General features: G+C 48.2%; 2 protein-coding genes across 4 annotated transcripts; both read left to right on the top strand.

Annotated features, from left to right (window-relative positions):
* Nucleotides 1–20811: 20811 nt before the first annotated feature.
* NPM1 (nucleophosmin 1) lies at nucleotides 20812–32598 on the top strand. Its single transcript, XM_038150325.1, has 11 exons — nucleotides 20812–20968; nucleotides 21670–21749; nucleotides 24592–24711; nucleotides 25229–25322; nucleotides 26049–26152; nucleotides 26634–26695; nucleotides 27142–27196; nucleotides 28137–28226; nucleotides 29104–29205; nucleotides 31207–31281; nucleotides 32248–32598. Exons 1-11 carry the CDS (start codon nucleotides 20905–20907, stop codon nucleotides 32284–32286), a joined length of 885 nt encoding a protein of 294 aa, XP_038006253.1. The 5' UTR covers nucleotides 20812–20904; the 3' UTR covers nucleotides 32287–32598.
* Nucleotides 32599–42555: 9957 nt separating this feature from the next.
* Nucleotides 42556–106575, top strand: FGF18 (fibroblast growth factor 18). 3 transcript variants are annotated; one of them, XR_005258574.1, is made up of 6 exons: nucleotides 42556–43139; nucleotides 43413–43449; nucleotides 65476–65656; nucleotides 90978–91084; nucleotides 93250–93864; nucleotides 105464–105563. XR_005258574.1 is itself a non-coding variant. In XM_038150421.1 (5 exons), exons 1-5 carry the CDS (start codon nucleotides 43108–43110, stop codon nucleotides 105728–105730), a joined length of 624 nt encoding a protein of 207 aa, XP_038006349.1. In that variant the 5' UTR covers nucleotides 42556–43107; the 3' UTR covers nucleotides 105731–106575. The 3 variants fall into 3 exon arrangements, 2 of the variants coding, with proteins under 2 accessions (XP_038006349.1, XP_038006351.1); XM_038150421.1 differs by lacking the exon at nucleotides 93250–93864 and having other exon boundaries at nucleotides 105464–106575; XM_038150423.1 differs by lacking the exon at nucleotides 105464–105563 and having other exon boundaries at nucleotides 93250–98880.
* Nucleotides 106576–141701: the final 35126 nt, after the last annotated feature.

Here is a 141701-nt window from a genome sequence, read left to right on the forward strand (position 1 = left end):
CTCCCCGGTAACGCCCGGGCTGCAGCTCCTCAAAGGCGCTCTTGTCCTGCCTCGCCAAAATTTATTGGTGCGAGGGCTGATAACGGATGGCTCTGCAAGCTGCATTGTGGGGCTCTGCCGCGGGAGAGGGGCGCGTTAATAGGGCACTGTGCGGGGCCCCGAGCCTGGCATGCGCTGTCGGCTCGGAAAAGTTAGCAAGGAGAAGCCTTGTTCCACCCGCTCTGCCTTCGCTGATAATACGGCGGCTCCCCTGAACTCGGAAGTGCTGCGACATTCCCCAGTAAAAAGGGATGTATGAACGATTCTCTTTCCCTCCTCTTATCCGCTCTTTCCAAATATGTAAACTCTGAGCAGGCTTTATTCTTCTTCAAGGATCATTCAATTGTCTCCAGACTGTTTCTTTTGGTAAATTTATTGCCGGCTATTAAAAAAACCACACAAACAAAAACAACAACAACCACCATAACAACAACAACAAAAACCCAAAACAAAACAAAACAAAAAAACCCCCAACTCAAATGCATTTTGCATATTAACATGTAACTCTTGTTCCTGTCTCCTCATTTTGGAAATGGTTGTATTGCTTTTATCAAGGAAAAAATGGCTAATAAAATTGGCCTCAGCACCGTCGCTTTGCAATTCTTATGAACAGTAAAGTGCCTCTTACAGTCATTGATGTTAAAAGCTATTTCTAAATTATGGTGCCATTTATTATCTCTAGTGTCCAAAGTAAGTTTAAATGATGCTTATAATTCATGTTTTACCAAATTTCCTTTTCCCCCTGAGGATACCTCTGATTAACTTATGCACATTTAAGCGCTTTTTAAAATCTTCTTTTATTGCCATTATGCTCTAAAAATCTCAGCAATTCTCAAAAATGGGTAATAAACTTGAGATAAAATGCTGCAGTTTTAGATCAATGCTGACATATCACTGTGGTGATTTCTTCAGAGCTAAAGTGATAATGCTTCATATTTACAGAATATATACTAGGTTATTACTACAGTATTACCATTTTGTTCTAAGATGAAATGAGTAATTTACCAATTTATTAAACAGTTACATTTAAGTATTGCTTAGGACATTACCACACCAATCTGTTTACTTAGCTTGAAGAGCTACCATTAAGAAACCCTGTTTATTTAGGTAAAATTTGTAATGATCATCCCCTTCATTAAGAATCTTATTTCTCTGCAAGCCTAATTGCCTGGAAATTAGTTTCTCCTTATTTAGTATGGTGAATTTTGCTAAGCCAGCTAAAACCATCACCCTCACAAGAAGTGCTGGAGAAATTAATAATACATACATGAAACAGTTTTAATCAGTATAATACCAAATGTTAATAAAAGATTTATGATTCAGTTAAAAGTTCTAATGATCACAACAAGAAAAGGGCTGAAATGTGGTGGTGGTGGTGATCTGTTAAAAATAAACAAATGCTGCTAAATTCTCCAAACTGAGGATAGAGGAGATTTTTTTCTCCCCTCCTGCCTTTATGTGAGTCCTGGCTCAATGATATGTAAGGCCAGGCTCTGATCCCATGGAAAGCAAAGTAAATCCAGAATGGCAGGAGCATAGCCGTGGGGGTTATCCTGTGTGACAGAAGGGCAGGAGACACTCAGTGCAGGGGGAAGAGACTGCCTTTAACCCAGCTGGTGCCACTGGGCTGGGAGCATCAAGCCCCAGGTCAGTTTAGCAGAGCTCCAGCATTGCTGGCACAACCTTTTAGCCCAGTTCTAGGAAAGTAGTCCGTGTTCTAAGTAGCTCAGAAGGCCAGCGGTGGAGGATGCAGACAGAACCAGCTTGGGTCCAGCCAAAGGCAGATGCAATAAGCAGTGGCTGAATTTCCAGAGATTATTTCCTCAAGAGGAGGACACTGAAAAGCCTCTCAAGTCCCAAGTATCTCAGATGCACCTTGCAGCTCTGCTCGTGTGGAGCATGGACAGCTCCTGCAGAAGGCTGAGCCTGTGGCCGGCCAGAGGAGCCCTTGCAGAGCTGGGTGGGGAGGGAAGGCAGCACAGCATCCATCCAAGTCTTTGAGCATTGGAATGAGGATCTCAAGTGAGATCATCTGTAACTACATGGGTGGTGTGGCTGGGAAAGGATCTGTGTGGGAGAACATTGAGGGACACTGGTCACTGCCGAGACTTGCTCTGAGGGTATTTAGTCAGATGAGATAAATTAAGATCCTGCCTTAAACCCCTGGAATGTGCCTGGCTGGGCATCTCACTGGTGTCTTCAAGATGAAGCCCTAAAATATGATATTGGAAACATGAAGATTCTGAGCAGAAATGGATATTGCTTGCTTGGATTTGGGGGATTTTGGGGTAGGAACAAATGCTGTGATCTTTATTGTTTTCTTGAATGCCGCTTGGATTTGTCTCCCAGCAGCACTGACAGGAGTGGGACTTCTCTGGCACAGTTTGGGGATACTCAAAGCCAATATCAGAAGCCAGTCTTGTGCTGCATCCCATCAAGGTGTTCAACGTCAGATGGCATGTGCTGAATCTCACTCCCTGCGTGGGTCCAGCAGGACCAGAGCTGCTGCATGGTGCACAGGTAATGCCTTACCTGGAGCAAGTACCAGCACATGCCAGCAGTGTGACTCTGACCTGAGGGGCAGTGACGGCAGAGAGGAACTGGGAATGAGCATTTCCAGGAGATTTGCTCCAGCTGAAGGCCTGCCACATCCAAGGAGGATGAATGTGTAGAATGTGTAAGATCACAGAATCATAGAATTAACTAGGCTGGAAAAGACCTTTGGTATCATTGAGTCCAAGATGAATGTCTTGCTGCTGGGGCTGGGCTTCCTTGCTGCATTGGGTGAGGCCAGTATTCCAGAACAAATAATTGATGGAAAAGTTTGTGTCAATAACAAAATTGGATGTCTTATCCCTGTCACAACCTTTGCTTTTGGAGCAGAGAATGGCTGAGCAGTAGTAAACCAGGATCATTTTGTCATTTCCTTTTGCCAGTGTGCTGGGCCAGGTACAACTTGGGAAGGGTTGGTGAGCTCTTGCTCCTCAGCTGTAAAAGCCTTCATTGCTCAGGGTGCCAAGCCCTTCACCTTGAAACTCAGCATGTTGGAGTGGATCTACACTGTCTACTGGGACCTGTTTCCTTTTTAAAAATTCCTCTTAGGAAGTTCCCAGTGAAAAACCTGAACTGGAGTACCAGGCTGAGTCCTCAGCTGCCTGTGCAGCCTAGCATGTATTTCCTCTGCTCTGGAGAACAAATGAATGTCAAGAAATTTACTGAATTGTCTGGGCAACGTGAAGATTTTATTCATTCCTAAACTTCAGCATGTGACTTTCCTTATTTATTCTTTCCAAGTCCAGAAAAGGAAACACCATTTTATTCTTGCTAATGTAGCAGTATTGATTAAGTCATAAAGGACATACAAATACATATTGACTCACATTAAAGTATCTATCACTTACTACTTGTTCCTCAATAGCACTATAGTTATATTAAAAAATGCATTAAAATTTGCATTACTTCAAGGAAAGTAGGATCTTCCATCATTATTAATATTAGGTTTTAGTGGGGGGGGGGGGGGGGGGGGGGAAGCTTTAAAGAGGATGCAAGTGTTAAAAATGGAAACCCACCTCCTTTTTCCCTGAACAGTGACCAGATACTTCTGGCTGTCACAGTCATTTGGTCCCAGCTACTGAGCTGTTAAGTAAGTACTTTGGTTGGGTTGGAACACTTTGCTGTGTGTGATGTCTGGCAAAGTGGGATGAGGGGTTGGATATCCCTCAGTATCAGCACATCCCTGCAGAGCTGGGAGCTGTAGCTGTCCATGGTTGGAAGGGGAGGGCAGGTCTGTGCTTCGCTGGCTGTCAGAGCACAGTGGGCAGCCTCCTGCCCAAAGATGGGTTTGCAACTCATCTGCTTCCACTAAACTGATGTTTAAAGCCTAAACTTATAATTGAGATCCTCACAATCCCCATTTAATTCTAGAGGTTCCTCCCAGTGCTGTGCCCCCTGCTTTCTGCCTCCCAAGTCTCTCAGGTGCCAGAATTTGGGCAGGTCCCAAAGGCCGTCACAGATAACCTCACTCTGGTTGTGTGCAGCAGACTGCATCCACATGGACCTCGAGCAAGGAAGAAGTGTTGACATGCCACCACGTTTTCCCATGGGAAGCCATGTGCTTCTTCTCAGAAGCCAGAGTGTCCCTTTTCCCTGACCCCAACAATGACATGAGGTGGTATGGAATAGCCTGGCCATTCCATACCTCATTTCTGGAAGTATAAATTGGGCAGAAATTGCGGGAAAGGCATTCAGTTTCTCTCTGAGGGAAATCAAGCATCTTTGGACATCAGGGCTGGGTGACTCTGATAAACACAACAGGTTGATAAGGAACTGAGTGTACTCAGGCTCCAGGAGTCTCAGGAGCTTCTGTGGCTGCTCCAGAGCAGGAACATGGCCATGGCAGGGGGGTGAGCAGGAGGTGGGTGGGATGGGCTGTGCTGCCTCTCTTCTGCTCTGCAAAGCCTCCAGGACCTGGAATTGTGCTCCAGGTTGATTGTGCAGAGATTTAAGGATTTCTGTTCATATGAAGAAGCTTGGTCTGTATGAAGATTTGGCTGCTGCTTCACACAAGCTGGGAGGTTGTCTGAACATGCGCTGCCTCCTCATGTACAGCACTAAATTAGGGAAACCAGGAGAGAAATTGTTTTAATACCCATAAATCTTTTTTGCAGAACATGTTTAGTCTTTTCTGTGCAAAGAAAAACTCCAGCAAAACACTGTCCACATGGCTATTTTATGGTTCTGCCTGTCTCTCCTTCTCTTTATAATTAGCTTAATATGATATCTGATCTCTGCTCTTTTTAGTGTTTATGTGACAGTCTGACAGCTCTAGTGCTGTTATTTCTTAGATAAGTTAATCACTTCTTAATGACTGGACAAGGTATCTTTATTTAATGCTGTGTTGCACTAAATAGCTATGTCGCTGCTGTTTTGCACTGGGTGATTGGGATTTGCACTGAGAGGTCCCTGTGTTGCGCGGAACGGTCTGTGATGTATCGCGTGGTTTGTTATCCCCTTCTCCCATCACATGGTCTCTCCCTCATCCACCCATCTGCCCTGTACCCCCTGGCGGTCTGTCCCCTAGTTACCCCTCCCCTCACCCCTCCTCAACAGTATCCCATGGGCTGCGATGCTCTTCCCCCTGCCCCCATTCCCTCAGGTATAAGAGTCCCCTGCAAGAAGGGGACGGTCTCTTTTCTACCTGGGGGGTCGCCAGAGTCTGAGGTGTCCTCTCTAGAGTCAATAAAGAGAGGACTCTCGTCCCCACGTGGAGAAGAGCGCTTCTCATCTTTTACTTTCGTCCGTGTAAGACCGTGTGAGCTGGGGTACATAGCCAGCCCCAGTGAACCTTCAGCAGCCCGAGAGACACAGATTTGCAATTTAACTGCATAAAGAGATTTCACTTTCCCCGTTAAGATGTGACCGCTGGTTTATGTTTTGTTAATGACATCTAATGTTGGTGTGAGGCTCAGGTGGTACACAAATGCCAGAGAGGGCCTGGGTGTCTGGTTTTGGAGGCTGTGAAAAGGGTAGGGAGAAGAAACTTGTTCTCTATTAATCTGAATTTATTAGGAAAGCCCTCTTGTGAGCCTGGCTAGCTGCTGCTGTGGCTTCATGGCCCAGTGTGTGGGCCACAGGCTGGTACTGCAAAATCAGGGGTGGGTTTAAGTCACCTCACGTCCCTTGTGCTAATGGTTGAACACAAGTGCTTATTTGTGACATTATTTAAGTGCTTACTGCAAGATTGCTGTAAGATTATTATCTTCTTACAAACAAGATAAACTTATTCCTAAAATGTGGAAGCACAAGGAGTGGTGCTCATTTAGATCCATGAGTGTGCAGTGAATGCTGGCAAGGTGCTCACTGGAGCAAGGCTCTCTGTGCCGGGCTGGTGGAAGCTTAAGATGCTGCTTGGAGCAGGACTGGGGAGAAGACAACTGAATTTAAAAGCTTGATCCTTGCGACCCTAAGATAAAGAACCCAGACACAGAATGGGCTGTTCACCACCGTGAAAAAACATGCTTTCAGGGTAAGGTATAATCTGTGTAAAAATGAAAGAAGAGAATGAGGCCAGTGAGAATAAAGCAAAACATTTATCTGAGCTCCAAGAAGTTACTGGAGATTTGTCCAGGAACAAAACTCTCAGCACCTCTGTGCTTAGAGCTCGTGCTCCAGCTCCACAAGCCTGAAGACATAAGGGGATATGGGTTTGAACTGGTTTTATCTATAAATACTCTGTGTACATGTGCTGTTGAGTTCTGCATGCATCTCCAAGCTCACTGTGGGGATCTGAGACTGGTTTTCTTTAGCATCATTTAGAGCAGAGCTTGTGGAAGGCAGCAGAAATATAAGATGCTCCAGCCCTAAAACCAGGTGTGCTAGGGCCTTCTTGGGGCTGTGTCCTCTTTTGGGGCAGGAGAAGGAGTACTCAGATGGAAGCCAGAACTTTAAAGCATCTGAAACTGGTTTGCCAAAACTGAAGGCAGCAGAAGCCCTTCTCTTCTTTATTTGAAAGTTTTGTCCCTAATATCTATGAGTAACTTAAAGTATATATTTATGAGTATCTTGAAGTGCTCAGCAGGGAATCTGTATACCTGCCTGATAAGAAAAAGCCAGACCATTCCTTGGAGTTTTAATTTTACTGGCTGATTCTAATGTCAGTCTTATCAATGATGTCTTTTCTTCCTCAGTGGCATATTCCAATAAGAAACTAAATCACAAAAAAGCTCCTAGCATCTCCAATTTGTGGGCTTTTACCTCCACCTATGGTATGTTTACAACACTAATTGCTGGAGTGTTTGCTTGCAGCACAGAAAGAGCTGATCTCAACATCTTTGAAAGCGGGGTCCTGCTTTGCTCCACAGCCTGGTCCTGGGATCAAACCTGGACCAGGCTCCAAACCACACCCTGGAGCTTTTGGCCTCCAGACTGGGCATTGGGCAAGGAGAAGCAGTTGGTGAGTTGCTGCAGGGGAGCCAAGGAATCATTCAGCTGTACGTTTGCAAGTGGGTTGTACACACACAGAGCAGAAATAGGGCTGCTTGGTCAGATTTGTGAGGGTTTCACACCTGGAGCAGTGTGGGTGGTGAAGTGGTCTGAGTGTGAGCAATGGAAATCCAGCTCAGAAATACAAAATTAGATCCTAGCTGAACCCTGCTGGGGGCACAGGAATGCAGTGGCAAAGGGGAAAAAACATCTGATAGTGTTGTGTACTGTAAGGAGCTCTTCAAGATAACAGAATTGGGAATCTTAGGGTGTTTTAAGGCTGCGCTGTTTCACAGCTGTGAGCAGGGCTGGAGCAGCCCGTATCAAACCCACCCCCACCCCCTGACTGCCTGTGTGTCAGGAGCATTAATACCCTCTTTGGAGATGGGAGAATGGGGGTAGCAAGAGGTCAAGTGGCTTCATTAGACCCCGGAGCTCTCACGGCGGGGGCTGAACGCGGAGCGTGGCACAGCGGGAGCGCTTTGTGCGGCTCTGGCCTTCACAGGGCCGGGCCTGCAGCGCTCACTTGCCCTCATCGCACTTGAACTCGCACTTAACTCTGTACCTTGCGATTTTGGCTGCTGGTGAGGTGAGTGCTGAGGGTTTCTGACGGGGCTTTGCAGGCTCCAGGGGTGGCTTCAACACCCTCGCCATGGGGGGTCCCTGCTGGGGACACTGCCACTGCTCATGATGGGATTCAACCTGCCCCCAAATCCCACAGGGGCACAAGGAGCAAGAGGCACCTCTGGGCAATTCTGGCATCAACTGCAATAGTAATAACAATTAGCAATTATGCAGAGTTATACACCTTTGGTGCCTGTTACAGGCATCAATGAAGAGTTCTGTTTCTGTTTCCTACTTGTAGCTGGCCTGATCTTGCATTTTAATGGCAGATGCTCTGAGATAATTAGAGTGGCTGCAGATGAAGCCCGGGGGTGGTTTGCTGCTGCTGCAGTGTGGCATGGCCACTCAACTTTCCCTGTGCCCCAGTATGTGCCAAGCCCTTGATGGTTGAAAGCCACATGTCATACAGCCTGTATTTTGGAAAAGGAGGGGGAAAAAAGAGAAATGGTTTCTGCTGCCCACAGCAGAGTTGTGCGGGGGTCCATTGCTGGGTGATGGAGTTGGGTGACGGGTACCCCTCTGGAGCTGTGCAGCCCGTGTGGATCAGCGCTGCTGCGCTGTGTCCTTGCCTGCTGCGCTGTCTGCAGCTGAAGCTGCTAACAGAGAAGGTGGAAATGAGGGCTGGGAGGCTGCAGAGCTCCTGCCAGCCCGCAGCTCTCCCTCCCCTCCGGCGCCGGGAGCAGACGCGCTCTGTGAGCAGAGGAAACGCAGACCTGTGCTGCAGCTTCTCCTCCCTCCCTCCAGTTCCCAGAGAAAAAAATGGTTAAGGTAATATTACATCAGATTGGACTCTAAGGAGCAGAAAGCCAATTTTGGGGAAATGTGAGCCAACCCACATTTAACTGGGATGCTGATATTTACTGTTGCAGTGATCTGGGCCTGTAGCATGGGTGAAGTCGCTGGCTGGGGATTTGAAGTCCAATTAGGCAATGTTAATAGAGGAGGCAGCAATGTTTCATTGAGAGAAATTACTAAAATTGTACTTTCAGGACAGTCAATTAGCTGTGTTTTGACAAAGCAACAAAAAGATGAAACTGAAGCCCTTGGAAAAAAGAATGAGAGAATTCAGAGGGAACATGTCTGTTTGGGGAATCCTAATATTTTTTGTTGAAATCATTAAGTGAAATTAAATACTATTTTAAACTGAAGGGATAGAATATCTAATTAAGATAGAAAAAAGGTTTGGGGAAGGGTATTGTTGAGGGGATTAGAGAAATGGTTTACAATTCATGTTGACTGAGGCGGGGCCCCCTGAATGTATTAGCTATCTTAGTAATGGGTATGGGAAAAATCTCTCAACAAGCAGATCTGAAGTTTAGGAAAAGGTTTCTTTAGGGTGACTCCAAGGCTCTCAAGACTCCAGAGTGAAGTGTGGGAATGAAGCCAGGGAAATCAAGGAGATTGAGGACAAGGTGTGCTTTTGGAGCTGCGCTGGGGCTCCCGGGCTGTGCTGTGCTCCCAGTGCTGGTGTGGAGTCGCTCCAGCAGCAAAGGGGCTGCAAGGCTTGAGGAGCCCTGGGATGGCCAAGCAGCAAGGGGGAGGAGGATTTGGGCAGTCCAGGGCCCCATGGATGGTGGGAGAAAGGGAAGTCCTGCCACAGGAGAGGACAGTGGCCCTATGGTACACCCTGGGCTGCAGGAGCCCATCCTGAGCCTTGGCTGAGCTCCTGCCAGAGCCCTGGAGAACACATGGCAGGAGCTTAGGTGCCTTTGTGGGCTCACCCTTGACCCGGTTGTGTTTATTCTGAGACCTCCACCTCTGCTTTGCCGTTAGAGCTCCAGGGCTTGGGCTGAGCCCACTGTGCTCTTCCACAGCAGAGGATGGGTTATGGGCTGGGGGTCCCTCCTGGCCATTTCCATGATGATTTGTGAGACCCTAGCACATATCAATCCCTGGAGCAAAGCCCCAGGGCATGAACAGGGCTGGCTGGAACTGTCAGGAGGTTTCTTGGGCAACTCCTCAGTAACCTGGGATGTTTTCCCATATTTTGCAGCCAGTGTTCCCACTCTTAACACACAGGCCCAGTAAAAATCTTCTGCCTAAAGGCCTCTCTTAAAGAACTCCATTTTTGACTGATATCATCCTACTGCTTAATTCATTTGATATACAGAGACAGTTAGTGAAATATGCATGCTATATTATATTAAAGAGAAATGTAACCTTCAATTGGTATCTGATGTGCACTTTGCAATAACTGCTATTAGTTGTCTATAAAACTCCTAGACATCATTTGATTTTATTACCATTATATTATTTTACTTGGGAACATATATAGGAGGAGTGGTGATTACAGGTCTTCAAGTGCTTACTAGGAAATATTTAATACAGAATGTTTTATTTATTAGCATAAAGAGACACAACGGATTGTTCGTGATTAAAGTGATGATACTGCGGCCATACTTGTCAAAAATATAGACCTAATTCAATAGAAAGGCGACAGTCAGTCTCTGTGTTGATCTATGCTGCAGCAAACTGCCTCTGAAAGCAGTACAAAGCCTGAATTGGCCTCTTAATTTTATGCTCTAGGGCACAGTATAAAAAAAGGGAATTCTTTCTAAGTGCCTGTAATTGCATGTTACCAGAACCTAAAATATAAGCCAAATTTTTGAAATCATAAGTGTTAAGTTTTCCATTTCGATTCCTTCCCTTCCTTCTCCCAAAAAAATCAACAAAATAGAAAGCTTTAAAATGCCTCGCTATCCCACATCATTAATAAAATATAGAGTATACTCAGCCTTTAATTGCAAATGTACATTTTGCAAGAAAATACTTTTTAAAAAATAACTCATTTTCCTTCTCTCCCAGGCATCAGGCACTGGAGCAGGGACCTGCTGGCTACACTGTACACGTCACTGTCTATTTTGCAGTGGTGTGTTTCAAACAACAGCAATGTCCTGCCTGACTTGGGTCTGCTTGGATGGGCTGGACCATTGTTTCCCTCCCTGAGCTGGGGAAGGCTGGGAATTAGGTAAATCATGCAGATCACTATGTATTAAAAGGACAGCAGCAGGCCCACAGCTCCCAGATGGATTTGGGGTCACTTGACCCAGGCTGGTGATGTTGGGGCTACTGCCACCTCCCAGAGGCTGAGTGAGTGTGGTGATGCCAGGGAGATGTGTCAGCAAGGTGGGTCCAAATCACTCAGGTGGACCACCTTTCCACTGGGAGTACAGAGTGGGAAGGGCTTGTGTCCTTCCTTTGCCCTGTGCTAAAATTGGATTCGCTTTGCACAGACACAAATCAGCATTTGCTTTGAAAAAAGTTCAATGCATGTCCCCTGCCACCCTCCTTGCATGGATCAGTGTTTATAACTTCACTCCTCTGAACAGACAGCAGGGAAAAAAAAATAAGATTAACCATTTTGTACACTCCATGGCTTCATTGGACAGGCAATAAATCAATACAATTGAATTGAAGCAGATAGCGTTCAAATGCTATTATCCGTCTCTCTGTTATTGAGCTGGGATCCTTGGAATGACATAGAGAGATCCCTCCAGCTCCAGGATTCCCTTCCCTAGGAAACCTGCAGGATTTGACCTGCTCCAGGGCTCACCCAAATCCACTGGGTAGCCCTGCACTTGCTGCAGATTTAATCCTTTCTGGGTTTGTTATTCAAACCTCCTCCATTCTGGGTTTGCTGTTCCATGGTTCAGTTGTTGCATACAAGCAGAAAATCATCTTAAGTGCTAACGCTGGTGACAGTGTGAGACACTGTGCTCATCAGGAGAGGAGAAGTCTGCTGGCAGAGCTGAGGGTGGCAATGCCGTGTACTCCAGGAAGGGCTTCCAGGGCTGGAAGCGGAGGCTTTGGATAAGTCATCTGCTCCTGTGTGTATTTGTTCTCTCTAGCAGTGAGACCACCCAGAGAAGGTCTGGCTGCTGCAATCCTTGCAATCATGGCCATTTATTTATTCAGGCCTGCTTGGAGAGCACAGGGATTTTACCAAGGAATTTCCTGGTGCTCCCTGCCTGGTTCAGGTGTATGTATTTCCATAGAGTCTCAGGATAGATGATGGTATTGGGAAGTTTGGTTTTGCAGAAAATAAGAGTCATCTGTAACAGCTTAAGATACCCAAAAGGCCAAATTTAATGTTGATTAAATCAGCCTGACTGCAGCACAGTTGCTGATAAGTTACACCTTCATAAAAGCAAGGTAAATCCAGCCAGAACCTGAACACTGCAAGGACTGAGGTTGAGTTCAAGACTTTGGCAATGTTCTGTTACCACAATGTTGTGCTTCTCTAGCACAAGGTTCAGTGTTAGCAGGCCACGCTCACGTGGGGATACAGTGCTGTGTCCAGGTGCTGTCCCCGGTGCTGTCCCCGGTGCTGTCCCCGGGTGCTGTATCCAAGTGCTGTCCCTAGTTTCTGTCCCCAGGTGCTGTCCCAGGTGCTGTCCCCAGTTTCTGTCCCAGGCGCTGTCCCAGGCGCTGTCCCCAGTTTCTGTCCCAGGTGCTGTCCCCAGGTTCTGTCCCAGGCGCTGTCCCAGGCGCTGTCCCAGGCACTGTCCCAGGCGCTGTCCCCAGGTTCTGTCCCAGGCGCTGTCCCAGGCACTGTCCCAGGCGCTGTCCCCAGGTGCTGTCCCAGGCGCTGTCCCAGGCGCTGTCCCCAGTTTCTGTCCCAGGTGCTGTCCCCAGTTTCTGTCCCAGGCGCTGTCCCAGGCGCTGTCCCCAGTTTCTGTCCCAGGCGCTGTCCCAGGCGCTGTCCCAGGCGCTGTCCCCAGTTTCTGTCCCAGGTGCTGTCCCAGGTGCTGTCCCAGGCGCTGTCCCAGTTGCTGTCCCAGGCGCTGTCCCAGGCGCTGTCCCCCCGTGCTCCCTGTCCCTTTTCCCGCCCGGCTCGGGACGCGGCTCCAGATCTGCCGGATCTGCGGTTCCAGAGCGCCCTCTGGCGCCCGGACCCCGCCAAGGCCCCGCGGGCCCTGCCCTGCCCCGGCGCTCGATTTTAACTCATTCATGCCCGACCCACGGCGGCCCACGGACTCACGGGCCGCCCACGGACCTACAGCGCGGCCCCCAGACTCAGGAGCGGCCCCCAGAGCCACGAGGGGCCGCAGGTGCGACTCCTCAGCCTGAACTCGGCTTGAGTCCCCGGGAGCTGCCAGACTTTGCATTAGTTAGGGAAGAGTTCTGCTGATCTGATGGTGACATCAGAGCTCAGAGCTGTGATGAAAATGGTTTCATGTTGCTGCTGATGAGAAGAAGACCTGGAGCACGGAGCCTCGGAGAGCAGGGTCTCAGTGGTCTCAGTGGTGTCACTGTTCTCACTCAGTGGGATCCCAGGCAGAACGTGGTTGCAGAACTGATCCAAGTATTCCAATATATCAACAAGAAACCAATAAGCCCAAATCATCCTTGCTCTACATCCAGTGGGTTTATCTGGAGGATGATATTCTTACACAGACTAATGACATTTATATTAGCTGAGACTCTGATCTGTTTTTCATTACATGAAATGACTTTTTTTAAAGGCTTATTTGTTTTGGAAACGTAAGTCGTAACACAATGCTATGCGCTGTAAAATAGAACCAGTGGAGTCTCTGTGGGTCAGAGGCCTCAGCACCACAGGGAGGAGCAGGTGTGTTATGGGATGGTTCTAGGAGCGTGATGGCTCTGCAGGGACCTTGGATGCTGGCAGCAGCTGGCAATAAAATGTGCCAGGTCTAACAAATGAGTGTTAAAGACCCCCTCAGTCTCCTGCTCCTCTATGGCCAATATATAAATTGTGGGTTTGCAACTGCATCTGTTTAGATTGTCTCTGATACAACCTGTTGTGGACACCACGGTGACCATGACAGCACATGGAGGGATGGCATTGTAGACCTTCTGGACCCTCAGGAGTTGATCCACCTGGAGTCCTGCTCAGCTCCAGCACTGTCATGTGTCACTTGCTCTGAGGGATACCTGGGCACACGGGAGGTGTTCTGGACACATGCCAGGACCAGAACATACAAGGTGATGCAGGTTAGTGTGACACAGTGACAGCATGTGGGTGTGACACATTGGCAGCATGTAGATGCAGTACAAGACAGACAGGAACTCTTATTTTAATGTTGCTGTCAGCACTCAGACTTCCAAATTTTAGATGAAATTGAAGAATTTGTTCTTGAGGAAGATGGAAATCCTTTCTTGAAAGGAAGTTATATCTTATTCTGAGAGCTAACATACCACAGGGCCCCAACCACTGGTAAACCCACCACCCATTTTTTGAAAGCCTACATCTCCCAAACACGCACCATTCATGACCAGGTTCCCAACTGGTTTGGGAAATGCAGAGAATTAAACACGGGGTCTCTGTGTTTTTCCTTTGTGTCATCCAGGAACCAGGACCCTGGGTAACCTTCCTCCAGGGATTAGTTTTCCCCATTATAGCATACAGTTGTGAGACGAACATTGAGATAATTGTGTGAATATTTTATCACCTTTCTGTCTTTACTTGCTGCAGACTACCACCAGCAGTACAACAGAGACTTCATCTGAAGTAGGTTTCCAATGCAGGTGACAGTACAAGCATGTAGGAGCCCCTGCTATCACTGAACAGCCTTCCACCATGGGATTGCCAAAGCTGGCTGCACCAGGATGGAAACAGCTGGCCAGAATACCCTAAACCTCTGCTCTGTGCGACCAGCCTCAAAAGTGGACTCTGTTCTGGATGTGGGTCTTGCACCCAGAACTGTGGGGCCCACTGGGCTGGAGCCCAGCCTGGGTCCAAGGGCTCTCGAGCTGCAAGCTCTGGGAACATCTGTCTCTGTGACACCAGGTCACACTGAGTGCTCAGCCAGCCCAGTGTCTCCAACAGTGCCTGGAAGAAATGTGAACTTTTCCCCAGAATATCTTCAAAGCTGTTCAAGGATTTATTGAGCCACAGAACAGGCTCTTTTGCCTATTCTCCCTGGCTGCTTTTTCTTTTCCCATGAGCATGTCTGATGCTCATGAAATTCTGACATCCCCAGCATCCTGTGGCAGTGACTTGCACAGCTCTGCCACGTGTTGGCTGAGGCTCTGCCTCTTTATTTTTTTATATTTAATCTGCCACCTACAAGTTTCATTTTATGTCCTCTATTTCTTGTATTAGGGGAGACATCAGGCAGTTGTTCCTTGTTCTCCATGCTTCTTGTTATTGAATAGCCCTTTATTTTGTCTCTTTTTTTCCCCAACATGCCTATTGCTACCTACAGTAGTCAAGATGTGGTTGTACCGCACACTCATACACTGACCTAATGATATTTGCTGTTTATCTCCCAGAGATTCCTACCATTCAATTTGATTTTTGATATTTGCAGTGCTTCACACAGATCATACAGCTATGTATTACATCTCTAAACTCACTTGTGATCAGAGACCCAACAAGAGCTCATTATTTAATCCGTAAGATTTTCAAAACTGTGGTTTGAAAATGTGGTAAATGTCATTTGTTCCATAAATATGTTTGTCCAAAAGCCTGCTGAAGCTTATAAGCACATATATATACATATTGATATACATACAATTCTATCAAGTGATCTGCAGGTGTTTTTTGTGCAGGAGCCAGTAACCCACCCTGGAATGCTGCTGTGATGATAAAACCCATCCTTCTGCCCCAGCTGAACACATTCAACCTAGCTTGCAGAGCAGTTTCATACTGTTGCTCATATTAGATAAGCTCAGGAAAGTCCAGGAAATAAATTGATTCATATGTATGGCTTTAAATATACATCATGTCCTGCATGGCTTTGGAGTGGTTTTGAATAACCTTTCCCAGGTTTGTCTCTGCAAATTTTAGAGCTGTGATCCACATCTGTGTGTATAGCCACATGGCTTCAGATTCCTGGTTTCCAAGAGCGTCCTCTAGCACAAGCTGGGAACATGGAACCATTTTAGCCTAACAATTAAGTAGAAACACAAGGGCTTGCCACATGAATCCCACGTAGTATGGTTTTCCTGGCCACTACTTTGTTGATGGGGGAGGTGCTTGGTGCATCAAAATTCCTTTGCAAGATCAGTCAGTAACTCGGTGTCCTTCCGTTTCCTCCCCTGCAGCACCTTGAGCCTCCAAGATGCAGTGATGAAGTGCCAAGGAATTGAGAGAAAGCAATAGTGAAATTTGCACATTGTCCCAGCTAGGAAGAGTAGAGGCACAATATGATACTGCCATCAACATGATAACTTTCTGCCTTTTTATCCACCACAGGGGCCCCAGAGACTCTTGTGGAGGGGGTGAAAGGCAGCAGTGCAGGAGTGGGATGATAACAACATATCAACCTCTCCAGATTTGTCTGTGGATCCCGCAGATTTTTTTTTTTGGTAGGGTATTTTGCAGGGGGTATAATGGGAGAAGAACAGAAGGGCCCACTGTACTTTGGAGGTGTGGAGCTGCCTGTCTGCCTGTGCTCTAAGTTGAGAGATCAGAAATAATGCTGGCCAAGCTTTTGACTCTCCTGACATCTGTGCTATGAGCTGTGCATGCCAGCGGGACCCTGGAGACAAAATGCCACCTTTGACTGGTGTGCTTGAGGTCCTTACACAACACGTTGGCTGAGGTCAAATGTAGCAGAGACCCAAGGGAAGAATGAGAGGGATTATTTTCTTTCCCTGGGCAGATTTATTTTAAATGTGGAATCTGCCCAAGAGGGCAGGAAAGATTCTCACTGAGCCAAATGGGGTCTGGAACACAGCTCTGCCATTTTTTCTGGCCTGGGATTTAGTTTGGATCATGCCATCCCATCTCTGAGGTCTGTGACTGTGGCCAAGGGCAATCAGCCTCCCCATGCAAGACCTTCCAGTAAACAACCCTCTAGTAGGAATGGTGTAGTAGGTAGGCACAGACAGGCAAACTTCACCTGGGACACCTGGGGCATGGATGAAACTTGGGAGAAGACAGGCAGCCATGTAGGAAGCTGATTTGGGATCACTAGATGGTGCTGTCGACCTTGAAATGGGAACTGACAGTGCTGAGATGAGGGAACATCTTTCCTCAACTTACAGCCAGAGCATCTTCACAAAGTTATGGCTGACCAAGAGCAGCCTGCATGTTACTCAAACACCAAATGGACCTGTCCCTCAGGCCCTGGCAATGAAGCTGTAGAAATGGAGCATAACAAACAGGATAATCAGGAATTGGACACGATCGTGCTGTGGCATTATGCATGGCTGCTCCATGGCATTATGTGTGCCCTTCTAGACCCTGTAGGAACCACAGGGCACAGGGACAATATTTCAAAGCTTGTGCTGCAGTAGGAGTAGATGTGATAAGTGACCACCAGAACAGGCTACTTTGATGTGGAGTACCAGGTGCTGTCTCCCATCTCCATGGTCCTGGCTGCCCGTGGGTGGTCAGCAGAACTCATGTACTCTGGCAGTGATGCAGAACATCATTTTGGGCTTGAGCTCATGGGGTGTAACAAGCAGAGCAATGCCACGGGCTGGGAGCAGGTACAGTATCAGTACACAGCAGCAAATGATATTACAGGGGGAGTCGTGGCTCATGGGACAAGGGCATCTGGCATTGCTGTGGAGAGGGCATTAGGTGCAGTCTGACTCACCAGTCTTACAGGCACATGGCTGGTGGAGCTGTTTGCTGCCATCCCTTTCCTGACCAATGTCAGCCCCACCAACTCCGAAATCCTACTGCTCCTACTGGGAGGTGGCATCACCTTTGGGACCTGCAGGACACAGAAAGTTTTAAAGTATCCTGGCTTTTCTCCCAGTTTCAGTGAGTCAGGACAGGGTTAATTTTTGCAGTAGCCAGGAAGGGTCATGGCCAGATGGCCAGGACCCAGAGGCTATTCTGTACTGAATATTTAAAGAAAAAAGATGACCAAAAAAAAAAAAAAAAGAGAGAGAGAGAGAGAGAGAGAGAAATTTCAGGCTATCTCAGTTTTTACTGCTGTGGACACTGAGACACTGACATCTGTAATCTATCTGTGTAACCTTACTTCCTTTCATCACGGAGGCACCTGAGTGCCTCCCTTGTGGACATCCTGGCTCACCTGTCATTCTTCCCTTTTACAGTTGTATGTCTGAAATTGGGCCCTAAGAGGAGAAGGATCACCTGAAAGCTCTATGCAAAACCATAGAAAAGATGGAGCAACACCAGCTTGTGCTGCTATAAGCAGAAGCTGGGTCACCAGCCTCCCTCTGCTCCCCTTATGCAGCATTCTTTGGTGCTGAAGGACCTTCTGATACAGCTCTTTATGCTGCTCTGCATGAATAATATGCTACAGGCAAAGCTGGGGATGGAACAGGCACAACAGAAAGAGGGAAGATGAAGAAAACGTCCAGTGCCACTTACAGGTGGGTCAGCAGCAAAAAGCACACTGTGGGTAAGGAAGAAGACAACCAGGTAAGGATGGTCCCTCAACCAGGTATGGATGGTCCCTCCATCACAGCTCCCTGTCCTGAGCTGGCAAACCAGCCTGGAGGTGAAGGGAAATTACAAACACAAGGCCAAATCCTCTCACAGCAGCCCCAGGAGATGCAGCTCTCACCTGTGTTTAGGGTGTTCACCTGGCACCCAGCAGGGCAGCTCTGTCCATGCTGCCACCGCAGTGCCCAGACAGCACACTGCTCCTGCTGGTACCCGCAATTCATGAGGATGAGGACAGCTAACACCTGCCTCTTGCTGCCCTATCTGGGGATGGCAATATGCAGTTATTTCAGGCTAAAGTGAAATATTTTGATTTTCTGGTGTGCAAGTGATCTTTTTTTGAGATCAAGAAGGGTATTTTGATGCCAGTTAAGATTTTGGCCCTTAGTTCACTGGGACAGAAACTTTTGACTAGTGAAGGGAGGAGAAGCCCAGTGGAGAAGTTATGTGACGGCCATGGGACAGGGCAGCTGAAAATTATTTCATTATGTCATCATGTAAATTAAGATTGTATAGGAAATCTTTACTGTCTCTATAGCTTCTGATTGTTTGACTACAACTGCGCTGTGGTTTTAACCATGCTTAAAATACAATTTCCTAAGTTTTGTAAAAGCTCACTAAAAAGAGAATTCCATTAAGGGAAACTCTGATTTTCCCCTAGTTGTCCCTGTACGGCTGTTTCTAAATCACTTGTAAGCCTTTTCTGCCATGCTGAGTATTACACAGCACAGAGCTGAGCAAAATAAAATGATCGATATTGTAATGGACTTCTCATCCTAGTACCATGGCAGAAATAATAAATGTCATGATATATGACAGCCCTTCTAAAGCCCTATGGAGCCAAATGAGACACAGTAAGCATATATCTCCTACTTCCTACTCCTGTTTTGCTTCTCTGTGTCTGTTCTTTGTTTCCTTCCACATTTATTTCCTCCATAATGGAAGACTGTAATTGTATGAAAAGTGACTCTTCACACAGGACATGCTGTGGTTGCACTGTTCCCTTCAGCAGATCGGGGTGGACCTCTGGTGCTGCAGTTTGTGAGCTGCTCAGTGCCCTGGGGGCAGGGCTTTGGGTGGGTTTGACCAGCAGCCATGTCCTCCTGTTGGCATTACACGTAAGCGTAATTCACTCCCTTCCGCTATTACTGTGTAGGATTCACCTTCCAGCTCCAGTCTGACATCTGGGTCATGCCATAACTTCATTTGAAATTTTAATACCAGTTCCCGTTTTCAATCCAACCCAAACAAATGCCTCATCTGCATCTTTGCAGCTCTTAAAGCTGAGATGTCTAATCAGTTAATGATGCCTCTCTCTGCCAGGGATACCAGCCACTGCACTTGGTGGGATTTCTGCCTCTGCTGCTCCACAGATCCCTGGGTGTATCTTCCCATAGTTGCCACTCTTCCTACCCTAAGGGCCACCCTCAGCAGTAAGTACTTTGTAAAGATAATAAGAAATTAACCAAACCAAATGTTAGAAAATTAAATAAACACTGTTTGTTCTCTGGTTCCTTGTGAGACTTTAAGGGGAGTAAATCACAGAATATCTGTCCTCACTCATATGCTAAGCTGTGCCTCAATTTATTTCTGTACCTTGTTTTCACACACAGTTTAACTATTATTGAATTTTAGTCAGCCTGTGGCAACCCACCTGAAACACCTCAGGTGGACAACCTGCTCTAAAATTAAGATGACGATAGGGGATCATATCCTAATAAAACCATGTGTATCCCGTGGAACTGCATTTGCTGTTTGCAAAACAGCTTCATGGAAGAGTGAGGAAGGGGAATCTTTGACAGGGTAAGTTTCATTTTCCCATTGTGTCAGTTATTCTTCAGTTTGTCTCATTTGCAGCAACATCATTTAATGTTGCTCCTTTATGAATGTGAATGAAGGTAACACGACTACAACTTGCACATTTCAAATCAGTGGAGAGGTAAGAGCACCAAGAGCCTATACATTTTTATTTTTGCAGAGTAAGTGTTCAGGTAAGTGTGAGATCAGCCCACAAGGGACCTGACTGGTGCAGATCAGTCCCAGGACAGACAGGCCTGGAATGTGTGGATAGTGAGCCCAGCCCAGGGCCACTGACGGGCTGCCACAGCTGACGCAAACCAGTCTTTACAGGACCGGTTGCTCTACGTATAAAATAACCCCGTGACTTTGAATTTTGTCGGGACAGATTTCCCCGTGTGCCAATTCACATTAAAAAGTGGTTTGCTCCCATCACACACCAGCTGAAAAGCAGGTTCCCACGGTGTTGTCCCTGGCCTTCAGAGCCAGTGGCAGAAGGAGCAGTAGCTCGGGATGGGAGCTCATCCTAACGGGTAATGCACAGGAAGGGAGCAGCTTTCGATCGTTATCATTGTAGTCAAAGATGACAGCAACAACCAGCTCCGTCAGAGAGCGAGGAGGGCTCGTTGCACTGCAGCACGGTTCGCCGGCCAGCGGAGCCGCTCGGGCGAGCGCGGCTGCAAGCCCCGTGCCAGGCCCGGGGCTGTGACCACGCCCCCCATGGCTGTCCCCACGGGCTGCACGGCCGTGGAGCGGAACGCTGCGATCCCCACCCATGGCTCTGCCCCACGTGTGATGCGGTCTTGGAGCGGAGGCTCCGATTCCCGCACCCCCGGGGCGGCCCCGGCTCCATCGCGGCGATCCCGGGCTCGGGGCGGGCCCGGACCCCTCACACGGCCCCGGCCTCGCGACGCCCCCCGGCGGCCTGCCTGGCCCCGCGCGCTACCGCCGTCAGCGTGCGCGCGTGCGCAGGGGCTCAGGGGTGGTGCGGGGGACCGAGGGACGGGCGCGCGGCTCTCGCGAGAACACGAGGCTATATCAGCGAGTGGGCGGGCGCGAGGCTTCCTTTGGTGCGCGTCCGCCCGCAGCGCAGCCGTCTCGCTCAGTCGTGCCCCAGCCCCGCTATGGAGGACAGCGCCATGGACATGGAGAGCATGGGCCCCCTGCGCCCGCAGACTTTCCTTTTCGGTAACGCTCGCCGCGCCGCGCTCTCCGGGGGCCCGCTGGCCCCGTCGCCCCCGCAGGCCCCAGGGCCGGGCGCCGTGCGGGTGTCGTGCAGGGCCGCGGCCTGTGCCGGCCGAGCGCCGCCCCTCCGCGCGCGGGGAAGGGGGGGGGGGGGGGGGCTGTCGGGGCCGGGGGCGCGCAGCGGCCGTACCCGCGCGCTCCCCACGTGGCGCGCGGCCCGCACGCGGCGGGGCCCGTCCCGCTTTGTTCCGCGCTTTGTTCCCGGTGTTTCCCGCCGTTCCTAAGGACGCCGCGCCCCGGCAGCGCCCGCGGAGCACATGGCAGCGTGGTCGGAGGCGGAGCACGTGGAGCGCCGCGACCGCGCGTGCCTTGCTGCCCATCGCCCCGGGGCAGGCCCGGCCGCCCACGGCGGGCGCTTGCGGAGGTGCCAGCGCCTCGGGCACCGCGGCGGACGCTGGGCGGGGATGGTCTCCAAGCTACTGGGCCGGAACGGGCCTCGCGGGGAGCTGCGTGGTCGACAACAGGCCGCGCGCTCGCCTGGGGCTTTCCTCTCCCCACGTGTTCCGCTCCGTGCGTGCCTGGATGGTGCCGCTAGTTCCCTGCAAGTACGAGGCCTGGGAGCAGCAAGCTGCCAAATAACTTGTTAGCAAATACTTGTGTCTTAAATAAAACAGTAGGCTTATAATTAAATTATTTTCTTACAGGCTGCGAGCTTAAAGCGGATAAAGAGTTTCAGTTTAAAGTAGATGATGAAGAAAATGAACATCAGTTGTCTCTGAGAACGGCAAGTAGTGTTTTGCTTTTACACGCTCCATTTTAAATGTAGTGGTGTGCTGTGATGTTGAGTTTTTTATGTGTCATTTATTTCTCCAGTTGTAATTCAGGTGATAATTGTTATGTAAATCTGTTAAAAATAACCATCTCTTACTGGCAGTGGAGCATATTCTGTAATTTCAGATAATTTTCTGTATTGAAAACGTTTCTCCACCGATGTTTCTTTGTGGACAGCAAGCAAATGCAAGGATGGAAAGGGTTAAAAATCAACTTACAGTGGGTTAATAAGTATATGCTAAATGGAATGAAATGCTGGACTATACACTGAGGCATCCCTAAGGCAAATAATGCAGATACTACAGGAGCAGAGGGGGAAGGATAGATTTGTAAGAGTCATACTTAGGCACACTCTTGTAGATTACTAGAAACTTGATTTTTAAGAATCATTTCAATGTGTCTCCAAACATGACTCCGAGTTCTTTTTTTTTTCTCCCAGAAGCAGATAATAAATAAATCCAAATAAGAGAGCAGAAGATTTATGTTTTGAATTATTGTCCTTGGTTTGCCCTCTACAAGGATGTAACTGGGAAGCCCTATCTTTCATTCAGATAATTCATCTAACAGACTCCCAGGGAGTTCTTGGATGGGTCCTTGGAGCTTTCTGATGGCACATTGGACAGACACAATATTTCAAGGTTTTTGTTCTGGACTGACCATGTTTTCTTTGAATAGCACAACAAGAATGTGCCCTATCTTAACAGACAAGAAATACAAGATTTGTAGCATCTTTATGGCAAATTGCTGTGTTTATTTAAATGCAAGGAAATGTTTTGATACTTGAAAGCAAAAGAGTCTTAAAATTGTGGACTAATTCCTACAGGAGAATTGCTTCCTGGAGGTCACTAGCATAATAAGTTTCTCCAAACACTTCATGCTGTTACTTAGAACACTTCTGTGTTATGTGAATCATGTGTTTTTCATCCTGGTATGTTATGAAAGCTGTAGCTTGGACTTGACAGTGAGTAATTTGTTCTTAATTACAATTCCTTTTGATGAAAGAGTGTAGCAATGTTAGGGCAAGTCCACATGCAGATTTCTTGTATCTAAATGTTATGCAGATAAAATTAGTGATACTTTATTAGTATTGTTTTACTCAAAGTTCCTTTTCTATTTGTATTTTCAAAATTAACTGAGGCATGTCTTCTGATGTTGTACACTGAGGGATGAAGCAGATCAATCCACATCACTACTTTGTTATTAGGTGTGTAGGGGGAATGAAGTCTTATGTCAGTAACCTCTTTTCATAGAATAAAAAGGGATGATGCACAGGAGAAATAGGATTAAGATACCAAAGGACAAATTAGGAAATGTTTAAGAGACTTGAGGACTTTAAAGGGTCTGGGACCTGGTTGAAACAAAAAATACCTTACTGAGCAGAGGAAGGGCTTGAAGAAAAGGTGTTAAGGCAGCAAATACCTGGGTGCTGGTCTGTGCTCCTGACAAAAGCCCACATGAGTAAAGACAGTATCTGTCTTTACACCACCTAGTATGGGTGTGGACTTGGGCATGAGGTACAGCAAGATGGGGAGAAAAGGGGTAAAAAAGAAAAGAGGAGGACAGATGCAGGAGGTAAAAGTGCCATGAGTTTCTGTAAATGTGTTACTAATGGCAGCTAAGAACAGTGATGGGATGGTCACTGCTTCATGACCTATTGGGTGTGCATTCCTTCAATGTAGAAACTAAAGCACGTGCATGGATGCTTACCAAACACATGAGAAATAAATAAAAAGTGCTATAGTATTGAACTGGGGCAAATGACAGGACATGTTCTAAAAATTTTGTCCCACTAGCTGAGCAATTCAGTGTTGTTGACAGCACATTTGAGAGGTGAGATCAGAGCTGCAATTTCACCTCTTTGAATTGCTAGTAACAAAATTTGCCAGAAGTAGTGAATCCAGTGTTCTATTTTCCAGCCTTCAGTCTGATACATCTTAAATATGAACCATTACAGCCTCATTAAAGCTCAGCTCTTGAGGAATGGAAATTCTGTGCCTCTGCCTGAAGCGATGACACCCACATCTCCTGTGGGGGTTGCAAAGCTTTCTTTGTTTGTGGTTTAGGAAAGGAAGCACAAAGCCTTGTGCACTGCTGTCAGGAAGAGTTGTAGTACAAAGGATTTGTGGTTTTTACATCTTCTGCAAGTAGTCCTGTCTGAGAGGCCCAAGGTTCAGTAAACTGGAATTTCAGGCCTGACCATTGTCTTGTCACTCACTTGTCTCCTTGCAGCTATGAGTTTTGACTCTTCAGAAAGTGCCAGACTCATACTCCAAGTAGGTGATCCAGGCACTTTAGTTTAGAAATGCCTTGGGACAGTAGTTCCTAGTCCATGGTGAATAGCAGCAAAAGGCATGTGCATAAATCACAGTATTCAACTAAGCTGCTGTTAGACTTGAGTTCTCAGTGAATGTCAAGGAAGCAAAAGGTGCACACTGTGGTAAAGGGAAGCCGTTGGCAGATGAAGAAAGCTATAGGTGTGATTCTGTAGACGAGATGATGTGTTCATACTTCTCTCCTTGGACCAGCTGTAGAGCTGACTGAACTTGCCACTGCCTCTTTTCGGTGCAGTGATTCAGCAGCAAGTGAACTGATTTCACTGTCATCAGAACATGCCTGGAGGTGCACCTTGGAAGTTTCAGTGTTGTGAAGAAGGGGTCTAATGGAATGGAGTCTAATGGAATAATTTGTAGTCAGAAATGCAAATTTCAGTATTAATTGATGCAGAACGGTGAATGGAGTTAAGAAGATTTAAAAATGTTTGGGATGCTCAGACTGTCCTGTTCTTGACTTCACAGGTTACTTTAGGAGCTGGGGCCAAAGACGAATTACACATTGTAGAAGCAGAAGCACTGGACTATGAAGGCAACCCTACTAAAGTAGTACTGGCATCTCTGAAAATGTCAGTGCAGCCTACAGTAAGTGCAGAAACTTAGAGAATCTACTGTAAATTCGGTATCTAGTGAGAAAAAAGTTAAAAATGGCTTGGGTCAACTGAATTTTAGTGAAACTGAACAGTGTGTTCAGAGAAGTGTCTGTTTTACCAGATGTAGTAAATAGGGGTTTTTTTTGTGCCTGGTGGAGTACTTGAGTCATGTAGATATAACTGACTTGTTGAAATTACACATTTTTTAAGCTATAGTAATTATTCATGGCATCTGTAGATAGACAAATCTAGGCATAGGCAAGCAGATGCATCTTTAGGTTGTGTTGCTTAACTGGGATAAGCAATGAGTGTAGTAAACCCCTGTGTGTGGCTCATTGACACTCAGTTGACCTTTTAACACTTGCAGAATACTCTGTTGAAAGAGAACTTGATGTAACTGTTAGCCGTTGAGTCTCCAGCTGTTGATGCTCATTTCCACGCAGATGGAGTTTCTGTTAAATACACTTTGCCTGGAATATTTGACTGAATACCAATGCTTTGTCTCACAGGTTTCATTGGGTGGCTTCGAGATCACACCACCAGTGGTGTTAAGGTTGAAATGTGGTTCAGGGCCTGTTTACGTCAGTGGTCAGCACCTTGTGGGTACGTATGGCTGGTCACTGCTGTGTCCTGGCACCTGGAAGCACTAGCAGAACTTACAGGATTTGCAGCTGGTGCCACAAGAAGTGCTTTTGCTGGTACTGACCCTCTGAATATTAAAGGCACATGCTTAGCATGAAGTGGCTGTAAGACAGAAGTTGAGAGGCGTGCTTGCATGCCTATGCTTGCCACTTGGTTTGCTTGAATAATAAGCGGCATTTGTCAGCCTTGTAATTTCAGTTCTAACTTCTCCCCATAGAATTGGGCTTTGCTGTCCCACTGTAGGCTTTCTGCTTATTAGCTGAGTGTGAGAAGACTGCCCATGAAATAGTTCTGGTTTTTAACTAAACTAACCCAGGACTAGTCTTCTCCTTTGAGAAATTGTCTTTAATCTTTCTCTACTAGTTTTCAAGTGTGTCTCCTTAGGAATGGAGAAAACATTATTTTTTACTTTCTGTTGTCTGTTGTGTGTGAAGAGTGTTGTGACCAGTGCCAGGGTTGGTAGTTCACCTGGTTTGGGTTTCCCTGTAGTAGTACCTGCTTCAGTAAGCTGGAAAACCTTCTAGCCAGTGGTTGGGTCATTAGTGGGAAGCTTCCTGCTATCAATTCAGCACCTCAGCCAGACTTAACCTACTCAGTTGTGGGTGCTGCTCTTTGTTTCTTACTAGCAGTCTTGCTTTATATTGTTAAATGAGGTGAGGTTTTTACACTTTGGCTTTGCTTTTTCAGCATTAGAAGAAGAACCAGAATCAGATGAGGAGGAAGATGATACAAAAATTGTTAATGCTTCAGCAAAGAGACCAGCAAGTGGAGGAGGAGCTAAAACTCCACAGGTATATGGACTTGCAGTCACTTTGTTCACAGCATTTTCTTCTAGTCTGATATTAGTGCTGCCTCTAGGAGGAAGCAAAGAAATGCCTTGCTATTATAAGCAGGACTGGATTATTTTGTACTAAATTACAAAAGTGTAATAATGTACAGAAGGTCCCCAAAATTTTGCTGAGGGGTTAGATATAATGGCTACTTCTGTGGAAATTCTGTCTCCTGTAGTAACTGCAGGTTCTGATACAAACATCAGTGTACTGCAAGAGTTGAAATGCTGATTAAAGCGCTGGACTTTCTTAAAGAGGAAGGTTCCTAGGCTCAGAGCATATGCAGTGAACTAGTCAGTAGCTTTGGACGTGACAACTGTAACTATCTAGGTTTAGCTAAATTGATGGAAAGTAGCCTTGTACTTATGCCACAATTGTTTTGTAGGCAGTTGCTCTTTATTACCAAGAAATGGTAACACTTAACTGACTTTCTTTCTTAAAGAAAAAACCAAAATTAGCAGAAGATGATGAGGATGACGATGAAGATGAGGATGATGATGATGAGTATGTATTCCTGTTTTGATAATGTGTTTTAAAATACAGGACTAACTTTCAGAACATGAAATGACATAACTGCATGCTAAGTGAAAAAGCTCCTGTATCTTGGCTAGGGAAAAGGCATCCTTGTCTTACTTATCTCTACAATGCTATGTAAATTAATATTCTTCAGATATATTATACTAGGCTTCCTGTTACTTAATAACTTCTAAAAGTAGTAGTGGAAGTCCCTAGGATATATCCCTTCGATATTGAAGAGGGAGGAGTGAATTCATTTAACTGCTTCAGAGGTAGTGCTTGCCCTAGCACCTGGCCATGTGTTAAGGTATAAAGTAAACTTGAAAAGATTGCTTGCTTCCTTCATGACTAAAACATGTTATTGGGAGGGAGGGGAAGATCAATTCCTAACATGGATCTTGAGTTATGGTGAGTAACTTCCTTTTTAATTGTAGTGATGAGGATGACTTAGAGGATGATGAGGAAGAAATTAAAGCACCAATAAAAAAAGTAAGTGGCTAATCCTGTGATACAATATCACAGCTCTCTGGAATGTGTGAATGGGGGATGCACTAGGTTTAGCTCAGTCTGTGTGAAGAAATTGTAATAGGGTGTGAAAACGCTTCAGTGTGAGTGTGCACGCATGCAGTCCATGTTTTATTTCCATGGCTACAAAGGGGTGACTGGGTCTTATCAGCAAAGGATGCAGCTGTCAGACTGGGGTGGGCCTGGATGGCTGTTGAGCAGCAAATAAAATCCTACTCAAAGGGGGTTGTGCTTTGCAGTTCTAGTCCTGCCCGCTGTGGAAAGGAGCTCTCAGTGACTTCAGGCTGTAAGTGTGTGAGCCTCTGGAATGGTTCACTGCAGGCAGGGAACTGCCGGGAGGTGCTGTTCCATCGGCCCTCGAGGGCCATCTGGTGGTGCTGAAAACGCAAAGCAGCCCAGCTGCACCAGGAGGAGGAGGAGGCATTTTCTTGTTCTCTTTGTGTACTTCAGCTTGAATTTTTATGTTGATACCTACTGTTTAAAATCAGATATTTAATGTTGTTCTTCACCATGTGCTGTTCTGTCCCTGCAAAATTGCCCTAAGTGATAGTGCACAATGGTCTGGTAAAGACAGTCTGAAATGCAGATTCCTGCCATCTGATGTGATCTAGGGTGACTGAACAAAATGGTCCCTTGATTTATATAGGAGTTTTAGACTCTGTGTCTTAGATATGCCTGTGGTATCATGTCCCATGCACATCCCAGACAATATTTCTGAATGAAATTCCAAATGAGATAATGGTTGTGTTACAGAAAAAAGATAGCACTGAATGAGGTAACAGAACTTGTTCTTGGGTGTGTTACTGTGCTGCACCAAGAGGTTTTCCTTTAAATTCCTCTAACATGCTGTCTTGAGTTAACTTACAGTTAATTTGACAAATGAACTTCTGTGCTTACTTTTCAGCCTGTTCGTGAGGTTCCAGGAAAAAATATGCAGAAAGCAAAGCAGAATGGAAAAGACTCTAAGCCATCCACACCAGCATCTAAATCAAAAGTGAGTGAAAACAACTGAGTATAACAAAGGTTTATTCTACTGGGGGAAGCTAGTTTTCATGCCTAATGGTAACTTCAAACAGCATACTAACATTCAGATTGGGTTTTTAGATCTTAATATGAAGCATGTTGAAGATAACTGTTCACCGCTTCATGTTCTCTGTGAAACATTTCAGTGATCAGTATGTACCTACAGCAGTCAGGATCTGAAGTCAGACATACTGTCCCTTGGGAATACTGGTACTTCTTTGGTTTGAAACACTAAATCTATTGGTTTTGTGAAGCACCTAGTACAAGAGGATGACTGCCTAGTGTGTTTCCACTGGAGAACACTGGAAGCTGTGTTCCAGTGGAAGCACAGGAAAAGGGGCCCTCATGATGATGACCCACTGCAGGACTGGCAGTTTCCTTTTCAATGCTGTGTAATTGTGTCCTGATTCCTTGTGCAGCTTCTCCTTGCTGCATGTACTCAGACATTATGCCAGGAAGGTTCATACAGAAATGACCGTGGGATGCATGGTGGGACAGCATCTGAGAAGCACTGCAGGCATGCCTTTTAAAGCATAACCTAATCTGGCTGCAGATGTGGAGTAAACTCTGAATCACTAAAAATTTTGGCTATTTTTGGTTTCATTTCTATTTAAAGACCTGTGGAAGCACCTGCCCAGAAGCATGAGATACCAGCTATGCTAACTATAATAACTCCAGAGTTAAAAATGGTTATTTTTCATGCTTCTAAGGAATGTGAGGGAAGCATAAATTATGGTTTTGTGACTTTCTGAAAACTTTATGGACTATCAGTGTGATAGCTAGTTTTATACAACTTAAGTTCTCTGTAACTTTATGTGCAAGTTACTAATGAAATGAATAATTTTCAGACTCCAGATTCCAAGAAGGATAAAACTCTAACTCCAAAAACACCAAAAGTCCCCCTGTCATTGGAGGAGATAAAAGCAAAAATGCAAGCATCTGTAGATAAGGTGAGTTTTTGGGAATGAGGTTTCTCAGCCTTACTTTCACACTTCTGCAGATGAGAAGAATTGGATGCTTCAATAAATGGTTATGATGTTGCTGATTCCTGTGCTGTTACTATGGGTGTGTGTTGATGTTGAAGCTCAGAGAAATAAAAACAAATTCGCGGAAAAAAGCCTCTACTCATGAGAAACAAAACCACTTTGTTTGTATTTCTCCAGTAGTGCTGATTATCACTTTGGTATTTCTTGGTGAACTGTCTCTGTTCAAATAAAAAAAAAACCACCTTGGGTGATACTTATTTTATAGATAACTTCAATAGTGCATATACACTTTGGGTTACTAAAGTGGAGTGCGTTCCTCACGTGGTTGGAATGCCTTGGTCTTGAAGCAGTATCCTGATGCTTGTAAGGCTCAGTAACTTCCAGAAGAGGGAGATAGGTGCTTTTGGTATGAGTTGATGCACTGCTGCAGACCTGAAAGCATTCGCTTTCTGGAGGGATCTGGGGTTGAGTCTCCCTTCAGTGGATGCTTCACCCTTCTAAGGTGTCAGGACAGTCACTTGATCTGGTTGTTACCAGGTTTGACCAGCATTTGGTGGTCGCACTTGTCAGTAGTGTTCTTAGCAGTTATTTGAATATAAAATAGAAAATCCAGTTGTGGGCTGGTTGGGTGTAGCAGATGATTCAACCTTGGCTCAGGAGGTAAAGAAGTGCATGTGCCAGCAAGGGCTGTGTTCTTAGTATCCCTGTGCTCAGAGCAGAGGCCTTGGCTGTGGCTGCACTTGGCTGGCTCAGAAGTGCTGATGTTGGGTGCTAGGAAGCATTGTTGGTTTGCTGATGGGCTTTTTTAATTAAGGATAATGCACTTCTTTAACCAATCAATGGCAAACGAAGGTCACCTAAAGAATTAGGATCATCATCTGCTTAGATCATTAGTGTTTTGGGGCTGCTTTGTTCTAGGAATGCAAAATGAGACCAGAAGTGTTTAAATACAGCGTGGATGCAGAATGAGCAATGACAGGCTGTGGTGAGGATGGAAATGCAGAGCCTTGGACTGTGAGCCTGGCATGATGGATGGGCCCATCCTGGTGGGTCACAGTAACCCCTGGGTGCTGCTGTGGTGTTAGAAATGACTCTGCTGCTGCGAGTGGTACTTCTGCAGTGTGAGCACAAGTGGCTGAGCTGCTCATGGTAGACATGTGCAGAGGGAAGCATGCAGAGCAGATAACTGGCAAAAAGAGTTAAAAACATTACCGGGTGCTGAGGAGTGTTTCTACTGGGAAGTGCTGTCTAGCAGAGAGCAGCTAAGTGTGCTGTCCCAATTGACATGGGTTATTGCAACTGATTCACCTGAGAAATTAAAAAGTATTTGTTTTGAGACATGTTAAAGGAAATCAGTGTCTCCTAAAATGGCATGCTGTATTATTTTCCCTGGAGATACCAAGAGACAAGATGACAAACTGTATGATTTAGTAACTTGAATCTGCCTTGTACATTTGAGCATGTGCAAAGATAATTCCAGGGCTTACAAGGAAATGTTTCTAGAACAGCTCTTTAAGAGAAGTTGTGTATTGATGAGTAGTGTATTAGTGAGTTTTAAAGGATAGGTGGGAGGTCAAGTTCATGTTTTGCTTTAGAGAGCTGAAGTTGAAAATCTATCTGTGAAGGGTGGTCTCAGGTTGTATGTTGCATTAAGAGTCCATAAATACAGAATTTATTCTAATTTATCTGAGTACACTACAAACAACAATTTCAAGTGGTGAACACTGTTGCGCTCTTCAGCATGAGCAAGGAATCTTGGACAGCAATTCAGTTTGTAGCCACTTCCGTCAGAAATACCTGGGCATGATAAAAAACAAATTTCTTAGAATGGTTTAAAGCAGACTAGTGTGGGAAGTTGCCAGGTGAGTTCAGACTCCATGTATTGCAAAAGGTTTTCAACATATGTTATTTACTGTAAGCATTAAATGACCTGCAGACCCTAAAGCTTGCTTTTTCTCCAAATAGGGTACTACCCTTCCTAAGCTGGAGCCCAAATTTGCCAACTACGTTAAAAATTGCTTCAGAACGGAGGACCAGAAGGTAATAGACTTCATCAGAGCTTGATAAAGTCCAAAAAGTTTTATAACCTTAGGGACTTTCTTTTCCACTTCTTAATCTTTACAAGCTTTGGACTGTTTTAAAGGGTTGCAAACCACAAACAATACTTCAGGTTAAATATATGGGAATGGTTTTAAGGGTTTTAGTTGGCTAAGATGGGAAAGCTAATATTTTATTACATTTTTCCAGCTTTTATATGGTTGGTAAATTATCTTTTGCTTACTAAACCCACAGAATTTTCCTTTTGGCACCATATTGGCTAAGGAAATAAGCTGTGGTTTCCCTTGCTGCTGAATTTGGCCACCTCAGCCAGTCTGGTGTACAGTCCGCCCTTTGTTGGGGAGGGTGTCTGGGACAGCAGAGCTGTTTTGTGATGGAGATTATGGCATTCTTGCCACATTCTCTCCCAGAATCAACAGAGCTCTTAAAAGAGCACAAGCCGAAAGGTGATATCAGGAAGCAAGCTTCTGAATTAGTTATTACTTAACACAGACTAAGCTGAAAATGTGTCTTAGATTTCCCTATCAAAATTCCATCAAGTCAGTTTTGCAGTGACAGAATTGCTTATGCTTTCCTGCTTCCCTCAATGGTTTGGTGTAAACTTATCTGATGGACAAATTGATATGTTCCTGAAGGAATGTTAAAAAGCAGTCAGCCTCAGCTACTGAACCTGCTGTGGCATTAGCCAGGGTAGGCAGAGTTCAACCAGTATTTGCCTCGCTGATCCACACCCATCCTCTCACTCACCTTCACTGAATTCTTATTATTGTGCCTTAGTGTGAATAATCTTCTAGCAGAAGGATCCAATGTCGTGCTTTCAACTTGATTATCTCTGAAAGGAATGTACTTTTGTTACAATTTATTGTCAGTATTTTATGAAATAAGTGGTAATAGTAAACATTTTTTTTAAATGGATTTCAATTTCTAACTTTGTGTGTACACTTCCAGGTCATTCAAGCTCTCTGGCAGTGGAGACAGACTCTGTAAGAAAAGAAAACAGTTTAAACAGTTCATTAAAGATTTCTGCAGTCTTATTTCTGTAACCATTATTTGGCTGTTGTTTTTACAAATACTGAAAGAGCTTTCCCTCCTGTGTCTGATAAATGTCATCCAGATTACCTTGCCAAGAATGTGTTGTCCAAAATGCCTGTTTAGTTTTTAAAGACAGGACTCCACCCTCAGCTTCATTTTAAGTATGTATGGAATGTTTTGATAAGGCATGGTGGTGGTCAGACAAATGAAAATGGTGGGGACACTTAATGTATGTGAAAAAATAAAATTTAGTATTTTAATAAAGTACTATTGTTTCTTTTTTTATGGATGAGGGGAATCTGCATACTAAACCCAGAGATAATTGGGCTTTTCAGTTCTCTGAGGAAAACTACCTTTGAGTATTTTAGCTGCTTCTCTTTAGCAACAACACATAAACTATTGTGTGTTGTCAGCTTCAAAAACAACTCCAGTTCCATGAGCTTTGGAGCTACTGAGCAGATGATTAGGAAGAAGACTAAAGTGGCAAGCTGGGCTTTATTCTTGTCTGAAAGTGACCACTAATTATATAATTGCCTAAAACAGCCCTTCCTGCATCTCAGTTTCTGACCTGCTTCACTGCACTTTGGTTTATGGTTTCTCTCTAACTACTGGGTTTATAGGGCCTGGAACTCCACTTGTAAAATGTAATACTTATGATCTGGGATTCGCTGGCTGTGCTGTTCCTCTGAGGAGCTGCAGAGTCTGAGGCTGCCTCCCATAATGACTCCTGTGAGGATTTTGTGGAGAGAAGAATTAGTTTAAATGCTGTAGGGTGTGCCTAGAGAGCTCACTGAGTGAGTTCAGAGCCTGTGGATAAATTCCTGGGAATGCTGAGACTGATCTCCAACAAATCCAAAAACTTAGATGAGCAGGAAGTCCTCTCTGGTCCTCTGGCCTACACATGGTGCTCAGAGCCACAGTTAAAATTTTGGGCCATTCTTGTTACATGAAGTAAAAACATCAGTGTTGCCCAGGGCTTTCAGGTGAAGGGAAGCATGGGTTTGCCCTTGAGGATGAGACTCCTCAGGGCTCCTGTCTGCTGTCAGTTCCAATGCATGACTGTTCCATCTTGTGTCCAGTAACTGCATAATGGAGACTGGAAGAATACTCAGAAAACATTCAAACACTTGCATGGTAACTATCAAACTCTGCCTTAATCCTTGCTGTGTTTGAGAATTAACACAACTGACTTGTGTTCTCACAGCAGGAAACCCCCTGACTGAGTAAAGCAGGTTGAATTTTCCCCACTTAAAGGACTTGGGACACTTGGGTCCTGCAGCAGGTGGCTTTGCAGGACATGGGAACATGCACTGGATTGTGTTGATTAGGCATGGCGTCTGTTTCTACTGAGCATTCTCTACAAGTTGTTTAGGTAGGATATACAATTTGGTTGGTAAAATTGCCACTGAATTTATTTTTTTATGTTTACTCTTATAAAACCCTTAGTTCCTATGGTTGAGATGCTGGCTGCAATGGAAAGCAGTGCAAGTCTCCAGAAGCTTTTAAATAGGTCTTTCGGGGAAAGTAAAGCCAAGGGAAGTGCATGGTAGACAAGCAAAACTGTGCAAGTCTTGTGTCAAAGATTCGTTTAAGCTTGAGTATAATTGCAGTATGTGAAATGGCAGAGTATAACGGTTTGACATGCCTGTTTTGGTGGGGTTATGTCAATAGATGATGTCATATTCACAAGTGAGAGCAGATTTCCCTGCTGAAACAGAGCTAATGGCACAGACAGGCTTATTTAAGCAAAATTGCCCTCAATTTTGGCTGAAAGAAGTGAAAATTGTACAGTAATTTCAGCAATAAATTACTAACCTGTAAAATACTCTGATTACTAAAGTTTTAAGAAAAGCCAGGGTGTTGTCTGTCTGTAGGTGACTGACCAAAGCAGGTCTGGGGTGCAGCCATGCTCTGCACAAGCATTGCAGGGGGAAGGCAGAGCCTGTATGGGCAGCTCTGAAGGAAATCATTGCTGTGCTGGTGCTGAGGTATAATGTAGGTCAAGTCATTGTCAGGCTGCTACTGAACCTCATGAGGCATCTTTGAGGCACCCTTGTGGCATAACAATAACTTCACGTGGCTCTGGTTAGGTCCCGCCACTGTTCTCTGCCAGTTTATGGAGTAGTGAGGGGTGATCACTGCCCCACTACTGGCCTTTCCCTACTTCTGCTGTTGTGCTGGTCACATCTCCAAACCCTGGCTCCTTTTGGGACTGGCTATCTGATGACTCTGGATGCAGCTGTGTCCTCTTGGATGTTCACGTGCAGCTGCCAGTTCTTTCACTTTGAACACAGCCTCAAAGTCTGATTTTAAAATAAGCTCAGATGTGGAAATACCTGTTGAAGAGAAAAGACAGATACCAGATGTGGGTTTTTGAAGTACTGCTTTTGACTTTTTGCAGAGTTGAAACATGTTCTTGCTGTGGTAGTGATGGCAACAAAGCTGTAGTGTTTTGATAGCTGGGTTGAGGGTTCTAAGCTTCTGTGTGATCCTGGTCCTTGAGGATGGCTTATTTGAGAGCGTGGAGCTCTGCAGCCAAATGCATTGCTATTTCCTAACACTGTGATGGGGAAAACAACTTGACTTCTTCACAGGATGATGAAATGCCTCTCCAGGTAGCAGTGCCTTCACCTTTCCTTTGTACGTGAATTGCCCCTACTGCTGCCTTTCCTGTTGCAGATCCTGTCTGTTCTGGCTTTTCATATTTCATTTCATTCTGCAAGTGTTTCATTCCCTACAGTGAACAGGTTGCTGGTGTCCCACTGCATGGGACAAAAGGGAGGCCACCCAGCTGAGTGGGTGTGTGTGACTGTGCTGTGTTGGCTGCAGATAGAGCTGCTCCATACGGATCTCTTTTGTCTCCAAGTCTGGTGTCTCTTGGCATCTCACTTCAGAAGAGGTGATAACAGAAGGACACCATCCTCTTAGGAGCTTTCAGTCTGTGCCTTATTCCTAGAGGTGTTCAAGAGAAATGTTTGTGGCTGCCTTAGATCTGTTTTGGGGTTCTCTTTGCTCCTGTGATCCAGCAACCCTGCCGGAGTGGCTTGTCAGAGTCCAGGGGCTGTGATGAGTGCGAGGCTCTTTGCCTATGCTCAGCAGTTGTTGCAGCCTCTGGAGAGAAGCAACTCAAGCATGGCTGGCAGGAGGATGGGAGTGTGTGTGGGCTGAGGTAATGGAAAACAGGGCCAAGATGGGTGGTGGTTCTGGGCTCCTTGCCATCCAGACGGTCCCTCAGGGGCTAAGTTCATGCTCCTACTCAGATACCCTAAGCCATGTCCTGTCTCTTTTGCATGTGCCATTACTGACTAGCAGCCAAACTCCCTCAACTTTTCCTTCCTTCTCTCTGGAATCAGCACCTAGATCCTTATCCACGTCACTGTTTTCCCAAAAGGGTGTTAAAGACTGGATCCTACTTAGAAATGTCAGAAAAAGCTACAAAAGAATGGGGTGGTTTGGAGCTCAGTGTTAGATGGAGCACAGCACCTTTATTCCTGCCCTTGGCTAGTGGCAGTAGCTTCTGGCAAGCAACAGCAAGTGCAATTGATTGTGTTGAGTGAGGTTTGGAGGTTTTGTGATCTGGTATTTATTAAGGATTGCTTTGTCTGAGCCTGGTTCTCAATGTGAACACAGAGAGCTGAGTGTGTGTGATGGGGTGCAGGAAAAATTATGCTGGATTTGCAGGTGTGCCTGAAGGGGCCTGACTTGTCCTCCCGTTTGCAGGTAGCACAGGGAATACCCTCGTGGCTGCTCACTCGTTTACCTGCATGGACACTTTTGGGAACAATTCTGTGTTATGTTGGATCAGCTCTTCAGTTGACTGGCCTGTGGATTGTCTTACGTAAATGAATTTTAAGCAGTGCCTAATTGGGACCAAGTAAATCAATCAAATATATCCAATGTTGATTAAGATGTGTGCTGTGGGGACCACATGTATGGCCTGTGTCCAGTTGTATAAAGGTGACTTTTGCTCTTCTCCTTTCTTCAAAAACTTCTCTCCTTCCACCACTTCTGTCACCTCTCCCTGACCAAGCCATAAGAGCCTCTATGGGAAAAGGATCCTGGGAGAAAACAAGCAAGAAAGGGCAATGAATAAAAGAAGGGGGGAAAAGGTAGCCAAAGGTCAAAAGTGAGAATGGGAAAAGTGAAGACCCTGGGAGGGATGCTCAGCAGGGCACCTCTGACAGTGCCCACCCTCACTGAGCTGGCCACGTCAGCACTGTGTGCTGCTGGCCAGAGCCTTGTCCAGGACAAGAACATGGCCACCACCTTGCTTGTACTGCAGATGGCAAAGAGAGGGAACAGAGCTGGGCCACTCAGAGTTGATGTGCCTGATTCACCTCAAATGATTATGCTGGTACTAGAAACAGTCTTTGTTTTAATTGAAGGCAGTTTTGTTATAAGGGTCCTGCAGTCTTACTCAACCAATTGCTGGGGCCTGAAGCCTGCTGAGCCCCATCCAGTTCTGTTGACTTACTGTATTTGAGAGAAGACAGTTTCTCTCGCCTGTTTTCAAATTAAGCCTTAGCTTTTACATTGGTTTTGTTTTTTCTTAATGAATAATAATTGGAGGGAGAGTTAAAGATGTATTGTATCTATTGAGGTATTTGGCATTTCACCACTGCAGCCACCTTTATCCGTGCCTGTTCATGAAATTTTTCCCACTGCTCCTTACATGTGTCCCAAAGCTTGTAATTGTACTGTTTTCCCAGGAATGTCCTTGATAAAAGGCTCCTAGCAGCCCTTACCATGCTATTTCGAGGCAGTGAATGTTATCTGGGCACTGCTTTGAGTGGTGTAAAGCTGTTCCCTGGGTGTAAATGTGTGTGAGGACACTAACAACAGTGCACAGCTACAGCTAATGAGTAAAGCTTCCAATTTAATAATAAGGCCACCTCTGGTGTTAAGAACATTCTTCCCTGTTTCTTAAATATTTTTCCCATACTTTCAAGGCTTTCCTTCCAATTTTCTACATGGAAAATAGATTTTAACTCAATGACTGTAGCTAAGGGCAATAACATATAATTGGACCACTGAGTGCAGGGCACTCAGCCAGTCCTTGTGATCTCCAAAGAGCCCAGGACAGGGAGATTTGGGGATCTTGGCCTCATTTTTAGGGTCTTGAATTAGGAGAGATGCTTCTACTTGTTCCCTCTGGCTTCATGGTTCTAAATAGTCCTTTCCAACTCCTTCCTAGTTCTACATATTGCCACAACCTTCTTGCTTAGTCCCTCACTGCTCTTCAGACTTTTCAGTTTTCTGATCCTTTTCAGTTCCTCCTTTCAGTCTTCCCTAGCCATTGCTGTTGGAGCAGCATGGCCTTTCCCTGATCTCCAGGAAAAGCTTGGACACCACTGCAAACATGGTGCTTCTGCATGAATCTGTCCCCTGTGTGGGTTGCTTGGCAGAGCCCAGCTATGGCTGGTGCCCTCATTGTGGCCATGGTGGAGAACACTGATAAAAGCCCTGCTGCTGTACCTCCAAGTGGGTGGAGCTGTGCTTGCTGGAGACGTTTGTTCATGCCCCAGGAGAATGGGGCTTCCAGAGATGTCTCTGTACTGATCCATGACATTGCAGAAAAATGGCATTTTCCAATATTTCTTGTGTAAATCCACCCATATGAGGTTTTCTGAATTCTTGCTCTGATGCAAAGTGTGGCTACAGTTTCTCTTCAGAAAGATTAGTAGAAACATAGGTTTTCCAGTGCTGTTTTCAGAAACTGTCCTGTCACACAGCCCACCTTGAGTTCCTCTGGGGTCACTCATTCACTTGTGTCACCACTGGGGACAGTGACACAGGGCATTGAGAGGTCTGTGATGTCACCAGTCAGTGTCTGCATCAGCCCTGAACTGCCCCTGCCGGGTCACTGCCAGCTGTGGGGACATGGGTGGTCATGCACATTCTGTGAGGTCCTGCCCTGAGCCAGCAGCTGGGCCAGAGGGCAGGAGCCCAGGGTGGTGGTGTGAGGAGGGATCGATCATCCCACAGACAGGGCTTGAGATGGTGACTTGCTGGAGACAGCTTAATTCAGAAGACTTAAGTCGAAGAGGTTTATGTTTAAGAGCTGTTGAGCTGAAAAGCTCTAAATTAAGGAAACATTAAGTTTTGAAGCTTAACAGCTTGTGATTTTTTTTTTTTTTTTTTTTAGGGAAAAGCGAAACCATAGAGGAATATAAATCCAAGAAGCCAAGCCCTAGGATTTAATGCAGTGCAAAGGCTGAAAAGTGGAATTTCCCACTGGCTTGTGTAGGGTTGTCTGCAGAGGTTGGCCTGTTCTTGCCTCCCTTCAAAAGCATTCTAGCATCTGTCTCATGCTTTCAGAGGGGAGCTGTAGTGCTCCTGGGCACTGGGATCAAGGAAAGCCCATGTCTGTGTCCACCCTGTGCCAGATACTGGAGCAGGGTGGCCGGGCTTGGGGACACAGGGTGGGGGCAGGCTCTGGCTAAGGGACCCTGGGCACTGGAGAGGGGCTGGATACCCAGGAGAGCAGGGTGTTGAACCAACCCCCTGGTCTGCTCTTTAGCTTGAGATGTCCATCATTGTCAGGGATTTCATTTGCCTCATTGCTCTGCTGATAAAGCACTGGGATTTGTTTATGAGTATCCTGGAGCTTTTAGAGGAATCTGAGGTTTCAGTCCCCAAATTCCATTGAAAATCCAAGGGGTGTTCCAGTGGAGTAAAACCTTTATAAACTCTGAAACCCTCCCTGCTGAATAATGCCTGCCTCTCTAGGGTTTCTTTTCTCTTATAAAGTAATGATACACATCAGAATAGGGGCTGTAGCATGCTGGGTTCTCCCTCTGCAAGGGGCCATGAGACATCCCTGTGGTCAAGAGCTGGAAGGGATGCTGCAGTTGCCTCTGTTCCCAGGAAGTCCCGGCTGTGATGGCTGAATCCAAGTCCTGACTGTTCTTCACCATGTTCCTTGTTCACATGCAAGACTGTGCCTGAATGTGGTGGATCTGAGGCTGAAGTCCTGTCCTCCTGGATAGTTCAGGGTCATTTTGAGGTGGCTCTTCTGTCAAATGGTAGTAACTGCAAAGCATCCCCTGCTTCCCTGAGTGTCCAGACTATATGGCAGAAGCGTTCCTTACCTCGGGATGAAGTTCTCTTTTTGTGTGTGAACTGGATAAAGGCAGAACATGCACCCCAGTCAGTCTGAAAGTTGTCTTTCCTTTTACCAAGGCTTTCAAATTCAAAAAACCTCTTCAGATGGATTTTCTGTATGGAAAAAATTTGCTTATAGAACAACACAAGGCTGGAGACGCAGATAACTGGAGCAAACCGCACACGGATTTGCTCACTGGCAGCAGGGCTGGGATGTAGAGCTGAACTTGGTCTTTGTACAACATCAGCCCAGGTTTTTCATTTTGATTTAAATCTTGGTGTGCCAGATGCAGCGGGGCCAGATCCTGGCCATTCCTGCTGGCTTTTTCACATTCCAAAGGGGTATCTGGGGTAGGAAGGCTTCCCATTCAAGCACGCTCTTAAGTCCTTGGCCCCATTGAATGGGCTCCATGCTCTGTGAAATGCCTGCTCCTCATGGGATATGGACCAGTGGAGCAGGGCAAGGGAAGCTCATTTCACTGGGGGCACCTTCACTGCCCTGCAAATGAAAGGTCAGGCTGCTCAGACTTTGATTTCAGCTGCTGAAGGGCAGTCACTAATCCAATAAGCCACCGTGGGACTGTGGGACACAGCCTTAATTCAGGCATTTGCAAGGGTGAGTGGAAGGCAGTAATCCCAGGAGCTCCCATGGTGTCCTGCAGTGCATGCTCCTACCTGGCCCTGTCTCGGTTTATAAAGTGTTGAGAACATCAGGCTCTCAGGAACGTGCTGTGCCAGCCTTCACACCCTGAGTGTGCTGTAAGAAAAATAAACACCCTTTAAGTTTTTCCAGTGGGCATCAGCTTCTCTGGCTGGCTTTGTGCTGGGAATCTGATCACACATGAGCCTTCAGCAGTGGAGCAACAGGTTCGGGTATGAAGCTTTTAATATTAAATATATAAATATATATATATATATATACATACATATATATACATACATGCTTGTATATATTCATAACAGCAATAAATGATACTTCTATTTTTTCAGAGACATGTATGAGCTGCCTCTTCTCTATTCTGTGTCCCATCTGTGTTGTTCAAGAATGGTAGTCTGAAATTCACCCAATATTGGTATTATTCTCCAGGTAACTATTTGGATTTTGAAGATTTAAGGGTTTTGCCAGACTACTGAGGCACAAAGGATGGATCTATTTAAAAAAAACCAAACAACTTCTGTGATTACAAATACAATAATTGAAAGAAGAAAACCCTCATGTGCCCTCTTTGAAACAGCCCCCCGTGCTGCCCAGGCAGTTTTTGCTGTTTGAGGTGTCCAGGTCCTTCTGGCCTGTGTGAATCCAAGTCCTTTGGGTCATGCATGTGGGGGCAGCTGTGCTACCAGCACATGGCTCCTCAGCATGGTCTGGGCCAGTATCACCTGGGATGAGTTTTTCCGTGCGTAGCTCACAGCTCTGTTGTAGCTGCTGTAATTTTACGTGCTGTCGGGGCAATTAAAATGATAAATGTTAGCAGCAGCTTTACAAATTCCTTTTTGAGCTGTTCTGCTTCCAGCCAGGTGCAGCAGCCCTGGGGCAGCTTGGGTGTTGGGCAGAGCCATCAGTGGCCATCTGCAGAGCTTTTTCTTGGAGGCAGGTGATGGAAAAGCCTGAGGAGCAGTCAAAGCTCATGCCCACAGGTGACTGTGAGGGTTTTTAGAGGAGCTACTGCCTCTGTCATTGCAGAGCTGTGTGCGTTGGGCAGCAGATAGTGGACTTAGCAAGGTGAGGGCCTGGTGGTGGGCATGTGGGTACCTTTCCTGTGGGGCTGAGCAGCACCTACTAGCATAAGATGGCACAGGCTGGGCTTCTGCCACCCAAACTGCTTCCAGGAAATGAGGTACTGGTGATGATTAGGGATATATGGAATATTTTCACATCTAAGCTAAAGACTGTGATCTTGTGAGTTCCCAAATTCTGAATCCTTCCAGTGTAGGCATCTCGGTGAGCTCAACTTGTAGGGCTCAGGATGGTGGCTCTGATGTTCTTAGTGGCCATGTGTGAAAACAGCTTTCAGCTGTGGCAAGGTGCTGTGGGACTGACAGGACAGGGATGCATGGGGCCTCTGATGTTGGTGACATCAGCAATTGACAGCAGTTAGGGGTTTTGTTTTTTTTTTAAACTTGCAGATCCATAAGACCAGAAGTGTGAAGTCTGTTAGATACATCACAGACATGTGTTAGTGCTGGAAATTTTATAAGGACTTGCTTTGATCACTGTTTTAAAACTTAATGTTTTCTGTGCCTCTTGGGCCTGAAACTATGGGCCGAAAAACTGTGTGACTTGATACCTGAAGACTCCCCAGTGATGGACTCCAGGGATTAAAGATGTTGCTTGATTTGTGGCTGACAGTGCCGGGGGAGCGAGCACCTCAGTCTCTGCAGAGGTGGGAGCAGCTGGGCCCGACACGCTGCGCTGATGCACGCTGTTATTTGAGTGGAGAATTTGGAAAGCTCAGAGTTCTGAGCTATGGTTATGTTCTCACTTAATAAGGTGTTAACTGACGTTGGGTGCTCTTTGGAGAGTTCGGCTATGTGTGGAGCTTAACGGTACCTGGCATCTTGTCTGCTATAAAAGAGCTTTCAGACAAGAGGAAAGAGTTACCACACGCTATCAGCGTGTGTTTTTTTCTTAAAAAGGCAAACCCCCAAACAAACAAACAAAAAAACTCCCGAAAGCTGAGGCGGAGGAAGCCTTTGGGCTTTCCCCGGGGCTGCGGGCGGTGCGGGGCGGCGGAGCGGCCGCTGGAGGGCAGGCGAGCCGTGCGGAGCGGTGCAGGCAGCGCCGGCAGCCCGGCGCTGTGACCCCGCCGTCCGCGTCCCGCCGGGGAGCGGTGCCGGGCCCATGGACCGGGCGGCCGCAGCTGTCCCGGCCCGCGAGAGGCCGCTCCGGGGCTGCCGGGCCCCACTGCCGCTCGCCCGGGGCTCGACGGGCACGGGACGCTCTCCTGCTTCGTCGGAGGTAAGGGTGCACCGGACGCCGGGCACCCGCGGCCACACGTGTCGGTGGAGCGGGGCAGCGGCCGCTGTGCCGGGGGTTCCGAGCCCCTCGCGCCCCGGGCGAGCGGCAGCGCCGCCCGCTCTGTCGGGCCGGGGAGGGCTCGGGGGAGCCCGACCCCCTCCCTCACTCAGTCTGCAAAAAACACTTCCCCGGCCGGCGCTGCCCGCAGCCGGGCGGTGCCCACTCCGCGCAGGCGGTGCCAGCCCCGGGTCCGCCCGGGCGGGTCCCGCCTCCCGCTCCGCGCCCCGCGCATCGCTATGCCGCCCGCCCGGAGCGCGCAACGCGGCGCGGGGTGCGGAGCGGAGCCCGGAGCGGGGCGCGGCGGCGGCCGAGAGGCTCCATCCGCCCGGCGGGGCTGGCCCGGCCCGGGGGGACGCGGGGGGGCACTTGCTGATGATCGGAAGTTACTGACAGTAAGCACCTTCATCCCCCCAAAGGCGGAGAGAGGGAGAGGAGGAGGAGGAGAGACAGGGGGAGAGGAGAGCTGATGCCTGACGAGTCACTCGGCGGAGGCAGAGCGGGCGGTACCACAACTTCCCGGCGGCGCGGAGCGGCGCGGAGCAGCGCGGCGCGGATCGGAGCTCGCCGGCCGGATCGCTCCCATGTCAGCGCGGCGGCGGGGGACTGCGCTCCGCTAGCGACCAGCCGCCGGCCAACCCCTTCCTCACCCAGCAATGTATTCACTGCTCTCAGCCTGCACTTGCCTGTAAGGATTATGGCATATTTCTAAATATTTTTTTAATTTTTAAAAATATTTTTAAATTTTTTTTAAAACTTTCATTCTGGAGGCTCCGGTTGCATTTTCCTTGCAGCCAGGTGGTAATGGGGACCTGAGCCATTTTATAAGCAGAGCATCGCTCTGAACCCTTTAAAAAATTGCAAACAAAAACAAAGAAAAAACCAAACAAAACAAAAATCAACTTTGATCATTCTACCGCATCATTTGATCTTTTGTTGCTTTTTTTTTTCTCCTCTCCAGATGTTTACATTTCCTGCTGCTGTGCTTTCAGGTACAGGTACGTGTCCTTTCTGTCCTCTCTCGCTTTTGGTTGTAAAATAGAAACAAAGGCGGCGTGCTGACCTCGAGTGCCAGGCAGGTTTGGCTGGGGCTTTCACTTGTTTCCTTCTAGTTTTTATAGCTGTATTAAACTGAGCCCCGCACCAGATGCTGGAGTGTCACTTGCCCTGGACCCGGGCTTCCCCTGTGCTCAGCTCCCGTCCCGTGCCCCGTTGTGCTCGGCCGCCGGTACGGGCAGGGGTGCAGCTGGTGCGCCGGTAGCCTGCCGTAGCAGCATCCCCTGGAGTGCACTAGCCTGGCTAATGATGTGAGAGGGAGTGCTGGACTCTCCTTGCACAATGTTGATTGATGCACTTGCCTTGGAAGAGCAGGCGCTCTCCTGCTCGCCCTTTTTTCCCTTTCTTTTTTTTTTTTTTCGCCCCTCTCTTTTTGTTTTCATTTTCTTTTTTTTTTTTTTTCCTGTTTTTCCCCTCTTTGGTAACTCACTCCCAAAAACCGATGCTTTGAAAAACACAAGTTTTCCTAGCCAAGAAAAGGAGGCTGCGTGCTCCCTCCCCATTATTCAGTAGAACGCCGTCCAAGTCAGCTCCAGCCTTTGATCCTGTCTCGGCAGGAATGAGGCCGTTGGAGGAACACCCTGAGCGAGGCTCTGCAGCCCAGGTGCCCGCGGGGTGGGGATGGCAGCTGCCCCACTGCCTCAGGGATTTTAGCTGGACATCCTGGAGCAGACCCACCTGCGGGACCGCGCAGAGCAGGTGCCACTTCGGTGGAACCTTGTGACACCCTTGGCCCTGAGTTGTGCTTTGGCCGGGATTGCACCTGCTCACCCTCTCCAGATCCCCAACGGCAGCAGGGGATGGTCCTGGAGGAGCACAGCCTTGGAGAGGGCTCCATCCCTCTGGCCAAGCTAAAACCCGAACCAGCCCCATTCCCTGCTCTCCCACCCATCCAGAAAAATGCCCAATCACATTTTTTTCCTCATCCCCTTCAAAAACTGCAGCTCGAACCCGACACCAGCAGAGCCTCCCCTGGTGGAGCAGCCTCCTCAGCAGGAGAAGATCCGCAGCTGTAAATTACTCTGCCGTTGGAAGGTGTTCGCTCTGTTTCTCCGGTGCGGGTTTTTTTCAGCCCGAGGAATCACAGGCTGCGCAGGGCTCGCAGAGCCGGAACCCTTTGCAGCGGGGAGAATTTTTTTTGCGCTTGTGCGGTAACTGAAGTTAATCAGCCCTCCAGCCCCCTTCCTCTCCCCCTCCCTTCGGTGCTTTTAGTGAATCAGAAAAAGTTTGGCTGGCTGCCTGGAAAGCACTTGCTAAAATCTGATCTCTTACTTCAGCAGCCTTAAAACAAAGTTATTGGCATTTATACAGTTGGAGCTTGCCGGCTTCCAAAGCAATAAAATAATAAAAAAAAAAAAAAAAAAACAGGAAAAAAAGAAGAAAGCTCTGTGCTCTGGTGCTATTAGAACCATACTTGCTACCTTTCGTGCTGATTTTGCAGCGTTTTGGGGGCTGTGAGGTGGGATGGCTGCGCTGGGCTCTACAGAGGTGTCCTGGCTGCGGCTGGAGAGGTGGCGGAGCTCGCTGGGTGACACATGCAGAGCCAAGCTCCTTCGGCAATTGGTGTGGGGAGCCAAAGCATTAGATTAGTCATACTCGAGGGCCTTCGAGTGAGTGTTTACAGTATTAATGGTAGATGAAAAGATGTGAATGCTGTAAGTTTTTATTGCCCATTTTGTTACACTTTCTTTCTGAATTTATTCATGGGATTACATGTTTTGAGCCTGAATGGGACCAAGGGATTATAGGATTTCTTTAATAATGATCAGTTTGGGTAGGAGTTAGCCTTTGGTGAACTGGGGTAAATTAATGCATCACTTAGGTTTAATATTTATTTAGTCTAAAGGAAGTTGTTTAGTTTTGCTTAAAGAGCTCTGTGTTGTATTGGGGAGATTTAAGAGTTCCTGAAGGGGATTATATTCTAAGGCTGCCTTTCGCCCTGCGTTCAAGCCATGATCTGCGGCTCGTCCTGTGTGCTGGTCTTAGAATTACTCTGCTCTGCTGCTGCCTGGTACCTGTGGCTCTGTGTGCAGAGGCAGAAATCCCTCCAGTGTGTGTGAGGCTGAGGGATTCTGGGACAAAACACCATGGTTTGGGTATGCTCTGTGTGTTCTGGTGGATCCTCGTGTACAAGGGCTGTGGTGCATTGACGTGTGAGCTGCTGTTCTGTGGTCGGGGCTCAGATCCAGCCAAAAGCTTTCTCATTGACCCCAAAGCCACCCTGCAGCCGCCACTGGGTGATGGGGCAGGTGTGGTATCTCCTGTAGGCAGGTTATGGCAGCACTGGGAAGTGTTCCCCAGCCCTGGCCACAGGGATGTTGGAGGGTTGGGAGTTTCCAGGAGCAGGATTTAGACCCCTGAATGAGTCAGACTCCTCCAGGGCTTTGCCATCGTGTGACATTTCCACCAAGAAGCGCAGGGATTAACACATGGTGGGGCAGAGGGGAGCACTGCTGGAGCATGGGTGCCGCACAGCCCTGGGAGCAGCCCTGGACCTCACAGAGCTGCCTGGAGGAGAGGTCATTCACCTTCCCCCGTGACAGCAATGCCCCTGTCTTGTTTTCTTCTCTTGCCTCTTAGGAAGTCATTCTGATGCTTGGAGTTGCTGCAGTTCCAAAGCAGGGACACTGGATACCCTTGCAGACCCTGGAGACAATAATTTATTTATGCAGGTTGTTCTTAGGAATGCTCTTTTGCTGATGGTTACTGAACTCTCCCTCTATCACATGTCTTTAGTATTCTTCAGTTTATTCTCCTGCCTTTTCACACTTCCAGGAGCAATTTCTCTTCCATGTGTTTTTTTGTTCTGTATGCCCCAGAGTGGTTTTGAGTTTGGCTTTGGCTTTGGAGTCAATGTGTGCTCTACAAGCTGGTGAGAAACCCCAGAAGTATCTTGAAGGGTTGGAGGGGGTTGCCCCATGCTGTGCTGGCTCCAGCAGCACCAGTGACCCTGAGGTAACAAATCTGGGGACATGAGATCTCAGAAGGCCCCCTTTGCCAGGGCAGGTGGGGGCTGAAAGCAGTTTCAGTGTAAGTTGAGCAGTAGGATCTGAGGTTCTGAGTGCTGTCCTGGTTTGCAAGAGCTTCCAGCTCTTCTGTCCCTGAGCCACCTCAAGTGCATGGCCAGGCAGAGCACGGGGCAATGCTGGCGTGGGCTGCCCTGGCTGTGCTGCAGAGTGGAGGGTGGTCCTGCCTCAGCCTCTTCCCTGCCTGATAAACCTCGCCATGTTCTCCTACACGGAGTGCATCTGTCTTAGATTATGAAGAGGTCCCTGATAGGGCCAAATCCTTTGCTTTTATGGCTCTTGTAGGTTAAGATCCAGCTTTGGAATCTGATCCAGAAGCAAACAGGAGGTCAGAGGAATGCACAAGGCAGCACTGGGCTATTTTCACATCTGCTGGTGTTGTGTAAGAGGAAGGCTGCTGTGTGCCATGCCAATAGCAACTTACGTTTCTCCTAAGCTCCTGTGCAGCAACAGACAGTTATTGTTTGGGGCATTGTAAAGTGAGACACAGAGAAGTGTTGCTTCCACACGTTCAGTGAGCCAGATCCTGTGGTCTGGCGAAGCCACACGCAGCACATGTCAGAGGCGTGAGCCTGCTGAGCAGCTCCCTCCCCTCTCCCTGCCTGCTGCTCCACAGCTGTCCTCCCTGGGACAAGCAGGACGGGTGGTGAGTGCCACCAAATGGCTCTGGGGATTCACTGTGGAGAAGCCAAAGGAGGTCCTGGTCACAACCCGCCCAGCTTGCCTTAGCTGGCCACTCTTTCTGAGGGTGTGCAGCAGTAGTAGAGCCACAATTCCCTGCCTTGCCCTCTCCTTGCCCTCCTGGTGACAGCACCAAAGGCAGGCTGCTGGACTGCACATCACCAACAAGGTTATTCTCTTGTCTCCCCTCCCTGCAGTTGGGCACCCACCTGCCTTTGTCCTCTCTGGGTGGCACAGTGTCTGTCTTCAGGTGGTGCCAAGGCTGTGTGTGCTGCCAGGGATGGAGCTTTGGGCATTCCCACATTGCTTCTGAAGCGCTGTGGGATGGGGTAGGTAGTGCCTCTGTGGGCTGCTCCTTCCTCGTGGTCAAGCCCTGTGTGCCAAGACTCATTGTGGCCCAGAGCCCCCCAGGCTGGGTGATCCCGTGCCTGCCCTCCCTGCTCAGCCTGGATTGGGAACACCATGTCCTCAGCACAGCATCCCTGTGCCAGTACCTGCCCCCCTGCTCCACAAGGGTGGAGAAGTCATGGAGAATCAAGGACAGAATATAGCAAATGTGGTCTGTGAAAGGCTGGGCAGCTCTCTGTTGATTTTTCGGATTGTACCTGCCTTGATTACTGGGCAGTGAGAAGACCAGAGAAACGGCATAAGCAAAGCCTGAGTTAATGAGCAGAGGAGCTCAGTGATGTGGAAGCGCATGGCTCCATCATGGGCTGGAGTAGATGGGATGGTCCCTGGTTCTGGCTCCGTGCTGTGCTGCACTCCCAGTGGTGGATGCAGTTCCTGATGGTATGGCTCTGCTGGCCTGCAACCTGCAGAGGCAGGGTCCTGTTGTACATGAAATCCTTTGTTCCAGTTGCAAATGCCCTTGCTCTCCAGGAAATAACCATGTGGCTTGCCACAAGGGATTTTTATTCCCTGCTGCTGACTCATTGCACCAGACTATGAAGTGGTGTGTCCTGAAGCTGCCCTGTGTATCCTGCTTCTGCCTCCTGAATTTTGGAGAGCTTGGGCTTGTGGAGGAAGAGGAGACACATTGGAGCAGTTGCCTGGGCTGGAGCAGGGAAGCTGAGTGGCAGTGCATGGGCTGATGTGTGCTGAGGTTCTCCTGTGCGAGGGGCGAGACTCAGCTTAGCTCAGGTGAGCATAGGTGTGGGTCTTGCTCCTACACAAATGGGGATGTGCAGCCTGTGCCCCACCAGCAGCTCTTGGCTGCCTGCCCTGGGCACGCCATGCCTTTGCTTCTCACTGAAGGCCCCCAGCCCTTCAAAGTGCTGGGACGGGTTCTCTGCCACAAAGATCCCTCAAAGACATTTAGCAGGAAGATTTGCAAAGCTGTTTCCAGATTCTTACCCCAGCAAGGCTGACACAAAGGAGAGCTGCTTCAGCATTTGGAGGCTTGGCTTTGCTGTGGCAATGGGCAGCAGTAGGCTTAGCAGTAGGCTTAGCAGTAGGCTTAGCAGTAGCAAAGCACCAGGGGCTTTGCTCTGCACCCCTGCATGAGTGCAGTTTGCTTTTCCAAAGCTCCAGAGATGTGTGAGGTGCTTCAGAGGAACAGAGATGGACATGGGCATTGTTGAGGAGAGTGCATAGAAGGACACTGAGGTTCAGATTTCAATTGGATGCAGTGTGATGGTTGTATTGTATTTTGGTTTTGCTTTCCTTATTGCAGCTGACAAGTACAAGACTGGATGGAGGCGAGGAGTGCAGGGTTTGGAGTAGTGCAGGATTTGAAGTGGTATGAGGTTTGGTGCAGGGTTCAGAGCAGTGTGGGATTCTGAGAGGTGCTGGGTTTGGAGCAGTGCTGGGTTTGGAGTGGAGTGGGATTCACAGGAGGAATTCCTGCTCAAACTCAGAGTTAGTTTTTCTTACAGAGTAGCTTGGCTGTAGCAGACCAAGGTGGGAGAGAAAAGAGCAGAACGGGCACAGGGTGGCACTGCCTGAGCTCTGCAGCTGTGGGATGCAGCTGGTGCTGCAAGTGACTTCTGAGGGTGGCAGGAGGCTCAGGGAAGATGAACAGCATGGGGGGCTCGGGCTGCCACACTGAATACTTGATTTTGCTGTAAGCTGATAGCACTGAGCTGGTCAGTTGGGCCACTGGGTATCTCTCTGGTGTGGGATGCTGAGGTCAAGAGAGAGACTCATCTGGGACCGAAAATCATTATTTTGGATATATAAGCTACTTCCCAGATCCTTGGGAGTATTTTTATGTATCTCTTCCTCTCCTTAGGACTCTGTTTTGCTCTTTCCTCTTCTCCCTTGCAGGGCTTCTTTTGCTTTGTTTTTCCACAGATTTAGCTACTTTATTATGATAAGTGCAGGTGAAAAAATGCATTCATGGAACATGATTTAGAAAGGGAAAAGAGGAATGGCTGCCATTGGTGCCTGGACAGGGATGGGGATACCTCCTGCCAGGGTCCCTGCCTGGGGTCTGTGAGCTGCTCTGGCCCTGGGAAGCCTGGGGTGGGTTGTGCTGGGGGAGCTGGAAGCTCTGGGCCCAGGGAGACACCTAGATGCCCTCCTGCCTGTGAGATGCTCTGCTGCAGGCCATGGCCTTCTTGTGCTCTGATGCTGAGACCAGGGGGCTTCCACCGGGGTACTTGTGGCCTGGAAGGTCCAGACATTATTGTTTTTCTTTCCTTCCCTGGGTTTTTGTGTTTTGGTCACCTGCTGTGCCATAACAGCAGGTACAAGCAGAAATTATGCAGAGCTGTGCAATGTGCTGCCTACCTAGCATGTCGCCTCTGTGTCCTGATGCCTCTCCAGATGTCCATGGAGGATTAGGCATCCGGCAAAGCAGCTGGAAGGAAAGTAAGAAAAAAAAACCAAAATATAAAAGACTGTCTGGCTCTGCAAAAGTATTTCGCTATTGCCATTCAGCAGCCTCGCCATAGCATGAAGAGAAAGAAAGGGGAACAGAGAGGAAGGAGGAGGCTTAGCCTGTCATGGTCTGTGTGTTTCCCTTTGTGCTACCTCCTCACAGCCCCAGGGGCTGCGGCGGGTGGGAGCCGATGTGCCAATCCGCCCCCGCCAGGGGCTGGGCTGTGTTCTGTGCCCCTGGTGCTCCCGTGTGGGGCTGGTTCCCTGGGCAGTGCTACCTCAGCCCCTGCCTGCTCTGCCCGCACAAACAGCTGCATTTCAGGCTGAACCACACGGCACTGTTGTCCACGCAGTGACAGCACATCCTGCCCTTTGCCAGGCTCTCTCACACCCTGCTCACTGTGCCTGTTCATGGAGTTACTGCCTGGTTCTGCTGCAGCTGGGAGAGCCAGAACACTTTTAACCTCTGGAGCTCAGGGTGGAGAACAGCTCTGATCTCCTGCACTTGGCTCCTTTCCTGGGCTGGTGCTGCTCTGGCTGCGGGGCTGGAGCTGGGCTGGTGCTGCTGAGTTTGCTGCTGATGCTGCTGGAGGTCAGTGTTGCTTTGGAGGCTGTGGGAGGAGAGGGGAAGATCTGAGGCTGTGGCATTGGCGTAAAAGGCCTCAAGTTGTGCCAGGGAAGGTTTAGATGGGATATTAGGAAAAAAATTCTTCAACAAAAGTGTTGTCAAGCACTGGAAGAGTGGAGCCACCATCCCTGGAAGTGTTCAAAGGATGTGTGGAAGTGGCACTCAGGCACTTGGTTTAGCCATGGGCCTGGCAGTGCTGGGTTAACAGGTGGATTGGTGATCTTAGAGGATTTTTCCAACCCAAATGATTCTCTGATAAGAAGTGGGCAGTGGGAAATGGCCCAGCAGATCCTGTTGACTGTTGTGTGGCTAGTGATGGAGAGGAGATGGGGCAGGGTCCAGCCCGCAGGCTCACCCATGTGGAGATGGAAGCAGGGGCAGGCTGGCGATGCTGGCACTTGCCTCAGGCAGACCCAGAGCCCCCATGGTGGCCAGGCTAAGGGGCTGGATCTGGAAACAATGAGGAGCTGGCACTGAGGGGAAGCAGGTGGAGAGGGGCCCAGTGTGCCTTGTGATTCCTCTGCTTGTCTTTTAAAATCCAAATGGACGGATGCTAAATCTTGGTGAAGGTCCCAGAGAAGTGCATATTGTGTGGATACAAATGTTAGGATGCAGCAATTAATAATGGTTTGCTTTTCCTACAAGGTATTCCCAGCACTCCTTAGTCCTCCCAGTTCTTTTTCTCCTGCAACATATTTCAAATCCCTTTTTTTCCTGCTAGAATACTACCTGTGGCATCATTTTGAAGGACAGCTTGTTAAAAAGCTTTTGTATCTTTTGGAATATCCTGAGCTGCTCTTGAACAGAAATCCAGAATCAACAGAAAAATGCAGGGAGCAGTGGTGAGCTTAGTCAATGACTGTGAGTAGTGTGTGTGCTGGGTGTCTGTAGGCATGGCTGCTGGGATGGGAAGCCCTGGGAACGTAAGTCAGAAAGTGGATGAAGGACATTTTTGATTAAGGGCATTTTGCTTCTTCTCTGATGGTTTTTTTCCATTTGAGGAGAAGGGTGGTCTGGAAAGCTGGCAGTGTTGTGACCACAGGGACTGGGGTCACTTTCTTCCTGTCACACCCTGGGTGATCTCCTCACAGTGCGGCTGCATCACTTCTCCTCTTGGAGTATCGGGTACAATCCTGATCAGATAATTGTATTTGCTTTCCCAAGCTGAATTCAAACCACAGGTGGAATTCGACTGTGTTGTAGGAAGAAACAGAGAGTGGAGTATGTGCTCCATTTCCAGCCATGTTCTCCAGCTCTAACATGAAGCTGCTTTTGGCCCCCTTACTCTTCCAGGCCAGAAGGTTACGACCCCACATGAGCAGCCTCAGTCCCTGGGTGTGAGGCTGCACTGTAGGACTGCACAGGGCAGTGCAGTATTGATTAGCTGTATAATAAATTATGATGTATGTAGTGCAGGTTTCTGACCCCGTGGTCACGACCTTGAAGTGATTGGGAGAGTCCTGGCCAGCTGAGATCAGAGCAGCCCCCAGCAATCGATGGGGCAGCAGCAGCTCTGCTGCAGGGACAGCACTGGTGCTGCAGGCACCTGGCACCTTTGTCCCAGGGAGCAGGCAGTGCTGCAAGCTTCCCCTGCAATTCCACCTAGAACTTTGTGCTGGGAGCTGGGCCGTGCCAGGCTGACCCCAGGCTGTGGGCATGGGAGAGACTCTTCATGTGTTTCCATTGGGGTTCTCAAAGCTGGAACATCTCAGGCTGGAAGGGAGGAGTGAGGGCAGCTCTGGCCAGCATGGAGAGTCTGCCCTGCTCATCACAGAACCAGAATGGTTTGAGTTGGGAGGGACCTTAAAGCCCACCTCGTTCTGCCCCCTGCTGTGGGCAGGGACACCTTCCACTGTCCCAGGATGCTCCAAGCCCCAGTGTCCAACCTGGCCTGGGACACTGCCAGGAATGAAGCACCCCCAAGGCTGCCAAAGTTCCAGGAGTGTTTGGACAGCACTCCCTGGAATGCACAGGGTGGGACTTTTGGGGTGTCTGTGCAGGGCCAGGGGTTGGACTGGATGATCCTAATGAGTACCTTCCAATTCAGAAAATTCTGTGATTCTCTGGGCAATCTGTGCCAGTACCTGACCACCTTCCTAACATCTTATCTATATCTTTCTTCTTTTACTTTAAACCCAGTCCACCTTGTCCTGTAATAAATGGGAGCAGTCTGCCAGCGAGGCAGAGGGCTTGCTTTGTGCTGTTTATGTTGAAAGAGTAGGTAATAAGCATTTAATTGCTATTCAAATGTAGCAAACAAGAAAATTGAATTGATTTTCTCAGCTTACATTTCTGGGAGCCTGATTTCCCCAGTGTGCACCATCACCGTGTGAGCCAAGACACCGCGCACCATCAGGTTCAGTTGAGGGGTTTCACTTCCAAAGAAAATTTGTGCAAAAAATTTGTGCCCTATGCTGGGTAGTGGTCCTGGGGGGTGGCACCTGAGGATGTCCCCAGACCAGGCAGGGACCTGGGGCTGTCTGGATGAGGCACAGGGCCTTACATCACCCCAGTGCTGCAGGTGTGGATGCTGGTGGCTCAAAGAAAGGGCTCTTGGGGCATCCCCAGCTTCATGCCACAAGGTCTCATGTCTGTGTCTGCCCATGTCTGGCCTGAATTTTCCCCCAGCAGCATTTTCCCACTGCTGGTGACTGGTGATGGATGGAGCAAAATGTGTGGCGTTCTCCTTGGTACCCCCAAACTGTGCAGGGATGCAGCAGCCCAAACCTCAGTGATTTTAACACCACTTTATTTTTTCCCTTATTTAGAATATTTCAAAAACAGATTTATTTTCCAAAACTGTTGAGAATTGTTCCCTGAAAATGGGAAACTTGCAATCTAAATTAATTAATACCAAATGAGACTTTTCCCTAACTCAACAAAGCTGAAAGAGAAGAAATCCTATTTGCCTGGTGTTTGCAGTATAAATATTTCCAAGCAGAAGTGTGGCTAATAGAGATCAGAACAAATCTTCTATTAGAAAACAAACTCTGCTTTTCTTTTCTGGCCCTAGGCTCATGTTTGTTATATGGGATACTGAAGGCAGATTGACAGTTTGGTTTGGATTAAAGTCAACACATGGTTTATGCCATATTTTTGGTAAGGCTCAGTAGTAATCTGATTTTTTTTTCCAGGCTGTCTTTAGTACATAAGTAGTAGAATTGTCCATTCCTGGGAATATTTTTGCAGTGAAGCTATTGAAGAATTTATTTCCGGTGGGAAGATGAAATTTCTTGTTTTAAAAAGTCTTAAAATCCCAAGTCAAGTTGAAATCCATTAACTGCAAGCTGTAAGCTTGATGTGAGCTGGGCAAACTTCAAGCTATTTTATTAACTGATCTAGAGAGTGTTTTCTTTAAATACCTTTGGAATGGCAGAGAGGAGGAGACTGGCTCATGCAGGGGGAGCAGAGCAGGTCCCTGTGCTTTACCACCAGTGCCCAGTTACGACCAGCAGGAGTAACAACTGCCACCATTTGCACCTGTATGTGCTTGTGAGCTCAAGCTTCTTCATGGGAATAGCAGGCATTGCCACCAGCTGCTGGTTCCCTCCTTGGTGAGTCCCCAAAATGGGCTTTGGTTACCCTTGGTCCCTTGGGTACAAACAGCCGTGCATTTGTATGGTATAGGTTTATTCTGTTTATAAATAAGCTTCACTCTCCAAAGTGAGCGTCTTTTTGTCATCACTGTTTCCTAGAAAGAAAGTGGGGGAAAAAAAGTAGATTAAAATTGGGAATGGGGAGCACCCAAGGAGGAACTGGGAATTGCTCAGTGCCTTTGAACTCTGTGCCTCAGCAGCTCTGTGCCTGGAAACCCATCTGCAAAGCTCTGGGTCTGTCCTCACTGGAGGATCCAGAGAGCTGTTGTGGCTCATTCTGTGCCTACCTCCATCTCTGATGCCAGTGTGGAAACTTCCAAATGGGATTATTTGATCAGGATGAAATGGGTCCCAGAGTTGTCTTTGGTGCTTGAGGGTAACTGGTGCTGGCAGGCCCTGTTGGGTGGTTGTTCAGTGCTAGAACTGGACACTGGAAAAGCTCTGACTTGATGGTGATGCTGAAAGCAAGTGAGATACCTGTGCCAGCTGTATATTAACTCCCTAGAAAATGGAATTAGTGGAGCTGAATGTTGCCTACATCTGCATTCATTTGAAGCTGCCTCCAGCAGCAGGTTGTGCCAAGCAAGGGGCTCAGATGAGCTGTGCCCTGAGTGACAGCTGCTGGGACATGCCATAGACTGAGGTCCTTGTCCCTCAGCAAGTGGAGTGGGTTCCCTGCATCCCTCCATGCCGGATGAGTCAGAGAGCTCCAGCCTCCAATGGAAAATGTGTGTTTGCACAATTAGCGTGGCCCCTTCCTTCTCTGGGAGCAGAATGGTTTATTGATTTCTGTGGCCCACTCACCCCCACCTATTCAGCAATAATGACCCTTCCACCCCAACTCTAAATCATCCCAGCATGCCTTACCCGTAAGCCCTCTAATCTTTTTGGGTTGTTGTTGGTATTTATTCTTATGGAGGTTTATGATCTGTCGGTGCTGGCTGCTGAAATGCTTTATTTATCCATAGGCTGGGCCACACAGGGAGCGTCCTTATTCTGGTATCATGTTCAGGATGCTGTAGTTAAGGGTTGTGTCAGCACTTCCATGCACAAATCTTGTTATTCAGGGGTTTTGCAATTCCGTGGAAAAGAAAACCAGCGACCTGGCATGGCAAGTGGAGGCTCAAAGGCAAACATGAAAGCCCAACAACCCACTGCTCATTTAGGGATTATTAGATGGGCAACCTTTTTCCTTGAGGAAAGTAGCCAAAAACATCCTCCTCCCTTGGTTTGATTTTGTGCAAAGAAAACCCTCTTTTGTGTGCTTGTGTTGGGGTTGGATGGGAAAAGCACAGTGAGGCAGGACACTGGCTGGGATCCTCTCTGGATGCTTGGGAAACAAACCTGTGGCTGGTGCAGAACAGAGCTGCCTTCTCCTCGGAACGTGGAGAGCTCAGGAGCTGCTCCCAGGGCCGCCTGGTCCAGCCCCAGCCCACAGCCCTGGGAACAGCAAGTGATGGGTTTTATAAATGTGATTTATGGCCCTGTTAGTGAAGGAGCTTGTGGGCTTATAAATTATTTGGAGATTTCTCAATGATAGAGGGAGTGTGGTATCACCAGGAGAGATAATAGGGCTTGAGAATGTATTTCAAAGGGCTTTTGGGGAAGGAGAAGTTCCGTGACTGCTGGCAGGTATGGGGTGATCCTGGCTGTGCTGGAGGAAGAGCCTTTACAGACCAACCCAGCCAGGATATTTTTTATTTCTCCCTGTTAATGCTGATGGGTTTTGTGGGCACTCCATGGACAGCCTGGAGCAGAGTTCATAACTTGGAGCAAAAATGCTCACGGGGCCCTTTTGTCTGGGACAACAGACTGGGGCTGGCATTAAGGGTGACTCGTGCAAGCAGGATTGATCAGTCCTCAGGCAGGAGCAGGCAGTGGTGAAGCAGTGAGGGAGCTGACAAAAAAGATGTAGAGACAATTTACAAGGTGATATAGTACCAGGACATAAGGGAATGGCTTCACACTGCCAGAGGGCAGGGTTAGATGGGATATTAGGAAAAGTGCTCCCCTGTGAGGTGGGCAGCCCTGGCACAGGGTGCCCAGAGCAGCTGTGGCTGCCCCTGGATCCCTGGAAGTGTCCAAGGCCAGGCTGGACAGGGCTTGGAGCAGCCTGGGACAGTGGAAGGCATCTCTGCCTGTGGCAGTGTTGGAATGAGCTGATCTTTAAGGCCCCTTCCAACCCAGGCCATTTTATGACTCATCCTTTTGTTCCTCAGAAAGGGGACTCTGTCACGCAGGGAAAGCAGGATGCCAAACTGCTGCTCAATCCTTTTGTTTGCAGGTACCGGGCTGGTGTGAATGGCAGGGACTCCTGAGGAGGTCCCTTCCCCTTGGCACCATTCCCACAGAGGGTCACTGGGCGCTACGTTGTCAGAATGAGCAGGAGTGGAACTGACTGGAGCTTAGTAAAAGACTTCCAGAGAGGACACTTGATAGAGGAAAGAGATGCTGGGATAATTCAGTCAGGTCCCCAGGCATCTCTGCTGAATCAGCTTTTGGAGAAGCCACCGCTCACCTGAGGTCAGTACTTGGGAGCTGCCTGGGGACAGTTGCTGGCCAAGTCTCTGTTTTCTTTGCAAATGCAATGCAAAAAGGTATTTTGTGAGTTCTGCCCTGACCTGGTGTGCACTGCTCGGTAGTTGCAATGTTTTACCCTAGAGGGAGTTGCTTTTCTGCAGTGGGAGCAGAGATCTGTGTTCCTTGAAGGATGTCAGGGGACCAGATGAAAGGAGCTCCCAGGATAAGCATGGGATTGCCGCTGAGGTGCTGCCCCTGCAAATGTTTATTCTCTTATGGGGAGGTTGGTCTTTGATGATCTTCTGTCTCCTTCTGATGGCAGGGTTTTCCTGAGTATCCCTCGGGTTTTCTGTATCTTGTGCCTTTGCTCCTGTTTTTGTGGAGGTCTCGACTGGGCTGGTGTCAAGCAGAAGAGCAGAGATGTCACCTTGAACCTGGCAGGCCCATGCTTCAAATGACATTTTAAGTCCTTGTGGTGAATAACTATGCCTTTTTCCATGGTTTTAGGAAATGCCTGACCAGTTTCAGGGTAGTGGGCTTGGGGTTTCTGCTCTGCCCTGCTGCTGTGGCCAAACAGGTTTGCAGCAGGAGGATCTCCCCTGGGGAAAGAGGAGAAAAGGTCAGGGGTGCATTGAACCTGCAGGTTTCTCAGTAATTTGACTCAGGTCCAATTGAAGAGGTGAACAAATTGCTGATAAGTATTTTTAGTGGAGTGCTGCAGCTTTTGTCCCAAGAACACCCTGCTGGGAACTCTGCCCTGGTCTCCAGTGCAGCCCCACTGCTGTGGCCTCAGGCTCCTCCAGCCCTGGGTGAGCAGCAGAGGGTCATGGGGACAGCCCATGTGCTTGGCCAGCAGCGCCCTTGGGTGGGGCAGGCAGCCCCTCAGCCCTGTGCAGAGCCACCTGTGCTGAGCAAGGGTTTAATTCCTGCATACTAGGGCAGGTTATTTCAGCAGGAGTGATTTCTCCATCAAGAAAATAAGGGGTTTTTTTAAAGTAGTGGAGGCAGTTGTAGCATGCCAAGCTCCCCGGTCCATGGTTTCACAGGGGTTGGTTGGGGCTGTTCTGCAAAGCCTGTTGCAGATTTCTTTGCAGCAACACCAATGCTGTGAGGAGGGACAGGGACATGAAATGACTTCTGAGAAATCTGTGTGTCCTGGTGTGAGCAGTGAGGAGTGGTGGCAGCAGCACAGAGCCTCTCAGGGATGTGGGGTCCAGCGTGGCCCATGTGAAGGGCGAAGGACATTGCCACTGGTCAACAGAGTGTAGGGGACATGGATGAACACAGAAACTTCCTCTGGAGTAGAGAGTGCACCCCATTTGGAGATGAGGTGCTGAAGCTGGAGTGGTCACACCTGTGTGGTGTCAGGTCAGACCTTCCAGCTCTGACCTCCCTCGCAAGCCCTGGGCAGCAGCTCAGGGAGGCAACACTTGGCCAGGCACAGGGGAAGTCAGAAGGACCACCCAGTTCTGATAAGGGCAATTTAGAAAGGAAGGGGAAGATTGTGAAAAGAGGGGCAAAGGGGCACAAAGGGAAGAAAAACCCCACTCCACCGCCGAACAAAACTGAAGATCAAGACTGCTGTTAAACACACTGCCTGTGAGGGAGGTCTCACCGTGCCTTTTCTAATCTAGAGCCAGCCAGGATTGTATTAACAGCTTCAACGCAATGGAACAAATTAATCCCTGATGTAATTGAAATCGGTGAGGTCTCACAATAGGTGAGTTTGACCCAGTGGGATAGAAATAGAACAAGTATTGGAATGAAGGAGTGAAACGAAGTCACACTGTTCAGCCATTGGTATTTCATTCCTAGAAACAAAGGCCAGACAAATGCAGAGAATACATGGCTCTGCTGGGCATGGTTGAAAGCTGCTCAATAATATCAAGCTTTGAAGGGATATTTCTGTGTGGAGAGGAAGTATATAGCAGAGATGTAACAAGCGTTAAAAAGACAAAGAAAGAAAGGAAGAAAGAAAAAGCCCTGCTCGCTCCTTGCCTGATGGATGGTAAAATAATACCAGCTGTTAACTAATAATCGTCACCGTCATTATCATCAAGATATATTGCTATTGGAGAAAAATAAGAAAAAGAGTTAAGGTCTCAACTGTATTTCTGGAGACTCGAACTGTCAAGAGCCCATGGCAAGCTGTGGCCTCCCGCAGATCTCCCTCAGCTGAGGTACATGGGGTAGGTTTGCTTTGGTCAACACAGGTAGCAGGAACTGGTCCCATTGGGAAAGAGCTGCCTTTGGGTGCTGGGAGGGGGCTCAGTCTTGGCCCCTTTGGTGCTGCAGCACCAGGGCACAGCTCAGGGGCACGGGGGGCACCGCAGCTGCCCAGTACAGGCAGCTGAGCTGCTGCTGCTCGTGGTGTAACATGACCTGGGAGCTGCTGGCAGTGACCTGTTCTGAGCCAGTGAGAACAGACAGATGCAGGGGAAGATGAGAGGCTGGGGATGTTGGAGCCCCTCTGGGAGTTCCATTTCAGCACCTCAGGAGCACTCTGGTGCTGGGCTGTGCTGTAAGCAGTGCCATCCTGCCTCCAGCTGGGCTCCTAAAAGTCATTCATCAAGGCTGAAACCCTGCTCTTCCCCAGGATTAACCATTTCCCAGGGTGCAACAAGTTTAGAATCTCACAGTATCACACGTGGTGCATTTTCACAGTTCTGACTACGACTCATTCCACCATCAAAAGGAGAAACTTAGTTTTCTTGAAGGTGGCATCATCTTTCTCTAGAAAATGGTCAAATACTGATTGATGGGCCATAAAACATTCATTTCCTCAAACTCTCAGGTTCCAGTTGTTTGGCAATCCCTCCAGCCTCCCTCCTGGTTTCATACCAGGCTCAGTAACACTGTGCCTGCCATTCCAAGGATGACAGATGCATTGCTTTTGCAGTGGTGCATGGCTTGGACAGCTGGCGGGGTGCTGGAGCTGGTGGAAATGTGGCTGAGTGATGGCTGCATTTCTCAGAGGTTGTGTGTTTCAGAGGGAACAGAGGTCTGGCACTGCCCAAGGAGATTCAGTCTGCCTCTCTGAATGCACAAGGCAGCTCCCCAGAGGAAACGAAGCTTCATTTGCAGAACAGCTTTTGGATCCAAATATGTGTCACCTCATGGAGCTGTGTCCCCTTTTCTAAGCCCTGGAAATGTGTTCTCCTGGGGTCTTATTTAACATTTCTGAAATCCAAAGAGACAGGCAGGCTTGACCCCCGCATCACCCCATTTCCTTCTCCTTTTCCAGCTTTCTCACCAAAAAGAAATACCTAAAAGCATTTCAATGTAGAGTTTTTTTGTGGAATCTCGTATCTGATCACTTTGAGCAACCCCTTCCACAGTGTTCCATGCCCTTTGTCACAAACCATCCCAAAGGGTGCACAGTCATCATCCATGGTGACATCTCCCACCGTTTAAGAGTGCAGCTTAAATTTTTGGATATTTAGTTTTGAAGACAAAAATATTTTTCCATGGGTATCGGGAAGAAACAAACACCAAAGCAAAGCTCTAAGTTCTGTTATTTGGAAAGGCTTAGCTCTAGTTGTGGAATTCTGGCACTGTTGCATCATGGCCTCTCTCCCATTGGACGTACTGAGCTTCACTGCAAAGTACCTTCTCTGCATATCTGAGCATGGAGCTGCTTTTCCAAACGTGCTCCTAAACCCACAGAAGGGACCATGCCCATGCACTGCTCATCCGCTCCTGTCTGGCTGCGGGAGGCTCTGTGACATGATGGTAACAACATCCTGGTGGTGGATTGACTTTGCAGTAAAATGGAGGAAAAAGGAGTGCATTGTTTTTCACTGTGTGCTGAGGGTGGCTGTCATGGGGAGCTAGCAAATCCTGCTGTGATTTGTAGACAGGAATTCTGCCAAAGTCATGGAAGCAAAGTGGTTTGTTACTTGGCTTTGAGGGCTTGAGAGAGATCTGTCTTGGACATCCTCTTGTTGACCTTATTGAGTTAACTTTCATGTGTCTAGAAGGTCATGGAGAAAATCATTAATATTAGGTTGATTTGATGGCTGAAAGGTAGTAAGTATTTCCTGCTTATCAGATAGGGTTTGAGAGGACTTTGAATAGCCTGATTTGTTTATCTTTTGCAATCGGTATAGCCCTTAGCTAGAGGGATTTTGTATTCCTGGTTCAGCTGGGGGAATGACATATGGTTGAATGACATATGAAGCTCTCTATTGAGCGCTCTGTAGCACAAATAGCAAAACACCAGGAAATTCTTAAGTCCAGCTCCCAGCTAACTTGGGTATGCTGTGGGCCTTGGACATCTCATGCTGTAATGCTTTATGACATGAACAATAACAGATTAACATCCCCCGTTACTGGAAAGCTTGAAATAGAAAAATCCGAAGTGCGTGGAGATTGGCTGGGTGGAAAGCCAAATCCTGCAAACGTGGCTTGGCACGGCCAGGGTTTCATTGACCTTGGCGGGGCTGGGATTGCTCCATTCACAGGAGGCATCTGTGAGTGCAGAGATGGGGCACGAGCCTGTGCAGGGCTGACATCACAGCGCTGCTGTTGGAGGCTTTTGCCGCTCCTCCTGAGCTTTTCTTGGATTAATGCACAGTGAAACCTTAGGCTGCATCAGCAAAATGGTCTTTCCCTCACCCTCCGTCTGGGATTTAACAAAGAGGGGAGTCATTCTTTAAGCTGAAGGATCATTGTAAAGCCATTTAAAATGAAATCCACTCTTATTTGAGAATCATTTGGCAAAAAAGCACATGAAAATCTCCTGTTGTGGACTTGCTGGAAGACAGATGTCGTTTCTGGTTCCTTTGGCTGTTGGGAAAGGAGGTAGGACTGAATGCTCCACCTTGAATGATTGGGCAAGGACAACAGACAAGGGAGAGCAGCTTCCTTTCATGAGTGAGGCATTTCTGATGCTTCTGGGGCTTGAGATGATGGTTGTTTTTAAAATAAATGCTGTTTATTCCCTTGTATAAACTCTGGATATCCAACTTTATTTGTAGCTGGATATTATCACTGAAAGGTGTAGTGACAAATAAGTAATAAATTGATAAGGAACTGATGGAAAAGGAAAAAAGAGGGAGAGTGAAAATGAAACGAAATTCAGTGCTCTGATTTAACAACTGGGATTTTGCAGGTTATAAATTGTTGCCAAAGAACGAGATGGAGTTACACAAAACCACTATCTTGAGATGCTGAAATCGACTTGCACAGACAACAGCCCATACCAGTTGGACAGATGCCAGACAGACCATAATACAACCCCAAATCCCTGGAGGAGTCCTGTCTCCTGTGTCACACAGTGCTGCTCAGGAGCTAGACGATGCAAGCAGCCCTTCCTTTCAGGGACCTGTTGGGTGGAGCTCTGGACCCAGGGTCTGTTTTGCTGCCTACATGGAGGTGTGGATGATCAGACTGAAAGGCGAAAAAGGGCCTCATTTGGTGTATGATGTGTTATGTGCAGTAATAGCATTTCAATAGCGAAAACAAAAAAGGAAAACTTGTTTTGGTGAACAGGAGTGAAAGCCCTTCAGTTTAAGGGACTTAAAGACATTACTGCATTCAAGTGTATTTGAGGGTGAGTGTACTTGGTTTCAGATGACCTCCCTGAGTGAGTGTTGGCGATCAGTTGCCAAAGGAGACATATGTTACTAATTTTTATGAGATTTATAGAAGAGTCTCTCTTTTGGTATATATACATGGACTTTCTTATCTCAGAGAGGTTTGCTGCTTGAGGGAGTATACCCTGTAGGGAAGGGGTCCTGTGAGAGTAGATTTTAGCAATGATCAAACAAGTTTTATCTCATAAAATCAACTCTGTGTGAGGTTTTTTTTTTTTTTTTTGGCTATTCATATTCTCTGCTGCAGGCCAGATGCAGCCCAGGCTGGCATGGTTAATTCCCTTTGGCCACCCTCCAGCAGAGCATCCTGTTTCCACAGGGTGGTTAAGTGTGGGCTTATCTTTAAGCAGGTGGCTAAATCCGGGTGGTTTCACTGCTGCTCTTACCACGGCTTCTGCCCAGGAGACAGCTCAGCGGCAAAGGGAACCTGCAGCCTGTTCCTCTTCCAGGATTTCTGCCCTGGTTCAGAACTGGGCACTTCTAGGGAAATGGTGGAATGATACAGGCTAGGCTGACTGTATTTTGGGGTCAGCATCACCTGCTGATTTCTGCATCAGCTACTTCAGGTCTTGGCTAAGGGTGAGGCCAGCCAGCTCCTTGGACAGGGGAAGAGGAGATGTCACCCCCTGTGCTGCTGGTGCCCTTCTTGCAGAGGGAAGGGGAGCTTAATTAACTGATCTTAGGCAGGACGGTGGTGACAAAGGTGCACAGGTGTGTTGGTGACATGTTGGAGCCGAGCACTATGTAGGATGCTCCGTGGGTGCTCCTGGGCCCTCTGAGCCACTATGGGCTGGGCCCTCTGCGGTGTGAGTGCTCCAAAGACAATTAGAAAATCATTAAAACATATTTTGGAAAACAGATTGCATTTTCTGTTGGGAGTTTCCAAAAAAGCAAAGCAACCTGCCCTTCCCCCCACTTCAAATCCCACCTGTTTTGATTTTTCCCTAGAAAAATGTGAAATTCATTAACATGTGGTGAAAGCAATGTAATGACGTCATCTTGATTTCAAATCTGTGTTAAATCTTAAAATAATGGAGCCAGAATTTTAGCTGCAAATAGCCTTGCTTTTTGGGCACAAGGCAGACTGTCAGCATGACTGGAACCTTTCTGGGTTTGGTAGTTTAGCATCCTTTGCAACAATGGGATTTGAAAAGAAAGCAAGAAAAGACATTGCAAGGAGAAAAATAAATTAATATGATTTCTGTCAAAAGTCAAGTCCTGTGTGCTTCACTCAGGTGTAGCTGTGGTGCCTGGGTAGGGCAGGGCAAGCAGAGCCCTGCTCTCTGCTGGACAGAGCTCTGTCAGCGTACTGATATGGCCCCCTGCCATGCCCTCTGGCTAAGGGCTGCTCCTCCTCCCACTGCCCAGCTCTGGGTCACAGCTCCTGGCCACCCTGTTTTCTGAGAGTGGGAAGTACTGTGACCCCTGTCTGTCACCTCTGACATTGCTGTGAATGCCCCAGCATTGCTCTGAGCCTCCCTTGCCTAGCCTCTGCCTGTGCCTTCAGCTCCCTGTGGGCTTCTGACAGCCAAATCAGAGATAAATCACTTTCTCCTCAAAACATCAAATACCAGAATCCCAGATTTTAGTAAGAGCACCGAAGGCAATCCTGCAGCATCACTGGGAACCTCATTGCTGCTGCAGCCGTGCTGAGCTTGGGCTTTGGCTCAGGGTGCTTTCTGAGGGTCTGGTGCTCAGCAACACTGCCTGCCTGAGTGAGGTTTTCTTCCTGCTGCAGGCCTGGGTGTCCCCAGGATAACTGGAAATGCTGCAAAGTTCTGTTGAGGTTTTGACTTCCAGGCTTCACTGTATTTGCTGGTATGAAAAGATGTGCAGGAGGCTGAAGTGGGGCTCTTTGGTGTGTTGTGGCCACTTTCTTTATGTGTTTTAGTCTGGAGTGGATCTGAACAAGGATTTATTGACCTTTTCAATTTTCATTGCCAGTTCCCTCCCCACACTGATACATCAGAACACTTTTGCTTGCAGGCCATGTTTCATGTCATTTATTGTCCTGTAAAGGGAGTCTGCCACCAAAATGTTGCCCATCTGTGAGTTTGGAGTGGACGGTGTGGATGTTGTGGTGCAAATCCTCCACAGATCATAGATGGACAGTTTGTGGAGCAATTTTTGGGCTTTCCTACTGTTTGAGTGTGAAGAGCTTTTTGGGTGCATGCTGCCCAGTCTCCCCTTTGGGAAAGCATCTTGAGAACAGTGATGTTGTTGGGTCCTCTCACCTTGGGCAAGTCAGGATGACTCTGGAAGGAAAAGTGGAACTCCTGTTTTGATATTTCTTGGGAATACTTAAATTAGGAAACAAAATGAAAAGTTTATGGTAATAATTTAAGCTGTAGTGAACTAAGGTTAATCTATTCCCTTAGCCAGAGCAAACAGATGAGGCGGCTGAGGCTGTCAGACCCCTGCTGATCACAGCCACTGGTGGAAAAGCTTGTTTGACTCTCACCACTCCTCCTGTGGCCCTTTTGAGGTGGACAGAAACACATCCATGGCTGGTGATCATGAGGTGGCTTCACTGCAGAGCAGAGCTGGTCAAACATCTAAGCTGAAGAGTGTACAAGTGTCACTTCTTTTGTAGTGGATTTTATGCCAGTGTGAAGTTCAAGTCCAGACTGCTAAGGGTTTAAAAAAAACAAAGAGTTTTTTCCCTTGATAGTTTCCTGCAGTTAACCCAGAGAATCAGTGCAGCTGCTAAAGGTGATGCACCAAATCTCTGAGAAGGGTTTGGCTGTCCCCACTCTCCAATTTGTGCCTGTGTAACCTGGTAGAGGCTGTGCATATGCAGTGAGGAGCCTAATTTATGGTCAGCACGGCTGACTAGGATTTAATCAAAGCAAGGATAAGAGAAGTTTTTATTCAAAAACCCCCAGTTTGATTGTAGTGGCCCAGGTTTGGTTTACTGTGGAGAGCCATTTCTGGGTGGAATTACACACGAGTGCCTGATCCTGCTGCCAAGTGAAAGGCAGCCAAATCTGAGTCCCCCAGTGCCAGTGCCCTTGGCAGGCTAGTCTGCAGTCCCTCTGCCCCAGAGCCTTGTTGTGTTCATGGTCTGTTCTGCTCTCTCCCCACTTCCCACCCATCTCAGATGTTTGCTGCTGAGGAGAATGTGGATTTTCGGATACACGTGGAGAATCAGACGCGAGCAAGGGACGATGTGAGCAGGAAGCAGCTTCGGCTCTATCAGCTCTACAGCAGGACAAGTGGGAAGCACATCCAGGTGCTCGGCAGAAGGATCAGTGCCAAAGGAGAAGATGGAGATAAATATGGTAAGAATATTTACTGGGGTCCCCCAGACTTCAAGTCAAAGGCCTTAATCCAGGGTGTTGTGCTAAGAACCTCTTAGGAAAAAAAGTAATAAGAGCAATAAAAACCAAAATAAAAGGAAAAACAACATTTTCAGGTTAAGAACATGAGGTTTGTTTTGCTGGTGCTGCCTCCCAGCTGCAGGCAGTTCCCACAGTACTGCCATGCCCCAGTTTATTAGTATAAGGTTGAAGAAAAGAATGTCTTTCTTAGCAAGCCATGAGCTCACAGTGTGTTTACTGCAATTCATAAATTATACCTAAATTGGTGGTTGGGGAAGTCCTTTCCCCATGAACTCTTGGGATCATGTTTGGGTGAATCCAGTGTTTGAATAAAGCACTCTCATCTTTTCGAGTGATGGGATATTTGGTTTAAACTGAAAGTAGACTTTGAGAGCTTTGAGAGTACCCCAGAGCTCAAGCTGAATCTCTTGAGTGTGTGGATCTTGCAGGAAAAACAGTACTTACCCTGCGCTGACAGCGCATTCAACTATTCTTGTTGTGATTTGCACACAAGCAACTTGCTGGAAATGCTGCTAGAGGCTGGGCTATGAAAAATGCTGTAATTCTGGTTCATTTTGAGATGGTTTCTGCTGAGATACTTTTATTCTAGTTGGCTGTTGGGAAGATTTTAGGGCTGTTGAGAACACTGGTCCTGTTCGTGTTTGGGATGTGCAGCTCTGTGTGTTCCTGTGCTGCTGCAGAGGTATGTGTGAGAGTTTGGTGGCTCAGCCATTCCTGTGGGATTGTCTGGGGCAGCACTGGTGAGGTGGAGCTGAGCTACGAGGAGGGCAGGTCAAAATCTGGGAGCGGTTGTTCCCTCAGGAAGCTTTAGGACGGATGAGGCACACGCTGAGCACTGAGGGCAGCTGCTGCCACTGCCGGCGCAGGTGCAGGAGCAGCGTGAGCTGTGCCACGGGAAACGACAGCCAGAGAGCACCTGGCAGGTAGGAAGTGACCCCCAAAGGCACTTGGTGGGGTCAGCCCCTCTCTCAGAGAAAGCCCTGCCCTCAGGTCTCATCAACCTTGTCCTTTGTCATTCCCAAATTTCCAGATATTACAGGAGTGAAAAGTGCCACTTGGCTGCTAATTATTGTGTCATTTTATGGCATTCATCCTCCTGAGCTCTGATGTGTAAACGAGGCGCTGGGCGCTGCCGCCGCCGCCCGGGTGCGGCTCCTGCCCGCGGTGGCTGTCAGGTGCCGTGATGGAGTTTTCCTCTCGGTGAAAGAAGGCGGCATTTGCAGTGGGTGCAGCAGGGAATGTTCCCGGGAGCAGCTGACAAGTGCTAATTTATGTGTCAAAGCCCATCTTGTCCCCTTCATACATATGCAATCGTGTCTGAACAACAAACCCGCGCGTGCGGGCGCGTGCTCGTGGCCGAGGGCGCTGCTGCCATGACAGAGCCCGAGATTCCCGGCCGGGAGCTCCTGCATCCCTGCCTGCCTCCAAACCCCGCTCCTGCATCCCTACCTGCCTCCAAAGCCCGCTCCTGCATCCCTGCCTGCCTCCAAACCCCGCTCCTGCATCCCTGCCTGCCTCCAAAGCCCGCTCCTGCATCCCTGCCTGCCTCCAAACCCCGCTCCTGCATCCCTGCCTGCCCCCAAACCCCGCTCCTGCATCCCTGCCTGCCTCCAAACCCCGCTCCTGCATCCCTGCCTGCCTCCAAACCCCGCTCCTGCATCCCTGCCTGCCTCCAAACCCCGCTCCTGCATCCCTGCCTGCCTCCAAACCCCGCTCCTGCATCCCTGCCTGCCTCCTAACCCTGCTCCTGCATCCCTGCCTGCCTCCAAACCCCGCTCCTGCATCCCTGCCTGCCTCCAAAGCCTGCTCCTGCATCCCTGCCTGCCTTCTAACCCCGCTCCTGCATCCCTGCCTGCCTCCAAACCCCGCTCCTGCATCCCTGCCTGTCTCCAAACCCCGCTCCGGGGATGCCGGTGTGCTCCGTGGGTTGTTTGCCTGCACCCCCAGACCCCGCCCGGCTCCGTCCCCAGAGCCTCCTCAGCAAACGCGCCGAGGCTGCGGAGCCTTCTCGCCGCCAGTCCTCAGAAAGGTTATGGAAATCTGCTCTTGGTCCTGCTTGGCACGGAACACTCGGAGCATGAAAATCGGGGAGACACCGAGGTGGGACACGGTGGGCCGGGATGGAACCATGCAAAGCTCCTGTCTGGGATAATGGAGGGGGGAGAGATGTCGGAGTTACTGGAGTGAGAACCATCTGTGTCACAGCCCAACCTGGACACAAAGGCAATGACACAGGCTTCATTATGTGACAGGAACCCCTCCCCCTGAGGCATTATTATGGAGTAACCTTTGATCAAGACCAGAGAGAGGCTTAAACCGAGTCTGGGGATCTCAACAACTTTTGATCCACATCTCTGTCTTGCCGGTCAGGTCTGCATCTGGAGGAGGACATCTCTCCTCCCACGCAGCAGATGGCTGAGTGTCTCCCTGCCCTTTCCCTCTCCTTCCCTCTCGGTGACAGAGCCGGGCTGTGCCACCCTCGCAGATGGCACCGGCTCCTGCCCTGGCCCTGCTGAGGGAGCGCACGGCGAGGCCGATGGGCTGGTGGCCTAAGGATTGCAGCTTAGGGAAGGCTTTAGGAGGAGAATCACGTCTGAGAAAAGGCAAGAGACGTGGGAAAAGGTGCCTGTGAGCTGGCTCCAGCCGTGAATTCTCTCAACAGCGCGGTCCAATTAGGAGAAGGTGACATCCGGCAAGAACCACGCTGGCTCAGGGTTCACGTGGGAAGCTCTGTCAGGGCGAAGGTCCCTGGTGCTTATCACCAGCCCTTTAGCACCAGCCCGTTTTAAGGATAGCGGAATAAATAATGGTTTACCACCTCTTTCCCATCTTCCCTTACATTCACAACAATGTCCAAATGTTTCTTTTTTTTTTTCTTTTTTTTTTTTCCTTCACATATCCAGCTTCCAAATGGGAAGGTTGTCCTGCCTTTGAGGGGAGGTTACTTTTATTGCAAGGCTTATTGACTTCTGTAAAACTTCTCACCTCCTGATTGCAGAGAATGCCCAGAACAGAGGAGAGGTGGCAGATCTCAGGCAGGGAATTTCTGCTTTCCAAGCAGCCACCCCAAGTACAGCTAAGCAAGCAGCCATCCCTGGCTCAGGGAGGAGTGATGCTGCAGGGCTGGGGATCCAGCCAGAGAAATCCCCGTTGATTGTTTTATCTAGGTGTACAAATGCCATGCACAAGGCAAAATGCATGCTCTGCAGTGCACAATTCTGCTGTCATAACAATTCTGGTGTGTAATTTTTGGTTTATGCATTCTTTGGGGCCAAGATCTGGCCCCGTGTGTTGGATTATTAAATGGCAAATTAAGTCAGTTAATAGAATTAATTGAGTCGATGTAATCCATTTAATCAGATGGATTTGATCCCTTCTCAGATGAATTAGAATCCATTAACAGATAAGTCAATTATTGGACTAAATTAAATCTAATAATAATGCCTGCTGCTCACAGCAACACTAATTAATCTAAATACACTTACCTATCTCCCAAGGTTGTTTTTTTTAAAAGGCTTAATTGATGTTCCTAAAGTGCTCTGAGATCTTTAGATAATAGATGATCTGTGTGAGCAAAATATTATCTCTTAACAGACTATAAACTAATTAAAGGACTAATGTATTTACAAATTGCATTTTTACTTTAATCCCTTCAACCTATTCAGAAAGAATTTGCACTGGCCCAGAAAAACAATATTCCTATTATAAGCTTATTATTACTTTACAGGTTCCCAAGTGGTCCTTTCATTCAGAAAATGAAAGGGTGAAGGAGAAAAAACAACCATTAAAGTGCTAACAAAAAAAAAAGGACCTGGAACCTTTATAATCTACCTCCGATAAATGGTACAGATAGGGAAGAGAGGGATCAGTGACCTGAAACCTTAGATCCTTTCATTTATTTTCATTTCACAAAAGGCAGAAGACATTCTATCCTGTTTGTTCACGATCTGTGTATCCGGCGCAGTTGGGCAGGCAGAGCTCTCTTGGTTCGGTGAAGGCATTTTTTGCCTCATTTGTATTTCACAGCCATGGGGTTTTTGGTTTAATTTGTTCCCAGTCCTGCTGTCCTGCGGGGCACTGAGCAGTGATAGCCATCAGTGCAGAAGCGTGAGAGCCCTCTGCTCCCCTCGAAGGAGGGAACTTTAATTTGCGGAGTGCGTGGGTGTCCCGGAGGCTGGGCTGCGGTGTGGAGGTACATCACTAATCGGCACGTTCCAGGTGCTGTTCGCTCCATGGATCCATTCCATCACAGTTTCAAAAACACTCTCAGGTCCCTCAGGAGGTTATAAACCCTGTGCTTTGTAAACCTTCCTACTGATAAGCTCTCTAGTCTACAGCGTGGAGGCTTTTTTGGGGGACAACCTGTGCAAGGAGCAGAGCACAGGTGGGACATCAGCACGGGGCACTGAGGCAGTGCCAGCCCCTTAAGGCTCCCCCGGGTTCAGCGGGTTTGGCTCAGAACTCCCGTGGGACGGGTTTGGGATCTTAGCGAAGCTTGGGTTTGTCAGTGGGGTAAGGAGGGAAGGGAAGGGAAGGGAAGGGAAGGGAAGGGAAGGGAAGGGAAGGGAAGGGAAGGGAAGGGAAGGGAAGGGAAGGGAAGGGAAGGGAAGGGAAGGGAAGGGAAGGGAAGGGATGTGCACACGATGCTGGGTGTCGCGTGTCCACATGCCACGGTCGTTCTGGGCATGGACATCAGGCCCCACACAGATGTGCTTCTTTGGGTGGTACGGAGACAGCAAGGCGCTGAGGCAAACGGGTGTCACTTCCTGGGGCCGCTCCAGCTGGGCTGGTGAGCCCTGCAGCCCCCACCTCCTGCTCGAGCTGGAGCTGCCCTGAGATGCCAGCGGACCTGCCCACGGAGAGCACATTACAGCTGTCTAGACATCAGCCACACTCCATCCTGCCAGAGATTTCATTTGTGGTAGAAGTGGGCTCTGTTCCACGAGGAGGTGTAATATGTGTGGAAAATATTATAGCAAAATAGCCTCCTTTAATTGACTCTAAATTTTGCAGGATTCCTTCCTAGGTTTGGGTAATCCGGTGCTCTTCAGAATTAACGGCTGACACTGCACTTCTTCGGGCTTGGCAGCCTGACAGCTAATTTAGAACTCCCTAAACTCATTTCACTAATGACTCCCATTTGTCCCATCTGAAAGCCTGGAAACAAATGCAAAATACCAGTGCCATTGTCCCATCTTTTGCAAGTCATTCTTTCCCTCAGTATTTCTGGCACCTTAACAGCAAGCTGCCTTGGGAAATCTGATTAACCCTTTCCCTTCCTGGAATAGTTTAAATCAATTTTGATCTATCTCCTGGAAAGAGCAGGAGTAAAAAACAAACTCATTGTGGCTGGAAGGCTCAGAATTTCTGTGCAAGAAAGATAAGGGATATAGTCAGAACATCAGTTTGGATTTGTGAAATATCGCTGTATTTCCACAATTTTTCCACGTGTATTTCCAAGCTGCTTTTCTTGCCAGGAACAGGTGCGTGCAAGGTTTTGTCTGTCAGTGCAGCTCAGCCCCAAATCCCGCATGAGCTGGGATCTGCTTTGTAATTTATTGTGCTGACCCATCAGGATGACTGTTTCCCATTTAACCGACGTATTGCTGCCTCCAGTCTCTTCCCATTACAGTTTTGACATCACGACAAGACAAATAAATTTTTTAAAAGACCTTTTATCTTCTAAACCATTTATTTTCACTTACTTAGCCCGGGGGCAGAGCTGACCTCAGCGTAGGGGATGATCATTCACCATGGCAGCTGTACAGTCTGATGAGTCCTGGGGACAGGCCTGAACCGAGCAGCCTTTGCCCTCCAGCTGCTGTGCTGTGGCTCTGGGCTTTTGCCTGCTTGCCCAGAAATCCCTGAGAGCTGTATTATTTTTTGTTCCTTAAAACGTCTCCCGTTTTCATCTGCAGTGGAGCAGTGGTGAAGCTGTTCCTTGAAAGCAGATGAGGGGATGAGCTGAAGCTTCAGGCAGCTCAGGGTTTTGCTGAGCCGGGAAGAGTTTCTGCATGGGGCAGAAACCTGAGCTGGGGCTGGGACTGTGCCTCCCAGCTTGCTCTGGGCAGCGAGGGCTCTTGGTTGCCCTCACCTTCCTGGTGGCTCTGAAAGGTTCTATTTGAAACACACTGTTAGCATCTTATACAAACCATATGTATATTGAAGACATGTTCTGTTTTTTATTCTGCCATATTCTGTGCCCATGCCAGGGTGGGGAAAAGCCTTGCTTAGGCAGGATGTGAAGTTTGAGAAAAATCCTAGCCTTTTTGATTCATCACAAACCTATTCTGAACAATTAATTTGTTGCCAATTTCCTTTACTTTTGATTTTGATAGCTGCTCTCCTGAGCTCCTGCTGCAACCAGCATCACACCTGAAGCCCAGTCTCTCTGCAACAGTCCTTGTTTTGTTCCTGCACTAACAGCAAAACCTTACGTTTATTTTCCCTCTGACACCGCAATGATTTTGGATTTCCTTAAGCTATCTTGAGATAGCTTAAAGAACCTTAGCTTTCATGGGGAAAAAAACAATCTCCTTTTAACTCCATGTCTAAACTTCACAAGTCTCCACAAGCACTGGTCAGGGTTTGGAAAGCATACACCTCTCTATCAGCAAATATTAGAGACTCAGAAATAATGAGGAGAGGTAATTTAGAGATCTGCTGATAATTTGTCATTTTTAATTCCTGTGTGGAGTGGAAGGTGAGCTACAAAGTGAAAAATCTTTATTTTCATGCAAGTCATAAAAGGGTTTTTGTTAACAGTTTGTGTGTGTGTGTGTATAATTCTGCACTGTGATTTAAGTGTTCCCATTAGAAATGCAGAATAGGAAATAGGATCCCATCTGTGAGCAATTTAAGAGGAAGTGAGACAATGGAGTAGATTGCTGCTTCAGTTTAGATAATCAATACAAATATTATTAGTATAGTGATTTATCTTCTTAGACACTTTATGAAAATGTGAATGCCAGCCCCTGAAGACAGGTCGATATGATGTTATCTGTTCCTGCCTTGCTGTGTTTATGGTGCTTTTCCATGAAGGTCGAGCAGCTGCTTTGTTAAATGTTCTTCCCTGGCTCTGATGAAATAACACAGAAACAAACTTAGGGTTTTCCTTTCTCCTCCACGGCTCCAGAAATGCGCTGTGCTTGTCAGTATAGTGATTGCTTCTGTCTGAAATCTGTACTGGGGACTGCTGGGGGCACACTGGGAGGTGATCTTTAGGATCCTTCCAACCCAAACCATTCTGTGATGAAGTTCTGGAAGAAGTTTGCATAATTTTAAATATATTTCTAGGCCTGATTCTATGCACAAATGCTGAGAGCTTCTTTGGGTTTATTGCAATTGTTCTGTGTTGGTGTCTGTTACCAGAACTTGTTTTGTGCTTTCTGAGGTTTTCCCATGTCTAAGCATTTGGCCAGTCATTGATCAATTCAAGTTGGTTCTTGGGGTGCAATTAAAAGTACCCTACAAACAGGCTATTCTGCATTTCCAAAAGGGTTTTTAATTGCTTTTACTTCAGAGAGGCAGGAAGGAAAACATTGTCAACAAATGCTCTTGTACATTTTGCTTTGGGTGAACATTCCCATACATGATGTCAAGTGGCCAAAGAATTTTTTTCCTTCACAAGAAATATTTGGAAGAAATGAGAAATGTCAATAACCCTGTTAAGAACTGCCTAACTAAAGACAGGATGGGGAATACAAAACTTGATGTGAAGATTGCACTTCTCCTTGAAGGTATCATGGAACCTCACTCGGTTGTTTTTTGAGATTCCTAGAGTCAGATTCCTGGAGACTCATGGTGGTGTTGGCATTGGCCACACCACTCACCTGGAGCATCTCCTACTCCAGGAGGGTGATCTGGGGGGGTGGGATGCTGGGGCTAGACCCTCCAGACACTGGACACAGAAGGAACTTTGTTCCTCACATATAATGAAGTGGCATGAATTTCATCATCTCAGTGTCCTCATATGTTCCTCCCCAGCCCAGAACCCCCTCATCGCACGGTGTGCCAGCAGGATGAAAGCTTTGCAGATGGAGAGATGCTAAGGAGACAGTGCTAACAGAGACCACACTGGTAGCCTGGTTAGAAGTAATTATTTGGTGCTTTGAGATGCTGCGAGACTGTTCCTGTTTTCAGGTTGGGGTTTCCTCAAGAAAGGTGTTAAATTTATAAAAAATAAGGCACTTCAGTCTCTCGGATTTCACCTCAGCTCTTTGAAAAAACAGATGGTCAGGAATTTCCGCAGCTGCAAGGTGGAGCACAGCAAACATTAACAAGGCCAGTAGCACTGCGTGGCCGAACAGGGAAGCGCCCAGGCCCTGCAGAACTGTACCAGGGCTCAGCAGAAAGGTGAAAAATAATGAAGTTGTGAAGAGAAGAAACTGCTGATGCATAGTGCTTGAGAAGCTGGAAGAGTCCAAAAAGGGAGCTCAAAATACCCCCCAAAAATGACTATCTGTGGCTTGAATGAAATAGTGTCCGATCAGCATTCAGAAACCGCTGAATCCAGGCCGTTCCAATACTGGCATTTTCCAGACTGCTTGCCAGTCGCGTGCAGAGGAGAACACGTGTGGAGCGTCTGCAGTCGCAGTGCTCGCAAGAAGTGGAAGGTGAGCTGGGTGTAAAGGCAATGAGAAGTCCCAGTAAAAAATAAGAAACACCTACTTTATCATCCAGTGAGGAAGTGTGGGGGTATTGGGGTTCAAGGGAGATGGGAATGTAGCTGCACTCTGCGAGCATCCCTTTTAATGAGCTGTGCCAGCAATAAATAGTGCCCACTTTGGTCCCTGAAGAGCTTTCAGTATTTTCTGAATGCCCATAATAGACAGTTCATGCTTTTATGGTGAACATAGGAGCTGAGACCTCAATATATCCTGAGCTTTGTGTCCCTGAGTTGTGCTGTAGCTGCCTTGGGGATGTGTCTGTCCTTTGCTGATGCTGCCTGGAGTGATGGAGCTTGGAGTGTGACTGGGTAGTGCTCAGATATTTTTGCCCTTGTCTCTGTGAGCTGAAACGTGTGCCCAGAGGCCTTCTCCTCTTCTGCATTTGCAGCTGCCAAAAATGGTGCCTTTCTTCCCAAAGCAATACGAACAAAACCCCACAATCCACTGTGGCCCTGCCTCTTTCAGCTGTGATGAGTTTTGGGTGTTCTCCAGCAGTGGCAGCAGCTGTGCTGGCTGGAGGGGTCTAGCTCCATGTAGCGCTGTGGAGAGGAGTCCTTGTTCTCCTTGTCCCAAAGCTGGGCTGGTGGTGCAGAGGAGCAGACATTGCTCCTGAGCAGCTCGATGGTGATGTGAGCTTTTGGTGTTTGACCCACATGGTGGGTGACATGCTTGGGATCCTGGCTTCGAGCTGGTGTGCTTTGGTTTACATCTGATGTACTCAAGAGCTTTTGGAAGGACGAGCAGGAGAGGAAATGGCTGTTGAAATGTGAGAGGGGAGCTGTAGCATCAGGGGATGTCACCCCCAGCCTTTGGAGCCAGTGAGGACCAGAGCAGAGAAGCAGCAGGGAAGGGCTAGGAATAGGATGGCATGTAAGCACCAGATAAATCTAAAAAATATTGTCCCCAGTGCCTGGCAAAGGACAGCTGCAAGGCTCACAGTTTGCAGCGGTGAGTGCTGAAGCAGACTTGGGATGCTTCAGGCTCCTGATTTCAAATCACATGCTTGGTTAGTTAGAGGGTGAACACCGCAGCTCCCAAAAGCTGGTCTTGTCCTGTTGGGATCAGTGATGTAGGCCCAGGTTCCGGTGCCGAAGGAACTTGCCTAAAGGTAACTACAGCATAAATCCCCAATAAGGTTTCTGCTGGTTGCATGGAGGGATCACAGGACTGCTACAGCCAAGGCTTGATTATCCTTTTTCCTACACTCCTGAAACTCCACCGACTTCAACAGAGCCATTCCTGGAGCTCCTGTGTGAGACTGAAAGGAGATTAAGTGCCCAGCAGTGCCTCCCATTCCTCCTGTGTCTTGCACCTTTGTTCAGACCTTGCATTTCAAACCATTTTAGCCGGTGGGAGGCAAATCAAAGCTGTTAGGTCTGAGCCGGTGACAATGGCCTGGTGCTGTGTGGTGTGCCCAGCCCCTTGCCTTTGTGCAACGTTTGTGATTCTTGCCTTTATTTCATTTGCTTCGGCATCTGCATTTGTAACCGTTTTTTTCAAGTGAAGTTTCTGACTGGTGACTCATTAGGAGTAAATAGGCAAAAGGATATTGACTTTACACCTACTAATTTGGGGGTGCTAACAAGCACATGTAAGAGCTTTATAGTCACCGGGTAAATTGTCCCACCTGGGGGGGGGGGCTGGAGGAGGGGAGATAAAAAGCATTACAAAGAAGCAGCACTTTTGTTTCTAGCTCCTAGCCTTGGCTGTTCCTGCTGCTACTGGAGCTGGGGCGGACCTTTGATGGTCGCTATTGCTGGAGCCTGTCCTTAGCTTCCCCAGGATTTTCCAGCACCATTAGACCCGTGTGGGCACCGGGACTAAGATCCTAATGACAGGATGGTAAACGTGTTCGCTCGGAAATGAGTTGCCCCTTACATCGGCTGAGGGAACAAACCCTCCTTCCCGTGGTGTGAGTGCAGGCCGGCCGTGAGTCAGGGTGTGCTGTGCCTGGAAGGGCAGCTGAGACACAGCTTAGCTTGAGCGTAGCCCGTGGAGGCTCTGCCAGCAGCCGTCCAGCAGTGTGGGATGGGTGCCTGCTGGCAAACGTGGCTCCCTGTGCCTGCGAGGGCACCAGGGTCTCATGGTCATGGCCGGGAGCAGCTCACTCTGCTGGGGTTAGTGCTCAGCCCTGCTGCTGCTGGGACCCCGGTCACCTGCAGATGTGTCTGTCCCTCTCCAGCCGTGCCTGTGACACAGTAATGCCACCCTTAAGTGTGCTTAGATCAGGATGTCACTTGCTCAGAGAGTGACCTGTTGCAGGGCAGCTGGAGCACAGCTGAGAGGTGATGGTCCCCAGCCCTGGTGGTCCTGCTCGAAGCAGAGGGTTGAGCTGGGTCACCTCTGGAGAGCCTTCTCAGCCTGAATGAGTGTCTTTTAACACTGATTGTCAGAACAGAACTGGCAGGTAAAGCCATTGGTGATCTCTTGCCCTGATTTTCCTTTGGATACATTCAGTGAGACCCTTGGGAAGTGACTTTTGTGGTTTATCCCCATTTGTGATTTTTGTATTGAGATTTTTAAGAATTTGTATTACTTTAAAAATTGGAGATAGGCAAAGTTTTTCATCCTCCTGATTTGGTCCTTCTGCTCTTTTGGTCAGCTTGGGGTGACCCCCTTGTGTGGAACGGATGATACCATCTGCACGAGGGTGTGGAAGCTGTAGTTTAGCTCAGAAGATTTGTGCTGGGGAGGGGAGAGGCATGCTGTGTACCAGGGTGAGAACCAGCTCTTGTCTCCGCTCCTCTCTGGACACAAGTCTGGTGGGCTGTGTGCTCGGAACAGAAGGAAGCCGTCACCGCTGGCTGTATCTGATGTCAGGCTCTCACTCTGTGGCTGTGACTTCAGCCTCACTCCTTCTCCTCCTCTGTGCCTGACCTGGCTGCATCCAATATCTGTCTCTCAGCAGGAGGAATCTGAGGAAATGCAGAAAACTTCAGCTCCTGGGGCTAAATTGTTGTGCTCTCTAACAGCAAATTGTGTTGAACTAATTGACAACCAGCTTTAAACGTACCCCAATCAAGCAAATGCATTGATTTATTTTTTCCTCTCTTTCCTCTAAGTACTAAGCAGCTTCCAGCTCGGTTTCCTTCCCAAGAAGTGGATAACTCATCTATTGTGTAGTAAAACTGATGGGCAGTGGTTGACTTCTATACAATCCTTTCAGTATGCTTAGGGAGGAAGGAGTTCTTATGCTTCTATGAATGTTTGACCGCTTTAAAAAAAGCAAAACAAAAAAAGCCCAACCCAAAACCACACACAACAACAAAAGATGATCCATTTTCTCTGAATATCTTTGAAAGAAGCTTACTTTAGAGACAGACTGGAGAGAAAGGCTATTGATTTTGTTTGACCTCCAAAGAGACTGCGGTCAGTATATTTTCCCTGTTGGAGGTGGTTCAGGGCTCTGAATTTCCATGTCAGCGTTTGTATCCTGAAGCACACTGAAGCTTTTGCTGCTTCTTCAATAAATAGCAAGCTGTAGAGAAAGGTAATGCTGGACTAAATTTATTTCCCTCTGGATCTGCCCTTCCTTTTTCTTTCCTATGTAGCTTGGTCATGTTGCTGATGAAGCATTTACAACCTTTTTCATTGAATGCTGTGCAGATTCGTGGGTTAAGCTGAGACTACAAGCATAGTTTTGTAATCCCTCTCTTGCTTTTTCCAGGGCTGAGCCAGGTCCTTTTCCAACCTCTTGCTGCACCCACAAGGAGCAAGATACCTTCCTGTGATACTCTACCTGTGTAGAGTAATAAATGTTGTAAAAACTGCCATCCTCTCTTCTACCCTGATTGTTCTCAACCTTTGCAGAGGAAAGCCTTCCTGATTTTTGCTTAGTCTCCTGAAGAGAAACAGATTATTCTGTCTGGGGACTTGGTTGTACTGCAAATGCTCTGCTTGTACAGGTCTGTGTAGTTTTGTAGATGTTCTTGTAAAATGGCACATGACAACTGATGTGCCCTTTCTCTGGTAGCCACCTACCAAAGGATGGCTTCCAGGGATGGCAATACCTGTGGGATAAGTCGGTTGTCAGGTCTAAAGGAGCTTCTTGGAGCTCCCTGTGAGATGAGCTGTGCCAGTAGGCATCTCTCCATGCAGAGGTGTCAGCTGCATTATCTCCTCCTCATTTAACAAAATGCCTCATGTGGTGTGGTTTTGGGGTGTGTGCTTCCATCTGCATGGCCACAAGTTCAACAAAGCCAGTTTGCTGCTGTCAGCACATCAAAGGGCAGCCTGATAAAGCTGCCACAGTGTAATCAAGTCATGGTAGAGAGTTGCTGATGTTGGGTACCAGCTGCTGAGCTCCCCTGTCGCCTTTGTCAGCATGAGCTTCATTTCTAACCCACACAGACAGACCTTCTTCTTGGAATCCCCTCTTCAGAGGAAGGGTTGGTCTTCCTGCCACTGCCAGCCTCACCTCTGCTTCTGGCTGTGCTCTGGGTCAGGGTGGAGGCTGCTGCTGCTCCTGCTACGGGTGTGTGGGCAGCTGACAACTGCATGGCACCAGTTTCTAACTTAAGCACTCTATTTCACTGAGGGCAATGGCCCAGTGCATCCCTGAAAAACAATGAATGGCTGAGGATTTATTTGTGCACTCTGGGCCAGGCTGAGGCTGCAGCCTGTGTTGCATGTGTGACTCTGCTGAGACCCCAGAGCAGGACTTTGAGGGTTCCCCAGAACCTTTCACTGCTGTCTTCAGCCACAAGCCCCACTCCCCACATCTGAATATTCAGTTACATTACCCCCTTGCAAATGGCTCAGCAGTCACCTCCGGGAGTGGTGAGAAGAGAGCTGGAACTGTTAAGCCTCTGCACAAACACGAAGGCAAGGAGCTGATGGGAAGAGCTTGTGGGAGGGGGTGGATTTGCAAATGGTGTCCTCCTGTTTACACTGGACCACTGGGTAGGACAGGGCAATGCAGAGGAGCTGCCATCAGACAGTTAGAGTAATATTTATTACTAAATTAATAGAATGCTTGTTATAATTATTGTATCAATTAATAATTATTACTTATAATATTTACAAATAAATACAAACATTATTATTAAATTAATATGACATTCATCAATGCTCTGCTTGCTTTGGGAGTAAGTAGTCCTAAGCTTGTGGTCTGAGCACAGACTGGGCTGTTAGGTATTGCCCACCTCAAGGTCATCGTGAAGCTTTGTTAATTAATAAGCAGAAAGTTTTGCTCAGAGCCCTGAGCAGCAGGTGATAAGTCAGCTGAGCATGTTGCAGGAAGGATAGGTAATCACAGGGAAAGCAGCACTGCTCTGCGTTACCCTGTTGCAGCGGCTTCCAGAGTGTGGTCAGCAGGACATTGTGATGGTGGATCAGAAATATGACTAATTCTTGTTAATGATCAACATCAAAAACTAAGAACATGTAGAAAAGCAAAGATGTCCTTGTGTCTAAAGTGCCTGTAATCTGCTTCTCAGAGCTGGGTACCAGAATATCCCTTTGATTCTCAAAGGTAATTGCACCTCTTAATTAGATGGAGAAAAAAATTTCCGCAGCCTGAGATCTTGCTATATGAATTATAATTAACCCCTTGGCAGTGGAAGTTGAGATTTCCTGCCCCTGAGCACAAATGCAAAACGCATTAACAGCACCTGACATCAGGCCCTGAGCAGCCAAGGGTCAGGCTGCTACCCCAAAATCCAGCTGCACTCCCCAGTGCAGCGGGGAAATGGCAAGGAAGCCACGGGAACCCAAGGGGAAGCTCCAAATACACCATTTGAGGGGGTTTGACCTGCTTTCTTTTCAGAGCTGCAAATGTCACAACAGGAAGGACAACACAGAAAAAAACAAACCCGACTCCGGGGAAGAGCTGAGACCGAGGAGAGGAGTGGATTGTGAGGCGACATGGCCGGGTGCCCCGTCGTGAGAATGGCACTGGTGCTGCCGCCCCACACACCTCCCGTCCAACCATTGTCTGGTGCCAGACACACTTGGCTGTGCCTGTTGTGTGCAGGGCTGGGCCACCCACTGCTGTCATTCACCAGCATCCTGCTTTTTTGTCTCCTTTTCATTGCGCCTGCTGGGGAATGAGCGTTAACTCTTCACACCAGCAGTGACCTGTGGTGAAGTGCCAGGTTGGGCAGCTGGTGGCAGGGAGGTGACAGCATGGCTGGGGGATGGGGGCTGCCCCGAGCCTGTCTGCGCGTGTGACACTTCCCTGCCTGCTCCCCTCATCCACACTGTGACCTCGGAGGAGGGCCAGACCTGCTGAGCACCTGGAAAGCCACTCCACAGAGTCACAGAACGGTTTGGTTTAGAGGGGATTGTAAAGGTCAGGTAGTTCCCCACCAGGAGCTTGCATTCAAGCTCCTTAGTCCGTGTTAGCTGGTTCCTCTGCTCCTTTGGGGTCCTGGATGGAGAAGTGGCTTCCTTCTGGCGCAGGTCAGGCTGCAGCTTTGTGCTGGGCTATAAAGCCCTCGGAGAGGGTGTTGTTGGCCAGGGGCTGTCTCTTGTCCCACCACTGTGGTGTGTCCTTGGGTTCCTCTATTCTGGTGGCGCTGGCCATGACTGTCTCAGCCATGATTGCTGAATTCAGGTGGTGGCAGCAAACATGGCGAGACTTGGTCACCTTGGCAGGGTTCAAAGGTGGCTTTGTCCTCCCATGGCAAAGATGGGGGCAGCCCGGTGCTTGGGCTTGGCACACAGATGTGGCCAGCACATCTCCCTAAAAATATTCCGGTCTTTGTAGGTGTAGGGGTGGGCAATTCTCTGTGCACTCCAAAGGCTGGAGGGAGATAACGGATGGGGAGTCAGAAGGTGTCCTGGGGAGGAGGGATGTGCTTGCTGGTGTGGGGTAGTGAGTGTTGGAAGGAGGTTTAGGTTTGTCCTCTGTCTGTATGTCTGCAGGTCCTTGGAGTGCATTCTGTGCTGATTGCAGAACTGAGCACAGAGCCCTCCAAGCTAAGTGAGCTTTGTCAATCCCAGTTTGGATGCGTGTGGGCTGCACACCTACAGCAGAGATGTCTCCTGCCAGTGTGGCACCCGCCACCTCCAGGCATCTTTTGCCATGCAGGTCCTTGGGGCCACCCCTTCAGGGTGGGGAGAGGAGGGCAGGATGGTCCATCCCAGGGAGGACAAGAAAGAGTGGAGAGAATTTTGGATCAAAACATTGGGCTGAGTCTGAGCTTTAAAGGTAGCCTGGGTCTCTAGATAAACTGAAATAAATAGCAAATAATATAATATAATACAGATTTTCTGCTGTCAATGCTGCTTCTCTAAACTCAGAATGCCCCCCCCCAAAGCTATTGGAGCTATTACCTCTTTTCTTTGCTGCTCTTTATAATGCCATAGATGAGGACTGACTTAGTTCTGTACTTGACTTATTTTTTATATTAAGATTTAACATGGGATCTGCTTTTCTTAACCCAAACACTTACGGTTTGAATGAAGAATTATATTTGAGATTTTTAAAGTACCTTTATTAAAACGTAAAACTAATTTTACAGTTCTGACAGCTCTTATTTAAATACCCAGTGCCAGATGCCTTTTGTCCCAAATGATTTCAGGAAAGAAAAAAAAAGACTTTTAAAACTTCTCATGCAATTAAAATGCAGTAAAAGGGAAGTATATAGTCTTACATATGCTGAGGACTAGGGGTAACAGTTTAAGAGAAGTCCTGTGATAAATGTTTCCAAAAATAAATATGTGAAACCAAAGGTGTTAAAGGGAGAGTTAATGTGATACCTGATTTTTGGAGGTTGTTGTGTTATTTCTGTTGCTCATGCCCAGAGAACAGTTGTAAGAACTGTGCTGTGTCTGTAGGGAGAAACCTCTCCAAAGGGGGTGGTGCTTTTCTCCACGGTCCTTCCCCTGAGGCACTCTTCAGGGTGCAGCTGGTTCCAGGTGTCCCCAGGTGCTGTAAGAAAATCAGTCCTTGCCCATGTCTTTTAACCCTTACTCCAAAATAGTCACACTCTCTTATATCCTTTGACCCAACAGTGACGATTTTCTGTACTTCATTTAATAATGTTATCTTTTATTTGGCAAAAGGGAGCTTCAGCAGCACAAGCATTAAGAAGTCAGGTATCTTTGAAACTGTGTTTGTGACCATGTCTAAGAGCAAATCCTGCTTAAAATCTTTAAACAGAAAGGAGTTTTCCCCATGTGCCAGAACATTTTCTTCTGGTAGGTTGTGCTGCTGCCTTTGCTCCTTTGGGTTTCAGAGCCACAAGAATCCCACTGAAAACACCAGAGCATCCTGCAACTTTATTTTACATATTTTTCACTTGTTGAAAGAAGTGAATGTTATGAGTCCCTTTGAGAAAATGCATGGATACACTTCTACTCTGATCCATAAAATTAATTATCTTAATTTCAGCTTTTACTGGTGCAGAATAAGGACCCTGCTTGGTAGAACTTGACATCTTTGTGTATCGGGCATGTCTGATAATCTTAATTCAATCTATACTGCAGATGCTTACACATTTGTCCAGATCTGCCCCGTTTTGGAGCACTCACAAACACAGCAGTGGAGCCTGGACAGGCTGACTTCTGGAGTGTGTGGAACCATCTCAGTGTTGGTATGTGGGAGAGATTTATGTGTTTGGGACTCCTCAGAAAGAGGAGATGGTGGTGCTGACATCATTCCTACTGCATCCCTAGGGATGAGCAGCCCGCCAGCAGCTGCCTGAGGGAGGTGGGCAGTGCTGCAGGGTCGCTGTGCTCTGTCCTGAGCTCCTGGGCACACACGGAGCAGCTCTGTCCTGAGCTCCTGGGCACACACAAGAGCACATGGGTTCCTGGGCTGGTCATTCTCTCCTTATTGTTATTTTTGTGTACATCAGTGTTTTTATTTGGTCCAGCTGAGACTGGGAACAAGAGACTCAAAATGCCTTCCTTGGGGTTTGTTCTTGCAGTAATTCTAACCCTCTGTGGGGACGGGAAAGGTTCACACTCTTTCCAGACCCGAGAGACTCCAGCGCTTTGGATGCGTTTCAGCGAGGAGCTCAGGGCCAGGTTCTGAGGTCGTTGTCTGTTGGGCTTGACTGTGTCAGTAGGAGTTTATTCAAATGAGAATGATCAAAGACATCAGGGTTTGGCCCTTTATTTTTCATTTTAGGTGCCTTTTCAAGCATAACAGATCTTCTGAACTTTTTTGAGGCTCATCCTTCAGTAATTCCAGACTCAGAGCCTGGCAGCTTGTCAGGCAGTTTTCCTGCCTCTGTGGAAATACTGTCCACTTGAGCTGTGCTTGGAGGCAGCAGGACACCCTGGTGAGATAGAGGAATTTCTGTGCTAACATTCTGAACGTTTCTCTTTCCAGGCTTATTTCTTAGTCATGGCAAGTTTGCAGGTGGCAAAGTTCAGGGCAGAATTTGTTCACAGCTGTCCCCGCCCAGGCGTTTTTAAAGCACACAACCTACCCGCCTCTGCTTTTACTGAATCTTGTCTAGATAAGCTTATTCACCATTGTTGAAGCAACTGCCAAAATATTTTTAGTGTTTCTTATGGTGAATTATGTATGAAACATCTGCAAGAGGTCAAGTCTGATTCCCACTGCTTAGTCCTGTTTTCTTAGATGTACAAAAGGGTGCAAATGGCTCCATGTTAGAATGACAGTGTTTTGCATTCATTTCTCACATGGCTAAGGGATGACCAGCCTCTGGGTAGTACCAGCTTGGGCCAGTAATATGGTACTTATAGCTCCGATGGGGGGTGTTTCTCTGTGTGTTTATTTGTTTTGTTTTTCACAGAATTACAGATTTAGGGATTTACTGAAGTTTTATTTAAGTTGGTCAAAAATCTGTTAGACCTACCTTGATATTTATTCTGATCTGATTCTGGTCTTGTATCTGTTGAACTCTCAAACAATTTTCATATGTGTAGGCTAATAAAAGACCTCAAATTAGCACATTTTCATTTAAGCTTCTCTCAAGATGTGGTGACTAGACTGAGTTTGTAGGGACTATGTTTGGAAGCTTTGTCAGCCAATAGGAGCCTGGGCAGTCTGGGGAAGAGGACTTGTATGTTTTAGAACCTCCTTTTTACTTTTATAGTGCCATTCTGGCATAAACAACACATCTCTACAGGCTGGGGAGGCAGAATCTGCCTGAGATGGTCACTGAGATGCTTGAGGAACACCAACTCAGCATCGTCTCCTGGGTGTGTTTTGTTATCCACTGCTGAAGTGGTAGGGAAATTTTTTGGGTGGGCATCCCTACAGGTACGAGCTCTGTAATGGTCCAGGCCAGGTTGGACAGGGCTTTGAGCAACCTGGTCCAGTGGAAGGTGCCCCTGCCCAGGGGGTTGGGACTGGCTGAGCTTGAAAATCTCTTCCAACCCAACCATTATATGATTTCATGTTTCTAGGAATGGTGTGTCAGGCTTAAATAGGCAGTGTTATTAAATAGTGGAGAATGATACCAAACAGCCTGAGAGTGATACTTTCTGTCCTGACCATCCCGGGCTGTGCACCCTGTGGGCTGACTGCAGCACAGCGTGTCCTGCCTGCACAGCTGGCCGGGGCTGGGCACTCGGGCTGGTGTGCTTGGCACCAGCATGGAGATTCTTGCGTGTCTTGGCCCTGAGTGCTGCAGACGAGCCCAGGGAGCGCCAAGGGATAGCTCAGAGTGCTGGATGTGGGACAGGAGGCTCCCTGGTTTGAGGCGGTGCTGCGGGAGTGGGAGCGCCCGAAAGCATCGCCCGGAGCCTGAAGCTCCCGTCGGCTGCTGCAGAGGGGAAGCCCCGGGGGAGGCGTGCCAGGAGGGGAAGGTGGGCTCCGTGCCGGGGTCCTGCACCTTTCCCCTCGGGCTGCGGGTGGGCAGTGAGCAGCACACAGCCCTCGGGGGAAGCTGTCCCCAAAGCCTGTCCCAGGCTGTGCTCCCACCCTGCCGGCGCTGGCAGAGGCGGGACCCTGCAGCCGTGTAGGGGTCTTTATCAGCACTCGAGGGACTTCCGATGTGTGTGAAGTCCTTTGTGTGGAAGTATTTACAAGATCAGGTTGCTGTAGTGGAAATGCCTTTGAGGTCTTTGCTGCATTATAGATTTTCTTCAGATGTCTCCCATGCAAATATTTAACCTGTCTGGTTCCTGAGCTACTGAGGCTATTCTGCGGGTGGCAGGTTGTGCCTGCAGCCTGTCCTTTGTTCACACAGAGCCCTCGCTCCTGCTTCCCTTCCCACCCCGTGATGGGGCAGGAAAACCTGCCGGGGACTTGGCACTTGGTGTATGTGTTGATGCCCTGAGGACCTTACACCCCAAAAGGTCGTTTTCCCCAGGTGCAACAGTTAGGGTGCTGACCGAGTGAAAGTTACAGTGTTTAAAAGAAATCCTCATTTACAGTAACAGCATTTTTCAAACCTTGGATCAGGACTGGGAGCTGCTCCCTGGGCAGCCTCTGCTGACACCAAGCTCTTCCCTGGCTCCTGCAACATAGCTGAAACACGGTGGCTTAAAATAGACAATATCTGGAGCCTGGGCCTCAGAGCTGCTCTTAGTCTTCTTCCCCACGAACATACCTTTTAATAATTTGATGTGCGTATGCTGTGCTCAGGAGAGACAGGATGAGCTCAGGGCAGTGGTATGTGGGTCAGAGCACCAGCCTCCCTGATTGGGGGGGTTACTCCTGATTTGCACCTGAGTATTTGAGAAGGGAGCTGGGTTCTGTGGATTATAACTATTAAATACCATTCAGTTTGCAGGACTATGCAAGTGTGCAGACAAAACTCAGGGATGCAGCCTTGATTCCCTCACTGGGCCACAGGCTGCAGGCTTCATTAGACCCTCCAGACTTCACCTAATTTTGGTGTTATTCCCTCATCATTATATCATGACTATGGAGACAGGGTCATTCTCTCCTGTGTTGTGGTCGTGGAAGGGATTCATGTGGTTTTGGTAGGGGTAGGCAGTGTTTGAACAGATTTCAACTATTTTAAGCGCTGTTGCCCATGGTAGGAGTCACAGGAGAAGATTCAGTCTCAGCAGAGTGGATTTTGCTCTCCCATCAGATGTGATCTATGCACTGTGAACAATGGGAATGTACTGGTTTGCAGCACCAGGGTAAGGTGCTGTGCTCCCAGCCTCAGTGTGTCAGTGCATCCTTTTCATTAGCTGGAAATGGTTTCAAGTCTGAGAATGGTTCCCTTGACTGTTTCAGAAAAGAAAGTGCAACCAAAGCAACAAAATCTTTGTCTCCTCTGAGATCCTTTCCCCCAGTGTCTTACCAGCTGCAAGGTGCCTGTGGACAGTGTAAGCAGCTGTGTTCCTTCTCCCTGTGGCTCCCTTTGCAGGGGTTTCACCTGCAAAAAACCACAAACCAGTGGATAGACTTGAAGTATCCAGTCCTTCTGTACCCTTCTTGTGTTTTCCCCTTTATCTCTTTCTTTATCTGGACCTGAGGATTTTGTGATTGGTATTTGTAAACCTTACACTTCTCAGGTGCCCTCGTTCTCCTCTCTTTCCCTGTGCTTTTCTGGCTCCTGTCCTCCCACTCCAGGGAAATATCTGAAAGATAATTTGGCATATTTTCTGCCACCTTCACATATCTCCCTGACTTCATGTTTTCTTAGCTGGTAGATAGCTTTTCAACATATATATGTGTGTGTGTGTATATATATATATATATATATAATATATATATAATATATATATATAATCCTTTTCACCTAGACTTGTGAGGAATTCCAGTGTCTTCCAGTGGGAGTTTTCAGGAAGGTTTAAGTTAAATGGGCCAATAATGCAAAACATGTAGCAGGAGATCTCACCCTCTAAAGACATCTTTTCTCTTTTGCTCTTTATTTTATTCCCCTGGAAAATATATCAGAATATCTAGCTGTCAAAGAATTTAAACAATAACACCTGATCTGAAGATTGGAGGATTGGAGCACAGGGCCTTTGAAAATAAAGATTGTAATCTCTGTGTGGTGTGTCCAGGGACAGATGGGGGCTGGAAGTCAGGGGTGCCGAGCAGCAGAGTCCTGTGGGGCTGCTGCTCTGGCATGGTGGCACTCATTTCACCTGGACTCTCCTGTACATTCTCTTGGATTTTCCCTGGCACTTCCATTGTGCTATGGCATACTTATCACAGGACAGGACAGCATCCAAGTCCAGTTTGAATTAATGTAAAATGTGTTGATGTTGGCTGAGCTTTTCTCCTGCTGTGTGTGAGTGGAGGGGGAGACATGAGCAGCCCCTTGTGCTGGGTCAGCCTCCCCCCCTAGGAACTCTGGTTGCATCCTTCAGGGCTGGGATTCATCCCAGAGGATTTCAGATGTGTTGTTTAAGGTGCCTGTCCCTGCTCCTGAGAGAACTTAGGGAGATGCCTGTTGCACAAAGAAGCATCAGCTGTCGGGGTGCTGCAGAGCCCTGGGTTATAGCCAGCTGGGTTATAACCCACCCTAGAGCTGCACAGATGTCTCTTGTAGAATAGAGGGTCAGGGATCCCTAGAAAGAAGATGTTTCCAACATCTTAAGACTCAGATTTTGCAGAAGTGGGAAACCTCTGGGAGGTCCTGGTCTGTCCTAGTGCAGCTCAGGTCACAGCAGGGATCAGACATCCTCTGCTGAACCTCCTGGCCTCTGTTCCCACTCCTCGGCACCAGGTGCAGGATGGTCCCTCAGGTTTGGGCTGTCTGTCGAGGCCCTGGGATGGATACTGCTCTGTTTGCCAGCACAAATGTCTCACTGCATACCTGTCTATCCTCTGTTGCTCAGGCTGTGCCGTGGCACTTTCCTGGGAGGGATCTCAGGCTGCTGTAACCTCTGCAGCCCGCAGGAAAGGTGACTTCCATCTAGTTCTAAATTATGACATTATTTTATTAGATCTTTAAACTTTAGTTAATTTTTTTATTTAAAAAGGGGGAGGAAGGTATCATATTTTAATTAGTAGTGGTGCCAAAGGAGTCCTAGATTAATTATTTGAAATCACTCCATCCAGATGGTTTTAATTTTCACAGCAGGGAACCGGCATCTTTTTAAGGTGATATTTTTCAAATTAAAATCAGCTTGGATATTAGTCATACTGGCTGCAGAGCGAGGGGGTGGGGAACACAAGCCAGTGTGCCCTATGTTTGTCCATCTGAGCACGGGCTGCAACGGGGACCTGCGTCAGAGGGGTGGGAGCTGCTGGCTGTCCCGTGGCACCACAGCTCATGGCTCTCTGGAGGGTTTTGTCGGTGTTAGCTCCTCCTTTGGCTGGCCAGAGCCTGCATCTGATGTTCAGAGTCACTCTCAGCAGCTTTTTACCTCTCAGGCTGGAGTGGACAGGGAATGCCTCACAGCTCCGAGGGAGCTGCGCTGTCCTGTTCTGGCCTGTGTGGAGCCCTCGGCTGACCCCTCTGCTGGGTGGCCCCACACCAGTGTTCGTGCCCGGGTGGTTTGGCCGCTGTACATCTGTGGGCAGCTCCTTGGTGCTCTGGGTGTCGGCCATGGCTCCTGGACCAGGCTTTGTTGGCTCCACAGCCTTCACTCGTGCTGGCTGCTGGACTCCTGCTTTGAGGCTGACCTCCATCTTCTGCTCATGTGAGGAGAAGCTCTTTCAGAGTCACCTCTTTAAAGGCAGACAGTCCCACCTTTGCTGTTCCCTTGTCTGTTAGTGCTGCATTGCACCTGAGCAGCCTCCCTGAGCTTCCTGGAGGCAGTGGGCACTCACCGGGTTCCAGCCATGCTGCTCAGCCTGCCCTGGAGGAGCTGGCCTTGGCCCTTGGTGCCATCACCCCCCTCCTGGCTGGCTCACCTTGATATCCTCACTTTCAGGGGTTATTTCTGGCTCGGGGCCCTTCCTCACAGAAGCGGTCGCAGGTTGGATACTGCCCTGGCAGGTGAGGGGACAAAGTGGGCAGCACCAGTTGTTGCTTCAGGCTGCTCTCCATCACAGGTACCTAAACCCATGAGGTGTTTCTGAAAAACTTCCATATCTGTGCATGATTGCAAGTAATATCCTGCTGTAATGCAGGCATTATCCCATTTGCTGTCAGAACGATGTTACAATTTAAATATCCTCTGTGGTAACAAGTTTAACAAAGAGATCTAAATAAATGTAAGCAGCTAGTAACTGGGAAACTTTGAACTTACAGATGTGATTGAGCTGTGAAGGGAAAATTGTTTAGTACCCTTGTGAGTTAAAAGTTTGTGATATTTGCACTGCTGCAGAAGCCAAAAGCTGACTTTACAAGTAGGAAAAATAATAATGTGTTTAAATGAAACAAACTCCTTTTTCTATCCCCACGGTAAATCCTTACAATGAACATATTTGCTCTTAGAGGGCTTTAAAGTTTGAAATATGAATGCCAAAAAGAATGTGACTTTTTGCAGCACAGATCAAACATTCTCCAGAGTTTGGCAAAAGCTGTATTTCTACGGTGGGGCTCAGCACTCACAGGCGTGAGTATTTCCAGAGCAAGAGCGTGGAGCTGCACTTGCTGACACTCACACATTCTTGCATTGTGTTTCAACTATGTCTCCTTTCTCCTCCTCCATGTTGGAGATGGATCCAAACCAAAATGTCCAGTCTGCCTGTTCCTGCCTCTCTGAGGAAATTCCTGGAATCCGAATCTTGAGCATGACTGGAATTTATGTTTAGATTAGAGATGGACTAAAAGGCTGGATTTGGATTTGTCTGGGTTTTTGAGGTGATGATAATGATGATGGCACACTGCTTGTCTGGGTGGCAGCCTGGCCCCTACTGCAGGTACAGCTGTGGCAGAGCAGGGGGTTTATGGAGATGCAGCAGAAATCTGTCCTTTACCCTGGGTCCTGTTGCAAACCAGCTCTGGCATCAATACCCTGCAAGACACTGAGATTGGCCACATTTCTCCCAGCTAGAGCTGGAGACCTCCGTCTGGACTGCCAGAAAGAAATTTGTGACCTCCTGGATGCACAACAAGGCATGGAGGACTTGTGCAGGGTGGGTGTGCATCAGACAGAACAAGCAGTGCCAAATTTCTCCCTGCTAGCTGTTGTGGTGACATTCAGGAGGTCACTGTAATGTTTTGCACTGGAGTGTGTGGCTGAACCACTTCTGGGCAGTGTTTGAGGGCTGCTGGCTGTGGGGAAAGGATTTTCTTTCTCGTCATGCTAATCTTTGATCTTCATGAGAATAAAATCCATTTTCTTACCCTCCAAGAACCCTCCTGCAGCATGAAGGAGAGCGGGGTCATTGGAACAGGCTGCCCATGGCAGTGGTGGCATCACCATCCCCGGTGGTGTTTAAAAGCCATGTAGATGTGACACCTGGGGACAGGGTACAGTGGTGGCCACAACAGTGCTGGGGGAACAGTTGGACTTGACGATCTCAGAGGTTTTTCCAACATAAGCAATTCTCTGGTTCTATTAACACTGAGCTAATGTTGCTGGTAGTGGTGGGGTTGGCGTGACAGATGGAGCCCACACGTGTGTCAGTTATTCTGTGGTAAACCAGCTTTAAATCTGGGGTATCTGTGTGGGAGCGAATGGAGAGGTGTCAGCTCTGCACCGAGCCATGAGCTCAGCCCCTGGTGGTCCCTGGCCTGGGGCTGCGCCCTGCAGAGCACCCGGGCATGGTGTGGTGCAGTGGGGCAGTGCCCCAGGGAGCTCTGCACCCTGTGCCTTCATGGGATCACACTGGTAAATGCATTCTTTTCTTCTTCCTTTCCAAGCCCAGCTTCTAGTGGAAACAGACACTTTTGGAAGTCAAGTCCGGATCAAAGGGAAGGAGACAGATTTCTACCTTTGCATGAACAGGAAAGGCAAGCTAGTGGGGAAGGTAAGTGTTTCCTATTAATTAATCTGTAACCTGAATGTTATACCTTGAGCAGCCTCCTCAAGGCTGTAATGATGTGTTTGAGCCTCATCTGTCAGCCTCAAATGAGGAGCAGGATGGGGGATGTGGGGTTTGCAGGGCAGCTCTTGCTCTCCCAGGGGCTCTCCTGAGCGCTCTATTGACCCCCCCACTAGGCTGCCAAATGAGCCCTGCAGCCTCATGGGGCTCTCCAGTGCTGCTGCAGGTGTGCACAGGGTCTTGTCTCACGGGAGATGTCACCTCAGCATCCCAGTGCCATGGCCACCTCCACAGCACCTTCCTCACCTATCTTTCTTTGGGGGAGCATTCAAATATGAATTTCCCCCAGAATTCCTTTTGGGAAGAATTCAGAGTAGAAGGGCAAGCAAAGCACTGTACTGTGGTTCGTGCTGGGCAGCAGAAAACTCTTTCCTCACAGCCAGGAGCCAGGGACTGGCATGGCACGGCCAGGGCTGGAATCTGAACATTGGGGGATGCCTCCCCAGTGGAAGCATGTAACAAATTACCGTGTGTTCATCCTTTCAGCCCAGCTTGTGTGCTGAAGTAGTATTTTTGTAATTCACACAGTCCTTCTTTATTGCTGGAAAAGCTGGAGGCTTGCTAACCAGGTAGAGGCTTGTGCAAAGCTGAAGTGCCACCAAAAAATAAATGTCAAATAGAATATTCCAGCCTTCAAACCTCTCCTGCGCTCACTTTGCACCACCAGGAGCTCAAATCTGGCATCTCTGTGGCCGTGAAAAAGGAAAGCAGAACTTTGTTTTTAGTCAAGGCAGTGAAAGCCATGCTCCCCAACAGAAACCCGAAACCAAATGGCTCTGATGAAAAATTATTTACTGTTGTGGTCCCAGGAGTGACACCTCTGGGATGCTGCCTTCCCTAGAGGACCCCTCCCTCTTCCACTTGTGCTTCCCTGGGGAGCAGATGCTCTGTGGAGGCTAAGCCCAGGTTATTTGCTGCTAGCCAGAGCCCTGTGCCTGACCTGCTTTGGAGCTCCCTGTCAAGGCAGGAGGCATCCAGGGCACTGCTTAAAATCAGGGAGAAATGGAAATCAGCACTCTGGGAGGGCTGGGGCGAAGCAGCCAATTGTCTCTGCTTGCTGCACTTGTGTTACCACCCTGCATGGGACCCCACTGTTTGGTCTTGGACAGGGAAATTATTTTAACTGGTTTTAAACCATGTTGGATGCTTTTGAAGGTTCCATTGGACCCGAACCTACCTTAGCTTTTTATGTGCCTTAATCTTCCATCCTTTAAATGTGATCACAGCATTTTCCCCAGATCTGAGCATTTTTCCCAGAAATGTTGCAAGGATAACGTTGTTAATGTTTATGAGGTGCTGATACCAGTCATGGAGACCGTAGAGGCACTCAGCTGGAGTAAATTGAGCACAAAACCTTAGAAAAATCCTTTTTCTTCAGCACACCTTGCCCCAGGTGGGTCAGCAGTGGCACAGGGCAGCCCACAGCCTTTCCTGTTTTGAATGGAGTGTCCAGGAGCATGCTGGCAAAGTCAGCATCAGTTTTTCCAAACATACCATATAGTTGTATGGAGTGTGTATTTAAGGCTCATCCCTTGAGTTGGCCCACTGGGCACTGAGGCAGGTCAGTTGTTTCGCTTGTCTCCTTTCAGGCAGCATGAACCTTCCCCTCGCCCCCCACCCCCCGATGTGCTTTTCATGGTGTTAAGCTGGCAAATGTTTTGTTACAAAAAATAAATAAGTCTGTTCTTGTAAATACTGCTGCCCTCCCACCCCAGCCTGCGACAAGTTCCCAAAGCAGCCAACCTGGGCCGGGGAGAAGCTGTGCGGGGCAGGAAAATGTTCAAGGACTCAGGATGTGTTGCCCACATTAACAGCTCCTCATGAGCAACTAAAGAAAACAATAGCATGTCTTCTTGATACCAAAGAGTGTGGTTTTAATTAGTGTCATGGTTTCAGCTCTCTTTGTGGCAAGAGTTTGAGGGAATGCTTTTTAGCCTGAATGCTCTAAACAGCCAGTAAACCCCAAGGAAAACATAAGATAGAAGATACGCCTGGGCTTATACAAATATTTAAGTTCAGTCTGGGGGTGGAGGGGAATGAAGCCCACAAAGTGATTGTTCCATGGTTGTCCTGCTATGTTCGTTTTGCAGGAGAGGAGCCATGGGACCAACCTGGGCCTTTCCTCGGCTCGTTTCCTATTGCCTTGCACTGCAGAATCCCCAACCAGACCAGCAGATGCCATCTGGCTTTGTTCTCCTCCTCACTCAGCAGTTTTGGATCCTTCCCAGTTGAAAACCTGCTTTGAATTTAGTCCCTTTTGTGTCCCATAATCACCTACAAAGAGTGCCACGGTCAGGAGCAGGTTGTTGTTCTCAGCTGGAACTGGTGATGAACACAAGAGCTCCAGAGGTGGACAGGGCTTTTCCCCATCTTGGAGCTGGCTGTGTTGCAGGGAAGCAGATTAACCCCCTGGGGGTAAGAAGAACAGCCTTTGTGTACTTATTTCTGATGATTGCACCTCCAGCAGAGCTTCCCAGCAGAGCCCTCTGATGGAGCCTGCTCAGGAGCCCCAAACCTTGTGGGTTTTGCCTCTCTCAAGTGCTGCTGTGTATGTTCACAGGCAGTAGGGACCAAAGGGCTCAGAGCTGTTTTGGGCAGGCTCCTGACTCTGTTGTAACAGCAGCTGCTGCGGTCACTGGCACTCTGTGATGCTTTGGAAAATGAGACAGGGGATGTGTTGTACAGCAGTGACCTCTCTGTTACAGGTGAGCAGCACCTGGGGAAAACAAAGTAGAGTGTGTTTTTTGTGGATTCTTGGTGTTGTTTTGAAGAAGGCCTAAGAAACGTTTAATTTTATTTCTTTTTTTTTCTTCTGCCCATCTGTTTCTTTGACCATGGGTTTTTGCAGGTACATAAAAATTGTAGGTCCTGAGTTTTCTGGTCTTCCTCAGGTTTTCTGTGGACCACTGAACTTTATTATAAAATCACAGATTTTTTTGGTTGGAAGGGACCTTAAAGCTCATCCCATTCCACCCCTGCCAGGGCAGGGACACCTTCCACTATCCCAGGCTGTTCCAAGGCCCAATATCCAACCTGGCCTGGGACACTGCCAGGGATGCAGGGGCAGCCACAGCTGCTCTGGGCACCCTGTGCCAGTGTCCTCAAAGTAAAGAGTTTCTTCTTTATATCTGGTATAAATTTATCTTCTTTTAGTTAAAGCCATTATTCCCTGTTCTGCTGCAGCAGGTCCTGCTAAAAGGTTTGTCCCCATCTTTCTTTAACCTTTTTTAAATACTGAAAGGCTGCAATAAGTTCTTCCTAGAGCCTTCTCTTCTCCAGGCTTTATGGTGGAATCACACTACAAAGAGAGAGATGAAAATATGAAAATTCAGAACAAGAATGCCAGCTGCTTTTCTGAGAAACTTTTTTTCCTTCTTAAAAAAAATTATTAAACCTGTTTATTTATATCAGGCAGCTGGGTGGCTGAGGGAGAGCTCCAGACAGGTGACACATAATTTGGGTGCCTCCTGGGGACATGTCCCCTGACACCACGTCTGCAGCACTGGCGCCCTCCCAGCACTCCCAACGAGCAGCGTTGAGCTTTGGTCCCCAGGCACAGCCCAGCTCCTGAACAAAAGCTGTGCCAGCCAAAGCTTGGCTGTGCCAGGGCCATGTCATTGGTGCAGGGGACAGGAGGTGGCATGGCCGTGCTGGCCACCAGTGCCTCTCCCAGCCCTGACCAGCAGCACTGTGCTGGTGCCACTCACAGCAGAGACCTGCCTCTCAGTCACAGCATTTTTGCTGGTGTGATAACTGCTTTCCAAGCCAATATATTTATTAATGTTACCAGAAAGTTGCTAATACCATATGGCAAGGCTCTCTGTATTTTTGCAGGACAACAAACAAATTGTTGCTAGATGCCAGACTGCTCTGGCAGAGCTTTTTTCACTGATGCCTGCCAGCAGTAGCCTTTAGGGGATACTAATGATTTGGGGTTGTTTACATTACAGCTTTAAAATAGGAGTTTTCTTGAGGCATGTGTGTGTTTAGTCAGGAAAGTTGGCTAAAAAAACTCTTGACAGCATCAAAGACTGAAGGTGCCCATTGTGGCCTGTAAATGTGCTCTTGGCCCCTGAAACTCTTCTGGCCCCATGGGAGAAGGAGCTGTAGAGGTTTCAGCAGGAGCCTCTCTTTGAAGGGAAGGAGACTCACCTAGGTGGGAGACACCAGGGGATCCTCCAAAGCCTTTTTGATGTACCTGGAGCAGGTTTTCATCAGTTGGCTTTGGTTGAGAGTGAGGTTAAGCTTTCTTGAAAAGCTGTCTTTGAAAAGCTGCTGGTGGAGAACCAGTTCTTCACTGCAGGGCTGGGGGCTGAGGTAAGGGCACTCCAGGATGAGCCCCAAGCCCAGTGCCCTCCACATGCCCCAGTCCTGTGTGACATTTGGGTGCCAGTGCTCCTGGTGCCTGCCGTGCCAGGGCCATCCCGGCAGCCATGCACCTGCAAAGGTGCCGTGAGGTGTGTGGAGAGGGCAGGGCCACCACGGGGCTGCAGTTTGGAACTCTGGTGCAGTACATGAGGTGTTTGCCCTCCTCAGCTTGTATATTTAAAATCAAACCTACCTGCATCTTGGATTTGGGGCAGAGCTCTAGGTTTCACTGGAGTTTGATGCTTATCCAGAATTTTTCAGGACTTGCACAGTATTTGGGTTGCTTGAAAGGGGCTTGTAAAACCTAACAATTTTGAATGCTGAATTTGCAACATAAACATGAGCAGGATTGGTGGGGTGTCAGGTTTAATAGCAGGTGTTTTGTGGATCTCTCTGTGACATGCTCAGCCATAAACCATTCCAACTTGGCATCTCATGCGAAAGCAAAACTTGACATGGCTCTTGCTGGGTCTCGCTCAGATCTTGTTTGGAACTGCAGTCTGGGTCTTCGCTCTCCTGAGAGTTTTGTTTCTTTAAGTCATCTAAATAAACACATTCACTGGACCCTGAAGCCAACCAACTTTGGACATTGCCATACTTTGGACAGGGAGACCTGATCCAGAATTGTCTCAAGTGTCCAAAAATCTGAAATCAGAGCCTGCAGGATTGCAAAGGTCTTAAAAGCAATAAGATGACAAAACCACTTTTATTTTGGTTGGGCCATCAAAATCTTCTGCATTTACCTGATCAGGCTTTTTTCCTGAAACCTGTGGAAAAAAATTGGAATTATTTTTCTGAAAATTTAGAAGCTGAGATTCTCATGAAATTAAAAGTGGAAGTGGAAGCTAAACCACCCTCCTCCATTCTCAGACCCCAAACATCATTGAGAAGCTGGAGACAAGCTGCAAGAAGGGACCTGGGCAGTCCTGGTCCATGGCCAGTTGGATCTGAGTCAGCAGTGCCCTGGAGCCAGGAGGGACATCCCTGTCCTGGGGACATCAGGGGCAAGGGAGGGATTGTCCAGCTGTGCTGTGGGCTGGGGCAGCCTCACCTCCAGTGCTTGGGCAGTTTTGGGCACCAAAATATATGAAAGTCTCCTTTTACCTATATGTGAACATCTCCAGTTAACTTAAGCTTCTCAGCACAGCCATAATTCTTCAAGTGTTTGCTCTGAAATAAAGCAAATGGTCCTTTTATTTTAAAAAAATATATATTCTTCATAGTATTATTTTTATGATAAGGACTCGCAGATACTCCACTGGGGATGTGAGCATTGTATGTCCTGGCTGTGTCAGGGCATCAGAGAGCTGTGTAACACATTTACAGGTTTATTGTGTTTCCTCTTTAGGAAATGTCATGTTTCCTTTGGAAATTTCTAAGAAGCCCCAGCTCTTTCTCAGACTAAGCTTTGCAAAGTCAAGGTTCACTTGCAGACCGAGCTTGTAAGCTTGACCTCTGAATCGTTTCCTTATCCCAAGGCTGCAAGGTGTCTATCCCTTTCCAGGGAAGAAAACCATCTTCTTGAAAGCTGTGTGATAATTTAATTTAATCCTTGCTGTCTTCAGGAAGCAAGCGTCACCATAAAGCTGCTGACCTCCTGTCCCCTGTTTTGTGGTGGATGCAGCTGTGTGTCCTGTTGGACTATTTCAGTTCCCTAAGGTTTAATGTTAATTAAAATTACTGATGGGGATCCCTGAGCCCTGCTCATGCCTTGTCTTGTCTGGGTGGAGAGGGTGTGCTGCTGAATGTATCTTGTGCTGACAGTTATCAAGTTGGATTTAATTGCTTTCCTCACAGCATTTCATCTCCTAAGTGCAATTTTTTGTTGGTCTTGAGCATCTCATAAGCTGAGGGCGATGTTTCTTCTAAGCACTACTTAGCAAATACGTGGATGTATTTAACTGCAAGAAGGAAGGAAGCAGTGCAGCCTTGTCTCTCTCAAATGGGTGCAGCTGAGATCACGTTCAGGGGACTCCTGCTCCTCAAGGACTGTTCGTCCTTGGCTTGCAGTTTGGTTTTGGAGAGGAGGTGAGAAAAGAGAGGCTATTTTTGCAGTGGAGAATAAAACCTGTGCTCTAACTGTAGCAAAATAGAGTCTATTTGATATGGCAGTTACAGAACTATATTTAAGGTCCAAGAAAAGTAGATCCTGCTTAAATACATTTTTGTTCTTGAGATTCTCTTTCTTTGTCTTTTGGGTATCCAAAGATATGAAGTTTTCCCGAGGGAGGACAAGTCTCAAGCCTTGCATTTGTTGCACAGGGATGGAAGTTGATCACTCACAGGCTGGAACAAATCTGGGTGATAATTTTTTGGCACTTGATGGCACTTGATTTGATGATGGATTTTTCTCTTTTCTTAGTAATATAACTTGACGTGAAGAGAACTAATACCATCCTGCATACAAACAATGACCTTTCAGGTTTTAAATTCCCCCCATTTAAGCTTGCCCCAGGGAAAGTGGTGTCACTACTGGAATCTTGGCTGGATGAGACTGCATTTGTTTGAAATTATAACTTACAGTAAGTGTGCATGTTTGTTTAATGTGAATAAATCTGAGACAAACACAGAACTTGCTATGAGGTCAGCAACTCTTCTAGTCTTGTTAGCCTACCCCACTCATCATCTACACCTGGTGTTTTAAACAAATTTTTAAGAAAACATTTCCTGTAGTGGCACACGTCTCTATATCACAGAATCACTGAGGCTGGAAAAGCTCTCCCAGATCATCGAGTCCAAGCTGTGCCTGATGCCCACCTTGTCCCCAGCCCAGAGCACTGAGTGCCGCCTCCAGGCCTTCCTTTGATACCTTCAGGGTTGGGGACTCTACCTCCATAAGCAGGCCCTTCCCATGTTTAACAAATTCCGCCTCATGTCCAGCCTGAATCTCCCCGAAGCCTGAGTCTCTGTCCTCTCGTCCTGTCACTTGTTCCCAGGGAGAAGAGTGACCCCACCTTGCTACAATTATATATTGAATTGAAGCCTACATGAAATACACTGCTGCTCTTAGATGGCTTTTATAGAAAGTTCAAGACTGGCTTGTGGAGGCTGGAAATGACTGCTGGAAAAGAGCTCCCAGCAGAGCCCTTCAGCAGCAGGTTGTGCTTTGTACAGAGGGGTAAAAACACCTTCCCATCCCTTACCATGTGCAGCCGCTCCCAGCTTCCATGTAACTGGACCTGGTGGGTGCAGATAATGGGAGATGCCATAGATCTGCTCAGATATCACATCTGAAACTTGCCTGGGGATTCAGACCTCCTGAAGAGCAACAGCTTCCTGCTCCAGGGAACCTGCAGTTTTGACTTAAGTTTCCTAAATTTTCTCTTGGTTTAATAAAGTTCATTTAAAAAGCAGTTGATATTTCTCCTCATTAAGTACATGCAGCTCTCTGAGATGCAGTTAGGAATGTCTGTCAAGCAAATGTGCATTTTTCCAGGTGAAGCCACCTGGTTTGCCGTAATTCAGGCTGTGGCCACCCTGCTGCAGTGTTGGCAGGAGCCATGGCAGTGACGGAAGGAGCAGGTGAAGAGGCCTGTCCTGGTGTAACCCCAGCCTTGCCTGGTCCAGCCTACAGAGACTCCTTTCATCTGTGTCCTCCTGTTTAACCTGTGACAGAGAGCTCTCCCAGAGCAATGTGAGGATTACTGAACTTAGTTAGAAAAGGGCAATTTTGGAATGGAAGGTGGAAGGAAAGAAAAATTTTAAACTGTTCTCTTCCTTCCATAGTTCCTGCAGCTTGTGTCTGGCTCAGACAGGCACAGGCCTCTGCCAAGCCTGCATGTCCTGACCCACACATGCAGAACCGTGCCCTTTTTTGCCTGTTTTCAGGAGGGATGGGGTGTTCCTGGCACATGTGGGCAGCTGGGGGCAAACGTGGGCAGGGCTGCTTTGGAACGGGGTCTGGAGGGAGATGTGCCCTTCACGGAGCATCTCCTCTCCGTGGTTTTGTGTTACTTCCCTGCCTTGTGAATGCACTTAGATGTCCTGTACACATAATTAACCTCTCTGCTGTGCTGGCAGACACTTTTATTGAACTGCCCATCATGACTCCTAAGTATTTTCCTCGGAGGATTGTGCAGGTTCAGAGGGCAGAGAGCTGGAGGAAACGCGCATGAGGCTGAGTGACTCTTGGCAGTTATGGATGCAGCTTCCCTGATTTACAGCCTGCTCTAGGAGCAGGAATGTGCATTTGGGTCAAGAGGTGTCTCTGTGGTCAGGATGCCTTGTCATAAATCCAAGATGCTGAGCATCACGATGCTGCTGATGGATCTGTCCGATAATGCCCATAAAGTGCAGGGGATGGCTGAGCACTCAGGCTCACTGCTGTGAGTGAGCAGGTTCTGCCACCCCAGAACTGTGGGCTCTGGCAGGGCTGTGCTCACCTCCCCATTGTATTTTCTGACCTGCCTTTAAAAGGTGTGTGTGTCAAGGCGGAGAGGGGCAGTACTAAAAGCTGTGACATTAACACAACTCCTGTATTGCCTCCTTCCACCTGGGATTTTCCAAGCCATGTGGAGCGAGTCTAGAAGAGGCTCCGGGCATTGGCCCTCTGAGCTTGTGCAAAACTGCCAAGAAGGAACTTCCTGAAAGCTTCACATCTCTGGGCACTGCTGGGGGAACAGCTCTGGGTCTGCCAGGGGTTATCAGTGGTGTTTGGGGCACCAGCCCTGGGTCCTCAGCTGGGCATCCTTTAGGAGCAGCTCATGGGGACTGCTGAGCCGTGCTGCTCCTGGAAACCCAAGCCTTCCCTGTTGTCACTGCTGTGAAATCTAGGAGACACAGGGCGGGATTTCTTCTGTGTAACGCAGTGGGATGAATCTAAGGGTGTCAGTGTCTGAGGGAATTCCAGCAGCCCTTTGAAATGATTGCTGAGCTCTGTGGGTGTGCCTCACACCTGTGGGTGGCATGAAAACCAGCATGGTGGGGTGCCAGAGCTTGGGAACCCACTCTGCCTGTTTGTGTAGGGGGAGAGAAGGATGGGTGCAGGAAGGGTCCCTTTTCAGCGGTTTTCCTTGTAAAAGCCTGGGTGTGTGCACCTCTTGGAAAGCTTTTGCTTGAGTGGTAGCTTTCCCTACTCCAGGATTTTTGGGAGGCGGGGGCTTGCTTCCCTCACAGAGGGAGATGCTCTCCATTGTACAGAGGGCTGGTGTCACCACAGTTCGACTTTGAGCCTGGGGACTGAGCTGGCAAAAAGGTGATAATTAAACCTGAGACTCAGCCCCCTCTCACCTGGACTGCTGAGACTCGCTGTGCCCTGTGCCAAGCCGGCATTTCTGGGTTGTCACGGACGTTTTGGTGGTGTTTGGGGTTTTTTGTTATTTGCAGAACATCACCAGTCGCTCACCCAGAGAGCTCCTAATTACAGTGGCGCTTGAGGACGGGAAGTGTTTTAACCTAAGCTTAGCTAACAACAGCCTAATTTGTGCCTCGATCTTTGCAAACAGAGAAACTTTTCCGTCCTGGAGGCTTCTGTCCCCGCTCCTCGCTGTTACCCGAGCTGCTGGTGCGAGCTCATCGTTGCTGTAAAAGCCGAGGGAAGTTTGGATTTCCCAGTGCCCACTGCGCCAGATTTGTGAAGCATAAATGAGAAAACCTGCCCTGGCCTCGGTGTGCCATAAAGAGCTGCTCAGGTGGCTCGGCGTGGCAGGCTGCGGGGGAGGGCGGAGGCGGCTGCTGCACCTGCTGATGCTTTGGCTCGGGCTGGTGGCACAGAGCGGCCGCGAATTCCCCCTGAGCTGCAAGCTGTTTGTGGCAGGAATGCCTCGCTCCGAGGAGTGCTCCTGCCTCGACAACAAAGAGCTCTTTGATCCTTTCCATTTGGAGAACTTAAAACGAGAAAGCCAAACTACAATAAGACCAAGTTGGGTCATAAAAAGGAGAGCAGGAGCACCAAAGCGCTCCGGAGTGTAATTGTAGAAGCAGCAAATGCTTTGGCACTTAATTCTGCTTTAGTGTCAGTTCAACATGTTTCACGTTTAAGACTGGAGAGCCCCTCACCAAATGCTCTGCACAAACAATCCGGGGCTCCTCCTCGGTGAGCTCCATGTGCTCAGAGAGCCCCGGCCCAGTGCGGCCCCTTGGCTCTGCTGCGCTCAGCTGCGCAGGGTGGAGCCCGCTCACGGTGCAGAAACTCTTCTCAAACCCCCCTCTCCTCGAACCCCTTACTGCAGGGTGAGCCTGGGGTGTTGCTGCTCTAACTCTGCTCTGTAAAAACTCTGGCACCACTCAGGTCCCTGCCTGGCGCTGGGCACTGACCCACTGCCAGCAGGGCCGCTCCCCAGCCCTTGTTCCAGGAGATGCTCGGCTGGAGCCAGCCCTTGGTGCTGCTCAGCCTGGGCTTTCCCCTCACTCTGCACAGACCTGGGCCACGCCCCAGAGCTTTCCCTGGAAGGTGGCATTTAGATCAGGCATTTTATAAGACATTTATCAGAAATTTGGCTAACAGATACCACATCTTCCCAAAGTTCCTGGGCTGTGTTTAAACAAAAACATGCTCTGAATGATTTCTTTGCAAAGAACTGACCTTCCAGGTGGCACAGCCTTGTTGCATGGCCAGGCAGCAGCCCCTGGGCCAACACCAACAATTTGGTCTCTGACTTTCATAGAGCCTTTGCAGGAGCAGGGTTGTGCCTCTGCAGTGTCCTGCTCTGAGCAGGGAGCATGGCTAGAGCTGCTGCCAGTGGGATGGTGAGGCCAAAAGGCAGGAGCAGCCAGTGGGGCACACGAGGGGCACAGGAAGCCCTCATTCCTACTGCGGAGGGGACAGGGATGTGGGGCTGGGTGTGGGACTTCCTCTGTCCTGTGGCCAGGCCATTACACTGGGCCAGACAGCCCCTGTGCAGCTCTGAGGCTTTCAAGAATGTCTTTATTGTCAAGAATCAGTTGAAAACACAAAGCTCCGTGTTTTGGAGAGTGAGTGCTCTGCAGGGCACATCCCTGCCAGTGCAGTGTGTATGAAATGTGGCTTGGCAGCAGCTCCCAGCTGGCGTTGGTGACGGAGGGTGCAGCCCTGGGTCAGTTGCACCAGGAGCTCCTGGGGAAGGGTTAGCCCGTGGCTGGAGCAGGGAGTGATGCTTGGCCAAAGCTGTCTCCCTTTTCTCTTGGACCTCCCTCTCTTTGGAGGAGTGAGGGGATGGCTGACAGACCCAAGGAGTGATTTGCTATGGCTGAAGTAGGGAACTGATTAAATTTTAAATGTTGGGCACCTGATGCTTAAAAATTACTGAAAACCCTCACAAATTGATTTTTCCCCTAATAGATTGCTGTGAGTACAGTTCTTCATGGTGTAGGTAACTTGTGTGAATGATTTAGCCTGTTGGGGATCATAAAAGAAACTGTAAAATTATCTTGTCAGTATTTGAAAATCATTTGTGTGTCTGTGACGTGTTTTAGCACATACAGGAATGCTCTGTTTGGGGAAGTGAAGTCCTTATCCTGATTTATCTCTAGGTACTTGTAAATGCTGCTGTAATTTCATGTTATCAAACCATTTAGCTCTTCCTCTTCCAGAACGAAGTTATTTTATCTCATGCACCTTGTTTACTTCAAATTAGCCCTGAGGTTGGCCTGAAGTTGCACCTTGTTAATCCTCCACCTCCTGTCTCCGTCTTAGGCTCTGTCGGCAAATTTGAAGGTATAAGTAAATACTTTTTTGTTATTAATAGAATAAGTTCCCCCCTCCTACACACATGTTTTCTTTTCATTCCAGTCTTCATTTTCCGTGAAAAACTGACATTGCAGTAGAAGCGGAACCCTCCCAAATTGCATGAAAAACCTTTAATTCTCCTAGCAACAAGGTCAGGGCTCAAATCCAGTCCCTTCCCACGAGCATGGGGGGAACAACCCTCCCAATTACCTGCAGTATGGATCCGGTCAGTTCACAGGCACCTGGGTTTGGGTGGATTTGAATCCCAGCCATGGTATTGTTAAAAAATTCTCCACTCACTGGGGAAGGGTTTGTAGTGGGCTGGGCCCTGAGAAACCTGGAGCTGGTTTTATGGCTTCCCATTGAAATCTGGTGGAACCCTGTGGTGTTGACTGATTTCCCCCTTTGCCACTCATGTGGCTTTGATCAAACCCAGGACTTGGAGAATGACACCCCCAGGAACTGGAACCACTAAGCTTTGCCCAGTTCTGGTGTTCATTAAATCATTTGTGAACTTCCAGTTGTGGATGGTAAAATGAGGACCTTTGTGCCTATCCCGGATGGAGACTGCTGGTCCTAAGGCAGAGTCCCTGTGCAGGCCCTGGATTAGCAGAACTGTTGGAAAAATTGCCAGAATTCGCCCTCTTAATGAGACCTTCCCTGGTGCTGAAAGTCTTGAGGCAGGAGGGTGCAGTGCTGACTTCAGGGCAAACATCACCTTCTGTCACACGGATGGAACCGAAGCTCTGCTAAAAGCATGGAGTCCTGGAGGAATGGCTGGCCCTGGGGGCTGGTGATGACCAGCCATCCTGGCTTTCCTCTGTTGCTGCCTCCAGCCTGGGTCATGGTGCCTGATGGTTCCCCTGTCATGGGTGTTTGGGGCTCAGAGGTGCAGGGAAGCCTGTGCAACGTGGCCTGGAGCGGTTCCCTCCTGTTTCTGATCCCTTGCCCTTCCCAGCAAACTCCACAGGGATTGTGCAGCACATTTCAGGATGGCTGCCCTGGAAGGGCAGGCTGAGCTGTCCTTGGGGAAGGGATGGTGACCATGCAGGGATTGGCTCCTCACTCCAGCCTCAGGCCCACAGGAGCCCCTGAGCACAGCCAGGGCTGGGGGCTGAGCAGCACACACTGCTGCGGCTTCCCTGTCCCCCAGGATATGATGGGTAAAGACTGAGGGGGTCTGACAGTGTTTAGTTTGGGTGGACAGGGTTTCATAGTATATGTAGGCCTGCAGTTCCAAAAAACTCATTTGATACAGTGGGAAGCTGAATTGGGCTATGATGGAAATCCTTTCTTTGTCTTTACTGAGCTTTAAATGAAGTCCTGTGCCATGGTTTATATCCACTTATCCTGTATCTTCTGAATATCTTCTGATGCATAAATCAAATCATGTGACGTTCTAGGTACAGCACCAGTAACTCAGCAGTTTAAGGGGAAAATGTTTTCTGGCAGAAGGTTATGGATGAGAAGAATTTCCTTTGTGCTCAAGGACTCGAAGATGCAGTTGTGTGATGCTGTCACTCCCTCCAGTGCTGCCTGTGCTGTGCGAGAGTCCTGAATGCGAGATCCTTGTTCTGCCGTTCAAAGCCCAGTTCTGGGTCTGGTAGGATCTCTAGGCTGAGCTGAGCCCAATTTGGCTTCAGGGCTCTCCAGGGTCCCAGGGACCGGAGTGGTGCCGGGGACCCCAGTGGCTCCAGCACCCCTGGAGCACCAGGTGTGGTCCATCTGCCAGGGGTTGCCCTGGGATCACATGGGGGAGAGTTTTCAAATTGCTGTGGAGGCTTATACTGAAGCTTGTAATAATTTTAGTGGGATTTGGGTAGTTGTGGGTGAAAGCCCATAAGGTATTTCAGGAGTGAGGGATAGAAGGGGAAACAGTGTTGTTCGGACCCTGTGAGATTCTGGGGTTTGGGTTTTTTCTAAGTATGATGTTTCTCTGGCACAAATTCAATTCATCCTCTCTCCCTAAGGGAAAAAGGCAAAGCTGGATGTCTTGCTTTGCTTGCAGCTGAAGGCACTGGACTGGATAAACTTAACTGTTGTCTTTGAAAAATTTTTCTCCCCTTGGATAAGAGCATTTTAAAAAAAGAAATTATGACCTCACGCTTTCATGCTTTAAAAAAAAAAAAAAAAAGATTTTAACTAATGCTTGTTATGGCTCTCATTAAGAATGTTTGAACCAAAAAAGAGGCCCAGATGTGATGATTTTATTTATGCCAAATTGGGTTTTGGCCACTGAGCTTGCATTTGGATTATTTATTTTTTCTTTCCTTTTTTTTTTCCTTTTTCAGCCTGATGGCACCAGTAAGGAGTGTGTCTTCATTGAAAAAGTCCTAGAAAACAACTACACGGCATTGATGTCTGCAAAATATTCAGGCTGGTATGTTGGATTCACCAAAAAAGGGAGGCCACGGAAAGGGCCCAAGACCCGGGAAAACCAACAAGATGTACACTTTATGAAGAGATACCCAAAGGGGCAAATGGAGATACAGAAACCTTTCAAGTACACAACAGTCACCAAGAGGACTAAGAGAATACGACCCACCAACCCCAGCTAAAAACAGACAAAATAGTGTCACAATAAGAAACCACAAAAAGAAAAAAAAAAAAAAAACTGCACCAGAGGAATATTTTTACATTAAAAATAAGGAAGAAGCTCTATTTTTGTACATTGTGTTTAAAAAAATAAAAATTAAAAAAATTAATAAAAGACTAGATGGCAAATGCTGGGGAAAGCTGTTCGGGATTTATTGTGACTTGAAAAATGAAATTAACTGCTCTATTTAAATTGACTTCTTGTTGTTGATGACACACAGGTGCTTCTTTTGCTTTTTTTGAAAAGGACAACTTCTCAAGCATATCCCCAGAGGGGAAAAAAAAAAAAGAATTATTAAAAATAAATAAATAAAACCAAAGAAAACCAAAGTTCTTTCCCAAAGTTACTGAGACCCTGCCCCGCCAAGTGCCGGTTGGCAGTAATCTATTTATTGCCTGCTGCCCGCCGGCCAGGACAGGCGGTGGGAGCTGCAGGGACGAGGCCCATGGAGCTCTCGGCGCACCGATCCTCTGTAACCCTCCTGACGACATAGGGAGTCACGGCTCCGTGATCCTGCATCCCGCTCACTTCTGGAGAATGCTGCTAACTACATTCAAGTGACTACAAGATGACCTAGTACACCAATGATAAGGGAATATTTTAAAACCAGCTATATTATATATATTATATATATATAAGCTATTTATTTCACCTCTCTGTATATTGCAGTTCCATGAACCAAGTATTACTGCCTCAACAATTAAAAAAATTATTTAAAACATATGTACATATTTTTGCTGTTCACACTTCCTTCCCCTCCCTCAGTAGTATTTTTTAAATGCATAGTTTTATGCGAGGCCAGGAGGAAATGTTTGGGGCAGTTTCCCCACTATAAACTTAATTGCTGATTCTGTAGTTCTTCCTGTTCCTTAATACCATCTTCCTCTTCCTCCCTGGTTGTTGCCACAAGGAAGAGTCTCAGTGGGGTGATGGTGGGCTGAGTGTGAGAGAATCCACGCCAGCGTTTTTCAAGAGCAGCACATTTGATACATTGCAGTCCAAGGAATATTTCCTAAAGCTGTGGCCAAGCAGAAAGTAAACTGGAAAATGAGTATCTGACTGCATTAACACATACTTACGTGTGGCATGTGTTTCCTTCATTAGAGCTTTTAGAGGGACTCTTGCTTTCAGCTGTTTAATTCAAAATTGTGCCTTTTAAAACTTGCCCTCAGCCAGACAAATCCCTCTCCCTTGTCCTGCATGGTTCACCAAGCTCATCCAGGAACTTGTTTCCCTGGTCAGTCCAGCCAGCTTTCCTTCCAAGAATTCTGCACAGGATATGGATGATGTAAAGTGCCCCACAAACAGAAAGTGGGGAAAAGGAGCAAGATGAAATATCTGACCTCAGATTTTAGCTGGAATGCTGATGAAGCCCTGGAGTGGAGTTTTAAGGAGAAGCTTGCTTGGCTTTTCCTTCTCTCTGTCTGCAGACATGGCTACACTCCCTGGGTACAGCCAGGGCTGGAAATGCTCAAAGCCACTAAGAAAGATTTTCTTGTTAATCAGGAGAATGACTCTCCCCAGAACAAGCTTTCCCAAGATAACTTTGAGAGCTGAAGCCAAATCCTGCAGATCAAAGCTATTTGGGAGATGGGGCAGATAAGCATGCAAGCTTGAGGATGCTTATCTGAACCAATCTCCAAACCTTGCAAGCCTGGAGAAAAATGAGCAGTGCTAAGCAGGGTCACTTCATGCTGCTCCAGGGGGAGTTGGGCAGCTGTATAGGTGATGCCTCATGCCAGCTAAGCATGGGAGGTCACTCAACAGCCGCTGTCTCAGGGGATTACTGGGAGCTGCTCTCCTGGGGCACCTGGAGACAAGCACAGGAGCAGGACCCAAGGGTGGAATTGGTTGGTGGGGGCTGGAAGGCTTTGCCAGCTTTGTCTTCAGATTGATTCACGTGGGAAGGATTTGGGGAAAGTTTAGAGGAGTGCTGGGGTGGAGGATTGGGAGCAACTGGGGATTTGCTGTGTTAGTATCTCCAAGAGGAGACACCCAGTTGATTTCCAGAGTGAGAAAGGTTTTATGGGTGCCTTTCTTCTCCTTGAAATAGTGCCATGGCCCCGATGGTTTCACTTTAGAACGACAGGGTTTGTTTGCTTCTGGAGAAATTCAAAGGGGTGGGGCAGTAAAGACTGGAGCAGTGTGGGCAGAAGGTATCTCCTCTTCCAGACTGAGGCTGGGAGCAACCAGGGAGGATCTGCTCCCTGTTCCACAATGGGAAATTGGCACATGGGAGTGAGGGGTCATACAACTGGTATGCAACTGGGGCCTCTGTCTCTCATGTCATCGGTTTACAGGAGTATTTCCTGGACAGCAGTGGGACAGGTTCCTCAGGCTGTGGAAAGGCAGTGTGGTGAGGAGATTGATGCTCACCTGGGTTAGGTGATGCTGGAGGGATTTGTTGGCTGATGGTGCACATTAAGAGTTTGTATTTGAACATCTGCTTTCAGACTTTATTAACAACAAAAGCAGGGGAAAAGTTGAGAAGAATTTGCACCATGTCACCTTCAGAAGACCTTCATGTTGGACAGAAGGGTGCTCTGGGTAGGAGACATTCAAAGACTGAACAGAAATAGGGGAAATGCATCCTGTGCTCAGTGAGGGACAGCCCTGTGCGTGGGGCACATGGTACTCCTGCCTGGGCTGTGCTCAGAGGTCGGGCCAGGAGCTGGTTAGAGGTGGTTGTCAGCAGCCCTGGTGGACTCTGACATCCAGAGCAGAAAAGTAGCTTGTCTGTGGTGTTTAACCTCATTTTGTCCTTTCAGAAAATCTTCAGTCACCCTGAATATGAGTTGAGATTTCCCATGGAGGCTTTGCATTTGATTTACTTTATAACTGAAGATTGTTAATGAGGATTTAATTTCTATTCTGGGATTCTCCTCAAGAGCGTGGGACATAACACTCTGTGAGGGCACCAATGTGCATGGAGCTCTGAGCAGGCACACTTTAACCAGTACTCTGCTTAACTGGCATTAATAAAAGTGTATTGGAGATACTGCCTCAGAAACACTGCTGTATTAGTCACACTGCTTTGATAGCTGAGATCAGAGAGAGGCATGGGCTGATAATGCCAGGGCTGCCTTTGTCGGGCGCAGGAGCCACTGAGCCCAGGAGGGAAACTTTGTGGGTCCGAGTTTTTTGAGCATGTTGAACAAACCAGAGCTGTTTAATGAGACCTTCTGGTTGGTGAATCTCCCGTGCTGTCCCTGTGAGGGTGAAAAGTCAGTGGTCACAACTCAGCTAGGCCCATGGCAAACCCTTCACCCCACAACCCACCATGGTGGTGTTGTGCCCTGCCTGCAGCTTACCACTGGCCAAGAGGACAAAGAGTGTCCTGGCCTCTGTGCAAGGTGCCTTCCAGCCCCCTGCCAAGCTGCCGTGGTCTTCCTACCCCCTGCCACAGAACTGTCAGTGGGTGACTGAGTTCACATCCCTGCAGCTGGAGCCCCGAAGCCGGTGTGGTCTTTCCTGCTTAGCAGCAGAGTTGTTGTTCTGTTGTGTCTGCCTTGTTGATGCAAATGCAAGTGTCATGGCAGGCTCTGACCTGGAGTGACCAACAGAGCCTGATCTGCCCCTCTCGGCCAGCAGTTGGCTTTTGGCAACAATCCCTTGGGAGCACAGGCATGGGAAATCCATGTTTGTTTCCCTGTGCTGTCCTTGCAGTCTTTAGCTCAGGATCACCCCCCTCGTGCTGGGTCACACGGACAGTTTGGATGAACTTTTCACAGATGTGAAGCAGTGGGGCAGCCTCTTTCGGGAGCATGTTTGCAGATTTAGCCCTGCCCTTCTGCACCTGACCAGGTGTAGCCTACCTGTGATAGGAACTGATCTCTTCAGCTGCATCTCTTACACATCAGCATGTGTGATATCTGCGCATCTGTAATTATAACAGCTTCTGGGAGCCTGGCTGATCCATCCTCCAGTAAATGTCATGAGGTGGGACAAGGGGAGAAGGAAGCAGTCAGGTCAGAATAATGAAGTTTTGGGAAGGGGTGCTGCCCTAGTAGTTAAGTGACAAGAAGACCCAATGTCTATGTTCCCTGGCTTCTGGAGTTAAGGCCATAGTCTAAACAGGCTGGATGCCCTCATGCCTGTGAGCCCTGTGTGTCTGTGGGTGGATGTTGGAGCAGGGCAGAGCTTGGGGAAGACCCTAAAAGCACTGTGAGGCCTGAGCTCAGCCCAGCCCTGCCTGCTGCACCGCCTCGGTCTTTGCAGCTGTTTCCATGAGCAGCTTATTTACCTGCTCATGGAAACATGGCAAGGTGGAAGTTAGGTCTGGCTTAGGCAAACAACCAGCCTAGACCAGCTCTTGGAGAAAGGCTTGACAGGCACACGTGTAGCCATAGGGGTGGTGTTCTGCACCATGTGCCTGGTGATGTCCATCAGCTTTCCCTGATTCTCTGCTCAATTTGGTGTCTCTGTACTTTCACAAAAGCAGTGGAACGGGAATTCAGCCATGATTTTAGACTCCAGCTGGAGAAGATGGTCTTTGTGTTGTTTAGAAGAGTTTGTCCACCAAGGAAGATCTGACTGAGCAATTGGAGTCAGCCCTAGTGGGACAGGTTGGGTAACAGAAAACATGGGTTACTTTGGCTCCCAGAGCACGCTGTGTTACCATGCCTGCCTTTGAGAAATAAGGTCGGAGTAGGTGAAAATGTGTGTGTAAAATAGGGGGTTGTGTGTGTGCATACTGGTGGTTGGGCTTTTTTAGGCCACTGGGTTACTCTACAACACAAGTATCTGCTGATACAGGAGGAAGAGGAGCTCTATGTGTGTGTGGGTCTGTACATTCCCCCAAGCCCCACTCACTCATGCTCATCCCACAGAGGGAGAAGGGTCACACAAAGCAGGGGTGTCTCCTGGGTAAACAGCTTTTCTCTGCTGTCCACTCTCAAGATATTAAACACCGTGGGTTGTGTCTGCTGTGAGGCAGAGCAGGTATATTCCTATGCAGAATTTCCTGGTGCTGTGCCAAAGGGTGGAAGTTTATGCTTAAGATTCACAACAGCTGTTTAAAGTGCCTATGTCTCATGCCAGCCATACCACCTGAATGGCCAAGGGATATATATAAAACTTCAATTATTTTTTGAATGTTTGTTGTTATTCATTTGGAGACAGATGAGAGGAGATTCCTCACAAATGATGTAACCTATGTAGACTGTTATTTCCAACAGTGTGAGCTGAAAAATTAGGGAGGAAAAACCAGGTCAAACTGAAACTTTTCCTTTTTTTTTCTTTTTAAGTGAGACAAAGTTCTGAGTGGAGTGATTTGGGTTTACCAGAGACATTTAATTCACTCTTATTAAGGATTTATTTACTTTTTTTAAATACATGTGATTTCATAGGGGGGAGAAAGAGAAATAGAAGTTTCGAAGGTAAAAAACAATTATGTGATGAGTAAAATAGTCTCCCCTGCCTATTTGTCAGTTGAAACTGATTTGAGCCCCCCACTGAACCTTCAATCTCTTAGCAGTTTTCTGTTGCTTTAGCAAATGCTGCCTCTCTGCACTCGCTGAGGCCCCTGGATGGAACCTTTTCTGGAGCCCACGGATGGGTGCAGAGCCCAGACCATCTCCATGTCCCACGTATTCCTGCTGCCCTTCTTCTGCCCCCCACTTTTCTAAGAGGCTGAATCCTGGCTGATGGGAGCAAAGCTCAGAACACTGTTTTCTTTCTCCCGTGGCGTTTCAAGTGCCTGTGTTAAGGTGCCAACCCAAGGAGATCTACACTGTGAGCATCCTCCAGCGTCCCCGTCCCTCAGCAAGGTCTGGCACATACTGTAGGCTCCGTGGCCATCAAGACCTGTGAATGTAGTGTTTAATTACTGACACAGACAAGCCAAGCTGTGAGCTCTGGGCTGGTAGTCACCAGTCCCTGACTGTTTTTTGTGGTTGGGGCTCATTTCTACTCAGAAAATTATGGAAAGTTTAGTCCAACCAGTGCAGCGTGAAGGTGGCTGACACCTGCCTGGGCAAGGGCTGATTCCCAGCCTTGCAGCAGGCTAAAGGGTCTGCACATCCCAGTGGCTGCCAGGCTGGAGGACCTGTGGCTGAGCCACAGGAAGCGTAACTGAGTTATGCTTGGAAAACAACTGGTTGAGTTTCCCAAGCCACATCAAACCCATCTAAAGAGAGATGAATTGGTCTGCTCAGGCTTAAAGGATAGAAAACTTGCCTTTGTTTTGAAAAAAACAACCGCAGCGGCCAGGAATAACAGAAGATGTAACTGCACCAAAGCCTCTGATGGGAGTTTCCTCCTGGGGTTAAGCAGTGCAGGCATCCTGAGATTCACAGAATGTTTTTAGGGATGTCCTGGATGCAGGACAGTGTGGCCCAGCTGGGGGAAGCACTGCAGGTGATGCTGATGTTCCCCTTCCCAGCTGAGGGCTTCTTCCTCCCTTGGAATGTGTTTTCAGAAGCTTGTGCAATCCCAGTCTTGGAAGGGCCAGTTTTTTTCTGCTGAAGAGGAAATTCTGAACCTGCTTTTGTCCCAAGTGAATGCAATGAGCTATGGCAATCATGGGAGAAATTTGTAATTGAGAAATTTCACCCCAAAACTTTGCAGCTTGGGGATTCAGAGACATGTGCCCATTTTGGGGTACACCCCTATGACTACCCAGGAGAGAGGTGCCACCAGAAACTCTGGCATGGATGGAGCAGCGAGGTTGCAGGGAAAGGCTGTCCCAGTGTGTTGTGAGGCTGCGCAGAGTCAGCAGCCCCTGTGGTGGCCAGTTTGGAGCTGGATGGGAGCAGAGCCCACCATGGCCAGCTGGGAAGTGACCATGGCCAGCTGGGAGGTGACCACAGCACAGGGCTGGAGCTGCTGCAGAGGGATTTGTGTGCGAGGCCAGAGGGAGTGGCCAGGAACCAGACGGAAGGCATTGGTGTGGGGTGAGGGATGGGCCATGGCCCAGCCAGCAGGGCCTGAGTTCCTGGGAGGTAGCACGTTACTTTGATGAGATGATCAGATTTGCATGAATCAGAATGTAAAAATCTTGGCTGGGGTTTACAAAGGAGTCTAGAGAAATGAGCTGCCTCTTTATGTGTGTATCTGACATGAGCACAAAGTGAAAACCTCTCCACTCCTTGGTGGAACCATTTTCCAAGGAGAGACAGCTATGTGGAGCTTAGATGTTGTTCACAGCCATGGCAGGCTTTCGGGCTGTGATCATCTCTGCTTGAGAGCTTTCAAAAGGATAAAATGAGCTTCTTCTTATAAGGACTGAAAATAATCCTAAATGAATAACACACATGCAGCTTTCACAGGCACACATTTCTGAGCCATTGGAAATGTTGGCACATGCAAACAAACAAAAACACATGTCCCAGGCCTCTGGTTTTCATAGATGCCTGCATGTCATGACATTTGGGGGGGGTGGCACTGCCAAAAGCTAACGAACCAGATTCCTGGGCTTGACTTGCAGACCTGGCTTGGGGATGCAGGGACAGAGAGGGGAGGCCTTTCAGCTGGGGACGGCCCCTGGGGACCACAGAACTGCAGGAGAACCTGCATGGGGTGCCTGCCCATAGGGGGACTGGGAAGTGGGGAGGGCTGATCCCTACAGGGCAAGGCGGGCAGTGAGGAGGCTCCAGAGAAAGGTGTGCAATGGGGAGGCTCTGGAGCAAGGTGTGCAATGGGGAGGCTCTGTAGAAGCAACCTGAAACCAGGGATCTGAGACCCAACTCCTCTGGAAGGCAAAGAGGTGATGGAGAGCAATTGCTTGGAAACCCACATCTGATGGCAGTGCCTGTAGCACTCCCTGGAGAGAAAGTCTGAGGGAGTTGCCTGTGTGTGACTCCATCTGATCTTAAAGTTGCCGTGATAGTGGCAACCACCATCAGAGCCAGCACCAGCTTCTGGGGACCCTGAGGGCGAGGGATAGGGACCCCGCATCTGCCCAGAGCTGGCAGAGAGCTGGGTTTGTGCTGGCTGTGCCCTGCAGAGCGGCTGGGTGATCACACAGCTCGTGTGCACCATCCGTCTGCCTGCCTGCCTGTCTGGATTCCTTGGGAAAGGTAAAACACCGTTTCCTGCAGGGTCAGATATTTTGGAGGGGGAAGAAAGCAATTTGTGGCTGTGTTGTCTGCCTGATCAAAAGTGTTACAGGACTGAGCTACACAATGTGCACTCTTTAAACCGGTCCCAATTAGCCCTTCTTGCTAATGCTGTGTTTCATTCCTGGGAGACTGCACTGGGAGAGCTGTTATGACTTTGTGATTGTGCACATACCTTTATGTGCTTTCATTCTTAATCCCCTTTTTGCAGAAGCCAAAAGGTCTTCCAGCCAAAAAGGAAATCAAAACCTTTTGTTGGCTGCTTCATAAGAATTAAGGGTGGGATGAAGGTTGTAGCAGGATCTTAATTAGCCATTGTAAATAATGAGAGCGGCAGTGCCTGCAACCATATACCACCTTGGGTTTAGATATTGTCAGACCACACAAAGCTAGGTGAATGGGCAGCACAATGGCAGATAAAATTCACCCCTGATATCTGCAAGGCAAGGCATGGCGAGGGATTATTTGAGCTGTGCCTGCACTCTGTCGGGTTCCACGTTAATTGTAGTCATTTACACTCACAAAATGAGTGCAATAACAGCCACTCTGGGTTTTTTTCCCTCTTTGCTGTTGTGAGAGAAAAACAAAATATGAGGAGGGTTAAAGAGAGGGATGTAAAATATTCCCTAATTCCTGTCTGCTCACAGTATAGATCTGGAGGAGACCCTTGCTAACACACCGAGCTTCTCTCTGGATACCTGATCTCAAAAGGGGATATACTGGAAATAATAAGTGTTCAGAGGCTGACAATGAAAATACTTAGAGGCCTGGTGAGGGAATGCTTTATGTAGGTATTGAAAGGACTGTGCCTGCTTCATTTAGAGACAGAAAAGTAATGAATAGTCTAGACTGCAGAGAAAGTAAATTGGGATCTCCCACTCACCTGCTCTCCCAACACAGAGAAATTCAAAGAAAGGCAGCAAATGTCAAAACTGCTGAAAGAGAGGGGTTCTTGACTTGGGGAAAATTAACATGTAGCATGGAAATTAGCTTTGGGCTCAGACAGTGGGAGCCTGGAGAGCAGCCTCAGAGAGGCAGGGTGTTGGGCAGCACACCCCCTACAGACTGGTGCTTCACCCATCCCACCCAGTGAAAATCACTGGGGTTCAACCTTGTTGCATCTACCTTAAATAGCTCTGGAGAAAGAGTAACTCCACATGTGCTCTCTGAGTCCTTGCCCTGTCCTGTGTCACAGAGGCCGGCCTGCTGTTCTCACACTCCTGTGCTGGCTGAAGGAGCAGCACAGATGCTCCGTGATGACCTTGCAGGACACTTGTATGGTCCATCCTTGCTCATTTACTTTTCCATCCCCACAAGAAGCTCCACGGGCATCTCTTTCCAATGAGACCTTTGAGACCTTTGCCCATGTGGCAACCTTGGTTGCAAACCCTACCTTGCCTTTTCTCTCGGTGCTTTTTAGATTCCAAGGCCCTTCCTGTGTCACAGAGAGACCATCCCATTTGCTCACCATTGAGATAGAGCCAGTGTGGGAAGTGGCAGGGATGTATGGCTGTGTGTTGCATGGAGTTGGAGAGAAGAACTGTCCTACCTCTCCACAGGGTGACCCAGACCTTGCCCAGCCCTCACTGCCTTTCACATCAGCCAGCCAGACAACTGAGCACAAGCGGTCCCGTTCTGGAGGTGAAGAAGTTGGGATTACTCATCTGTTCTCGAACATGGCAACTTTTCCCCTCCATGTTTCACAGCCTGATCCTACAAGTTGCTTGCACACATTTGGGCTGAGATCTTTTGTGGCCCTGGGGGATTTAGGTGCTCAAGTCCCATCTGTTTGGCACCTTACCACCAGATTTCTCCTGTGATTTCAGGAGGAGATCCATGCACATGACAGGCCCTTTGCTCTGGGGATCTTAATGGCTGCATGGCATGGTTTGCTGAGAAGCACCACAAACAGCTGCTGGGGGCAGTAAGTCTGGCTCCAGAGCTCTGGGCCCTGCCATAGCTGGTGTGTTCTCCAGGAGCAGCAGGGGCTGGGCTGGACAGGGCGGCTGTGGGCCCGGCTGTGGGCCTGGCCCGTCTGTGGGCCTGGCTGTGGGCCCGGCTGTGGGCCTGGCCCGGCTGTGGGCCTGGCTGTGGGCCTGGCTGTGGGCCCGGCTGTGGGCCTGGCTGTGGGCCCGGCTGTGGGCCCGGCTGTGGGCCTGGCCCGGCTGTGGGCCCGGCTGTGGGCCTGGCCTGGCTGTGGGCCTGGCTGTGGGCCCGGCTGTGGGCCCGGCTGTGGGCCTGGATATGGGCTTGGCCCCGCTGTAGATGCTGCTGGCAGACGCTGCTGTGGGTGGTCTGAACGTGGCCTGAGGTGCCCTAATCTCCGATCTGCTGTAGCAGCCAAATGATTCAGGGCTGGAGGTTTGCTTCGTACCTGTGCAAGGTGTGAACCCAGACCGCGGCCTGCTCATGAGACAACACAGTGAAGGCAGACCCTCACTCTTTCCAGGTGGCTCCTCCAAACATGGGGTGGCTTCACTCAGGTGCTGGGACCACCTGCCAGCAGCTGAGCCACAAGCAAGCGAAGTCCTTCTTCCTCTCAGGGCATCACTCTCCAAGAGCAGGGAGCAAGCCAGACCCCACAGGCAGCACCCAGCCACCTCAGGAGGCAGAGATCGCCTTCAGGAAGTGACTGACTTGGCAAATAAACCAAAACCCTGTCCTTGGGTGGAATTCATGACATGTAAATTTATAGGTGACTTCTGTGTAGCGAGGGAGCAGTGATGGAGTGAATGCCTTAAGGTTGTGCTTCATTAAACACCTTTCCACCTGAGCCAAGAGGTTCCTACACCAGAGCAGCAATCAAAGCCTTTCCTGGCAGCCTCACAGCCACAGGAAAAAGGGCCACGCTGCACCTGGGACACAGACAGCAAGCTCCAGGGTGGGTTTGGCTGTGAGCAGAGGGGAGCAATGACACCTGAAGCAGCCCTGCTGGTGGGGTCTGTCCTGCTCAAAGAGGTCAGAAAATCATTGCTCCAGGAGAAATTACCCCAAGTCCTTGAAAATGGTAGAAAAAAATGGATCAAAGGAGTGCACAGGATGAAAGATTAAAAGTAATTTGGTATCCAGAGAAGTGGTGGTAGGTGCAGGAGAAAATGTGACTGTGGCTGGAGGTTAGAGAATCAGGGGAGGGCTGTGCCTCTGTCTGCTGGCAAATATCTGGAGCATTTTGTTCTGATATCTCCTTTTGGGGGTGCATTATCAGCTTCACATCTGCCAAACAACTTCTCTGCTGTTTGAAAGGTGTAGCTGGTTCCTGAGCAGGAAGTGCATCTTCCTGGAGAGCACATGGACAGCCACCAGAGTGCTGAATGTGCTGGGACGATGGAGGGGACAATGTGAGCACCCACCTGCACAGGGAGAGTGCAGGCCTCCCTCTGGTGGGGTCCCTTGCTCTGCTGTATTTCAAACACATTCATTCGGTGTCCTGCATGGATATGAGGGGTAAATTGAGTCAATTATCTCCCACCATCTCTGTTGAAAGTAGTACTTAATCCTTTCCATTAAACCCTTTATCTGACATTAAATGGTCATTAGTTTAAAATAAAAAAGTTAAGCTGACTCACTTTCCAGCTGGAAAAACCTTTATAATTGCAGTAAAAATGCACCAGGGCAGGTACCAATAACATTGTTTTAGGGAACAAACAAAAACCACCATCAGTTTTGTATTCGTTATTTTTCTGGGCAAATGAATTAAAAAAACAGGATATCTGGCTTGTAACTTGGGGGCACATTATTGTGTTTCCTGTTAGACCTTCCTGGAAATTTCCTGAGTTAGAAAAAACATTTAAATTATAACCAGCTACTCATTTCTGGTGGGAATCTTTCCCAGTCATAAATAATAAGGAAGTCTTTAGGCTGATGAGGAGGAATTCAGATTCATCTCCCCCGTGTTTTCAGTCAAACCCAGGAACCCAAGACCCTGCTGCTCTGGGAGTGAGGAGGGATGCTGCTGGGGATCCAGGCATCATTGCTCAGGCTATGGGTGCAATGGAGGAAGTGGGAGGCCTGACTTACCTGCCTGTCCTTCTCCATGGACTCATCAGCTGTTTGCATCATTAAGGAACAAGTCTTTGCTCACCTACACCCAACACCTACAACCAACACCTACACCTACGATGTACCACCCTGGAGGAGCTCAGGTTTTTTCCCAGGGCTTCTCTGGCTGGGATATGTCACAGAATCACAGACTGGTTCAGTTATTAAAGCTCATCCAGTCTAACCCCCGGCCATGGTAGGGACACCTCCCGCTATTCCAGACTGCTCCAAGCCCCATCCAACCTGTCCTTGGACACTCCCAGGGATCCAGGGGCAGCCACAGCTTCTCTGGGCATCAGGGCCTGGGCCAGGGCCTGCCCACCCTCACAGGGAAGAATTTCCTTCTGCTATCCAATCTAACCCTGCCCTCTGGCAGTGGGAAGCTGTTTAAAGGAACAGGAAGGGATCCAGACTTGGTGGGAGCTGCTGGGAGAGTCAGTGCCCCTTTCTCTCTGACCGTGGTGTGACCTAGGCAAGGATGGTGGGTGCTGCTGGGGCCCTGGAGAAGTTCCCACCCCAATGTGAACCAGTGACCACCTGCCTTGGGCACACAGGACCACCCTCACTTGTGCCTGGTCCTGGCACCACCTCAGGGGACACCTTCACGAAGGCCATGCTGAACCTGGTGTTGGACTTGGATGATTGAACAAGGACTGAACATTAAATCAGGAATCAGCTAGGGGTCTGGTGAAATATGACTGGGAATTTTGTCCTTTGTGTCTTGGAAAGTACAGCTAAAGGAAAAGGATTAGGTTTTGCACTTTTTTAAACTTTTTTTTTTTCTTGGAAAATTCTTTGTCTTTTTCCAGCCTAGAAACAAAATTGAAAAATATTGAAATATGAAAAGAATGCATTTCAGGTCCCAGGTTTTCTGCTTTTGACAAAAAAAAAAACCCAAAAAACCCAGGCTTTCTTCAATGCAAAATTTTTGCTTACCTGTAAATGTGTGGAGATTTCCAGCCAGCTCTTACATTGATTATTTGGTTCATAAGATCTGAAATGGCAGTGCTGAATTTTCCCATGGTTAACAGTGCAGTGCCAGGCCTCTCCTCCTGGCCCCAGCCCTGTGTCACCCATAGCAGGGCAGCACTGAGCCAGAGCAGGGGACCAAGGAGGAGGTCAGCTGCTTGGTGAATCAGGACTGTGTTGACATGACCAGTCCAGCTCTTGCCATCCAAATGTTTGTGACCAGTTTGTATCTGAGTCCCCAGAGCAAGGTATGCTGTGACCTTTCCAGGATCCATGTGCTTGGTGCTGGAAGCACCAAGGATATCCAGGAAGAAATCCTGCTCCTTGTTTAATTTACTTCTAAATTATATATTTATCCATAAGCCACTGCATTTGTGCTGCTGAATTTACAAGGAACAGATGAAGTTCCTGCAGTGAAACCTCTCCCATCGCTGTGGGAGTTCTACTGTGCCCCATGAGGTCCTGCTGATTTTGGGGAAGGTTTGTCACCATGTAAATGAACAGGAACTGACTCCAACCTTTAGGCCTGGGTCTGGTGGCCTAAAGGATGCTTTACTAACAAGCCACACGTGTGGATGCTTTACTAACAAGCCACACGTCCCGGCTGTGGCTGCCCCCTTAACCATGGGCAAGTGGGTTATTTGCACTTGTTTGAGCATTTTGCTTATGCTGGCAGGGAGCCCTCCCTTCCTTGCTGCCGGCTCTGCTGTGTTTGCCATAGCCATGGAGCTGGCAGGACCAAAGGCTTGTGGAGCTCCGTGTACATCCCAAGAACTCAGTCCTGCCAGGGTTTTGTGGCAGTAACAGCCATAAAGCAGAACAGCCATGACGGCACGAGCAAGAGCAGCCCCTGTCCCTGCTGCTGCTGCTGGCCGGACTGCCAAACTCTCCGTGTCGGACCGGGGTTTATTGAGGCTGTGCTTTTTGGGGCTAGAGGTTTGTCCAGCATTTAGCACACCAGGGGCTTTGCATGAGAAAAGTCATGGTAACTGAAGGGCAGGACAAAGCACGACAGAAATTACGAGGAGCATGAACCCCTTCCCTGTGCACAAGAGCTGCTGTGAGAGGCTCCTGTTTGTATAATGAAGAGCTCAGCTTTTGCTGTCTGCCTGACTCATTTATGCTTTTCTGCAGCTCCGAGCCCCAATCCAGCCAGACTTGACATTAGCAGATGCCAAATGAATATTTGCACAAATGTTCACCAGTGAGTTTTTGTGCCGCTCCCTCCCTCAAGGTGGCAAGTGTGGGTGTGGAGAGCTGCCCTGCCCCTGTTTGCGAACATGTCCCTTTGAACTCCCTGGCGGGGAGGGTGAAAGAGAGGGGAAAAGGTTTTTCAAGCAAGAAAATAAAAATAATTAATAAAAAAGTCACCTGAACAGGTTCCAGCCTGTGTTATTTTGTTGTTAACCCAGAAACCTGTGGATACTGAAATCTGGGAAAGGAGTGGAGGAATGGAAACGACCTCAGTATGAGCGGGAATGTGGTGAGAAAGAAAGCAAAGCCGAAAAAGCCTCAAATCATGACTTTGCTTTGTTGATATGAAAATTAGACACATACAAATTAGCTAGGAAATATCCTGTTTCTTTCAGGGTGTTGGGGGAGGAAGAGGCATTAACCTTAGAAAGGGAGCTCTCTGGCCACCTCAGGGAAGGTGGGAAGTAAGTGTTGGGTGATGTGTTGACTTTAATGCAGGAAAGGAGCCTGCTGCCGGGAGCAGCACTAATCCTGCATCTGCCTTTTGGGCTGCAGTTGCTAACATCCTCCTTTGTCTCCTGGACACGAGGACCCTGTTCCAAGCAGTGCCCACACACTGTCACGGGCACATGGGCCCCTGCCTTGGCTGGGAAGGGCAGAGAGAGCCAGCTGGGCAGGGGTTTGCAGCTGAGGAACCCAAACCTGCTCACCTGGAGGCCGCCCGTGCTGGGCACAGCAGTGGGTGCTTTGCAACACACAGGGAATGGCAGGGATTTGGTGGTGGCTCCCATGGTAGCAGGACAGATCCTTCCCCTTCCCACAGCCCCTCAGAGGCTCAGGTGGGAGGCAGGATCCAGCCACCTTTCCTGGACCTCCTGAGGCTCCCGCTGGGTTTGCCACGAGCCTGGGTGGGAGCGGCAGTGAAACGCCTGAGGATGGAAGAGTTAAACACACCCTGGCAGCGCTCCCCTGCCTCCCCTCCCCAGGCTCATCTAGCAGATGGGGGAAATACTAATTATCCCTGAGCGAGTGGTAGCTGTGTGGTGAGGGTGATGCTGTCCTGGAGCTGTGCCACGCCGCTCAGCATGAGGCAGTGCTGCCGAGGGAGCGGGGTGAGCCTGTCTGGGGTGACCTGCGGGGACGTGGTGGCACCAGCCTGGCAAGAGGATGCTGCAGCAAATTCCGTGTTCAGGAATCAAAGCAAGAGCTGGAAATAGGCTTGGCTTTTCCCATCCTGCCGTACCCTTGCTTTGGGCACACTGATGTCCCTAATTCCTCCCAGGAATTCCCAAAAAAACCAAGTAGTTTTTAACCACTGCAGTTGGTCTTTGCAGGTAACTGGAAAGCTGCTCTGGCAGAGACTGTTTTGTTAAAAAACAAGTAAACAAACAAAAATCCACGGATTTAGCATGTCTGAGATGCCAAAGGTGCTTTGTCAGCAGGCAGCTTGTTCCTGGGGTTTGCAGGGTGGAGAGACAGGTTCCAGTTGTGTCTTTTGAGTGAGGGTCTGTGAGTCTGCCCCTCCCTTCTCCCCCAGCTCCCTGCCACCGCTCTGGGCTCTGCAGATGAAAGCTGCGTTCCAAACAAAGCATTATTGATTATTATCCCCTCGAATTTCAGAGCCGGCTTGCATTTCATGTACACCCCACAGTCCATGGGCTTGCTGGAATAAATAACACATGGGAGCTTGTTCGTATGCCGAGTCAATAGGGAGCTGTCGGCTTTCATGCGATTTCACACATTTTTTCAGCTAGCTCAGCAATCCAAATGCAAAAATCCAGCAAACAGGGACATCGTGTTTATTCTGACAATCCCTGGAGAAGACTGTATCCGTAAACCAATGAATGGATTACACTCATCCATAGATGATGGTTTTTTTTCCATCTGTGACAGATATAATATGGAAAATCTCCATTTAATATCTGATCCAAGAATAATTCAATACAAGTGAGTAATATAAGTTAAAAATGCTGTAAGTTCTGCTTAACTCCTTCAGGATGGCAGGCAGAAGCTGGTGGAATAGAGCTTATGCATGGTATCTCCTCTCGATGACCTGACATCCATACAACTCTGAGGAGCACAGCCTGTGACCAAGTGATCAGCTTTGGACCCTTCTGAAGGACACCTTCTGAAAGGCAGAGGTTGTAGGTGGATCTCAGTCAGTGTTGTCATTATGGTCTTCTGGAATAGTTCAGAGTCCTGGAATCAGAGAATCACAAAATTATATGAGTTGGAAAGGACCTTAAAAATCACCCTATTCCAATCCCCTGCCAAGGCAGGGACACCTCCCAGGCCCCAGTATCCAACGTGGCCTTGGGCACTCCCCGGGATCCAGGGGCAGCCACAGCTGCTCTGGGCACCCTGTGCCTCGGCCTCCCCACCCTCTCAGGGAACAATTCCTAATTCCCAATATCCCATCCATCGCTGCCCTCTGGCACTGGGAGCCATTCCCTGGGTCCTGTCCCTCCATCCCTTGGCAATTCTCTCCCCATGTTTCCTGGGGCTCCTTCAGGCCCTGCAAGGCCACCCTGAGGTCACCCCAAAGCTTCTGCTGTGCAGGTGAACAATGCCAGCTGTGCCAGCCTTTCCTCCCAGCAGAGCTGCTCCATCCCTCTGCTCATCCTGGAGCCTCCTCTGGCCTGGCTGCAGCAGCTCCAGCTCCTGCCTGTGCTGGGCCCAGGGCTGGGGCAGCTCTGCAGGTGGGGTCTCACCTGAGCACAGGGGCAGAATCCCCCCTGCCCTGCTGCCCACACTGCTTTTGATGCATGATATAGATATATATATAGAAATATATACATACACATGCCAGTGCATCCATAAACACACACATACAGCCACACACAGCCACACACCCATTATGCATACACATACACATATGTGTGTGCCTCTCTGTATTCACTGGTAGCCTCCCAGCATCCCAAAGCTTTTGTCCTTGACCCAGTGACGAGCAGGAGAGGAAAGGCAGCAGATGGATGCAGACAGAGAGCGAGCGCAGGGAGAGCCGAGCCAATATTGCTCACTATGATAGACAGTGGTCTTAGCACACCAGCAGCCTAATGCAATGTTTCTTGCTGTCAATTTTTTGGTGGATATGCTGGCAACGGATGGATTTAAGGAGGAATGTGAAGTGTCAGAGCTTGCTGCTGTTTGCAGGGATCTTCCTAGTGCAGAGGAAGGCACTGGGGCTCATCAGTGTCAGTGAAAAGGAGCAGGCACAATTATATATTGTTGAAAGTCCAGCTGAATCTAATGTATGTTTTACTTGCCTGGAGACTGGTTCTCCTTCAGATAAACTGGCCATGAGACCTGGGGCTGGCTGTGGGCAAAAACAAGGAGAGGAGAAAAGTAAGGTTTTGCTATTATGATTGAATTTTGTATGGGATAGACATTGGGTAACATTTCCCCTTTTCATCCTGCCTCTCTGCATTCTGATATCCCTGGGTACCCTACCTTGTCCTGTCAGCCATGGTCTCCAAATGACTGTGCAGAATTCAGGAATATTTTGGAACATATGTTCCCCCACCTCGCTGGGGCCAAATATTTCCTTCTACCACCCCGCCCCCCCCCCCCCAAATACAAGGGAGGAAGTAGCTGATTAACACGTTCATTACTCATTTTTGGTACAGCATAGTCCAAACATCTCAGGTATAGCCTCTGATTTTTGTGGTGAGCACATTATATACTCCCTGAGCAACAGCTGTGGAGCACTTGGTTCTTGAGAAATTGATTCAATTTTGTGTCTTCCCAATAAGCAAGAATTATATTGTCATTAGTGTGGAGTAGATTTGGCTAAACCTGCTGCCTTGAAGATGCTTGTTTATGGTTTGAGCCCTGCCAGCTCTGGTGCTGAGGTTTATGGAGTTGTATAACGTTTGTGTGTGTCCCTGTGCCTTTACTTTTCGATCACTGAGCAAAGAAAGAGGAAATCAGATTTGTTAGCAATAAAATAGTGTACAATAGCTATTAAAATAGGGTAATTACATAATTAGCACGGTAGTGGCAACTCACCCAGCATTAACAACAGTAAAACAGTCCCCTGTTTCCCTCGGTCCAACTTGAGCCGGGACCCTAACAAAACTTCCAAAATTGTTATTTAGTAGAAACACACGCGAAAAACTTAAAAGCTATCGTAAAACTGAGAAGGGAGGCACAAAAAACCACAGGGAAGCCAATCACTTTCAAAGAAACAATAGTAAATTAGGTGTTAAAGATATAAAAGCCTGTTCCCTAATAATTTAATTAGGTAGCATGTCTGTTACAGACATTATGCTGCTAGTTTGGGAACCCATGGCAGGGCCTCACAGCTCTCAATTCACACTAGCCCCCAAGAGAGGAGTTTGTTATGAAGGACTGATGTTTTGCTCTACAAAAAAATGTGATGGTAATCAAGTGAAAATGGCAGGTAGCATAAGAAACTGCTATTTTTCTTTGCAACTTTCCTTTACATATATTTGGAGTAATTAAAATCCCAGTTTGAAGAGTAGTTCTGGTTTCAATTAGCACCTGCTTCAGTTTCATCTGAGCTCATTCCCTCGAAGAAGGATCAAAACAACAACACTTTCCTGAAATGAGCTTGAGTTTGAGTAGTGTGAGATAAGGCTGCCCCAGCTCCTGTCCTGCCTTTAGGAATGGGGCTCAGCCCTTGCCTGGGTGTGCAGCTTTGCCTGTGGTCTCCTTAACTCCTCCTGTAGCCAAAAGGCATCTCTCCTACTTGAGAGTGAACCTCTTCTTGCCCATCTGAAATCTGGCTGGTGGGATTCTGCCTCCACCCAAAAAAAAAGGAATCTTGGTGGCTTTCACAGAGTCATAGTTTTGCCTGGGCTGAGACCACTGTTAGCGATGTTTAAGATTAAATTTGTGAGGTGGAAGTGGGGACAAGAGTGCCAGGGGAGGGAAGGGTTTTGCTTATTAAGAGGCTCCTGTTAAATGTAAGGGACAGTCCAAGTGCCTCAGTGTTGCTCAAAAAGTCACCCCATCGCTGGACACTGTGATAAAGTCTCTGCTTTTACTGCTGAGGCTCTGAAAATGTGTTTTTTTCTCTTGATGGCAAAGAGGGTTGCAGTTAATGAGTGCTGTAGAAAGAGAGGGATCTTGTGGGAAGATTCTCTCTGACCTCTTCTCAAAAGTAGGACACTCAGCAGTAATTCCTGCTGTGCTCAGGGCAATTTTTAGGGATAAAGTTTCCATCAGAGTGTTGCTTGATGGTTTGTTCTTCCATCACCTCCCAGCAGTGTTTATACCCAGGAATGGAGAGGCATCACATGCTGAGGTGTCATTTATTTTTAGTGGAGTTTCTTTGCTTAAAAGTGATGGCATGTCCCTGATGGAGTTAACCAAAACAAGTGAAGAAGTCCTCTCATAAGCTCCTGATTGGTTTGCAGGCTTTGCCTGGACCATCAGTCTGATTTTATGTCATCCAAAGGTGAACGTACTGCCCTGCCGTCACACCACCTTCGTGCTGCCTGCACCCCCTCAGTGCTGCCACTCATCCAGCAGATCTCAAACAAGTGGTGTTGTCACCAAATGAGATCAAGCCCATTGGGGAACTGTCTCAGCTCCCTGCAGAAATGGGAATCTTCAACCACAGTTCAGTATTTGTCCACTCCAATGCTGCCAGCTGGAGTAGAAGTCAGATCTTCTCTCTTTCAGAGTTCACACAGGGAAGTGCAGGAGCTGCTGGGCTCAGTGCACTACAGAGAGGGGTGACAGCTCTTCTGTAGCATTTTTTGAGGCTTCTAAGCCTTACTTATCCCTTTGCACGTCCAGATCTCTAATGCTGCGCTCAGCTGGAAAAGGGAAGAGCACTTTAAAGCAGGACAGGTCTGCTTCAGCACCTCTTTGTTTCTGAGGGCAAGGTATGGGGGCAAAGCAGCTCCCCTGAGGAAGAGCTGCTCCCCGCAGCCCAAGGACAGTCCCTGTGTTTTGGGAACATGCACCCCCTTGCTTTGTATCTAGAGAACGAGCCTGGGCTGAAGTGCCTCTGCTCGAGAGAGGCACTGCGGGGCCTGGGGCTGCTCCCGCGGAGCTGTGACGCTGGTGCAGGCAGAGCTGGGTTTCAGAGGTAGTGACCAGTGGGGTTGGATGGTCGGGCTCCTCTAACTCAGCTGAGCTGCAATGCTCAGAGAGCAAAGATCCAGTGACTTCTCTTACTTTGGTATCTGTATCCAAAATTTCTCTCCAGGCCATCGAGATTCCACTTCTCCTCCCAAAGTAGCTGGCTGCAGCTCCCCTCCCCAGGGAGCAGAGGCTCCTGCATTTCCATGCTGTTGTGTGTGTTTGCAAAGAGCTTTGGAGTGAAATCTTTCCCACAAGGCTTTTTTTTTTTTTTTTTTTTTTTTTATTAGCACTTCATTGTTTTTAAAGGGCTGGAAACATAAGCTCAGCCATCCCGATGCTATTTTGGACCTCACACCTCTATTTGACCTAAGAAAACTAAGGACAGCTGCAAAAATACAAACAAACAAATAACTTAGAGCATTGGATATGCTTTAAACCACTAATGAGCTGAGCCTAACAACCCCCCTAGGAGGCATATGTTAATTTATATGTTTTCATTAAGTCTAGTCTTCAGCTTCCCGATTTGTCTGTGCAGTGTGGCAGGGTCCTCAGTGAGCAAGGGAGATGGAGCTGGGACTGGAGCTTTGGAGAGAGCTGGAAACAGAGCATTTTCTGCTATTAAACATCTGCTGAAAAGGACAGTGACAGTGTTAGGATGGTGTAATGGGATGTTCTGGTCACTGCATGTGCACAGACATCAAGCAAAGAGCTGAAAGAATGCCCATAATGGTGCCTGGTGGGGAGGAGGATGGCACAGATCCGCAGGGAGTTGCCTCAGCCCTCGGTGGGGCTAGGGGCTCTTTCCTGACAGAGCTGCAAACCCCTGCCCGTCTCACTCCACTTTCTTCCAGCTGAGCTCACATTTCCCACAGACAAGTACTGAAATTGGGAGAAAATCACCCATTGGAGAAGGGAACAGTAATGTTCCCCCTCATTGCTTCTTGGTGTTACTGGATGTCAGTGGTTCTGGCATAAACAGCTTGTTCCCCCTTCCTAGCTCTATTTTCCAGCTCGTTCCTATGGAGCAGCAGTTATTCGTGACTTCACTCCAGATCTATTGCTCTGGGATTTGGGAAGCGCTGCCACTCCCTCAGCCCACATCGCTGCTGTGGGGTGGGGAGAAAGAGAAATGGGGAATAAACAGAGCTGTCACCTTGCACAAAGTGGCAGATGGAGCTGCTTGCACTGCCCAACCCAGCTGCAGCCCCGATATGGGAGCCAGGGCTGTGACCAGGGCCAGGACACACAGGAGCTGAAGGAAACCATCGCCTCTGAGTATAAATAGCAACAGGAGATCCTCACATAGCAGCTGAGATAGGAAAGCACTGGACACATCCATGCTGTGCAGCTCCTCCTCCACGATTCCTGGAGGCTAACGCTGTGTGTTGGGTGTTGCAGCAGCGGGGTCAGTGGCTGGTGAGGCTGCTGCAGCCTCTTGTGCTCGCCCTGGGCTGTTTGATCCGTGGGAAATCCAACTTGTCCTCTTTCACAGGGCAGATGAAGCCACTGGGCTTCAGGCCTGAGTGGTCTGACCTGTGGAGGCAACGTTGATGACCAGGGGGGAGTTGAGATCTTCGGGGGGGGGTGTTGAGATAATCAGGGGTGTGTTGAGGTAGCAGAGGGATACTGATAGAGAGGGGAGCCAGCAGTGCTCATTGCCCAGCCCCACTCCAGCCATTGGTGCTGTCGTGACAGGCAGCAGAAAAGAGTCCACTGATTCCAAATGTCCCTTTGATTGGAGAACTGAGATGGGTAAAAATAGCAGCTTACTGTTGAGGAAAACTGCTTCCTGTCTGGGCCTGATTTCATTGCCCAGACCAGTGCAGCTGCAAAACCACAGCCTGGCTCTGTCACTTTGCACTCTCCTTTTACTTGAGATCCAATCACTGCATTTCAGCGGGGCCTCTGCTCCTCAGGGCTCTGCTTCAGGGTACCCAGCCTCAAATATTTGGGGCTCCACATCAGTCACGTTTGAAATACACAATTTTTTTTTTAATTTGCACTGAGACTGCCCTGAGAGGCTTCCTTGCTCTGCTAGGAAGTTCCCACCCTGTTTTACTTATGATCTAACCTTGCAGTTTGTAACCCTCTGGCTGGGAATGGGCACCCATGAGAGGGAAAACTCACTGCCCCTGCTTTGTGTTGGGAGTGTGGTCATTTTGCAGCTGGACTCATCTCCAGCTGGATGACCAGGGGAGAAGGCTTTTGGGAAGTGGAGAGAAGAGCAGGTCACAGACTGGACGCATTCCTCTTGAATGGGATCCAAAGGCTGTAGCCTGCTTAGGTGCAATAGAATGCTGGTGGGTGTAGGAGCAAAGGCTGAGGGAACTGGAACCATTTGGTCAAGATCAACCAAGCTGATCCTTTAAATTCTCTTACAGGCTAGGTTCTTTACCTCCTAGGACTGTAACCCTCAGTTTGCCTTGCAGATGTGAAGTCATTTTATGGGTGATCTTAAAACTGCCCCTGGAACATGATTGAAGCCTTTTTTGAGGCTGGGATGGCTCCTCTAGAGAAGTGTGGAACCAGTGGTTTGGATCACATCTCATACTGCCAGCTCATGCTCCTCTGTCTTTCTGCAGATGACTGTCACCCCATGGTGCCACAGCCTGTATGGTCACCCACCCTCTGCTTCCTGCCCTGACAGGTTATCACCAAATACACAGCAAGGAGCTGCAGCATCTGAAACAGGGCTAAGGCAGATGGCAGATGAGCTCCAGCAGTCACAGGGCACCTTCAGAAAGAATGGAGCATCTCTGTCCCAAGAGTGCTGCTCTGGAAGAGGGGAGTGGCTGAATCTCACCCAGATCTGATGCTCTGCATTGAGCAGTCTCGTGTTTCACAAGCACTTGTGTTGTGACTTACACCAGCGTTTCCTCTGTTTTTGGAGGTATCTTGTGTGGGTTCTAGCTCCGCAGCCTGTGGGGAGGCTGCCTGTTCAGTGTCATATGACACTTCAGTGGCCGGAGTTTCTTCACATTCATGTGTCATCTCCCTCATTTTGGTAAAATTGCATTCAAATTTTATTTTCTTCTCTCCATCTTAGGAGTAGAATAACTCTGAGGATTTGTTCCACTACAATGCCTCTTCCCAGAACAGTAGATAAATATTTCAAGCTGTGTCTGATTTGATTTAAGGTCTTATTTCTGTTGCTGAGGTACATTTTCCTTGCACGGAGGACAGGCTCCATCAGAGCTGTGATGATTCACAAAGGGCTGATTTGCCAGTTGTGTTCTCTGGTTTTTGCTGGGCTTGGGAAGCAAATCTGGCCTGGACCTTCCCACAGACCCAAGGGTTGCTGCTGGGTCAGGCTGGGTGTTAATGGGAGCTGCTCAGAAGGTGGAATTTCCTGTAGGAGAAGCTCTGACACTCCCCAGCTCCTTTTGTTATTGAATCAAGATAAAAAGGGGAAATTTGGAAGTTTCCCACAAAATGTAAATTTAGGAACTGTTCAGAAAAGAAAGCCTTATTTAAATGATTTGTTCCTACTTTCCTATTATACAAAATCAGGAAAAACTAAGACATTAGGCAGTGGAAAATGTAAAATCTCTAGAAGATTTGAGTCAATATTCAGCTCTATGCAGCAATGGAAGCAAAAAGACTAGAATGAAATGAAGCATGTCAATGCCATTGAGAGGAACCAGCACGGTCGTGATGAAACACCGTGTTTTGACATTCTCCTGGTGTAAAATTTCATTGAAATTGACAAACTGCTGAGAAATATTTTGATTTTTAAATAGACTTTACTGGATGAGAAATCGCTCTGTTGAAAAATTTTCAGCTGGCTCTATTGCAAACTGAGTCAACAGCTGATGAGCAGACCATGTCACTGCTGGGGAGGGCTGGAGACACATGAGGGTCAAAACCCCAGAGCTTGAACAGCCACTCATCAAATACCATTTGCCTGGAGCAGGAAGCTGGGCTGAAGAAGAACGACAGCATTTGGCACCTCGGGAGTGTCCAGATGGCCCCGCACCAGCCGCTGGCTCTGGAGAGTGGACACAACCCAAGTCGTTATCAAGGCTTCTCACAGCAGCCATTGCAGAGACTTACAAGTCAGGACACCTTCACCAGGAGCCAGTCAGGTCCTAAATCAGCCTCTAAATTCCAAGCAGATGTAAGATGTGAAAGCAGGAGGAAGATAGTGAGAGGAACTGTTCTCTGGAACAGACCTCCTGGAACATGTGCTCGTGTCCTCTGGTAGACAGGCCTCCGCCAAAGGAGAGCATCAGATCTGAGGAACTGAGGGTTCAAACTGACACTTGATCTCCTCTTAGATGTTTCCATGTGCATCCATGGCACATGAATCTTAACTATCTGCTAAGTCTGAAAGCCTACTTTGTTCTGTGGTCAGCTTCAGAGTGAGAGGAAACAAACATGCTGAATTCCACAACTGCCTCACTTCCAGTAATTCCTTGTAAACTAGTCTAATTTTATACCTGAAGTGCTAAAAAATAATAATAATGTAACACTTAAGCAGAGCTGTCAGTCAGAAAAAGGTGTGCCCTGTTTTTGGGTACATAATCATGTGGTGCTTTGTCTCTAGGTAGAATACTCAGCCAGACTCAGCCCAACCTGAGGAGCTGCAGCTGCCACAGGTACCCACATGCACGGCCCAGCCTGGCCATGGCTACACTGGGAAAATGTAGGAAGACAACAGACGTAGCACATCCCCCCACTCCGTGGTTTCTTCAAGTGTTGTGCATTCAGACTATTACACGACAGGAGGATTTGTCTGAAGAGTTTCACAGCTGGAAGATGTGTGTTATAGATCATGGTAGGAGATAAGACCTTTTTTGAATGCCTGAAGAAGGTAGAATACAACTCTGCAATGACACGAGCTGTGCTCATTTGTGAGCCCTAAGGCTCTGGAGTGCTGTGAGCCCAGGGAGATCAGAGTGCATTTGTGCTGGAGCTTGGCCATGCCATGGGGTGGGACGTGGGATCAGTACATGGAGAGGGGGAGATGAAAGCTCTTACCTGCCAGTCACAGCCCTTGGACATGGACAGTGAACAACGGCATCGCAGCACACGTGGGGACACGTGACACACTCACACAGAGCTTACACTGCATGAGGGAAACCTACAAAGCTCTGGTTTGCAGTGAAGTTCTATTGTTTACTTCTGCTGACCCTTAGGAGATAAACAAACAGGTGCTCTGGTTTTTTATTTTTTCTTTTTAAAAATTTTTCTGCTGATTTGCTGGGAACACCTAGGATAACTTCTCCTGGTTGCTTTTTGATGTGGATTGAAGGTCAGAGTTGGACAGAAAAACAACTGATGGGCAAAAAAGGAGATTTTTGGTGCACATGTGACAAATGCTGGGTCAGGAGGTCCCACCATCAACCTCATCTGGCTTGATACCCCAGGGCTGCTTTTAGTGACCCTTCCCATCTCTGAGGTGACCCTAGCTTTTCCACAGCTTCAGGTATACAAGAAGCACCATTAGTAGCAAGAAGTAGGTGGGTAATTTGTACTGAATAATTGAAATAGCAATGATGCCTTTTTTTCCAGTATGTGAGTTGCCTATATGAAAAGGTTAGATTTTTCTTTGGGAAACTTCTTATTTGGAAGATTTAAAAAAAAATAATCTCTGAAAAGAAAGGAAATCTTCATCTGGAGCTTATTAGTGAGTAGTTTGTTGTTAGTGTTTTGATAGTCCAAGTCCAGGCTGTCTTGCATGCATGCACACAGCTCACATGGGCCTGATTACATCCCTCTAAAACCTAGGGAGCTTTCCTGCTGGCACTGGCAGGCTCTGGAAGGTCCATGGAGAGAACCTTCCTCATCTGAAAGGACAGGAATATTCTGGAATAGGTTTCTCCATGTTTGCACCTGGAAATAGGTATTCATCATGCTTGTTGAGACTCTTCAATACTGGCTCAACATTTGTCCATTCAGGGAACAAATCCATTCCTCTGGCAACAAGCCTGACTGAGCTTTGGGCTGCGTTCTTGTAAGCTCAGAATTTAGCAAGGGATTTTTAACAGGTTTTATGAAAACCGCTTCTTGGGTAGAGGAGAGAAGCCAGCCTGGTATTTAAATGGCTAGAATTACGTGGGATGAATTTTCTGAAAGTGCCTTTCTAGTTTCCAAGCCCAATTCCCACTTTCTTTTCATTCTCTTGTGTTGGTTTGCCCACTCCAGCTCTCGTTGCTGGCTCTATTTCTGACTCCTAAGCCCTGGAAATACCCAGCTGCCCATCTCTCCCCTAGAGCCACCACAGGTCTGGGTGGGCCACAGGTGCCACCTGTTAGAGTGAGGTGCTGAGAGAGGAGCTCCTGGGACATTCAGTCCTGTGGTGCTGCTATTGGTTTTCAGGCCTAGAAACCCATTTATGAGCTCCCAGCTGGAGCTTTCTTGTATCTTCAGTGACCTACAAAAATCTAGTTCTGCAACGTGAATTCCTTCAGCTGTTCCCAGGAGCACTTCAACTCTTTGAAAATCTCCCTCATTCTCTGTTCTTTGCCTGCTGGGGCTTTGGCTGGTGGGGCATGTTAGGCTCCTTGGAGCCCTCAACCCAACTGCAGCAACATTTAATGTCTTCTTAGAGTGTGGAAATGCTGTAAAAGAGCAAGAGTGCTCAAGGCTACTTCTTGAAACAGAGTAAGCACTAAAAGCACAAACTGCTCTCTGAGGGAGAAAAGGGGGTCTCTTGCAACCCAGAAAGGTTCAGTGGCCAGCTCAATGGGTTGCACAGATATCTTCTGGCTCCCAGTCTTTGTGTCACCTCTGAGGCTTGGCTGTGAGTCTGGTTCCCACCACAGTCACACTTCCTGACTCTTTCAGGAGCCTCCCAGTTTGCTATCGTGATGCAAACTCTGCCACAGCTGCTGCACCCACTCGGCTTTCTCCAGCAAAGCCTGTCTCTTGCTCCCCAGAAAGCTGCACCCTCTCCCCCTCCACACTGTGGCCAGTCCCAGCTGGCCTGGAGCACAGGAACAAGACAAGGTCTGCTGCCCCAGAACAGCCCTGTCCGCAGTGGAGCACATCTATGAAGGAGATGTGAACAAGAGAGATGTGTTCCAGTCTTTTCCCAACAGCAGGGTGAGGGTTTGCTCTGCTTCCCCCAGCACCTCCTGGGATCCAGACCCAAACCCATCCCTACTGTATCACTGTCAAGCTCTTCCACAGCCCAGCTTTTGTCTCTTTCCAGGTTTGTCTGCAAGTAGAGCAGAGAGAAAGGGTGAAGAGAAGGTAGAATGGATGATGTCTTTTAAACTGGAAGGAGGTTATATTTTCTTGGTCGAATCAGTGCACATGTATCCAAGGAAGGACTGAAAACTGGAAGGGAACAGAGCCCAGCTCACATAGCTGTGCAGATAGCCATGGGTTGGCCAGCACGGAGCAGGAGCACTGTGCCATGACAGGAGGCTGGCGTGGGATCATCTCAGATTATTAGTGCCTCTTGTTTTATAAGCAAGGTTCTGGGGGAGGAAATATGTAGTGAAGTGAAACTGGTGATTGTACAGGCACGCCAGTGATTAGGGCTGCAGTGGGTGGGCAGTCTGTGGGGGCTGCTGTGTTAACTCCAGCCAAAGAGAGGCACATGCTTTCCAATCTATGCTATCTCAGTTTCAGTGCTGCAGACAACCCATCAGGGTGTCATTAACAAGCAGTTATTCTGCTCTTATTGCTGCGCTTTAAGGAAATATGTCAAAGGCATTTCTTGCGAGCGAGGTCTCGGTGCGATCAGATTGCTCCAGCCTTCTCACAGCATTCCATTCAGATTATAATACACAATACTTCAGACCCTGCTGTGTCCCATTACTCAATTATGAAATTGCTTTAGAAGTTGGAGCTTACTGATTGGCTCCCAATGATTTCATACCCATCATATTTCTGTGTTTGCGCTCTTGGGCTGACTGCTCTGTCTGGTTGGTTTGAGCCATTTTAGTCCTCTGTTTTATGCACTTGCATATATTTTATACCTGTCTGTATCATTAACTAGCTCTCTCTAGTTAACTAGTATGCTTTGCAACTTCAAACCAGGCTGTGAAAGTACAAATTACCTTTGAGGGCTGTTGTTGGGGGTATGGAGCCTTCATGTTATTGGCTCAGGCCTGAGAGAGGTGGGAAGGTGTAGTGAACCCAAGCACAGCCCCATGGTGCAGAGCTCCTCTGCCTCCCCTGCCTGGCAGATGTGCAGCTGCCCACGAGGGAGCAAAATGGGGAGAGGATGATGGGGTAGCAACTGAATTTTTTTGTGCAGCTTCTGCCAGTCAGACTGAATCCTAAAGCACTTATCCTCCAAACATCACAACCAGCCTCTATAAAATTTAATTTTGTTCATTAATTACTCACAAGGGGCAAGGAAAAAGTGATATTGATAGTTGGTGAGACCTGCTTTCATGTATCAGGTCTTGACACAGCTCTTTGCCCTTATAGAGTAAACCTTTCTCACTGGTGGAAGATGTGCTGGAGAGAGGCAGTGCTGCTTTATGTTAAAACAGGGATTTTACACCTGTTGGAAATAAACCCCAGGAAACCTGAATAGATGTGGTTTGACTCTACTGAATGACACAATTTATCCCATCCTGCATGAAAGGAGAGCAAACAAGAATGAAGTCAGGAGGATTCAGCTTGTGCATCTTTGAGATGGTCAGTTCTGTTTGAACCCACCCATGTAAGAACTGAAGCAAGGTCTTGTTCTAAATTAAAACAGTGTAATGTGATCTAGTTTAGAGAGCCAAAATAATCTTGGGCTTTGAACTTTACTAAAATGACTGCAAGTATCACTTTGAGCACCTAATTATTAATATCAGTGTTAATTTTCAGTACCATTTTGTACCACCCAAAGCAAAAAAGCTGAGGCTGATAAACTGATAGTACATGCATTGCCAGAGCCTATTAGAATCAAATTGTTGACATCTTCCAGGGAGATGCTGAAATTACAAAAAAAATATGTGCAAAAATGTCCTTGGTATGCAATTAATATTCTGCCTCCTCTGTCAATAAAAGAATGATTCAGAGTCAGACGAAACTGCTCAGGGGGTTGGATGTGTTTGGGAGCTGTGGATGTGGAGCAATTGGAAGCTATTGACCTCAATATGCTCAAGCCTTCAATCTGCTGTTCAAGGGGGGGAGATTTCTTAATAAAACCCCTGAACTCTGGTGGTCCTCAAGAGCTTCCCTTGGGTCAAATCCTGAAATCCTCTGCAGGTTAAGCCCTTGCTGGAGACATTTAGATACATGCACAAATTAAGATGAATTCAGGACACTGGATCTGTCTGCCTTATTTTTAAGGAATAGTTTCTTTCCCAGAATCAGTATTTAGCATTTTTTTTTTGTTCTTCCAGTTCAGAGTAGACCACCAGCAGGTTTGTCTCACCCTCTAGGTGTTATCAGGGAATTACTGGAAAGCAGCATGACTTTCTATACCTTTGATGCTGGTAAAATGATAGCCCCTTCTGCCTACACAGGGATGTAGCTAGAAGTTCTTTAAAAGGTTTCAGCTTATAGTTCCAAGATGAGTTAAGGCTTTGGCAATGGCAACAGGATCCTCTCACCTGCCAGCAGATAAGGGTTTTCATAAATGTTCACCATTCTGGGTTACGCTGTACAGTCAATTGAGTAGTCAAAAAAAAAAAATCCAGCATTGTGCTATATACACTTTACCCTTTCAGGGTTTCCCCTGGATGTGATCATTCTGATGACCTGCCACACCACTAGGTACTTATCTTGCAAAGTTATTTCATGTATTTATTAACTCATTGTGTTTACTTATTTAAATATTCTCTGCAGATGAGACATATGGCAATTGCTGGCCAGCTTAGTCTCAGCTGCTCCTCAGATCCAGCTGCTAATATAATTTCATAACTTGGCTCATGTAGTTCAGATCTGTACCAAAAGACTCTGTTTTGAATTACCATTATATTTTATATTAATACTAAGCAAACTCACAGCTGTCCTACATTGCTGTTTCCACCCTCCCTGGAATTCAGCTCTCAGACAGAGGACATAACACTCTTGTATGTCTGTCTCTCAAGCTTTCAGATCTGTCCTGGACTCGTCTTGTCTGCAGCAGAGATGTCCTAATTGCCACTGCAGCGTTCTCAGCTTGAGAGTTCCATGGCTTTTTCAAGGACAGGCCTAAGTCAGACCTGATCTGGAAAGTTTTTCCAGCAAAGCCACTGTGACTTTCAACTGGGCAGCACAGGAAAGACTTGCGTGCAGTCTATCCAAAGTCTCTGAGTGTATTTGGAGTGGGATTTCAGTAGTATTTAGTCACCTAAAGATGAGGAATGGTATCTAACAGGATTTTCCAAACCATACTGGGCTTGTGTCTATCTCAGGAAGTCAGTGGAGTTAAGCTCTGAGGCACACTGGGGCAGAGGGCTCCATGCCCTGGACACATCTGCACATCTGCAGGAGCACCAGCACCTTTTGGAGCCAGGTGATAGTGAATCCCAGCCTGGAAGCCAAGCACACACCTTACCTCAGCTCTGGGGAATGGTTTCACCTGCACAATAAAACCTCCCAGCTCACCTGCCCTCAGCTGCTGTCTGGGGCTCAGTTGTGGGGGCTGCCCAGGACAGGCATTTCCAGCTTGCTCCATCACTGAGACTGCACAAACAGCTCTCATCTGTGGGAATGTCATTTCAGTCCGCTGTGTGACCCAAATATTTTCTTTTTCCCACAGAGGCAGAGTTGTTAGGGAGAGGGAAAATATCAAACGGAATTTTTGGGCCGAGTCCTGGATGAGCAATGCTCACAGCCACCTTTCAGTCCATGGCTGCCGCTGTGCTCAGGGCCGTATTTCTTTAGTACAAGGGGAGAATGTGGCCTTCTGCTAGTGAACAGCTTAGCTCTTTCCAGAGATGCAAGGTCTTGTGCCTGTACTCACTGAAAGCTGGATATTTCTGTTGGTGACAAGCTAACTGGTCATCTTTTATGGATGAAAATAGAGAAAATATGTGAATCCACTGTAAATCCCACCTTCAGCAATCCCCTGGGATAAAAGGCTAGAAAGCATCTCAGGTGACTTTGGGATGTGCAGCAGGCTGGCAGCCGCGGCACCAGCACACTGAAATCCACAGCGTTGCCAATAGGCACAAACCTGGCCCCACAGGAAAATGTTGCCAGATGTGGGTTTGAGGTGCACCTCACCTGGGAGTTTTCCAAGGTACACCGGGATCGTGCTGTGCAGCTGAGAGCCAGCTCCTCACCCTCCATCTAATGCTTTCTCCTCAGAGCGGATTCAAGTTTATTTAATCTCAGATTTCTTGCTGAAAAGTGCTCAGTGAGCATGAAATGCCTTTGAACTCCGGGAGTTTTGCTACTGCCTGTAACAGGGCTGGGAGCAGGAGACGGCCGCTCCCGCAGCCGTGGCAAACACCTCTGCTCCAAAGGAGCAGGGAGCACCGGGTCCCCCCGTGCCCCTGCACACTTCGGAAGCACGCTGGGAAGCGGTGGGGGGGGCACAGGGTGTGCCCCTCGTGCCCTGTGCCCCTGCCCACACATGGCACATGACAGGGGCACTCTGAGCTCCATGTGAAAGTGTTTCCAGCCCAGACAACTAACAGCTGCGAGGGACTTGGAATCCATCAGAAAGCAGATAGCCAGGAAACCCTTTCCATGAAGAGAAGAGGGGATTTAGTTGCTGAGTGCTGCAAAGATGCATACATTTTCCTAAAAAATCATTCGTGGTGCCAACATGAAGATTCAGTGTATTCAATGTATCAGTCAAAACAAGCCAAGATTCTTATTAAAACCAATTGCTTTGGTTTATTAGGCTACTTTGCTGTGGTACCTCTAAGCCAGCAGATGTTCTGGGGTTTAGGAGAGCTGCTGCAGCCAAACCTGAGGTGGCTGGAAATGACTGTGAGTTGAGCAGATGCAGGGGATACTCTGCCACAGGAGGCTGTGCTGCGGTACCTGGGGCATGGTGTGTCAGATGCTGGCTGGCTCTGGGAGCAGGAAGGCTCCTGATAAGGTTCCACACTAGAGGAGGCACAGGAAGTTCTCTGGGAATCCTTGGTGCCCCCCACTTGCAGACACAGCAAAGAAGAAAATAAGACAAAATCCACATGCTGTTTATTGTAATCTTCTTTTCATTTTACTGAATGTCATGAGTAACAAAGACCATTTTGAAGAGAAGGGTCATAGCTTTTATTAGGCTAACTGTGGTGATTCCAGGAAAGCAGAAGAAGCCCTGGTGCACTTGAAAGCTTGTCTGTTTCTCCAGCTATATTGGGCTAACAAAAGCCTCCCATGCTCCAGCAGTACCACTGTTAGGTGAGTGAACTAATGTAACTATTCATTTACCACCTCAGCAAATAAAGAATCCTCTTCTAAAATGTATTGAATGTGTATTTGTAGCTAGAATTATTAATATTGACTTTATTCAGACTGTAGCACTGGAATTAACAGCCAAACAAAGGTTGGAACTTCTAGCGGGATGGGTAGAGATGGCAATTCCAATAGTAAATGCATCAAAAATCAGGAAGCTGAGAAATAGGAGTTCTTCATTTCCTACTTCTTTATTGAGCCTTTTAGTTCCTCCCAGCTCACATCTCTCTGGAGTCAGTGCTAACATGCTCCTTTACATACTGTTTCCATCTCCCATCTGGTGCTGGGAGAGCTGCTGCTCTCATTATGGCACACATAAGGAAACCTGAAAGCTCCTTTTGGGAGAAGAGGCTGGTGAAAGCAGAATGGTTTCAAACCAGATGTACTGGGTTGCCCCAGGTGTGATGGTCTGTGCTGGGTACTGGAGGGAGCCTCTTGGCACTGTCCCATGGTGAACACTTTGGTAACATTTCATTTTCAGGCGTTCTGAAGTGGACCTAGGAATCCCAAGGGGAAGATGTGTTTCATGTCAGGGAAGTGTTTGCAGATGGCTGAATAGTGACTTTCTGCTTGGTGTCCTGGAAGTGCTGCTGGACATGAGACCTGCCACCATTCCCAGGATGTTCTCCCTCTCTGGGGAGCACTGGAGTTCAGTCCCTGCCTTTTCTGTGGGCTGCTGAGGTACATTCAACCTTTTAAAAGCAAGCACCTCCAGGAATGCCAAGATTCCCATGATCTGAGCAAAACCTCAGACTCAGCCTGCCTTCTGTGAGCGGTATTCTCTCATCTGAGCTTTAAGGCAAGCTCCCAGCCTATCAGACTCTTGGGAGTAATTTCCACACCAGTTTGTTGTATTTGGACTTGAGATTCCCCCTTGACCCCAAAAGTCACACTAAAATGCTAAAAGTATTTTCTTTACTTGCTAAAGAAAACACAGAGGGCTTTATTTAGTTATTCAGAACTCCTCAGCCATTCTTCAGTCACTTCATGATTTCCAGAGATGTTATCTGTGCTGTTGTCTCCCAGCTCACGTGCTCAGAGCAGCTCAGAGGGGAAGGAAAGCTGTTATATTTCATGTTCCTCAAAAGAGGGGAGAAAAATTCGACTTGTGCTCCCAACCCAAACAACTCTGCTGCCTCGTGCATTCTTGACAGCCAGGAAGGCTCTCTTGAAACTGTCTGCAGCCTTTAACTCCCTTCTAACAAGTTGGCCATTTCCATAGAGAAGATTTTTTCTCTACTGATTTATGAGCTTTAATTTATATGCAAGCCTGGAATACTTGCTTTGGGAAGAGTTCTACCTCCAGCCAAGCGAGGGCTGAGTTGCAGAGCACTTTGCGTGGTATGTTCGGTATTTCCACAGCACACTCTGCAGCAGCCCAAAACACCCCAATTTCAGAGCCAGCCTGGTTGTAGGTGGTACCGAGCACTCTCCCTCCAAGCCTGGCTGGGCCAAGAAGTTGCATTATTGAATTGGGTGGATTTAAGAGCTTTGGGAAGCCTCTGCATGACCCAGGCAGGCACAGTCTGCACTGCTGCAGCCTGGGCTCCCGTGCAGTCCCTGTGTGACCTGGGACATTGTTTGACCAGGTTTCCATGGGTGGTAATGGAATTTTCCAATCTGGAGCTGACTCACCAGAGTCTGGGTGTAGGTAGGATTGTGCTGACTCTGCTGTTTCCTTTGGAAATGATGGAGAACATTTGGTCCTTCTCTGCATCAGGTCAGGAGCTCCTGATTGGTTTATGGTGCCTGGTGATCTGCACCCTGAGGCCTGGTACCATCCCAAATTGAAAATTGCTGCTACTGCATCTCAGCTGAAGGGTGGTACCTTCTACCTGAAGGGTGGTAGATTTTATCAACACATTACTAATTTCATCATATGCAATGTAGGAGCAGCATGCTTTTCATCCACTGGTTTGTTATCACCACTTGCTGTGCTGTGTTACACGTGCATGTGAGGGCATTGACTCCTGGGTCCTTAAAACCTCAGGAGCCATGCTAAAACCTCTGGAGTTTGGTGGAACCTTCAGAGGCTTCAAACCTGACTGGAATGGAAGGGGGCACGTGAAGCCCCATAGGTTGGATTCACTGATTTAGCTCTGGATGGAGATGCTTGCACATCCTGGAGCTGGTGAGACCTGTTGGCTTGGTGGGTCACCCACACAGAGCTGTGAGCTTGCAGCAGCAGTGTTTACACCATTCTCAAGTCTTTACCACTACCATCCATTCCCACCAACTCCTGCATGAGCCTCAAAGTGCTTCATCTCTCACGTTAGGGTCAGGATGTTGCTACCGCCATGTTACCCACCTCCAGATCTGTATGGGAATAGAGACAGCGCTTTAAAGCAGGCTCTGCTTTGGGTGAAACCAGGAGGGGTTGGGGAAGGTGGGGAGAGCTGCTGTCTGCATAAATGGAATGGTGAGGCATTCAGCAGTGTTTGATTCTTGGCAGCAGGTTTGGTCTGCTCAGTGCCCAAAAACTGGTCCTTGCCTGGGTCACCACCATTGCTAGGTGATGGAATTAATTGCTGATCAACAACTGGATTTGAAGTCTGGAAGGATCCTGCTACACATGAGGAACTCCTTTCATCTGTTGGACAGCTTCTCTGACTTTAGCCCACAGCAGCCCATGGGGTTACCACTGACTGCAGCAGACCTCTCTGAAGAACACTGAGAAGGTCTCCCATGGAAAGTGGTGTAGGGTTCATGGAACAGCCCCTGCTGGGAATATGCTCAATCCTGAGGATGCATGTAGGTCAGAATGGAATAGCGTAGTGGACATCTCAGGAGGCTGGGAGTGTGGATCTGGATCCAGGCACCAAGGCTTACTCACACCCTTGTGATAAGCCAATCTGGGGGAGAGACATGGGGTTATTTATCTGTTTGGCTGTAGACAAGGCAGTAAAAGGTGATCTTTTAGCAGGCTCAGAATAAGGAAACCTGAGTCAGAGACAGCCTCAGCCTCCTTCTCTGCTATCTGTCCTGCACTGAACAGGATAATTCATCACTCTCTCTGGCTTATATAAAATGCACTCTTGGATGTGACCTCTCTCATGGGACCCACTCCACCCACCAGTACCTCCCTGACCTCATCTCCCCTCTCCCTTCTCCACCTGGCATCTCCCCTGCAATGCCTCTGCTCCCCTCCCATCCTGCTGGCAGCCCCTCACTGCCGGGGCCAGTACTGAGCTCGCTCTTGCCAAGTCTGGCTCCTGCCTTGTTTTTCACTTCCACCTGGGAGTCCCCTCCCCTACCTGCCTCTCACCTACACCTACCTTCTAGCTTTCCCTCTCCACCACTTCCTGATCCTCCCTCTAAATATAGGCT

Source organism: Motacilla alba, chromosome 13, assembly GCF_015832195.1.
Source record: "Motacilla alba alba isolate MOTALB_02 chromosome 13, Motacilla_alba_V1.0_pri, whole genome shotgun sequence".
Taxonomy (NCBI): domain Eukaryota; kingdom Metazoa; phylum Chordata; class Aves; order Passeriformes; family Motacillidae; genus Motacilla; species Motacilla alba.

Bases quoted from the DNA above. Each gene is read 5' to 3' on its own strand.
- NPM1 (XM_038150325.1), top strand. From the start codon at position 20,905: ATGGAGGACAGCGCCATGGACATGGAGAGCATGGGCCCCCTGCGCCCG. The intron at 27,197-28,136 runs GTAAGTGGCTAA...CTTACTTTTCAG, and splicing joins TTAAAGCACCAATAAAAAAA to CCTGTTCGTGAGGTTCCAGG. The intron at 29,206-31,206 runs GTGAGTTTTTGG...TTCTCCAAATAG, and splicing joins TGCAAGCATCTGTAGATAAG to GGTACTACCCTTCCTAAGCT.
- FGF18 (XM_038150421.1), top strand. From the start codon at position 43,108: ATGTATTCACTGCTCTCAGCCTGCACTTGCCT. The intron at 65,657-90,977 runs GTAAGAATATTT...TTCCTTTCCAAG, and splicing joins AGAAGATGGAGATAAATATG to CCCAGCTTCTAGTGGAAACA. The intron at 91,085-105,463 runs GTAAGTGTTTCC...TTCCTTTTTCAG, and splicing joins AAGGCAAGCTAGTGGGGAAG to CCTGATGGCACCAGTAAGGA.